Source organism: Vipera berus, assembly GCF_964194415.1.
Source record: "Vipera berus genome assembly, chromosome: 3".
Taxonomy (NCBI): domain Eukaryota; kingdom Metazoa; phylum Chordata; class Lepidosauria; order Squamata; family Viperidae; genus Vipera; species Vipera berus.
In genome coordinates, this window is record NC_138204.1 from 200,553,270 (window position 1) to 200,697,448 (window position 144,179).

A 144,179-nucleotide genomic window follows, 5' to 3' on the forward strand; every position below is an offset into this window, starting at 1 on the left:
TCCAAGTTCCTTATTAATGCACAACCACTCAAACTTCATCTGATGCATCAGATCTTCAAATTAATGATTCCCTCACTAAGTAAAATGCAGTTCTATTAACATTAGGCTGAGGTGCTTAAGGTTTCCAACAATCAATGGATGAGATTACTTTTCTAAAACATCTATAAAGCTGAGAATGAATTTAATTGCCCTAATGCTGAAAACTGAGTTTTGAGCTTTTGAAAGACTAGAGTAGCATGCATACCCTTGCATTCTCACCTGTATGTCGCCACATGATCTAGGCAACAGAGTTCTTGGTATTTGGTAACAATATAAATATTGGCGTGATACATTTCAGGTGCTATGCACTTGTAGAAGAAAGGCTGTTGGCTACACAATCCTTAACAATACTCTGTGACTACCTACGGCAGGGGTGTCAAACTGCCGGCCCATGGTCTGGTTGCATCATACAAACTGCCCACCCCAGCTCTGGCAATGCAGTCGCAATATGTCGTGACACATCATGTGAAGAGTTTGACATCCGTGACCTATGGGGACTTCACCTACCAGTCATTGCATAGTATGCCAACAATACACCCAAGGACCACATATATCTTAGCAATCTACCTGCTATGCTAAATAAATCACAGTGAGGTGGATGGGAAGCTTATAGATATGTTATGAAGCTATAATAACTTTGAGAACCTCATGTTTAGCATGCATAATACCAAAATTCAGCTTGGGAGAAATTTAGCTACTACTGGAGCCCTTTATTCATTTCTACTGGTTAGAGAAGCAGATCTTGCCAATCTTATCTTTTCCCTGCATCTAATGCAGACAATATGGTTTCCTCAAAAAAGTCTGAGATGCATGGGAGCTCTTACTTATCTAGATTTCATCTGGGCACTCCCCAAATACATACATGGCTTCCCCCCTAAGAATTCTCAACAATAGTTGAATTTTGCACATTGAAGTCCAAACTTCTGAAGGTCACTTGCTGGAGAGGCTTGGATGACTCTTCCTTAGAAGTGCAGCAGCTGATATCACAGGTAGGGGAGGTAGTGACACTTTTATTTCAAGATTTAACTTTCCCTTTGTGATTTTGGTCCCATTAATGGTACATTGCACAGCATGACTGGGATTATGGAGCATGTGTTTGTTACAAATTACTGAGTTCAAATGTGCTTTAATTTGTGCTATTTTTACACCTTTACTAAAGAGGAGACCCTTCTCAGTATATATTGAAAATGAAAGCAAAATAATATTTGTCCAATTTTCTTATGTCTATGCTTGCATCTAATATGGTGTCTTAACAGTTGGACTACACATTTTCTTCATCTCCCAAGTTCTTGTCAGCCTAGATCAGGGGTCAGCAACCTGAAACAGTGAAAGAGCCACTCGGAACTGGTTCCCTCACAAAAGGAAAAACTGGGAGCCGCAAAAAATATGTGCGCATGTGTGTACATGCGCAGAACAGGGTTTGACTGAAGAGTGGAGCCAAGGCGAGATATGCACCTACCCTGCATATTTGAATTGATTGGTTGAACTTTTTTAGTCCCACCTTTTTTTTTTTGGACTGCATATGGTAGAGGACCGGGAGCCGCAGGAGACGGCTGAAAGAGCCGCATGCGGCTCTGGAGCCGCGGGTTGCAGACCTGTGGCCTAGATAGTCCTACCGCTAGGTAGGCTTTCTTCCTCCTTTTGTTGCCCTTGACTGGGACATACACTATTGCAGCTTGAAGTCTGACAAGTCCATATAAACACACAAAAAACCACACGCACACACACACGATTCATGCCATTTATTGATCTCAATTTGGGGCTGCACAGTGCTTATCTCTCAATGGGGAAAATCATCGTCATTTGAGATTATAATTTATTATTACATGCATATTCTGCCTTCCAGGAGCTCAAAGGGGCCCATCCTAGATTTAAAGTCTCAGTGTCCCGGGACCGCATGATGACCTTTTGCAACCTTCTGACAAGCAAAGTCAATGGGGAAGCCAGATTCATTTAACAGCCCTGTGACTAATTTAACAACTGGAGTGATTCACGTGACAACTGTGGCAAGAATGGTCATAAACTGGGGCAAAACTCACTTCACAACTGTCTTGCTTAGCAACTGAAATTTTGGGCTCAACTGTGATCATAAGTTGAGGACTACCTGCAATGCAATTGCAAACGCACATTAATTCTTTCTCCTGTTAGAACTGGCACTTTTGCTGAAGTGCACAAGAGTGTTAGATACCTCTAGGTTTAGTCCATTCCTTTTTGCTAATTTGTCACCTGAATCGTTTGAGAAGATTTTTTGCCCAAGTAGAGATTCTCAGATTTTCAATACCCTTTTGCCATTTTTATCTGATTCATGTTTTTTAAAAAATAGTTTTTAGGGGAATGCTGGCAAAAGTGCTAAGCATGAATCTCCATTTTTTTATTCAAAACCTCCCATTTCAGAAGAAACTCAAACACAATCAGAAGTTCAGAATAATATCGCAATTGCAGAAACTGTAGACTGGAACTATTCGGCATCAAAGAGGTCACCTTCCACTTTTAGTGCTATAAACACTAATTCAAAGTGACCTTTGTCATTGTTTGAATGTAATTTTAAAGTACTGTACACAGGAGATGGAAGACTCAATTCTGCAACCTTCCTTGGTAGTACAATGGATTTGTCCCTGACCATTGCTATGGAAAACATGGGTTCACTCAGCCATTTTAGGACAGACTTCCTATGAGTTTTAAAAGGCAACTTGAGAAATGTGATTTAGCCTCAACAGAGTAATTCTTTGAAGAGGCTCTGCATTGTGTGTGTTTGAAAACAAAATCTCTCTATGTAGAGAAGCCTCCCCCACCCCCACCCCCATTTGAAATGGCAATTCAAGGTCTTATGAAGGAGTGATCTGTTCTATCAAACACTCATGTGCAAGTTAAAATAAGTTGAAAATAACAATCTAGAGAAAGCTGCCCGGCAGTCAATAAGCACATGCTAAAAAGTTTTAAACCTTTTATTATGCTTTTTTTCCCCGTTAGAAGAGGGATAATTCTACTCAAAACACACAAGAGTTTAATTTTACAATGAGGAATGGAAGTAAAAAATGTGCTGCAATTCCAATCGTCTGCACGCTTTCAGTCGACAAGAAAAAAAAGCACTTTATTTTCCTCTTTAATTGTTGTGTTCTTGAAGTGACTGAGCCAAGAAAAGCTTGCCCAGATTCTGGGCTGTGAATTCCTTGACGTTCCGGCTGTAAGTGTTAATTTGACCTATGAAGAAATTTTTTTTAAAAAAGGTGGGGAGAGAAAAAACAAAATACTTTAATGAAAAACCAGATAAATATTTTAATATAAAACTTCCAGTCTAAAAGCTAGTTTCTGACTCCATTTTCTTCACCTTGGTCGCAGCTCATACAATACACCATTTAGTCATTTAGACAACAGATTAGAGCACCCCAAATTAATTCAGTAAACTCCTTTTAGTTTTAGGAACTTGCATATTGCTCCTGGCTTCTCTGACTCAAACTAATGTTTTGAAGTTGTTCAGAAATCCACTTCTGAAAATTTATGACAGATAAATCCTATATAGAAAGAAAATAAGGAAAATAATTGGAAAAATAGGACTAAAACAGGAATAGAAACAGTACTATGGTATTGAGTGTATACACAACACACACACACACTCTTCTGCTCTACCTTTAACAATGCTGTATTTCCTCAGCCAGCTGACATTTTACAGGTCATGTTTTTGTTAGCTACCTCAGGTTATTAGCAATTTTTCAAGTCAGCAGTCTGTGAAGGGTTTGTCTGAAGTGCTACACAAATCAAAAAACTGTCCCCTTGCCCCTGCCCCCTCATTTTGCACACAGTTTACTCTTATAATTTATTTCCTCTACTAATCAGGAAGAGCAAAAAGACAAAGCCAGATTATCAAAATTAAAATTGCTTAGCAGACCAACACATTTTCATTTCTACAATGTTCCGCTTCAAAAAGTTTTTAAAACGCCTCTGAGACAAGAACAGCCATAATTCAGCTTTGATCCACAACTTAATTCTTCTTGAATTAAAAAAAGTGAAGGCTTTTAGTTTTCGCCCAGATACTAAAAAGAAAAAAGAAAAAAAAATATTGGTGGAGGGCTGTTGAAGTATTAATCAGTTGTCCTTTCTTCTAACTGAAGTATAATACATTAGAGCAGAAAAGAATGGAAACATAATTGAAAAAAGTTTAACTGGGGATTTCTCCTTCAAAAAGGACTTCATTGTTGGAGAATGATCAGAATTCAAGCCATACCTATTTTCAGCTGGCCAAGGAGGCTGATATTTATATAGTTCAACATATTTTATAGTATCGGATCCATCTAAAATGATTTAAAGGGCTGCATTTTCCAGGGAATGTTAAATTATATTTGAAATTTTGTAATCCATACATGATCTTTGGCTCTTGAATTACCATGGCACAAGGAACCAAAAACAGGAACACCAGCATTTTTTAACCATGGTTTCAAGCATTTGCACTATTTCAGATCACAAAAACATTTCTCTACTCCAGCCTTCTCCCAACATTGTGCCTTCCCAATATGTTAAACTATAATTCCCAGAATTCCCATGGGAATGGGAATGAACAAGTGGGTAAATTGGGAATCCTGGGAATCTGGTGGCTGTTAGATTGCACAAAAGCATTCTCAACACTTTCTTTCCACTGTATCTTAACTTCATAGTGTATACTCTTGTTTGCTTTTGTGCCTTGACCTCTGTCCTTTTTTCCATAATATTAGAAAAAAGGCAGGAAATCTGAATTTGCCACTTATTGAAGATTTTGTAGTTCTGGGACACAGACTGAAGATACAGGATGTAATCAATTCAGAGAAATAAAGATCTAGATCTTAATCCAGATTCTTCAAGAAGCTATTTGCATGTTGCTTGCATTGGGATATAAATGAAATAACGATAGATACACAACACATCCAACTTTAGGATCAACACTTAATACCAACCTGAATCCAAACAGCAAGATTTGCTGTTCAACATTATGCCTGATTTAGACCCCACTTCCTCAGGGTCTTGCGGAAGAACAGGGTAGAACAACGGCTAATGACCCTCTTTTACCGGTCTACTATAGAGAGCGTCCTCTCGTACTGTATTGTGGTTTGGTATGCTGGTCTGACAGCCGTGGATAGGGAAGTATTACAGAGGGTGGTGAGCACAGCACAAGACATTGTGGGCTGTCCCCTGACACCACTGCATGACATCTCCAGGGCTTGCTGCCTTGGAAGAGTGAGGAAAATTCTCAGGGATGACTCACACCCTGGACAGTATCTCTTTACTCTCCTACCATCGGGCAGGAGATACAGGAGTATAGCCAGCCGTACCAACAGGCTGAAGAACAGGTTTTATCCATGGGTTGTTAGGCTCTTGAACGGGAAATAATTTTATAATTTTATGTATGACTGACTTGCGAGGCCGGTGTGTTGTGCAATTAGCTCACAAGGTGTAACAAGATGGCGGGTTTGTTGTCACTGTGAGTTGTGGGGGGGCGGGCACGAAGAGAGGCTCAGCCAATCTCAATGTATATACATGGTTGTACTTTGACAATAAAGGTTCATTCATTCATTAGGATTTACAGTACTTCCTTAAAATACATAAAGATAAAAGTTCAAAGCAGCAGCAAAATCTTAAAATACCTGAAGGTAAAGTTCAAAGTGGCGGCAAAACCAGAACAAGACCATGCAGGAGGTTTTAATTTTACTTGTTTCCGTATCACATTGAAAACAAGCAGCAGAGATATAAAAAGTGACGAGATTTTTCCCTCTGGATCATTACCTGCAATCAAAAGGGATTCCATCCTGGGAGGAGGCTGTGGCGGCTTGAAAAGTTTGTTCAAGTCTTCCTCAGGAAGAGGAGGTTCTCCCCTACTCTGACGCTGTAGGTTTTCTTGCTGACGTCTCTGTTGGTACTAAAGAGACACAAGAGCTCAACTGATGCTTTGATCCAAAGGCCATTCTTTGGAAATCATCTGAACGAAAGGTAGGAATGCACTTTGGTAGGAGCTGAAACTAAGCTACGAGGCTGATCTAGATCAAATACTGAATGACTTGGGATCTAGCGAAACCTTTTGAAACTTCCAAGAGGTCCAGCAACTGAGTTTGAGTTGTCTCTACCTGTTCCTTTCTTCTCAGTGAATTCTATGATCTGTGTAATTTCCTCCTTTCCATTGCAATTTGTCCACTACAGCCAATGGCCCAATAATGGGAGTGTGTGGGAGAACATTTGACACCATAATTTATCTTAAAATAATTTTATCTTAAAAAAGATTAATATTGTCTTGAATGATAAGGCAATTGATTCATACAAATGCCTCTCTGGAAGCTTGTTTACCTGACCCCAAAACAGCCCTGACTGTGATAGCTTTATTGATTCATATTAGAACTTGTTTTTTTCCCCAAAGGTCTTTCGAGGCTAAAGTGGAGTTAGTGGCACCAGATGGGTATATATATGTTAGGTTCATGGCTTTTCTCAAAGCTGTTTATTACATTACTAACTTAATCTGTGCATTGTTTAGAGCTTTTTAGAAGTTGCATACAAAATTCTACCAATTTCCCCACTTTCCAATCTTGAGTCATGCTTTAAATAAATGGTCTTCAATATAAGGATCCTGAAACAATCGATATAGAGCTAGTCCTCATGCAATTTACCCTATCTGGGGCTGGCTATTCTGCTGCTAACAAAGCAGGCACTAAGTAGGAGATCATGTGACCAGGACTGGCCTTTCCATCTGGAAAGAGACAAAACCACTGTACTCAGTTTCACAACTTCAGTTTTTGTTTGCCTCTTAAAGCAAATTCCTATCCTTTGGAATACTTGGGTGTCTACTTACTGTCTTATACATACTGAAAGTAATGCAATCATGCCAGCAGCCCTGCCTGGATTGGCAGTTATGCTATGCAAACAGCTTACTCTCTTGAAATGCCTTTGCCTCCAATCTTTCTACTCTGCGGGGGGGAGTGGGGGGGCGGAGAGAAAGCAATTTCTGTAAGCAATCTCTCCTTTGCCTGACCCTCCCTCTCCCCCCCTCCCTTGCAGAACAGAGAGATTGAAGAGGGATTTCAAGAGAGTAAGCCGTTTGCTCTTCTGGACATCGAAAACAAGTCATTGTGTTTGCCTAACAGAAGGAAAAGGCTAGACAAAGGAGAGATTCCTACAGAAATCACTTGCTTTGTTTCATCCCAGCTATGCCCTCACATAGCAGAGAGACTGGAGAGAAAGATATTTCAAGAAAGTACTGTAAGCTGTTTGTATAGGGTGCCTATAGTTCCCAGTTACAGGCTTCCACTGCCGTCATACTGCTTTTGATCTTTACAAGAACAAACAGCTTAGTTTCTTGCTATCCCTTTCTCTCCAGTCTGTGCTCTGCAAGGGAGATACAGAGGTCAAGCACAGGAAAATGCATATTGATTGTAATGGCACTTACATGATTGAGGGACACTGAAAAGATTGTAAATGGGTTACAAAGTTATTTTTTTCACCACTGTCATAACTTCGGACTGTCGCTGAACAATACCCGTAACCTCTTTATTTCTCGCCTACAAGGGTCCTGAGTTCAACAAAGGCAATACTATATTTTATGTAGCACATCTGGATTTCAAAATGCAGAGTTATATTCCTCAGGAAGGAAAAAAAATGCTTTAATCCACCCATCTCCTTTTAATACTGTGCAACCTAAAGCCACTATTAAAAGCCATACTGTGACCCGCAGATCTTTAATTGCTCGTAGAAAAATGGATGGTCTCAGACTTAAAAGAGGAGAATGTGGAAAGATTCCAAACCTTAACCTGAATTTCTTCTTAAGAGAAATTGACATGGTTTAAAAGACCACTTTGAGGCAGAAAATTATAGTCTGTTTTCTAAAGTGGGCTTAGCATAGTATGTGATTCAATCCCAATCACTTGGCATCACACCCTGCCTACTGTAGCTCTCTCCTCCATCAAAATTTCATCTCTTTGAGTGTCTAATAGAAAACTGTCCATTCTAGCCCTTCATTAAGTTCTCCTAAGATCTTCACATCTCAACAACCATAGTGACTAAACAGTTGATTTGTACAACATGTGTGTAAGTAAATCAATCAAAGGCCTCATACTGTAAAAAGGTAAAGGTAAAGGTTCCCCCGCACATGCGTGCTAGTCATTTCCGACTCTAGGGGCTGGTGCTCATCTCCGTTTCAAAGCCGAAGAGCCAGCGCTTGTCCGAGGACGTCTCCGTGGTCATGTGGCTAGCATGACTAGATGCCAAAGGCGCACGGAACGCTGTTACCTTCCCACCGTAGTGGTCCCTATTTTTCTACTTGCATTTTTTACGTGCTTTCGAACTGCTAGGTTGGCAGAAGCTGGGACGAGTAACAGGCGCTCACTCTGTTACGCGGCACTCGGGATTCGACTCGCCAAACTGTTGACCATTTGATCGACAAGCTCAGCGTCCTAACCCACTGAGCCATCGCGTATATTATTAACTGTATTCACACGTTAATGCTTGGAGAGTAGGTGGGTTGGCTTAGCTCCCTTACGCAAACCTCACCCATTATCTTAGTTTATGACTTTATGGAGCTGTAACTTTGGCAGAAGCTATGTTAAGTCAGTGACCAATTTCAGCTTTTGATGTACAAAGTCTGAAAGGGTACAAGGAGGAAAAAAAAGAGCAGAGTGGGTAAGTTATATAACATTAATTTAAAATGAACGCAGCTTCACTTTCAATAGAGTTTAAGCTTACTAAAGAGAGAAGGCAGTTTGCAAATATTCCCAACGTTCTCATTTTTAAGAGAGCGTTACGTATTATTATGAGGTACAGAGACAGGCAAAATAGCAGATTTTATTCTCTGTCTTCCCCTTCCCCCTTACTCAAATAGCAAACGTTTAAAGCTTCAGCAGTACAGGTTTTCTTACACTTCTGGCCGGTGAATCAAGAAATGTCTGGTGACATTTTGCTGCTTGATAGTAGAACACAAAATGCATCCAGATTTATGAGTGAATAAGAGCATAAAGCTTTGTATGTCAGAGAGAATGAAAAGTGGAAAGAAATGGGAAGGTGGCAAGGAAAAGCTGAGGAAGAAAAGAGAACAAGAATGGGGAAAGACATCCATAAAATGTATTTTTATGCTTCATATCAAATAGGTAAGTTCCTTCCCAAAATTGCTTGTGCTTACATTCAACTGTAGAGCGAAATAAAATGAGCAGGGCCAGCAATGGTGCATAAAACCGAGCTACAGAAATTAGAAATTGAGCAAGAACTACTAGGTAACCATTGTGGATATCCCTTCATCCCCTTCAAATAAGTTTTTCCATCTTTAAAATTGTTTCATAAATTTGCCTATGCAGTTTTATACTGATAAGTCAAGGAGCGCTGAGGAGCAATGCCCATGTTCTCCATGTAATAAACACCCAGGACAGAAAGATCAGCTTTATAAGCTGGCTTGCATATTTAGGAGATGTAATAAAGTTCCTGAAATCTGAATGCTACTATCAAAATCCCATCATGAACTGATTCACCCTCAAAGATTTTTAGAGGCGCCCCATCCCAAAAATCTTACTTGGTGTTTTTGCTGTTGCTGCTTGCTGGTATTCCTTAGGTAGGTGTTGTATTTTACAATATCTTGACTCATTTCATCCACTCGGTCCATCAATAGTTGTAGGGTTTTGCTAAGGTGATTACTGAAACAGACAAGGAGACATTCTGATGAAGACTTGGAAATATTCTGTGGAAAGACAATGGTGTCTACTGATCAAACTGAACCGAATCTGCCTTATGAACTCACAATGTCTCTATTTTCTTTTTTTTGTTTTTTTTATTGAAAAGTTTTACAGTATATTTTATTTATAAGAAAACAAAACAAAACCCCTCCCAACCCCCTCCCCTCTTCCCAACCCTGTTTGCTTGAGTGACATCCTGATCTTCCTTCAATATCAAAGAAATAAAAGCAGTTTTATCTGTCTCTATTTGTCTCTATTTTCTTAAAGTTCACTGAGCTATTGTCTATATATCTCTTGTTGTAATGAGTAGGAGCTGAGAATGAAAGAAGGTCTCATGTTACTAAAATGGTCCATCTCCCATTCTAGCTAATACAGAACACCAATTATTGGGTTCAGAAACCAGTACAAACATTAAATCATCACTACCTTATTAATGTTATAAAGACATGTCTCTGATACATCCCAGACTGTTCTTCAAAGGCACTGTTCACACTAGACAATCTGTGTCCCGCCGAATCATCATTTCAGAGATACTTCCTTATGTCTAGTGGTTAAGGCACCAGGGTAGAAACTGGGAGACTATGAGTTCTAGTTCCACATTAGGCATAAAAAATGGCTGGGTGACCTTAACCAGTCACTCTCAGCCCAACTCACTTCACTGAGGTGAAGTGAGTTGGGCTGAGAGTGACTGGTTAAGGTCACCCAGACTTTTTTTATGTGGGAAAATAGGAGAAGGAAAGAATATTAGGTATATTCACAACTTTGAATTATTATATAAAAATAACAAAGGTCGGATATAAATAAAAAGAATGGTAACAGGTGGGGAAAAAGCAGTGGAAGCAGAAGAAACTGCCAGTTTCCTCATTGAGTTCCCGTCCTTCCCCTCTATTTGAAAATAGTTATCTACCAGAGGAATGAAGAAACTAAATGAACAAAATGCTTCAAAACCAAAAAACGTAATCCAAGATTCTATTTTGTATCAGCATAACTATTTTATATTATTTCAGTTTGTGCTTCCGCTAGAATTTGGAAGACTGGAAAAAAAACAAGCAGAAAATGATGCATTAGATGTTGAAAATTTAAGTACCAGCCTGAAAAAAAAATGTTGATAAACTGAAGAATATGATTACATGCGTCCTGCTGAAATCGGTATGACCAGGAAATTCTTAACTTCATTTTGACTTTATTCTAGGTTTAGGTTGCTGAACTGGGAGCTGAAGACTTTTGGGCAGTGAAAATGAGAAAGATACACAATAACCCTTGTCAAGTTCTCATTGTTTTTACATAGAAGTAATTTGAAGATAAGAGTCAATTTCCTGTTTAATCACTTGAGAATCTGTGACACTGTCTAAGAATGGATTTCCTAATAATAATTTTAATCTCATGAGAATGCAAACCTTCATAAAAGGGAAATTCCCATGTAGAATTCTCTACCCAAAACATTAATTTCTTTGGTTATGTTTCCCATTTTTAACTGCTGTTTATTTGTTTAACAAAAGAGATAAGGTTATGAGTGGATTATGGTCAGCTGGAACAGTAATGTATGAAACTGAATTCTGCATGAAGTTGGATTCACAATCTGATCAGCCCCAACTACAAGGGCCAAGCGGCAAAGATGCAATCCATGGACCCCTTCAATCCATTATTCAAGGCAAATATGCTCAACAATTAGACCCATTTTTAAAATAAAATGTCAAAAAGAACATTATCTCTTGTGAAGTATTACCGGCCTTTCCAAAGTCTTCTTAGAACAAAATACAATCGGTGCTAATAAAAGAAAATGTTTGTAGCTCAGGGTTGAAATGAGGAGTCCATGGTGCTTGTTCTCTGAGCTTTCTTGCAGATGTTTCACCATCAGAACTGATGTTACCTAGTGTGGGCAATGAAACATCTGCAGGAAAACAACCAAACTCAGAGAGTACCAAGGACCCCACAATGGGTGCTACAACACAGAAGGTTTTTCCAGTTAGGGGGCTATGATTTGCAAAAAACCTTCTGAGACAGACCTCTCCAGTACCAACTCATTTATATTTGCAATTCCAAAGATGTAGGTTAGATTTCACAGACAAATTGGAACTCAATTTTGTGGCGTGTTTTTAACATATCTGTTTCTTGTGTGTTCTTCTGTAAAACAATTTTCCTCATACTAGTGACCTCTGTATCTACTGGACTCTCTCATAATTCACAGTTAGCACAGCCAATGGAAGGATATTTGAGCAATTTATCTAATTGGAAGTCCATCATATATGGACACAAAAAGTTGTAGAAAATTGCCAAAGGATATTCTTCAGATCTTGTTTCTAGGAATATAGAAAAAGGCAAGAAAACTATTCTCAATGAAAAGATCTCTTGCATGGAAACTGATCTGAAAGCCCGAGGTGTTTTTAAAAAATGTATTTTAACCATTTTGTTACAGAAGTGGAAGCAACCTGCATCAATCTGAAGGAAAATGAAAGTGTTGAGAAGGATAGAGAGGCACAATTAATATAAATGGAAAATAGAGAAACAGTGTAAGATGTAAGTTGAATCATTTTGTGCATAATTCTTTCACATACAAGGGCCAACTTGAAAATCCTAACTGATGTGTTACCTGTATCTTTCAAATCAAACTGAAGTCAAATCAGCTTCTGCCAATTTGCTACTCTTTGGAAGAGTTGGATGACAATTCTCTGAGTTATATGAAACTGATGAAAAATGTAGTCTAAATGCCTCTCTTGGTGAAATTTTCCAAGCATTTAGCCTACATTTCCCTCAATTTCATACTAATTCAAAACGATGAAATTTCTGAAATGATTATCCTTTCTTTTTTTACAATGATTTCAACTAAAGCCTAGAAACACATACTGCATTTTGATTTCCAGTCAGCACTTACTTGCTCGCGAGGCTAAGCAATTCATGTCTATTTGCAATTCCTGACTTCTTTTCCAGCTCCCAAAGAAGAACATTGATCAGGTAGGAGTTCCTGATGTTAATGGGGACTTCCTCAAACATGTTTTCAAATGCAATTCCTGCTTTTTTCAACCTGAAATGAAAAGTACACACATATATATATATTTCTTACAGTTACACCAGAAACAAGCAAAATTCTCAGTTTCTCATTGCAGAGGCTACATTGCTCCATTCTTCCAATCATGAAGGACAAATTTTGGGGAAGACATGGAAGACAAAGAGCCAGGAGAGAAAACTGTTTTATTGCAAGAACTTGTAACATATTTAGGGGAAAACAGATCAAAATAAACAGACATAGGTTACAAGTCTGAAGAATCAAGAAGCAATTATATCAAGATCTAGGGAACTCTGGGGTGCCTTTTAAGCTTAACTAGGGTCTCTTACAGAAAAAAATATTAGTGGACAAGCAGCATACCTGTCACTAAGTCATCCTAATAATATACAGAAACATTGGTCTCTTTGGCATAGTGGAGGTGACAGTCCCTGTCAATATGGACAACAGTAAATTAGACCAGACAATCAGTGGTTGATACAGTGATTAAGACATTAGGCTAGAAACTAGAATCATGAGTTCTAGTCCTGCTTTAGGTCAGTCCCTGGGCGAGTCATTCTCTTTCAGCCCTAGAAAGGAGACACTGGCAAACCACTTCCAAAAAACCTTGCCAAGAAAACTGTAGGGACTAGTCAAGGCAGGAATCAAAAATCGAACATAAGACATGCAAAAACATATACTGATTATGCCCCAATGCCTCAAAAATTCCACAACAGTGGTGCTGCCTTCATTTTTGAATTCCTTCTGCAAAGAACTCCACTGTTGCCAAATATACCATTGGTTTCCTTTTGTGCAAAAAGCATATCGACCTATCACACACACCCCCACCTAAGCTTTTCAGAGCACAAATTCAAACTTGGCTTTTCTCCAGGCAGGTTTGCTATGCCAGTTACTTTTAAAATAATTACGTATGCATTAGAAATTGCATGGGGAAAATACTACAACAATAACTTTTTGGAAGTCCTACATACTTCAAATCAGTATATAGAAAAATAGAGGCATAATCCTGGCAGTTATATTCTTTAACAAAAGAATATTGGCTAGATTCATGCAACATTCTAGCTATTAAAGTAACCCATACTGGCTGGGTTCAATGACATGGTAAACTATAAATTACTGTTTACAAACCATAATGACTGGTCATGCTAAATCAAAACCAGGCAACCATATTATGATATCATCTGTTCTGGGAATTAGATCAATACAGAATGGGATCTTGGATTTTCAATGTTGGTACATTGCAGAGTGTACCATTGTGGTCCTTCATTGTTCTTTACCATGCTCTCATATGTAATTTAAAACTATAGGTGGGTTTTAAAGGCTTTCAAATTACTCAATTATCAAGTCTGTTCTTTGTGGCCATGATCCAATTGAAAAACACTGGCATTCAAGTTCTATGGACGGATGGGAGCAGCAGAGTATTTAAGTTGCTCTTAGCCCTTTTGGAGAAAAAAATTTTTTGCACCACACACACACACACACACACACACACACACACAGAGAGAGAGAGAGAGAGAGAGAGAGAGAGAGAGAGAGAGAGAGAGAGAGAGGGAGAGAGAGGGAGAGAGGTATATATACACACACTGATACAGAAAGTGGGTACTGTCTAGTTCTCCCACTGGGGAAGAGCAGGGAAAACTTTCTCTTAAACCAGTCTTCTCCTGAATGAAGTCCCCCGGAAGTGTTAGGACTTCAACTTCTGAAATATGCTTTCAACAGAATCTAGTGGCCGTATTGACTAGAATTTCTAGAAATTGAAGTCAACCATATTTAGAGAAGTTGAGACTGAGAAGATGTAGTTAGTGATAATGCAGAAGTACATGTTGTCCCATTACACCAGACATGTCAAACACAAGGCCCAGGGGCCAGATCCAGCCCACAAAGTGGTTCCATGTGGCCCGCGAAGCCATCCTGGAAACAGTGAGGGAATGGCCCCCACTGCCTTGGCCCTGGCCCAGAGACCCTCCTTCTGCCAGAGACCCTCAGATCTGTCCCACTCCTGCCCAGGCCCCCATAGGCACCCTTGATGTGAACGTTGTAGAGCTGGCCACGCCCACCCAGTGGGCCACGCCCACCCTGGCCATACCCACCTGGCCCCTTGAGGGCAACCGCAATGCTAATGCGGCCCTCAATGAAATTGAGTTTGACACCCCTGCATTACACCATCACAGAGAAGAATCATTGTTTCCAGTAGGTGCCTACCATATTAATCAAGAGCTGTGGTGACACAGTGGTTAGAATGCAGTGCTGCAGGCTACTTCTGCTGACTGCCGGCTGCCAACAGTTCGACAGTTTGATTCTGACCAGCTCAAGGTTGACGTAGCCTTCCCTCCTTCCAAGGTCAGTAAAATTGAGGACCCAGATTGTTGAGGGCAAGATGCTGACTCTGTAAACCGCTTAGAGAGGGCTGTAAAGCACTGTGAAGCGGTATATAAGTCTAAGTGCTATTGCCAGGGCTTTTTTTCTCATAGAACGCTCAGAACGGAGTTCCGGCACCTTTTTTGGATGGAACCTTGTAGGGTAGGCAAGGCGGGTTGTATGACATGTGTGAGTTCCGGCACCTTTTTCCTTTACAAAAAAAGCACTGGCTATTGCTATTAATTATTCATTGTCTGAAAGAGATAGGAATAGTTTTTAGATGGGTGATGACCTACATTTTGAACATTTCCCCCCCAGGAAAATACAGCCTTCAGTACCTCTATGTTAAATTATAGAAGGACATTCTTCAAGGTTCTTGTCTTTTCAATCAGTCTCCTGCCTTAGGGTACACAGAATGAACTACCCATGACAGGAAAAATAAAACCCTTCATCTTAATAAAAATATTGAAAAATAAATCCCATACATACTGTGTTTGCAAGTATGAGATCCAATACATTTTTCCTTTTCCACAAAAAGCAGGGCAAAACCAAAGGACCATAACAGTTTTTGTTCTTCCTTTTTTCGTATCCTTTACTGTTAGATGCAGCTTTTGATTTAAAATTGACATTTTCCTTATTTTTATTTGCTCAAACTTTCAAAGGGATCTTTTAGTCTTATAAGGAAACCCAATTATTATTTTTGCTGCTTACTATCTAAATATATTTTCTCTTCTCAAATACTAACTGATGATTTTTGCAGTTTTTCAGAAGATGGAACCAACACTTCATTCTTCAAATTGTGAAATAAATATTTACACAGCACCCTGTCCACCTCCAAACCCAACAGACTGTCCCTTTCTTTCCTAGTCTGAACATTACCTTGGGATTTCTTTCTTTTTTTTTTAAACAAAATTGTAAAGCTGAAAGACTTTAAAAAAAAGCAAATGGCAAAAGAGGAAAGAAAAGATCATTTGGAGAAAGCTTTTCTTTTCTTTTTTAGTCTGCAATTTTAGAAAGAAACCATGCCACCTACAATTTCTTTCCCCCCAAACTTTCTCAATCTTGCTACAAAAATGTAATAGGAAAGGAAAAAAAAAACCACAGATGAAAATCCTAGAAAATAGCTTGTGAAATCCAGAATATATTTCATAGCAGTTCAAATGCATGGAAATGCAACTAGATAAATAGTTACTGCTTCAGCGGGAAAGATTAGTGTGTTCCATATTTTCATGCTGGCCATATGATGTCAGAAATGTCTCTCAGAGAACTGGAGATGAGCACTGTCCCCTTAAGTCAGTAACAATTGGACAGCAAAACCTTTAAATCTTTATATCTATGTCACTAATCAAATTTACTTCAATGAGTATCCAGATCTTTTCCTCTAGTTACCACCTGGGATTAGCAGTCTATCAACACCTTCTAGAGATGTCATAATTTTGATCTCTTACTTCAACTTTTATCCTTCAACCGGACCTTCAGAGAACAAGCTATTAATCAAGTTATGTGAACCACACATTCTGCGTTCTAAAGTTCTCTTTAATTATTTTATACTTGTGGATATAAAACACAAGAAGAAATGGAGAATATCTCCAGCTAATCTTGTCCCTTAGACACAGATGTGTGTGCTATGTGCTGTGATTAACATCAACCTGGATGCAAAGAAGGCTAGTTTAACTAATTGCATTCTTAGAAGCTCTTCATGTCCTCATTGCCCATAGTATCATAGTATTGTGTTGTTTTTTTCGGAAGAAAACTCCAGTCCACTGTTCTTCCAAATGAATACACAGCCATTGGCTATCTTTACAAGAATGTGACTCTTAACCATGAGTACTGGCCTCAAGATCGCCAAGTGTCACTGTACATTTTGTAGGCTACAATGTGGGCAAACAATTGGCAACGTCTGGGCACACCATACTGCAAATTAACCCATCCAGGTGGTATTTTTAGATCTCAAAATTAAATAAAAATTGTTCTTTTCCTAACATTAAAATAAATGCAAACTGGTATCTACAAATCTAATAAAATGTCAGTATTCTTCATCTTCTTTTGAATGAAGATACACCAAGACCTCATGAAATTTTGAGTCAGAATGCCACTGTCTCAGTTAACACTGACTCCCTCCAATATTGTTACAGAACACAATAACGATCCATGGTTCAAAAATTGGGCTAAAGCATCTATACTGAATACTTGTGAATTTCTGGAGGACCTGTCAGATTATGCAATCTTAAACCATTTATTCTTATATTCAATATATTCAATGTTTTCTAGGCCCTCTGGATCTCCTCTGTTCTTATTCTGGAGTCATGAAAGTGATCAATCTATATAATAAGGTGCCCTTGGTTGACTAGAGATGATCAAGAGGAGAAACAGTGCTTTGGTCTCAAGTAATTTGAGGATAAAATTCCATTATTGCTCTGGACTAGAGTTCAACTCAATTTTGTTAATCTTCATGTCAAAAGCTATGTCATGGCAAATCAAGATGAAACACACTTTAAAAGACGTTCAGAGAAAATCCCACTAGTCTGATACAAACGATTTACAGAGCCATGGCTCTAAATCACATTTTAAAAGGTCAATCAATATTTGTCCCAAATGTAGCCTTAAGATAGTTTTTTTCTGCAACTAGAACAAGTATGGCAATTCTTGTCATTTAAAAGATACTTGTTTTTTTGCTTTGGTACCCATAGAAACAATTTGCTGAAAAAGGAAGGCAATTCCTTCATTTTGAAGACTATATAAGAGATAAGCCAACACAATAGTTCATTTGATGCAGTTATACAGTAGTAATTTGTGAGCAGTGTGGTGGCCTAGAGGTGGAGCTCTCACTTCTCAATCAGGAGGCTGTGACTTCGATCCTAGGCAGCGGCAGATATTTCTCTCTCTGGGTGCAAAGAGAAATATCTGCTGTGAGCTCCGTGTAGGTGTCAGGAAGGGCATCCGGCCAGTTAAATGTTCAGCTCCATTTAGCTGACCTGAGTCCTCTCTGATACAAGGGATTACAGGGTTGTTAAAAGAAAAAAAATACAGTAGTAATTTGTCTTTACTTCCTTATTTTACGCTCCTAAAATTTCCAGAAATTCTATCATCCCACTACTGACTAGGTCTAACTTGCTTACCTTCTGAAGAACTCCAAACAAAATCAGCTTGATGCTGCTATCAGACAGCACTACATATATTTAATTTCAATAAAAAGTAAACAAAATCAAAGAGCCAGTTTGGTGTGCTGGTGAAGGCACTGGGCTACAAACCAAGAGTCTGTGAATTCTAGTCCTATCTTAGGCATGAAGTGATTTTGAGCCAATCATTCTGTCCCAGACCTAGGCAATTGGCAAACCACTTCTAAAATCTTGGGGGGAAAATCAAGGGTAGCTACAAGGGTAGCTATGTAGGGTAGCTACAAGGTTCTATCCAAAAAAGGTGCCGAAACTCCGTTCTGAGTGTTCTATGAGAAAAAAAGCCCTGTTTATAACTGCTGTGAAGAATATCAGAAGCCACTTTATATCTAAAAGTTTTAATTACACACAAACACACACATACACACAAAATAAAAAGCTAAAAACAGATTCTGATATTAACACTTTAAAGTAAGAATTGAACTCTTACATTTTCGGTCTGTTCTATTCAATTTGAGTTGCCTTAAGCACTTGTCCTGTCTGGAATAACAGGCATAACAAATCTTTCTTTGATGAAGCAAATGTTGCTTCTTTATCCTATCAGTTATCTCAATACTTGAAGCTACTGGGAAAGCACATATATCATACTTCTGTAGCTTTTACAGAGTTTCACCGCAAATGATTTGACTATTTTGTGCCTTTGGTCCGTCTACCACCCACATCCAGAATTTCCCTTTGCACTTACGCTTCTGGAGAGAAATCCTTCTCTTTGCAAACCTCCATCAATTTAGGTGTCAGACGATATGCTTTTAGAGAGAGATAGCCGTGAGCAGTTTTTATAGGATCTGAGAGATATAAAGAGAAAAGCAATGAAATTTCATCTGAGCAATTTATATTGGGCAATTTTTTGTATGTCTTTTAATTATCAGAAAAAAATGTCAGTATTGTTTTGATCCCTCTGTGAAACCACAATTTGTGGAGTAAAGAAACACGAACTGCAAGCATTATTACTATTAGTATTGGCATTATTAAATGTTTTTTATGGCTGCATATCAAAATATTATGCAATGATGAAAACAGATTCTATCTAAAAAGAACATCTTAATGATTTAATTTCAAAATAATATACAACAGTGGAAATAGATCTTCTCTTTAAAAAAATCGTATTGATTTAATTCCATTTCTATGTAGAGATCAGTAACAAAAACTTATGAGTTATTTAGAATGGTAAGAATATAAGAGCTTAGCCAACAGGGGAATTCTGGGAACTTAAAGTTATCAAGATTGGGAAACTCTGGAACAGAATTCTATCCACAAAAATAATGAGGAGCACCTTGACTTCCATAGTTAGGACGCTGGATTGACAGCCCATGCTCAAGACCCAAGTGCTGCCATGGGATGGAGCAAGCTCCCATCCTTCACTCCAGCTCCTGCCGGGGACACAAAAGGAGCCCTCAACTGGTCGTCCCCCAGGCAATGAGATGTCATCAGCTAATCCTTTCAACCCAGAAGTGCCTCAGTGCTTCCAACAAGAGGGCAACGCAACAAAAAGGATAGGAGAAAATTGAGAATTTTTGTCATATTCCTCAAAAAGTGTAGGAAGAAATCAAAACAAGCATGTATTTGGGAAGACAATTCCATAGAATGGGGTGCATTAAAGCTTAGCTTCTTAAATTCCTGTCCTCCTTTTGTCTGGGGTTAAATGGTAAATACTGGAGTGAGAGTTTTATTGAAAGAGCTGAAAATAACCAGTTCCATGATTTCAGAACCTCAGATGTAGAGTAGTAATTGTAAAGACAGAAGAAGCAAAACTGATTTGCTTTTGAAAGGCTTTCTGTTCCTATTCTTATTTTTGAAACAAGAAAAAGAGACAAAGAAAAACTCTACTGTCAAAAATTGCCTATTTTGCTGCTGTATTGCATAGGTGCAATCTTCAACTGCTGGAAAACCACATGCAGTCAGTCCATAGTTTGCCCATTCTGGATTAGAGTTTCGAAACATGACAGCCAATATTTTAAATAGTTCCAGAAACAAACTGGGAATTGACACAGAAAGGAATATGAGAAAGCGGGAATCAAATTTTTAAAATAATACTAGAATTAAGAATTGTTATTTTATTTTCTTATCTTCCCCAGTGCAAATAAGCCAGACTCAGGGTCCACACACTCATCAACAGTATTACCTCTTATCATGTTTAATACTCAAGGGAGCTACATGATGTAGCACAGTATGCAGACTCAGTATTTTTTTTAAAAAAAACACACACATTTAGATAAATGTTCCAGTTGCCTTGTTTTTTTAATGTGTACATACTTTATATGTTGATGAGCTAACATTAAAGATGGAAAAATTACGAATTTTAAAAAGAAAAACTATGTCGTCTCTAGGAAAAAGGAGCTGTAAAATCTGTAGTGAGATAACAGCTGAGGCAGACTTGCCAAACAGCAATTAAAAAAAAATAAAAAAAAAAAATTATTTATGCTGGTTGTCTAAAACCCAAACCCAGCAAAACCTTTAGCGATCAAGTGATAAAATGAAAACCCAAATAGAGTGAAACAAGTGGAAAATTCATCAGGACCTGATGATGCAATATTTCCAGCCAGAATAAGTATATACTTTAACAACTTGTTCTCTACTGTAATCCAATTGTTAACATACTGAAACAATTTAGGGGCAGCTTGTAAGATTGATCGTATTCATTAGTATTTTTTCTGACAGACACTCAGGACGTTACATTTACTTCTCAGCTGGAAACTATATGTGAGCTTGCCAGATATGGCAAAACTGTGAGTATTCAGGGAGTGGACAGCTATAAAGCTGTTAAATTGCCTACGGTTCTGATACAGCGCAGAACATCTGGTCTGGAGAGCTTAGGAAACGCCATTAGAAAAAAAAAATCAGCAGAAAAGGGGGTGGGGGAAAATCTTCCTCAACGAAACAGTCCAGGTTTTGTATGCTTCTATCAGATGCATAAAAATTGGGAAAGGGGCGGGGGGGGGGGGAAGAAAAGAGAAATACTTGGCAATCTGCTTTATGATTGGTCAGTCTTATGCCGAGCCAGACGTTCCAGCAAGCTGGGCTTGTTAAGACATCTGGTGTAGTTCCACTCGCCCCCTTCCATGAGGGATGGGAATTGGGAGGAATAAAAATGAAGCAGCTCCTCTGGCATTCCAAAACATACACATCAGGGCTCTGATAGCAAGAAAAATAAACAAAAAGAAGGAAACTCTGTCTAGACTTTGCTGCTGCTGAGGCTGCTGCAGACACAGAGTTGGTATTTACTTGCAAAAGGTCTGCCAAGGCAGCTCTTGAGGCAGGGAGTTCATAGGCAATGTATATAATAATATTGAGGAATTAGGGGTGGTGGTGGTGATGGAAGGAATAATACAGGAAAACCACACGTGCTAACCGTAAATGAGAACGACAGATTCCTCTATGGCGTGCTGGTAGCTGAACTGGGAATCCAGGAGAGCACGGGTAACAAAGGAGCCGTAGTACGTAGACTGATACCAGCCGACATGGAGATGGTCAATATTGACATGGCGAAGACTACGCATCATTTCCATCTGATACTGAACTGGAGAGGAGAGGGGGGTAAAAAAAAGAGAGGGACAATAAACATTTTGTAGGATAAGTTTACACCTGAATCTCGGCCATTTCTAAAGGATGCCCTAGTGAAATAAGGAAGGCTGAGAAGTTGCTGTCCTATTTGGATCTGAGGAATCTCTTGAGGTTGCACAGCTCAGCGACACGAAGCAGAGTCCTGCTAGTCATTCTTGACTTCTTTGAAGGCAAACCTTTCCAGGTTTTCACGTGGATCTCACGATGTCTAGTGCCTTGAATTTGGAGAGACAATCACAATGGATGATAGTTTTAAAACCTGTGATTCTAAAAGGGAGGGATTAGTGAGGCATGTTCAGGTAAAGGCAGCAGGTAAAGAGAAACAATTTCTACTTGTCTCAGGAAAATCCACAGCCAGAGGTGATGGGCAGATTATCCAACCTTTGAATAAGGCAGTTACTCTCATTGCCTGAAGAACTGGAAGGCTGGGCTGTTCCATTCAAGTCTTCAAATATCATTTTTTCACAAGTACTATTACCACACTAAATATTCCCCATTCTGTGTCTGTACATGTTACTTCTCAGTGAACTTAGTAACTATTCCTCTTAAATACTATACCAATTCTCTAAACTATCAAGACTGGTTAGGATTGCCCTTGCCTATCACTCTTCTAAAGCATTTGTCTCATCCAATTATGTGTCCTCTGGAATAATAAGTATTCCCTTCATCTTTTCATTCAAATCTCTTGTATAAGGTTGAACAGTACAAGAATCAGAATTATTTGCCCCTCAAAAATTTGTTCTAGTTTGAACTATTTGTGCTCACTCTTTGAATATGATTTTAAATCCAGCTAAGTAACCATTAAGTTCTCGTGCCATCCAATCGGGTAATTAGCTTGCTAATCAGAATGCCACAAGGTACTTTTGTCAAATGCTTTGACTTGTTTTCAAAATTGTTACAGATCAATTGCTTTCTTAAATATTGATGCCTAAATGACTGATCAATCGTTCTCTAGATTCTTTCTCCTACTGATTTTTAACAACGTAAGATCCTCTCCTCCAGTAATATGGGACTTGACTTGTTCTCCAGGACTTCACAAAGTTAATAAGTAAGAATTTGGCCAGACTTTTGACTAAACACACCTTCATTTTGCCTAAAAATCACAAAGTCTAACATTATATGACATTCTCCCAGTGTTCCTATTATATTGACCAAGTATTTTTTTTCCTTTTGTGTGTTTGTGTGTATACTTTTTATTAGAATTTTTAAAATTGACTTAAGTCTTTTCTTTTGGTTTGTGTCAAGTACAGCGGATCTTCCTGTGTTGTTCTGCACTCTCTGAATCAGAAAACGGTGAGCAAGACATAACAACAATTTTATGAAAGGACTATGCTTAGCAGAATTTGATTCTCAAAGATGTTGGGAGTCCCTCGTCACTACAATTTCATGTCTCTCTTAACAATTTACAATACAAAATTCTAAGATCTACAGTGAGGTTTTCTAAAATATAAGCCACATTTTCTCTGTTTTCATCCTTCCTCATTATTTTGCAGCTGCTTTTAGCCTACCCCAATCTGCCCTGGTTCCTCCAGAAAAAAAAAGGATTAATTTCCATTTCTCCCAAGACAAGGTTTATCTATTGGTTTTTGCAACAAGAGGGCCCCAGATCTGCTAATATGGCTTTAAATCAGTCTTTCCCAACTACTGTTAATAAAACAACTGATTATTCAGGAAATCATATTTTGGATACAGCTACGCATTGCAGTTATAATTCCTTCCAAAGTGAAATTATGCTTAAATGACCTCTATTATTGCCCATACTTACTGCCCATTTCTAATCAATCAAATTACTGCAATGCGGATAATATGTAATTATTTATAGCAGGCTTTCTGCAGTGAACGAAAGAATCTTACTGTATCGCAGAAAAGGCCTATATAGTTGGGCCTCCTGTGTCCTAGATTGGTCAGCAAGATGCATTTGGTAGCTTGCTACGTATTACAAGAGGAGTTCATACGTATATATTACCTAAATACATATACAATAAACCTGTATGATAGCACTGTATTAAACTTTTATGTCCTTTGGGGGAGAAAGAGGATGGCAGTTTCAAAATAGGTTCCATACACTACCTAGGAATTTCATTTCAAAACAATATGCAGACTATCAAACCCTGATTTATCTTTAAATACAGCACTGATAATGTGACTTAGTTTGGGTAATGAAACGTCTACAAGAAAACAACCAAGCTCAGAGACCACTAAGGACCCCTCATTTCAACCCTGAACTACAAATATTCTCCTTTATTGGAAAAGGATTTCAACCTATAACCATTCTCCCAATGCTTTATTTCTACTTTTTCCCAACCTGGATGCGGACTTAAAATTCAGGATAGTTGGTAAGTCTCTTGATCCATGTTCTATGGCATCCTTATAAAAAGCAGTAGGGTGGGAAGAAGATGGGGGTTTGTGTGATCTTCTCTTTCCAGCGTATTTGTTGGCTTTACATTCAGCAACATGCCTTGAACGGAATGGAGCAAATGTCATTATTCTGACTGAGTTCTTTCTCTAATGGTTTCTGAGTCTTCTTTCAAAGTGGAATGTCCTTTTATCATTTAAATAAATACAATTACAGCAGAAACAAGAATGTGTGGCACAGGCCATCAGCTTCTTGCTGACATAAACAGGATCCAGACACAGAATGGAGACAATTAATAAATTTTAATATAATCTTTGCATACACATATACACACGTAAGCTTCCAAAAAGCTAATTGAATTATAGTTAACTATTTCCAGAGTAGAAATGAAGACAAGATTTTTTGTGTTGCAAAATATGCAGAAAGTTAACTATGTTAAATATAAACCCATAACGAAAGAAATTTACCAAACAGCCTATAGTACCAGAATGTTCTTTTAAACTTTTGATTTAATTTATATTTTACATACAACTAATTTCACAAGAGAAGCAGTTTGTTCTAGTGGTTAAAGCACCAAACTAGAAACCAGGAGACTGTGAATTCTAGTTCCACCTTGGACATGAAAGCCAGCTAGGTGACTTTGGGCTAGTCACATTCTTTAAGTTCCCGATGTCAGGTCTGGGCAAGAAGCCAATAGGTCAATTCCTGCCACAATCAATGGAACAACAGTTGGTTGATTTGATAAAAAAGGGGGGATAACCCTGCATATGTGGGAAAACACTAGAAAGAAAAAAATTAAAGGCATTTATGAAATAATAAAGAGTAATAGGAGAAAATAGAGGTGGTTTATTGTTAGCTCTTTAATTTTTTTTTTTTGAGAGTGGCCTACAGACTCAAATTTTCTCCAGATTTGATCCTTCAATTTTTTAGAGTTTACAAGCTAAGACCAGAGAGGAATGCCTAATTCTGACATTACAATAAATATGGGAATTGAATCAAGCCATGGGATCCTGCAGTGGTCTCTCATTGGTATACAGATTAAAAACTTCTGAGGACCATGGAAGTAGGGGGGGGGGGTTCTTACCTCTAAGAATTTTTCAGGGGAAAAGTTGATATTCTGTGTATAAGTGAAATATACATAATAATTATTTGAATCCTAATTTAATTTGGGACTCTGGTCGATCAGAAAGTTTGATATAAATCAAGTAAATAAATAAGTAAATATATTACTGTTTCGCTGTACCAGAGCAATTCCTCAAAAGCAAAACTTGGGTTAGTAGAATTTACTTATATGTCAAATCCCACAGCTGCAGCCTTAAAACTTTAGTACACCACTAAACATATATACCTACTTACAAAATAGGCTTCACTGAGTTCAGGAGAATGAATTCCACTGAAGTATATATGGCATGAAAACTGGTTCCTTTCCTATACTTTTAGATTACTGTTCCAATTATCCTGGCTACAAACCATACCAAATACAATCAACTACCTTTTATACTGTTCTTAGATTATACGTTTTGAGTGCGTCGTCTTTTCTGGCAAGATATTCCATTCACACCAACAGAGAAAATATTTTTTTTTCTTTCCTATCCCAGGTGTCCCAAATATTTCTAATTTTTCAATTTGTTCTTATAAAAAATGGGGAGAAAGGGAGATATGTTTTGAATTCTTTCAAACAGCCATAGTTTGCTTGACTATTTATTTTAGTCAACGGATGTGGTGATGGTAAGAAATATTTTTTCACCCATGGCTTAGCCTCTCAGCACATCACAGATGATTAATATGCTTGTGAGGCACTACAGGCTAACAGATCTTTTAGAAGGCTAGTGTTATGCACGTGCCAGATTTAAAATTCTTAACTAGTGCTATAATATTGTGGCCAATTTGTCAAACTGAGGTCCACACATTTTTATTAACCAGATGAGATTTCTATTTCTGTTTGACCCTTTCTTGAGAATGTGGGTCTTCTCCTTGGTGTTGTGCTTTAAGGGTGTGAGATTATCCAGAAATTATCATCAGAGTTTCAAGTTCAGAAGAGAACGGTCTTTCTTTTTGTGTCAAGCTTTTAGACATCTTTAAAATCCTGTACAACTGTACCACACATGTCTCCCTCTAGGTTTGTTATTATATTTGTGTTATAATTTTAACAGGGGTGGGTGCGATGGCTCAGCAGTTAAAGATGCTGAGCTTGTCAGCTGAAAAGCTAACAGCTTGGGTTTGAGACCCAAGCGCTGCACAACAGGGTGAGCTCCTGTTATTTGTCCAAGTTCCTGCCCACCTACCAGTCTGAACACATGCAAATGTGAGTAGATAAATAGGTGCCACTTCAATAGAAGGTAACAGTGTGCCTCAATGAATAATCATGGTGGCCACAAGACCATGGAAATGTCTTCAGACAATGCTGGCTCCCTCAGTAAGAAACAGAGATGAGCACTGCCCTCTAGAATAGGACATGACTGGAAAGGGGAAACCTTGACCTTTTAATGCAGACATGTCAAACACAAGGCCCGGGGGCCGGATCCGGCCCGCAAAGTGTTTTCATGTGGCCCATGAAGCCATCCTGGAAACAGTGAGGGAACGGCCCCCACTGCCTTGGCCCTGGCCCAGAGACCCTCCTTCCGCCAGAGACCCTCAGATCTGTCCCACTCCAGCCCAGGCCCCCATAGGCACCCTTGATGCGAATGATGTAGAGCTGGCCACGCCCACCCAGTAGGCTATACGCACTCTAGCCACACCCACCCAGTAGGCCACGCCCACCCTGGCCATACCCACCCGGCCCCCTGAGGGCAACCGCAATGCTGATGCGGCCCTCAATGAAATTGAGTTTGACACCCCTGTTTTAATGGAAAAGGAGGAAGAGGATGTCTCCAAAGAAAGAATCAGAAGACTTTTTGCATACTGTCTATGTATAAATGAAAAACTTTGGTTGTAGCCTAGCTGTGAATGCATCTGAGATTATCCTTCTTGTTGGTGGCCCTGATGCTAATCACCAGCCTATTGTTTGAATTTGCTATGTTAGCCAAAAAGGTGAGAAATAATCTTCTGGCTACAACAAGAGAAGAAACCCATAGTGTGTTCTGTTTATGGCTCTTGTTTGTAACCACAGTCATGGCTAACTATATTAAAGTTGCCCTGTCATCCAAACACTGTTATTAAGAGAGCCCTTAATATTTTTATTTATTTATTATGGAAGTAAGAAATACTGACAATCATTTGTGTAACATTTGGCTGCTTAGTTCCTACGAAAGATAGACCGATCCGACTATTTCCATTTTTCTCAGTTTCTACACATGGTCCCATTTTTCTGTGTTCATCTCCCATTTTCTTCCAGTCCTCATAAAAAAAAGGCATTTAGCATTTTTAACCACAGATTATGCATTTCTAAATATGGTACACAATTCTAAGCATATTTTACTCTAAATGTATATTTTGTACACTCTTTAATCGGTTTTCCATGCCAAAAATTGCATCACAAAATTTGGAGAGGCATAAAATTCAATTATGGAGTTCCCATCCATAGATTTGTCTGAGGGTGCAGATGAGCTTGGCTTGATTTGAACTGTGGGTTGGATTAAATCCTCAATCCCTATTTATCACAGAACTATGATTGGCTGTGGTATAATAACACTACATCTCAGGATAAAGATGAAAACACCACTATTGCTTTCAAAATAATAGAGAAATGAAGCATATCATGTATTTCACGCTATATTTTTTTCTATGGGGAATTTTTTAGCTTTATGTATGATTTAAAATGTGCAGAGCACTATGCTGCAGAAATTAATCAATCTCCAGCCTTCTGATATCAATAGGGACAAAATTAAGGAAAGGAATAACTCTCCTAAAACCTGTCAAATATAATAGGACAGCTTAATCATTATACCTGGAACATTGACAACACCCACAACACGAACACTTCCATATATCAATGGCATGTCCGAGGCAACAGCACAGATGCTAGCTCCTTTTAAAATCAATGTTGCCCACAAACCAGACCAAACCCTGCATGCCAAGATAATGCATCCTAAAGAGCCACTCCCTAACAAAGATCTTCAGTGGTGTACAAAATTAAGTGTAAGAACTGTCACAGTAGTTATGTTGGGGAAACGACTAAAAGATTCAAAACCATGATCCATGAGCATAAGCTGGCAATTAGATGGCAAGAACAACGCTCACAGGTATGGGCACACATGGCCAGCCACGACCACATGTTTGATCTTGCAGGTGTGGAGGCCATTGCCCGAGATGTCACCACGGGCAGCCAGCTACTCAAGGAGGCTTGGTTGTCGGACGGATAACTTGATTAACCGCCACATAGACCTAATGTTGGCTTATCAGGCACTGAGGGGGTGGGAGGAACAACTCACGACGGGCGCACAAGTCCCACCCTTGCAGGATCGGAATGGTGTGGCTACATGAACAAGAACTGCAGTCCTCGAAAGGGAGAAATCCCCAACGCTTCCTGTACAAGACTTTAAGAGGGGCACCCAGACCCAGCAAAAAGAGGGAGGGGGAGATCATGAAACAAGAGCTACTAGCGAGCCAATCTATGGGCATTCGGACTCGGACAGGAAGCAGGCAGATGAGAACGACTACGAGCGAGGAAACGATTCCCAAACATGCGGACCGATGCGGGACAGCTAGAAACTATATGGTCAATTGGGACGGGTAGACCAGTGACCCGCTCAATGAGCAAGGCACAAAAGCAACCCAGAACTCCGGCATTTGACTCTGACGTCGGCAGTTAGCCGACGAAAGCTAAGTGTATTAGCACATTAAACAGTTTTGTTTGTATTTTATCCTGGTGCTTGATTGTTTCCATTTATTTATTTGTGTGTGTGTGTGTGTGTGTGTGTGTGTGTGCGTGTGTGTGCGCGTGTGTGCATGTATGTATATGTATATATATGTATGTGTGTGTGTATATATATACTGGCTGCCACTGCTGCCGCTACTGCCTGTAGATGGCCTTGGGCTAGGCTGAAACAGGAAATAAGATTTGTCCCGTGTCTGGGACTAAGCAAGTATATTCTGAATGCTTAACAAACATTTAACGTATATGTATATGTATATATATATTCTAAAAAATCATTTTTTTCCAAAATAAAGCTAAAACCTGGCTTGCCAACTCTATTAACCTGCCTCCACTAAGTTCGTTCAGGATTATAGACTAGCATCTTCAACAACAGACTGCAAATATTACACATCAAATTACAAATTATGTCATAACTAAAATGGGAATAAGTGGACTCATTTCATTTAGAACCCTTGATAAGATTTTAATACATAAATGGAAATATGCATGGCATAAACTCCTGGTAATATGTAAAATCTGACTTCTGAACAGGGTGATGAGATGGCAGCTAACCAGATCTAGTTGAAATGGTAGCTATACATATTCCACAGGATATAATCCAAAAGCCACTGAGACTTCTATCCAGCAAAAACATAACATTTTAGAGTGCAAGATTTATCTGCCTTATTTTAATTTGCCAAATATTGACAAAAGCTCTTGTTTTACTACCTTTGATCATTAATACTGTAAAACAAGCTTTCACTTTAGCCTGGTTCAAGCAATATCCTTTAGCTAAACTAAGAATGATTCTTCCTATTATAGAGGAACATCTACAGTTTAATACTCCCACAATAAGCAAAAATGAGATTGATCCAGAAGACAGCTCAGATGACTGCAAAGATGTTGCTTCTCTCTTTCAAGCATAGAAATTTCAACAGACTTAAGAGAAGAACTGTGTCCATACAGACTTGGCAGTCACCTGAAGATTAGAAAACAAGAAAAACACAAAGCTGCACTACACTTCTTTTGTTATCTCAAGAAATACACTTGATGTTGCTGTCCAAATACCTGTTCAAAAAAATAAAAACATGACCTGATTTCAACCTGCCAAATGCTTATCAATCACTCCCGTACAGGATTCATGAGGATGACGATGTCACATTCAGCTGGTGTCCACTCCTAATGACTGCATAGATTCTTTTTTATCCCAGGAAGATCAATCCATAACTTGGTCTTTCAGATGTTCCAACAATACATCTGACGAATTCTGAGAGTTGAAATCCACAACTCTTAAACTTGCCAAGGTTGGACACCCCTTCACTGGCATGTCTAACATTTATCGCTGAACTTTCTTCTTTCCACTGAACTGCAATAGTTGAGGGATACCTATATTATATGTAAGTATATGTGGACATAGTTCACTTCTTAGGTTTGTAGCAAATTCCTATGCTTCAGAGGCAAAAGCAACATCACTGCAGTCTCATAGCTGTGCACATTTTTGAGCTGCCATTTGGATCAATTTCATGACTGCTTTAGGGCTTTTGCAGTTAAAGACTCATAAGAGCACCATGCCCACTCTCAAGCTGTAAATCTGGCGAGTATTATTTCACAGCACCATCTATTTCCCAAGTAGTGTTGAGTCTAATTTGAGTGTTATATAAGAGCTTGGAAAACCCTGAGTTTAAGTTCCCTGCTGAGCTCTGAATTTTTCTCTGCTTGCTCTCGTGTACTGACCGTGCTATGTTAGAAAGTGGTTGTGTGAACAGCAGGGAATAGTCCAATGAAAGACACTAAGAGCTCTTTTGAAAAAGGAGTAGGATATGATGAAAAGCCAATTTGGGCATGCCTACCTCAGCTTAATGACTAGAGTTAGGTGCAAACTCTTTGCCTGACCTTAGTCTTCCCCTTTTTCCTTCTCGGATATTGTACATGACAAGCAGTAGAGAAAAAATTTAAATCAGCAAAGAACATATAGGACATTTTCAGTTAACCAGTTTTCTTTAGAAGAGGTGAGTTATTAAGCTGAAATAGGTACAGCCCAAAGGAGTCAGTGGTACTGTTGCCATAGCAGGCTCAATTGGTGCTGGGGTTTCCATGTACTAGGGAAACATCAAGAAAGTAAATCTATGTCCTGGGGATTAAACAAGTACTAAATTGCCCAATTATGAAGAGGGATAATAACTACCATGTTGGTCATATTGTAGAAACATCTAAACCTGAACTTATTGCCAAACTCAAATAGCACAGGTCACATCTCCGAAGCATCAATTAGCTGCTGAAGCCTCTTACTGTCTGCTCGTCTAATGGGAAAAGGGCTAGTAATGTCAGGAAGCCTTGTCAGCTTTCTCCTGGTTCAAGAATTCATGGGATAATAAGCACTTCCTAGAAGTGGGTGGGGATTCCATATTCCCTCAAATCACAGCTCTTGTCCCTGGTAGTGTGAGGGTGACTTGGTGGACCACCAATAAGTAAGCCCCAATGGCGCAGTAGTTAAACTGCAGTACTGCAGGCAAACTTTGCCCGCAGCCTGGAGTTCGATCCTGATGGGGCTCAAGGTTGAGTAAGCCTTCCATTCTTCTGAGGTTGGTAAAATGAGTACTCAGATTGTTGGGAACAATATGCAAATAATGCTTCTACATTGTAAATCCCCCACAGAGTGCTGTAAAGCGCTATGTGGTGGCATATAAGCCTAAATGCTATTGCTATGAGTAGATGTGAATGAGCCAGTGGCAATTAAATGGCTGAATTAATTAAGTGGAAACAGGGTTACAGTCATCATGATACTCTCTCATCGGAGAAAGGTATCTTTTTGCTATCACTGAATGCAGAATAGCTAAAATATGTAGCTGAATAAATAAAAGAAATTTAGGTTTCAGAACTCAAATAAAGAAGTCTAATTATTCTGCTTTATGATATGTGCAGATAGTATCAGAAAAGGCTAGGCCAAAAGGGGCCAAAATGCATCAATAGAGAATAATTTAATTTAATTTAATAATTTGATTTCTATACCACCCTTCTCCCGAAGGACTCAGAAGAAGGGAAAGTAGCTGGTAGTATAAAATAAAGGCTACCAAGAAAATCTATCAGGGACAAAATTGAACCGAATGAGTGTAAGGCGGGGCAACCAAGAATGGAATTTTAACCAATTATTCTAAAATTAAAAGTGCAAGCTTTAAATCAGTAACAAGTTCACAACAGAAATGTTTGAAGGCTATGTTCATCTTGATAATCTAATGAACCTTACTTGACTTGACATGTGACTGTGGAAAAGTAATATAAATGTTATGTCTAATGCATTTACAATCTAGCACCCTAAAATGGTGTTAGGACTTCAACTCCAAAAATTCCCAGCTACCACGGTTGAAGAATTTGAAGTCCTGACACATCTAGAGGTTTCAAAATATTGACATTACAAAGCTACCTCCACCCAGCGGTGCACCTGACCATTGAGGTTTCCTTTTCTCAAAAATGCAAATGGAAAAACAATTAACTGAACAAACTGGGGATATGTGCATAGTCTAGATGATGTACTTAAGTTAGGAAAATGTAGTACAGTTCTCTTATACATTGTAATAAGGGAAATACAAGTAGGCTTCAAAATTAATTAAGTAGGTACAAAATTAATGCATTTAGCCAGCAGACAAAATCCCTGCCAAAACAACAAAACTGTATTATTCATATTACAATTCACATTCAATTGATGTTCATTTTAACTGCAAAAAAGTTTCTGGAAAAGATTTGGGCAAGAAGTTGAGAAATATGTTAGCAATTGTACTGGATAGCTGAGCCTGCAAAGTACAACTAGTCCTCGACTTATGACCACAACTGAGCCCAGAACTTCTGTTGCTAAGTGAGACATTTGTTAAGTGAGTTTTGCCCCCTTTTATGACCTTTCTTGCCACAGTCATTAAGTGAATCACTGCACTTGTTAAGTTAGAACACGGTTGTTAAGTGAATCTGACTTCCCCATCAACTTTGCTTGTCAGAAGGTCACAAAAGGTGATCACTGTAACTGTCATAGTTGCTAAGAACCTGAATTTTGATCATATATCCATGAGGATGTTTTAAGTGTGGAAAACCATCACAAGTTACCTTTTTCAGGGCCGTTTTAACTTGAGTGGTCACTAAATGAACTGTTTAAGTCAGGGGTGTCAAACTGCCGGCCCGCGGGCCAGACGTGTCATCCAGAAGCTGTGCCCATCCCATTGCCGGAAATGGCAAAACCATCCCAATACATTGCGCGATGTCACGTGACGTTGCTGGTTTGACATGTCTGGTTTAAGTCAAGGACTACCTATAAATTGCTGGAGGTGCCACAGCTATATCCCAGAAGCGCTCCAGGTCTTTGCTTTTGCCTCCTATTCTTATTCTACTGCCACTATCTCTCTTCCAAAGATTCTTCATTTAGTAGCCGTCCGTCAACCTTAGTATGCAAGAGTGTTAGGGCTCTCATGACCAGTGACACTTTTCTGGCAATTAAAAGGTCACAATGCAGAAGGAAGAGACCTAACTACCCAGCTACCTAACTCTTGGCCTTGTAGCACGTAGACATAGCAAAAGCAAAAGCACTTAGACTTCTATACTGCTTCACGGTGCTTTACAGCCCTCTCTAAGTGGTGTTACAGAGCATATTGCCCCCAACAATCTGGGTCCTTCCTTCCATCGGAAGGATGGAAGGCTAAGTCAACCTTGAGCTGGTAAGAATCGAACTCCTGGAGCGAGCAGTGAGTTAGCTTGCAGTACTGCATTCTAACCACTGCACCACCATGGCTCTAGCATCTAGAGCACCAACCTTTTCATGCTGGTGGCCCGGAGGGAGAGGGAGCAACTGTGAAAATTGAACATGCGCAAACGTGCTAACTTGCGAATGGGGCCGTGAGAACCCACACAGGGCTAGCAGCCTTGTTTGTGCAGGCACTAGCTACCGGTGCTACCGCCACATGCATGCGCATGCGCAAACAGGCTGTGCAACCCGCACGGCACTAGCGGCCCTGTTTGTGCATGCTCGCAGGCAATAGCCCTCACCTCTGCTAGCATCGTGCGCGTGAGCAAACGTGCTGCACAACCTGCATGGTGCTAGTGGCCTTGTTTGTGCGTGCCTCTGCAAGAACCACACTGATGCGCAAACAAGCCATGTAACCCACATACGCTAGCAGACCCGTTTGTGCATGTGCGCAGGCGCTAGCCACCACCACTGCTAGCCCTGTGGGCATGCGCAAACGGGTTTGCGGGCTCTAGCGCGAGTGGGGCTGTCCCACAGCCCATAGGCCACAGCCCGCCAGTGGGCCATGGACCATAGGTTGGGGACCATTGATCTAGAGGATTCAGCTCCTCCTTCCATTCGGGTACAAAGTCTTCATGAATTGTTTTTCCTACAGGTTTTTTTTAGAATAGTGAAATTAATCTCATTCCGTATAAGAAGCTGCACATTTCTCTTCCTGGAGAGTGTGCATTATGATCAACTTGCAATCTAGCAAGGAGGTTACATTCATAAGGATAATTTATAAACTCGCACAACTTGAATTTTCAGAATTGTTTATGTTGAGGAAAAAATTATAATCTTTGCTTTTAGATTAATTTTAAGAATGGACTAAAATAATTTTTAAAAGCCAGTTCGCATATCTATTTGCCTATGATATCATTTCATCCTGGATATTAGAAACGAAGAATTTTTTTTTAATGGAAACTAAATCTTTAAAGTCAGACAGTTAGAAAAGTGTTCCAGGTCCTTTTGCATGCATATGGGATTTGCAAGACATCAACATAACATTTCTTTTTCATTTTCTGACTGAAACACAGAACACCAACTGCACCAAAAATGGATCAAATTCTCAGTTCCTGAAGCAAGGTAATATCTAACGCGATTCCTTGATCCATTTCCTGCTAATATAACCAAACTTATCTAATTTTAAGATTTTTCTTGTTGTGTACCATGTCCAAATCCCTCTTAAAACCTCAAATGGAATCGCACACACACACTTTCTCTGGTATGCCTTTTAGACATAAACATGTTTCAATGTTGTAAAATTATCTGCCATTTCCCCCTGAGTCAAATCAAGGGCTACCAGCCTATTTTTTTCCTAGCACATTTTTGGTTCCTCAAGAGACTACAAGACAAGCCACAATTTTTCAGAACTCTGGCATATTGGCTTTCTCAGTAATAAATTACACATCGTTAGCAATTCAGTTACTTTTACTTCTTTTGTTCTTTATTAACTTGGATCAATGCCATCTGGTTCTACTGATTTATTACTAGTTACCTTCATTTTCACCTGTAAGGCCTCCTATGTCAACCAGTCTGGATACCTGAACGTCTGCTTATATTCCTAGAAAAACAAGGCAGGAACCCACCCAGGGATGGAATCCAATTATGGCTGATTACTTCAAGAGCTATTCCTTCCCCGGTTCAATTTCACCAGGTGCAATGAGAAGACCAAAAGACTTTTTAAAGCCTACCTCCCAAACAAAGAGCTTTACTTGATGCTGAAATAAATTGCCCCAAAATAAATTTGGCATAAATATAACAGAGGAATGAAAATCTATGCAGGTTTAATCTGGGCCTAATGAAAATCTACTGTACTTTGCAATATTGTGAGCAGGAAAACATATATATATATATATATATATATATATATATATATATATATATATATATATATATATATATATATATATGTATATGTATATGTATATGTATATGTATATGTATATGTATATGTATATGTATATGTATATGTATATGTATATGTATATGTATATGTATATGTATATGTATATGTATATGTATATGTATATGTATATGTATGTATATATATGTATATATATGTATATTTATGTATATTTATGTATATATGTGTGTATGTATATGTATATGTATATGCATATGCGTGCGTGCGTGTGTGTGTGTATATTTCTTACCATTACTTCTTTTTCAACCCCTATATCTGGGGTTAATAGACAAACTGGTGTATTTGTTTTCTGAAAACAGAAGTATTACTAGTGATTCACAGACCTACTTCCCAAAGCCCTGCACCCATCTGACCCATCAAGCTTGTTCCACAAATTCTTTCCCCCCCCATGTCTTCTTTGGTTCAGAAGACATTGTCTTCCCAGCCTCTGAATGACAACTGATTGGGATATGATAGAAAAGAGAGCCGTGGGGAAAGGCAAGGACTTTTCATTATAGTAATGTCATGACATCATTGACAGAGGGAGGTACATTGTTGTTGTTAGTTGCGAAGTCGTGTCCGACCCATCGCAACCCCATGGACAACTTTCCTCCAGGCCTTCCTGTCCTCTACCATCTTCTGGAGTCCATTTAGGCTCACGCCTACTGATTCAGTGACTCCATCCAGCCATCTCATTCTCTGTCGTCCCCTTCTTCTCTTGCCCTCAATCTTTCCCAGCATTAGGCTCTTCTCCAGTGAGTCCTTCCTTCTCATTAGGTGGCCAAAGTATTTGAGTTTTAGCTTCAGGATCTGGCCTTCTAAAGAGCAGTCGGGGTTGATCTCCTCTAGGACTGACCGGTTTGATCGCCTTGCAGTCCAAGGGACTCACAGGAGTCTTCTCCAGCACCACAGTTCAAAGGCCTCAATTCTTTGGCGCTCAGCCTTTCTTATGGTCCAACTTTCACTGCCATACATTGCAACTGGGAAGGTACAAAGGACACCTAACTGTTGGTAGGTTGAGTGGCCCCAAGTCCTATTGTTGGAGAGAGGGGTCAAACACGTCATAAGTCTCCAGCCCACTTTGAATTCTGTTGATTCTTGCCTACCACTTATTTGCTTCGACTGTTAGTAGTTCAGATTCTTGTACAGAGTTTAAGCTTGCAATAAACCTATATATTCATTTGAATTGCCTGGACTCCTGATTTCCTGTGCTTAACACAGATGTCTCAAAGTTCCACAGATCAGTATCTCTTCTCTGACATTTTTATCAAGAAGTCCTTAGGGCTGTCTGTCACCATCAAATATGTATAACTGCCCAAGAAAAGCACCTGCTTCCATTACTTCTTACATTTTAAAAATATTTTAAGTAGATTAAGGCCTACCATAGGACCCATTTAAAAGGTTATTAGCTTCTGATACAAGTCTTTTTTCAAAGCAGTAGTCTTATTTAATAATCCAGGGATGATAGAAGTAGAATTTTATAGGCCTGGGGAATATCAAAGTGGAGAAGCGACTAAGTTCCACTTTACTGTGGCACACTGCTTTTCAAAACTGAGGGGGCGGCCTTATCATTTCCCCTCTCCTATTAACATTTAAATGTGCCCACAGAAATCAGAAGCAGCTAATTCTTTACTCAACGTGGTATCCAAGGCATTAAATTTAATAAAATGACCTCAATAAAAGTTAATCAGAAGTGTTTAAATGTATCGGCAATAAAACAAATTTTATGGCTAGCAGAGTCAGTTATCTTCTGTGACAAATTAACTGAGCACTCAAAATGAGATGCATCAGTACCATTTTAGTAATGAAAAATGAATGTGAGTCAAACATAACAGAAGGGACCGACTCATTACTTCCCCAATAGAAACCTCATTTGGACAGGGAAGAATTTGTCTATTTTGATGGGTCTTTCATGGCTTAGGAGTCTGCTTAATTCTCCCAGGGAATGGCACTTTGCTCCTTGCACTGAATCAGGAACAATAATCTGATTTCTCTTCACAAATCCAAGTTTCAAACATATGCTGTTGCAGCACATTTCACAGATTTGAAAGGCTAGCCCAGTCTTTGGGAGATCGTCATCCTTTAGCTCCGAGTAGAACATAAACTAGAAAAACAGTAGTGAAAAAAATTCCATGTCTCTCCAGCTCCAAAGAAAAGACCAGACTCTGCCAAATTTGGCCCTGCACTTCCTAAGCTCCTTGAATGTTTCAAAAATCCAGAAGCTAACCTCTGTATGCAATTTTTCCATTCTAGCGTTGATTCCAACTCAGTTCTAGTACTCAAAGCACATCTGGTCTTGTTGAATTTTTTCATTCAAACGTGTTTCATTTGTGCCAGTCTCTGACTGGAGAAGCTTAAGGGTTTTGGGGGGTTTTTTTGTAAAAAAAAGAAGAAGAAGCTGAACTTCACCATACCTTATTTAACATCAAATAGGCCTCCTCATGAACATCTCTCATTTATGATTATTTGACTAGGCCTATAAAGTCTCTTGTATGGGTGTGAAAGCTGGACGCTAAGAACAACTAATCAAAGAATTGATGCCTTTGAACTGTGGTGCTGATGTTAATTATTGAACACTATGGAGCCAGAACAGCCAACAGAGAAGTTCTGAATCATATAAAACCAGAAACATCACTAGAAGCCAAAATCACAAGATTACATCTAATTTACTTTGGCAAAATTTTATTGGAGAAGTATTGATAGAATGAAGGCTATTGCTAAGCACATTGGTTTGTGCTTAAATTGTAAGCCGCCCTGAGTCTTCGGAGAAGGGCGGGATATAAATGGGATTAAAATTAAAATTAAAAAATTGATGCTAGGAATGGTTAGCGGAAGAACAAGAAGGCGCAAACAAAGATACAAAGGTGAACATCCAACAACGGAAGGAAGCTGTGTTTGATAGGGTAGCATGGAGAACACTTGCCTATAAAGCTGCAGAGTCGGACAAGACTGAATGGTTAAAACAATAAAATCTCACCTGGTTCCTAAACTTCTAGTGAGAATCCAGCCATCAATCAATCAATCAATCAATCAATCAATCAATCAGAATAGAGCTGGAAGGGACCTTTGAGGTCTTTTAGTCCAACCCCGTTCAAGCAGGAGACCCTATACCAGGGGTGGCGAACCTATGGCACGCGTGCCACAGGCGGCACGCAGAGCTGTCCCTGTGGGCACATGTGCCATCACCCAAGAGGGAGGCGGGGCCAAGCTGCCCCGCCCCCTCTCCACATGTTCCTGCGCTCTTGCTCTCTTTATATGTTGAAAAAAGGTTTTTTAAAATTATCTTTGACTTTTGTTGCAAGCCTTTGTTCATACTGAGCCTTTGCTTTCCTGACTTCATCTTTGCAGATTTGAGCTATCTGTTGATACTCTGCCTTAGTTAAGTGTTCCTCTTTCCATTTATTGTACTTGTAATTTTTGTCTTTCAGTTTATCAGAGAGATCTTTGTGGAACCATGCAGGTTTCTTCTTGGATTTCTTGTTTTTCTTTTTCAGTGGTATTGTGCTGGACTGGCTATGAGGGCTAAGAAATGCTGTGAGAATGCTAGTCCAAGAACATACTGAGAGCAATATAGATTCCTACCACTCCACAGTAGTGGCCAAAATTGTGGAAACCTTTTGGGAAAAGTGTATTTTTGAGGTTTGATGGCTAATAACACCGCTTTGGGGGGGGGGAAATAGTACTATAAAATTATATATCAATGGAAAGATAATTTAATCAAGAATGTAATGCAACAAAGTACTGTACTGTATTCTATGAAAAGTTATACCCAAATAACCAGAAAAAAGAAGCACAACTTGCTTAGGTTGATATCAGGTAGTTTTCCTTCAACTGATTGTAGCCAACGAGCATGAGTGTTTAGAGAGCCAATCAGGTGTCATCTTGTTTTGGCAATGAGCCAATCAGATCACGGTAGGATTCAGTTATTGATGTCATGTATTGAAGCTGAGAGGAGGACATTTATCAGTGTGTTATGTGATCGCTATCAAGTTGGTTGGGATTTTTTGTGATCTTTCATTTAGTGAGCTTGTAAAATGTAATAAAATTAAAGTAATGGTGCAAAGAGTTGACTGGTTGCCCAGAAAGCGATGTATAATAGTATTATTAAGTGAACAAGGCTACAGTTATAAAGAAATTAGAAGAAAAAATGGTGGAAACTTAACCAAAGGTGGCATTTCTACTGTACACTTTTCCCAAAAGGTTTCCACAATTTTGGCCACTACCGTATATTAAACCTAGGAAAATACCCTAGTAACTTGATGGATAATTGATGTAAATAACAACCATTGCCACTGTGTAGTCCCAGTGATTCAGATAGAACAAGGGTGTCAAACTCAATTTCATTCAGGGCCGCATCAGCATTGCAGTTACCCTTGGGGGTGGGGGGATGGCCAGGGGAGCCGTGGCCTACTGGTTAGGGGTGGCTGGAATGTGTGTGTGGCCTACTGGGTGGGAATGGCCAGCTCTACATTTTTCGCATCAAGGGTGCCTATGGGGGCCTGGGATTGAGGGATCTGAGGGTCTCTGGCAAAAGGAGATGGGACCGGGGCAAGTCCCAAGGCATGGTCCACTGGAGGAGCCTCACTGTTCCTCTCAAGCCATGCCGGGGGGGGGGGCTGGACAGTGGTGTGGAGGTCAAATGCCCAGCCCAGCCCTCAAGCACCCATGGCACTAAGCCCAGCCCCATTTCCCCAAGGGGGCACCCAGCTGCTGTGTTTGCTTTCCTTAGCCAGGTTGCTAATGATGGGTACGAGGGCAACATCAAGAGGGAGGCCCACTTCCTCTCCATGTGAGGAGACCTGGCTTTGTATCCAAAGCTTCCGTAGCAATAGGATGGGAGACCCCCCAGGATAGGCCAGGAGAAGGGGGCAAGGGGATGGTGAAAGGGCAGCAGGGAAAGACTAAGGCAGGACTTCCCCCAGACCCTCCCTCCCTCCCTCCCTCCCTCCCTTCCTTCCTAAGAACAGAGTGGTGGGAAAATGAGATGAGGGAGGGAGAAAAACAGGCAAGAAACGCAGCTGGGGAAGTGTCATCCTTCATGAGTAATGAAGAAATGCACCATCGCCTGGAAGTGGCCAGCACATGGCCCTCGCCTACTTCACATATCCAGCTTGGTGGGCTCTGAGGGGGGGGATGCCATGAGCAGCGTGAGAGTCAACGTTACCTGCGCAATGCTGCCCAGCCCCCAGCCTGGCTGGTTTTGGCAGGCAGCAAGGCGCTCTCCTCACAATGCCAAGAGGCTGACCCAGGTGGCACGAATCCTAAGAGAAATGCGATGCCACCCAGCCCTCAGCCTGCCCAGTTTCGGCAGGCAGTGGGGTGCTCTCCTCACAGCGACAAGAGGCTGAGCCAGGCGGCATGAATCTGAAGAGAAGCGCAGCACTGCCCAGCCCCTAGACTGCCTGAAGTAGGCAGGGCCAGCTGCTGGCCACTTCCAGGCAATGGTGCATTTCTTCATTCCTCACAAAGGGTGATACCTCCCCAGCATGCACCCAGGGGGCAGTGCCGACGCGGCAGGGGCTGGTCCCTCACTGTTTCCAGATGGCCTTGTGGAGCTAAGACTGAATGTATTTCAGCACAGATGACCACCACAAAATTGTACATTGGCTCCTGGCCGGCCAGGGCCGGGGCCAAGGCAGCGGGGGCCGTTCCCTCACTGTTTCCAGGATGGCTTCGCAGGCCACATGAAACCACTTTGCGGGCCGAATCCGGCCCCCGGGCCTTGTGTTTGACATGCCTGAGCTAGAATGTTTTGAAGCTTGTTTTCAGGATGCAGTAAATCACAATGGAGATAGTTTAGGCTTGAGCTTATCATAACGCGTGGAACAACCAGAAAACCATTTCTTTATAAAATTTTCCCTCTCTGAAAATTCTGGATCATATATAATCCACCCACCCACCTGCTAATTACAAATTCCATTAACAAAGGTACAGCTTTGTATCTCTGAGAACCCTTCATTTAGAAAAAGATTTTCATTGGCAACTTAACTACATATCACATTGTGCTAAGAACAGATCATAAGAGAAAAACCACATAACCCCAAATGAAAAACCAGTCACTTGAATACACAACCTGGTGATTATCCTTGGCAGTCTGATCTGCAACACTGCATGACAAGAAACAAAGAAAACTCATTTCAGGAAGGGTGGTCAGATTAAATGATTTAACCCAAATATTAACCCTTTTTCTCAAGTTTTCAAAATGTTTAAGAAACTTTCCATTAATTTCTCCTTACTCTAGTCCTCAATTTTTATAGCAATTCTAAGTTAAAATTTAATTGTGAATAGACTACACAATCCAGCTGCGACTTGCCAAAGTTCTCTTTTGCTCGTCTTAGATCAGAAACTCAAGTAAAAGATTTGGTATATCATTTATCATTAAAATATTGGGAAAAATGAGGATTAGTTATTACTCAGATTGAATTGTTCCAATAAAATTGCAATGAATATATTTTCTTTGTGTTAGGAATGCCCATGACTCTTCCATTAGCACCTCCCAAATGAAAACACAGGCAAAGTCTGTTTCACAACATTATTACTTTTCCATGTTAAAAAAAAAGATCAACCAATTGCTCAAATGCATTCCTTATTAGGAAATTATTTATACCTTACATTATCAAAGATACTCACTATAATGCAATTTTATGGCATGAACTGTGCTTATGAAGTCTATCGCTAAAGTTCAGGGGCATTCTCACACCAGACAGGTTGAAGTAGTCCAACTTCATAAAAACAAAGCGTGCATGACTTCCTGGATTAGCACACTCTAGAAATACCTGGGCAAATGTACCTGGATCAGAGTATGAACTTCTCTATTCAGTAGCAAAGCTGGTCCTAGGACGGAATCAAGAAAAAGGGTTCTCTCCACACTGATTCTTAAAGCATAACATGTGTTAATTAGTCTGTACATGCTGGCTTCGTCGAGACTATCCATATGCTTTTAAAAGTGGATCAGATAAATAAATGAAGAATAGACCTATCAAGAGCTATTTCTTTTGAGGACTTGCATCAGGTTGGAATCAGCATATTTCTAACTGCCAGGTGTAGGGGATCAACAGTATGAGAAGGAGATGTCTGTTTCCTGCTTGAAAGCCCCCAGAAATAATCTGGTTGGCCAGACTGTAAGAAACAAAATGCTGGAAAAGATGGAGCATGGACTGATCCACCAAAGCTGTTGTTAACCTCTCACTCCTTATCTTCCAGAAATAGATGGTAGTGTGCGCTTGTATTACCTAAAACCACCAAATGTTTTTTTACAAGAAAATCAATCTGCAACCTGTATAACACCTAGTGTTCTTGATGTTGATTAATTACAATTCCCAGCAATCTCACCCAGTCACTTGAGGAATATTGGAAAACCATATGAAGACAAAATGTCTCTCAAGCTAGGCCCCATGTCATAAAGAGCTTTATAGGCAACACCTAGCATCTTGAATTGCATCTGGAAGCCAAATGGTAAGCAGTGCAGCTCATGAAACAGCTGGATCTGTACACATATTGGAACAAGCTGCCCATACTACTAAATTCTGGAACAGTTGTTACTTCCAAGGATTGTCTTCAAAGGCAGTCCATATAGAGCACAGAGCATAATAGTTCAATCACAAGATGATAAAGTATTGAGTAACTATCCAACAAGCCCTCTAGTCAAGGAGCTGGTGCAACTCATACATCAGATGTACACATGCACAGACTGTCATGGCCACTGCTGTCACTTGCTTTTCCAGCAGGAGCTGTGAGGTGCAATCCCACTTTAGTGCAATCCCACTAAAGACTAAATACAGAATATCCCCAAAACCAATGCAGCAAACGAACAAGCAAAGTCATTTGGTCTTATCAGAATTGGGCCTAAGTCTGTTCTTCCCCATTCAGGCCTACAAAAGCTTCCAGGTCAAGATTTTAACAGTGTCACATGGGTGATATAGGGTCAACCAGATATGTGTGTGCACCATCATCATACTCATCATACCAGATCCAAACTGACAAATGTTCTCACCCAGCAGTTTCATGTGGATGCAAAAGCAGAAAGTTGAGCTCTGTGGCATTCCACAAGTGAAGTGCTAATTTTGCAATATAAAAAGAGCTTTGAATTCAAATGGCCAAGCCACTAACCTACTAAGGTACACATGTCACCCATGAGCAGGAAATAACAAGAACTTCTAGTATAGGTGGAAATGTGCAAGAAATGTCATATCTTCTCAACCTCGACACCAGAGATGTGCAAATTTTTCCAGGATGAAAGCTGAAGTTGCCTTTTGAAGAGCAGTATGTGTGGAACCGCATTCCAAAATAAATACAGCTAGGAGGAGAAAAACATTTGATTTCATTTGTGATTACATTCCATTAATTAGGTGAAAGGATTACTTGCTGGTCTTGCATTAGTTCTCTCTTCTGGGTATTCAAAATTAGAATTGCGCATTGCTCAGAACTGCCTTGTGGCCCTGGGCCTTCAAGCTCTGAGTCAATGCTCAACTCCATGCACATTACTATACAATCTGCCTTGGTTTGTTTTGGGGTTAGCTCTTACTTCTGATCTTGCCCTTCATCAGAACATACGCTGGCTTTAAAACACTACTTTTGGTCTCATGGGCCTCTGTTGAATTATGTTAACCTAAGGTTTAAATCACAAGAATGACAAGGAATTGTAGTAGTTTAACACAAACAAGTCTTGAAATAATATTGTGATCAAAGCAGAAGGCAGCTTAATAAAACCCAGGTGGTTCTGGCTTATCATATATGGTCCTCATTACTTCAATTGCTCCGTTTAATAGATTGCCTGGTGTCAGCAAAAGGAGGTCTCTGCTATTAATTCCTCCAGTTATAATCCTACATGTGTTTTCTGAAGCTCTTTGATAAATCAGCTTTGTCCAGGAAAAATGTAAAGGGGGAAAAATCTATTTTAGAAGTCAAACCTTTTGCCACTGCTGGCAAAACCACAGAAACCACCGAGAGTTTGCTTTATTCACTATTAACACAGGACTGAACTACGGTAGTTTCTTAGGAGCTTCCAGATGATTCAAACTTACCAGAGTTTTGTGTGGGTTGATGTATTTCTCTCCCCATATACCCCCCCCACACACACAAAGCCACACAATAATAGGAACTTTGTTGCAAGACTTGTTCCATAAAAATCCAGATAAAGGTGGTGTGTTATATTCATTTTTTTTCCTTTCATTAACTTTTCAGTTTTAAGATAGCCACCAAATTAATTTGGGGCTATAAAAATTCAAATCCAAGGAAGCAAACTTTGATTTGTTTGCAGAAACTCTTTAAAAAAAATCATACTTGCCTACGCTTCTCATCAAAAGAATCAAGAGATGTTTTTTTTAAGCTGCATAAAAATACTACAGCAGTCACAGATTTCAGTGAAAAACAAACATGTCTATTCTATAAAATGGATAATTGAACAAATCAACCCGGAGTCCTCGTGAGAGGCACAAATGATCAAATTATATTTTGAACATATCGAATAAAGACCTAGCTCTCTGGAGAAAGCCCTAAAATGGGAAAGATGGAAGAAATGAAAACGTGAATGGACTCAGTTAAAGTGGTGTTAAGAATAGACCAGAAGGACAAGAAAAATCTTGGCTTGGGTCCGGACTATCTAAGGGAACACCTGCTGCCGGCATCATCTTCCCATCGTCCTGTGTGCCCCCACAGGGAGGGCCTTCTCAGGGAACCGCCGGTTAATGAATACCGGCGGGTTATTCCCAGGGGAAGGGCGTTCTCTGTGGGTGCGCCTGCCCTATGGAACCAACTACCCACAGAACTTAGGACTGCCCCCGACCTTCACTCATTTCGCCGGGACCTGAAAACTTGGCTCTTCGATCTGTTTGGTCCAGACTGTGGGGTTGTTAATTTAACTGGGTTTTAGATTTACTCTTGGGGCTTGAATTTAATTTAATTGTTTTAATTGTTTTAAATTTTTTGTATTCATGGTTTTAACTGCCCTGTAAACCGCCCTGAGTCCTACGGGAATAGGGCAGTATACAAATCCAATAAAATAAAAATAAATAAATAAAATAAATAAATTTATGTGGTCACTAAGAGTCAACATCAGCTTGATGGCCCATAATTAGCTAATCAAATTTCTCTATCATATAGATATAAATCAACAAGAGGTCTAATTATAAATAGGTAAAGGTAAAGGTTCCCCCGCACATGCGTGCTAGTCGTTTCTGACTCTAGGGGCCGGTGCTCATCTCCGTTTCAAAGCCGAAGAGCCAGCGCTTGTCCGAGGATGTCTCTGTGGTCATGTGGCCGGCATGACTAGACGCCAAAGGCACACGGAACGCTGTCACCTTCCCACCGTAGTGGTCACTATTTTTCTACTTGCATTTTTACGTGCTTTCAAACTGCTAGGTTGGCAGAAGCTGGGACAAGTAACAGGCGCTCACTCTGTTACACGGCACTCGGGATTCGACCCGTCAAACTGCTGACCTTCTGACTGAAAAGCTCAGCGTCCTAACCCACTGAGCCACCGCGTCCCTCTAATTATAAATATATATATATACTAAAAACACTACGTGCCACACGTCACTAAAAGCACCAAAACTGCACCAACAGATGGGGCATTTTCCTTTACTTCCATCTTAGGATAGTACAGTAGGTGCAGGATCCAATCTGGGTGGGTCAGCGGGACCAGAGGTATTGTCTTCTGAGGTTTTGGACTCATGCTGGAGCCCATCCACAGGCAGAGTGTGTAATGTTGGATCCTGCAACATGATCCTGGGACACCTACGGAGAAAACAAGCAAGACTCTGCCATTCCAGGCCAATGTTATTTTATCTTCATTCTTCTTCCAATGCTTCCTAGTAGGCAGAAAATGCAAATCAAATGTTTTCATCTCTTATGTTTGTTCTACAGAAACCTGTAGGGATTTAAGGTTGCAAGATTTGAGGGGGGGAAGACACTGGGGGACATTGCTCAGCTGTTTACATTCCTTAGAAACCACAACTGTATAAATGAGTTCCCCCCCCCAGCTAAGTGTAATTACCACTTTCAGGTCCCATAACCAGTGGATTATCTTACAGGGCCTCCTCACTCCCCAAACAATATGGTGTTTTTAAAAAAGTTCCAATGCACCTGAACAATTCCACACGGATTACTTTGCAGCATATAAGAAGGAAAGAGTGAGATAAAATATGAAGGGCTATCAAAAATCTGGAAGCTGAAAAACAAAATAGACTGCCAAGACATGTAACTCAACTGATCCAATTACTCTCTTCTGGGATTTTGTGGTTTATTATTATTTTTTCCAATCATGCATGGCACTGCACCCACGGATGAACCATTTCCAAAGTCATCCAAATAACAAGGCTGCCATTTTCAAGGTTTTTTTGTGCTAACAGTTGTAAAAGAGCAGCTTTCAGTCTGGCTCAGAGTGTCAGGAGTGGCACCCAGCGTCCAAACAGATTCCTTACAACACATCTACTTGTTCTGAACTATTCTCTCATTTTGTTCCAACTTCTCTCACTACGTTGTTGCTAGAAACAAAGCTGCATAACAGATCTATATGTCCCAGAAAGCAACATTATTGTTCAAGGTTTTGCAAACTGACCACCCTTAGGCCAAGTTTCCAGGCCAAGTTCCTCTTAGGAATTCTGTGTATCTTTGAAAGCTACATGAAAAACATTTCAGAAGTAAGGTATACCCTTCTCCTGTGCAAATCCAATTTCCTTTATAAACAGTGTACTGTACTTGCAATAGCATTATTAAAAACAAGAATATTACAGCATTAATAATTCATCCAAAACTCCCTTATAGCCAACATCCCAAGCATATTTATACAATTATGTTTCACATTTTAGCACATTCTGCTGCAAAATCACAGTTGGTAACAGCTGGCACTAGAGTCAGGAGGCCAAAACACACGTGGAGATTTTTAAAATCTCACTTGAATGGACATTCATGCTGATGACTATATAAAATGCATCCCACCAGTATCTCCAGGGTACTTTAAATGACAGCTGAAAATGATACCAACCATTTTTTAGAAAAAAGGAAGAAAAATCTTATAGAGTTGTGACATTTAATATTGAATTAAATTTTAAATATCACAACTTTAAGATAATCTATTTTAACATTAGCCCTTTCCCAAATCTTACACTTCTATTATATATCCACAAGCTCTGTAGGCTTGCAGTAGATAAAATAGAAAGTTAAACAGGAGGCTTTTGCCAAAATATAATTTGAGCACAATTTGGCACAACCTGATTGGATCATGCACCAAAGATTCTATACCAGGGGTAGGCAACCTCGGCTTTTTTATGACTCATGGACTTCAACTCCCAGAATTCCTGAGCCAGCATGGCTGGTTCAGGAATTCTGGGAGTTGAAGTCCATGAGTCATAAAAGAGCCGAGGTTGCCTACCCGTTCTATACTGATACTGAAGGATTTAATTGAAATACATGTAGTCCTCGACTTACAACAGTTCAATTGGTGACCATTCAAAGTTACAACGGCACTGAAAAAAGTGACTTATGACCACTTTTCACATTTATGACCATTGCAGCAGCCCCATGATCATGTGATCAAAATTCAGATGCTTGGCAACTGGTTCATACTTATGACGGTTGCCATGTCTCAAGGTCACGTGATCACCTTTTGCAACCTTCTGAGAAGCAAATGGGGAAGCAGGTTCACTTAACAACCAGGTTACTAATTTATCAACTGTAGTGATTCACTTAATAACTGCAGCAAGAAATGTCGTAAAATGGGACAAAACTCACTTAACAAATGTCTTAACTGAAATTTTGGGCTCAATTGCGGTCATAGGTCGAGGACTACTTGTATTTTTTTTAAAGAAGAAAATATTAAAGTATATTTTTATTTTTAAGGCCTTTCTTTGGCCTAACCTCTCCCTGCTACAACTTTCTGGGGTAAGACATAGTCATGTTAAAAGTAGCAATCCCATACAGAATCAGCACCGCCATGGATGAGGTGTAAAAATAGGTAAAGTAAAGGTAAAGGTTCCCCCGCACATGTGTGCTAGTCGTTTCCAACTCTAGGGGCCGGTGCTCATCTCCGTTTCAAAGCCGAAGAGCCAGCGCTTGTCCGAGGACGTCTCCGTGGTCATGTGGCCGGCATGACTAGACGCCAAAGGCGCACGGAACGCTGTTACCTTCCCACCGGAGTGGTCCCTAATTTTCTGCTTGCATTTTTACGTGCTTTCGAACTGCTAGGTTGGCAGAAGCTGGGACGAGTAACAGGCGCTCACTCTGTTATGCAGCACTCGGGATTCGACCCGCCAAACTGCCGACCTTCTGATCGACAAGCTCAGCGTCCTAACCCACTGAGCCACCGCGTCCTATTTAATTCCATTTGTTCTATAATAATAAGAGGGAACATACTTTTCATTCCTTTGGACACTATAGTCACCAATTTCAAGAAGGCAGACCTCAGCAAAGAAATTACAACGGCTGATTTCAACTCTCAATTACCTGAGCTAAAATTAATTAGAATTAATGCTATTTCTCACTCATTAAATGGGCAGCAATTAATGGACTCACTCCTTCATGAAAAAATCCTTAACATATACTAGAAGTGTTGGGTTAATAGTCCTTAAGTTCCCTTTCAACTTGGCTATTGGAAGGTTTGAACATGAGTAGAGAAGAGAAAGTAAACATACTGACTCTTCCCCTTATTCTTTTAATCAGAATAGAGCTGGAAGGGACCTTGGGGGTTTTCTAGTCCAACCTCCTTAAGCAGGAGACCCTATAGCAGGGATGTCAAACTGCCGGCCTGTCGCATCATCAGGAAATCGTGCCCACCCCATTGCCGGCAATAGAGAAAAAGCTCCGATACATTGCACGACGTCACAGGTTTAACATGTCTGCCCTATACCATTTCAGACAGGTGGCTGTCTAGTCTTTTTTTAAAAACCTCCAGTGAGGTTCTGAAGGCAAGCTGTTCCACTGGTCAATTGTTCCCACTGTTAGGAAGTTTCTTCTTAATTCCAGGTTGTCTAAACTCAGTATGTTGGGGTAGGAGGAATAAAGAAAAGTTCCATTCACAGTGATGGACCCTGATTACAACTCTCTACACGGCTTGTGACCCTGTTTCAAACTCTACAAGTTACACTCATATTCAAGCAAATTAAGTACACTTACCTTTAGAGTCCTTGGCTAACCCCCCTTGCCTCTGCCATGTTGTTTGTGTGTGTGTGTGTGTGTGTGTGTCTAAAAACACATACTCCTTTCTCAAGTCTACACTTCATGCATCTGATGAATCAGACTGTGATTCAGAAATGCTTGTGCAATAAATAAATCTGCTGGTCTTCCAGGTGCAATAAAACTCTCTCACTTCTGCAGCTACAGACTAACAAGGCCATACCCTTGGGTGCGCATGATTTACAGCACAACCTTAAGGATGTTTGCTTAGAGTTAAGCCCCGCTGTGCTATATGAGGTAACAATGCACAGAACTGAAACCACACTGCTGAGCAAAGCAGAATGTGTTGGAACTGTATTAACACAACCCCTCAGCAACTTGAAGTACAAGTGAGGGAAAGCTATACTAAGGCAACTGAGAAAGATGCTCATGACAATGCAATTAAAATTGCCTCTGCATACACGGAGGCAAAAAAACAAAACAAAAACCAAACATGGTTACTGGCAAGTAGGAATTTAAGAACCAAGCTTTGAGGTTTCCCCGTCTCAGAAGTCACAGATAAATATTTTTTTTCTACTAACGTATTTTCATACTAGCCTGTTAATAAAATCAAACTCAGAGAGTAAAGCTAGTTAGAATAAACCTGGTAACATCAAAAAATGCATGCTTAAACCATTAGGGGATACTCAAAGCCTTATTGGCAAGCTGCCAAGTCAAGAATCGTCCTGCCAATTTTACACACTCTATATAGATTGTATTTGCCAGTATCTGATTTACCTCCAACGTTCTATTAACCAGAATCAATACTGGCATTTACCTGCATTACCTTATTCTGTGTCTTATCCAAACACATTCAACTATTGCCTCATTTATGTATAATGCATTTCTACTTGTTGGCCTTGCTTTAAACATTATCGCTGACAACATAAATGAATAGCTAAATGGAGTTGTGCAAGGATTTGCCAGGATCCACCATCTTTTGCAACAATGTCAATGAAGCGCGGTCAGTGAAGAAAGTACAGCAGAGAAGGTGGCTTTATTTTTTTAAGATAGACTGCAAATTTTTAAACTTAGCTAGCTATTTGGAATAAGTTGCTAAACGACAGTTAAAAGTAGCTTATAGATATTGTGCAATACTTCATTTTATTTAAAGAAAAAAGAAAAAGAAAGCTATGAGGCACATACAAAATTTCCTCCTGTCCCAAAGAGCTTCTTCCAAAAAATTAAAAGTTGTATTTAAAAAAAAACCACACAAACACATAAGTCTTTGGAGATCATGTCAAAGCTATTTCCTTGATTGCTACGCTTGGCTAATTAAGGTTTTCTTCTTTTCAACTAAATTTCCCCTTCCCTAATTCCTAGAGATGTGCAGTTAGCTTTAACCGGTCTGTGCCTGGTCCAAAACATACATTACAAATATTTAGTTCTGGACACAGACCAAGATGGGGCCATTATTTTTCCGATATGGACTGAAACATGACTGTTCTTGGTCGAAGAGTTGAGATGTCCAAATTTGTGTTCAGGGGCAGTGAGAGTTAGCCGTCTTGCTTTTAGCAACTGGGTATTATCTTTGGAATTCTTTTGCCTGAATTGCTGTCAATCTGATAAGACTGATCAGACTAAGAAACTAATGCCAGATGGTCTAGAACTTCTTTTATTGTAATAGTCATAGTAACACAATCTTCCAAAGTCTGAATGTGCTTCCCTCTACTCCTCATTTTATCTTTGTGTGAATTATGGAGGGGATGTTTACTCAGATTACTTTCTTGGAGTGGGCTCAAGTCACACTTGCCCAATCATTACCTTGGCAGTACTGTTCCTTCCGTCCTTCAAAACCATCTCCTATCCAGTCTCGTAAGAGGGACTAATCCTATCTTTATTGCACATAGCACTGTGAGTTTCATTCTGGATGTAACTGCCATTGGGGAAAGACTAAGTATTAAGATGAGCACTGATAGATTTAGTTAAATAGAAAGTCAAGCAGGCATTTGTTTATGTCTGTCAATTCCTAAGGCTCTGAATGTTATATATCTACCAATAATGTAGGATTAAAAACCATCATGGTATGTTGTTGTTGTTAGTTGCGAAGTCGTGTCTGACCCATCACGACCCCATGGACAACGTTCCTCCAGGTCTTCCTGTCCTCTACCATCTTCTGGAGTCCATTTAAGCTCATGCCTATTGCTTCAGTGACTCCATCCAGCCACCTCATTCTCTGCCGTCCCCTTCTTCTATTGCCCTCAATCTTTCCCAGCATTAGGCTCTTCTCCAGTGAGTCCTTCCTTCTCATTAGGTGGCCAAAGTATTTGAGTTTCAACTTCAAGATCTGGCCTTCTAGAGAGCAGTTGGGGTTGATCTCTTCTAGGACTGACCGCTTTGAACACCTTGCAGTCAAGGGACTCACAGGAGTCTTCTCCAGCACCATAGTTCAAAGGCCTCAATTCTTTGACGCTCAGCCTTTCTTTTGGTCCAACGTTCACTGCCATACATTGCAACTGGGAAAACCATGGCCTTGACTATACAGACTTTTGTTGGCAGGGTGATGTCTCTGCTTTTTAGTATGCTACCTAGATTTGCCATAGCTTTCCTCCCCAGGAGCAAGCATCTTTTAGTTTCTTGGCTGCAGTCCCCATCTGCAGTGATCTTGGAGCCCAGGAAAATAAAATCTGTCACTACCTCCATTTCTTCCCCATGTAATTGCCAGGAATTGAGAGGGCCAGATGCCATGATCTTGGTTTTCTTAATGTTGAGTATCATGGTATACAATACAAGAAATATCCACTAGGTTCTCCGTACACGCACATACACACAATTATAGATGATGCCGAGGCTTCAGGCAGACAGTCCACTCCCTTCTGTTAACAATCCATGGACTGAAGACATGAAGAAGGTACACCCTCTCCTGAACCTGAATTCAGGCCCCATAGTGGTTAATGTTGTTCCAGATGTGCCAGTAAACTGCATCCAACCCCCAGAGTGGGTATGCTGTAGGCCCAAGAGGAACATGATATGGGAACTACTTTAAGCTTGCACCTGAAGACTTATCAAGGCTATCTGCAACCACTGTAAGACATGGCTCAGTGACAGAAAGACATCAAACATATTTCAATCAAAAGTTACTTTGGACATTAACCATGTTCCTTCCAAGACAGACATTGCTGTGGACACGGAACAAGATATCTGCTCTCGAGCAAAATGCACAAGTGGTGGCTGAAGCAGTTATTAAACAACAGGGTGATCCAAAGGCATGAAATGTGATGCACCTATTATGCAGATCACAATTAGCTATCCAGCATTATACTGGGAGCTGTATTCTAGGGCATTTTCCATCTGGTGTCTGTGACTAACGGATCCCCTCATGTAACACTTTCTCTGGTGCCCTCCCTGTAATATGAACAAGGGAAAGAAATGCCCAATAAAAACAGAAGGTGCTGACTTTTACGTAGACTTCCTCTCAATTAAGGGACTATATGAGGTTTTAATCTCTCCCTCACCACGTAGTGATAAAAGCTGAGGTAAAAATGAGGAGATACCTGCCATTGCAAGCCCAGGACGTTTCACAGTGGAGCCAGTTTGGTGTAGTGATTAAGGCACCAGGCTAGAAACTGGAAGACAATTGAGTTCAAATCCCACCTTAGCCATGAAAGCCAGCTGGGTGACCTTAGGCCAGTCACTCTCTCTTAGCCCAACCTTACCGCACAGGATTGCTGTTGTGGGAAAAATAGGTGGGGAGGGGCATTAGTTATGTTTACCTTCTTGAGTTATTTGCAAATACTGTATAATAAAGGCAGGAGATTGGATTAGATTAATTAAATTAACAGACAATTATGTGGGCTGCCAAATCAAGACGCAAAGAGCAACATGTCAGACAAAGCAATAAATAGGGAAGGGGGTGACAAATCTGCAAGTTAGCCTTTGAATTCTGGGTAAAGGGAGAGATGGATCATGTCCCTCATCGTCCGCAAGGCTACATTTAGCCATAGCAAACAGATTTAGAAAAGGTTTATTTTAAAACATGTTAACCTTTTTAACAGACTGACTGGGATTAATTTAATATTTTCTGCCAGGACATGTCATGCCTTGGGGGAGATAATCAATCAGAAGTGCAGTATCTCATGTGAGAGCTCAAAGCCAGCCTCTCTCTCTCTCTCATTACTGTTCCTTTCCATCAGAACACCTATGACCTCTGGGAATATGCTTGCCCTAAGTTCAAGGAAGGCAGGGGTTAGGTCCACCTGATGGGGACTGCAAAAATCTGGGCAGTCACCAAATGTCTGGAAACAATATTTTCTGTATCTCTTTGCTGCTATCTGTCCCCAAAAGCTCTTCTGGAGCCAACTGTTTCCCATGGCCAATATACTCAAACTTAGCTTTTTATTTCAGCCAAGTTGCAACCAGACAGAAGTAGACCTTCTAGAATACAAAGTTTTATCTTCGGTTTGAATCAAATCACATTTTTGTTTTATGCACATCAGTACAAAATCCTAAGAAAATTATATTCCATAGTGCCTAATTTCAAAAGTACCACCTTTAAATAAAATAATCATGCCACAAACAATTATCTGTACCATTTCTCCATCTATTTTTTGTAGAAACTAAGTGCTTCTCATTTGTTGACTTTTTGATGTACACAACTTCATCTGTCACAAACTTTATAATATCATAGGTTGCTTGAGATCCGGCTGATCAATACTTAACTAATTTTGTTGCAGAGACGTAAATAGAAACCAAACCCTTGGACAATTCTTTATGGTCACCGTATATATTTTTTATTCCTAAATCCAAATGTGCTTTTATTGTGACTATTCTTTGAGAGTCTCTTTATGAGGTCTTTGGAGATATTTAAATGCACTAAATAAATCAGTCTTTAAGCTAACTGTTCAACCTGAGGGTCTGATTATAACTCCCAGAATGAGCACACTACCAGCCTTTGGCCATGCTGACTGTATTTGTAGTTGTTAAGTAAACTAATTATGGAAAAATTGGCTTAAGTACTCACATTATTGCATATAATAAAGTTCTTGTTTATCAAAATCTATTATCCTGATAGTTTCAGAAGCGTACATGAAGATACAAATGCAATAAACTTGGAAGGTTTTACATACACAAAAAGGAGAATGTGTGTGTATGTTAACGGGAAGTTACAGAGCTAAGAATATTACTTTGAATCTAAGTAAAATGATTTTACTTTTTAAAAAACTGATGTCAAGCAACCAACAAGAAAATACTTTGATGGATATTCAAATTTTCCATCTAGCCACTGATGCGACTTCTCCCTTTCTAGTCTTATATTTATTACATTTCGAAATCTTGGATTTCCTCCAAGAAGGTAAATCAAGAAGGTGAATAAAGGATCTGGATCAATTCATTGCAACAGCTAAATCTGAGGTGAAAGTGAAACTACAGGAGTGAAAGAAAAGGTACAGAGGTTTTGGGAGGAAGAATACAAGGAAAGGGCTTCAGAAAAACAACAACAAAAGATTAGCTTTTTATCAGATAGCTTGGGAATTATCTGTAACAATAAAGAAAAATTCACTTACCAAGTGAGGCAGTACAGAACATTAAGTCTAATAAAACTGCTTGGCACTCCAAGAAAGCATTCCAAGCAAGTACAAAAGCAAAACCAAATCAAACCAAAAACAATCAGCTGTTTGAAATAAATGGAGAAAAGATGGAACATTTTCAGCAATGAAAACAATTACTTAATTTAGACTTGGTCCAACTGATCTCAAAGTAAATTTATGTTAAACTGGTATAAAATTAGTTTCAACTTCTTTAAATTTATTTTACATTACAATTACTTTTGGTCAGTCATTAAAAGGGGATTTGTTCCATATACAAACAATTGCCATTTAGAATTCATCATTATTTTTGTTATAGATCTGATTCTGTATTTTTTCTAGGAAGTTTACTGTTGAAGTAAGTAACCGTAAAACACATGCACAACAATAGTAAGAAAAACCTTTTAGATTTTAACTTGTATGTGAATTATATTCTAATGATGTTACACTTTAATTGTTTTACATTAATTTAAAAAGAATTTCACTTAAAAACTGAGTATTTCATATAAACTAATTTTAAACACTTGGTATACATGTTACGTCTGAAAAAGCAAGAACTTTATGAAAGAAAACAATTAAACTTTATCTTATTATATTATATAAAAAATCAAGGCACTTAAACTGTGTTTTTAGCATGAAAGTAATATTTTAATGTTCCTAATGTTTAAATAAATATCAACTATATAAAAATTCACAACCTATCCACAGCTCAAATATGAACAGTTAAAAGTAAAGCTCTTAATTCTACTTTTCAAATATCAGATTCTAGCTTTATTCCTCATACTTCAATTGAAAAGTTTTCTCAGCTGTCCAGGCTAGAAGGATTTTAATATATATAATCTTTGGTTAAGGCCCTTTTCCACAACTTATCAGAATAACTTATAAATGGAACATTCAGCACATTTATTACCACAAATATTTAAACTCTTGTTCAATGCACTCTAACAAGTTAGCATTTAAAAAATCATCATATGTATATAGAATACCTACATCTGATTCATGCCTACATCATTCTTGAAAAAGAAAACTTAAATATTCCACTCTTGTACTTTTGTTTCCTCCAGGGAGACATATTTTTTCAATTTAGTATTTAAAAAAAATAAAAAAAAATAAAAATTAATAGCACATTATTTTCCCCACACAAACAGCCTTTAAGAGTTGGTGATGGTTTGAATTAACATTTTACGCCACAGGAAATAAAAAGATTGTTAAATACCTGCTTGTCTCATAAAATGTGTGTGTTTTCTCTGTTTTGTGCTATCTCTGTAGAACATCAATCATAGAATATACCCGTCTTTTATGTAGTAATGAGTAACGAAGAGGAATTAACTTAGTTGGGACACATGGGCTACTATGTGATTTACAGACTATTATTAGATGAAAAACAAGCATATATTATCATGAAGATAAAGAAAAGAAAGAGATCAAAAATAAGAAAGTTGGAACAAATAACTATTTGCAGAGATAATTTTTAGCTGTTCTTCTCAAATCGTTCACAAATGTCACAATATTTTAGCAGCCTCTTTGAAAAGAGACAGCGTAACATTCTATGATTTTCCTCAGTTACCTAAAGAAAGAGAATGTCAAAGTAATACCCACAATTCACAATAATTTTGGGTGTGTCCAGTAGCCTAACTTCATAATAGGCAAATTCTTTTTTTTTTCGTTTTTCACGAAAAAGGTGTTCCTTAGCATATAACCATAGCAATCAAATCAACAGAAATCAGTTGTAATACTAATAACAGAAATAAGTACATTATGTAAATAATAGCCTTTCTCTTACTTTAAACAAAGTATTACTGAGTGGATTTCTACAATGAAATGTGACCTGGAAATTAAATACTTGTAAAGAAATAAGATAGATTGAGAGGAAAAAGAAACAGAATAAAAGAAAAAAATTGAATCATGAAAATTAAATTGATCACAGCAAGACACTCTGGACTAAAAAAAACCCTCTGTGGGTGATATATAAAACCTAGAAAATATAGAAAAATTACATGTTTCTTCTCATACAATTTTTAAAGGCAATTTTCATAAATAGGCTAACAATGTAAAAAGATTAATTAGGATAATTTTATGCATTACAGCTGTTAAAGATGAGTCCTAAAAGGGTTTAATTATATACATAATGTACCCACATCCCATGATGTTTGCATTAAAGCATTAAAAGAATATACTGGAATTTTTCTGCCATGTCAAATTGCTTTTATACCCTCCTCAAGAGCAAACTATTATTAAGCTTAGAAACAATGGTGAAGGAAAAAAAGAGGACAAAATTTGAAGCTTGTCACCCTGACTGCAATATTTTCAATCCTTAGGATATGAACAAACGGTTTTTAAAAGTGTTCCTTTCAAATAGACATAATTCTTTACTTTCAGATTTTGGTTTATAAAGAGATTTTCACCTTCTTATTGCTACAGTTTAAACACCCTTTACATATTCTGGCAATATCCAGAAACAAACTTCGGAAAACAGATGCAGTCTATGAACGAGAAAACTGAAAACCCAAAGATGTTTCCAACACAGTTTTAAAAATAAAAAATTAGCTAGCATGTTGTAGAGAACACTGGGGATTAAGTGTTAAAAGAAAACTTTGAAGTTATTTCAGAGATACACTCTCACAATAAAATGTAATGTTGCTGTTGGTCTCCTCGTAACATGGATTTGTCTTTGTTTTTCCATAGTGAATAACTTGATAGAAATTACTATTCATCCCTAAATGTTATTATATAAGTAGCAAAGCTGATAGGAGATCATGGGCACTGTAGCCTACCTAAGAGATCAGGAAGGCCAAGGGAGAAGTCAAACATAATGAATTATTTGAAATATTTATAATGTATTATTTTTTTAAAGGAAATATATGGTCACTAATAAAATCCAAACAAGGTTTTCTAAATGATACCGAAGCTCTGCAACTTCTTCATTATAAAAACTGATGTGTAAAAAAATATAAATTGGCAATCAAGAAATGGGAGTGACGGCAGAAAAGTCTGTGTGATGTCATGTTAGGGTTAACATTGCAAGATTAGAATTTGAAGATCCAAGTCAACTTGACATACTAAATAAAAAAGTCCATTTGAACCACCTACACATGCATGGAAACAGTCTTTTCCAAAGAGAACTGGGAATCAAAGTCAATTGACTGAAATGTCAACTTTGAACCAATTCTCTCTTGAATCATCAAAACGTTTTTCCAGACAAATTTGCACTGTAGTCTACATCTGCACAGGCCTAAACTATACATCCTTTGTCTAAATATTAATGGAGAAAAATGATTGTTTTGAAGCACAGTGGAAGAGAAGATCTCCTTGAATTTGAGACTGAAATCAGCAGAAACACATCCCAGTCAATAAGGCTCATTTCATTTAAAACTTGAAGAATCTACTTGAAGGGACTGACAATAAAGTGTTGATCTGAAGTTAGTACAATAGGCTTATTATACAATTTACTGAAGGTGATAACATAAAACATGTCTGAACTTTTAACAAATGAAAATAGCTTCCTCTCCCTTCTGAATTGCCTTATTTCTTGAATAACAGCACAGTTGAAGAGCAGTTACTTTTAAGCTGGCTAACAATGCCCCCTAATGGATATTTAAATAACTATCTCACTGAATAATAATACTGTAACCAGTCCCAGTGTTTATTATACTTCTGCTACAGTCTCACTTAATTACCTGAAACAGATTTACTTTGTACCTCATCAAGTAAACGGTGTGCAGCAGATGAGCCAATTCATAGAATAAAATCTAATGGAAGTACATGAGAAAGTAATTCCACTTGAAACCTTTTCCAGCCTAAAGGAACAACTAGAAAATTGAATGAGAATTTATTCCATATTCATTGTCTATTCTTTTTGAAGTAATTCAGAGTAGGTAAACATATGCATTTTTTAAAAGTTCACAGTGAGAAAATAAAGAGTGCAACTGAAGAACCAAGCAGGGGTATCTTGCATTCCTTCTTATGTTCAGGTTTATCATTGCTGGATCAGAGAAAAAGAACATTAGATGCTGCCTAAAATCAGGTAACTGCCAACCTAGCAGTTCGAAAGCACGTAAAAATGCAAGTAGAAAAATAGGGGCCACTACGGTGGGAAGGTAACAGCGTTCCGTGCGCCTTTGGCGTCTAGTCATGCCGGCCACATGACCACGGAGACGTCCTCGGACAAGCGCTGGCTCTTCAGCTTTGAAACGGAGATGAGCACCGGCCCCTAGAGTTGGAAACGACTAGCACGCATGTGCGGGGGAACCTTTACTTTTACTAAAATCAGGTAACCAGTCACTATTGCCTATTGATGAGCAAGCAGTCTTTGTTTTTGATGAGTCATTACAAGCCATTTCAAGTCCATAACTGGCTCCGGTGTGCTGAAATGGTCTCAAATCTGCAACATCATTGTTCATCTTGCCTCTTATCATTGTTGTTTGGCTTTCCAATTGTTTGTGATATCTTCTACTTGAGCTTTTTTAAAATAAATGATATCTTTATCATGTTAGGCATTTGCCCCATCAGTGAATTATGATCACTTCTCCAACCAGTCCTTCTCTTTTCAATTCATGCGGAGCAAGCAGATGACAGAATATCACTGTCTGTCTAAGCAATACAACAACAGATGTGAAAATGAATATGACCCATCAATCATTCCCAAGAAGAGGCACAAAGAATCAGCAATAAGGCATCAAAATTACTGTGGCATAGCATGTACGCTTGTTCAGAAGAGCCTGTCTGCACAATCTATTAAGCACCCACCTTTTGTTTGAGAGCTAGGGGAGAAGTTTAAAAAAGGCTGGAAGATCTCATACAGTGCTGAAATTCTTTTCTAGAACAATGTGAGAGAATGGACAGGCACACATCAAAATGCCTCTGCAAATTTACAAAGAGGAACAAAGATTACGGCAGATAACATGCTCAAAAATAGACTGCCTTTGATCAAGGGAGCTACGATCTATTATCATGGCTGAGTAGCTGCTGGGAGACCTCTCCTCCGTGAATAAAGTATCTCTTGTACAGAACATGGATATGCACAGCATTTACAAGATACTAGTTACTCGATGCCAGCAGTTGCTAAATGCATCACTGAGCTTTGAAATCAACATTTCACCACTTATCTGACACAGCAACTCCTTGTACATCTTCTTAAAAGTAAGTCCTATCTACAGGGTTGCTGATTCTCAAGTGAATCATGTAAGATGATGCCTGAAGTTACAAAGGAAGTGACATTTTGGGTCTGGCGAGACTGAAATGATGATGCTTTGTTCTATGTTCCATCAATCTATCTCTTTTTGTTAGAAGTACAATTCCAAGAACTGTAGTTTGGCTGGGAACTCAAGATTGCATTGCAATCTAGTGGGAAATTCATCAACACTGAATCAGTAACAGTGCAACACAAAGCATTTACTGACGTAATTTTGCAAATGGAAATTTATATCCAGTGATATTTTCTGCTGCCTATTGTGTTCCCTTTTCAGGATAGTGGTATGGCAGAGACTTGATTTTATCAGCTTATTTTTCACAATGTCATATAGCTTATTTGGGGATTTTTATTAATTGTGATTTTGACAGTGAGTTCAGCTCCCTACCTAAAAGAATTCAGAACAAGCATATTGTATCCTCATGAATCTTCAACTTTTAATACTTTAGTATAACCGAGAAGCATAGTCATAATAGCTTCTGTTCATGTATACATCATATAGGTCTCTTGGTATTATGTAATCTACTATTGCTTAAAAAAAATGGGTAGGGGTAAGACTCATACCAGTGAATAAAAGAATAATAGAGTTGGAAGGGACCTTGGAGGTCTTCTAGTCCAACCCCCTGCTCAAGCAGGAAACTCATACCATTCCAGAGAAGTGGCTATCCAGTGATCAAAATATACTTCACTGATCATTGTTGGATTTATGCAATTTATTCAAAGGTCTTGTTTTAAGGATAATGCACAAAGGATAATGAATGGTCAATAAATTCAAATGCAATCCTAACAATTAAATCACTATGTCAGCCAAAACATTCACAAATCATCCTCGGTAAAAAGCCAAGCCCAATCCTGAAGTGCCCCCATTCTAAAATAGACAATGGATCACATAAACATACGAGGCATGTTTCAGGTTCTTTCTGCTTTTTCATCACTGCCTCAGTGATTTTTAGAAATACTGTGTCATTAAGCTCACTTTAATTCAAGCCACTTCTCTGGAACTTCCCTCAGTTCCCTCTCATTTCCAATAGTCCAGCTATGAAATGTATAAAAAGAGTAACATAAATCTAATAATTTAAAAAAAAAACATTTCATTCTACAATTATCATCCATTTGTTTGGAGCTTATCACTGTCTCTGAGTTCCAAAATATTTAAAAATACAGTAGGGTTTTTTTTAAAAAAAAAAATAAATCACAGAATTCCAAGGATTGCCTGGGATTGGCTTGTCTCTTTAGCCTGCACTTTTAATTCAACATGTTCTCTCTGCCACTCTGGTTGTAGCCTTCACTTCCATAATTGGTTTCCTTCGCTCCCTTTTGCTGGATGACACATTGCTTTGGGGGACTAAAGCTCTGATGGTGAACCCAGGACACACGTGTCACAAGTGGGGCTTCTGAGGGCTCTGAAAATTGTGCGAGGATTTCTGTGTGATTTCCAGAGGCCCTGCAAGAACACAGCCAGAAAAGGCCTCTGGAGCCTTTGAAAACTGCACAGGGATGCAGGGTTTTCTTGCATGACTTTCAGAGGATCCAGAAAGAGGAGTCCATATGACAGCAGTCAAATTTTCTGAACTTTTGATAGAACCTGAGTCCAAATGTTTCGCCATCACTGAATTAAAAAGGCTTAGTCCCTTCATGCCACAAGAGAACATAACTTGGCAGGGAAGCATTCACTACACTTTCTAGTCAGACGTCCCTCAAGTTGTAGTCAAATCATCCTATGAGCCCTTGTTCTCAGCTGTGTTTTTCCCAATCCATGGCAAAATCTCCGGTAAAGACCTCTACAGATGCAGACTGCTTGGAAATATGCATACTCATAAAAGCCCACATATGTAAGCAAGGGCATGTGGTGAAACCAGAAGGAAAATGAAATAAGTATTGCATGGTCACAAAGATAGGTAAATAAATATATGATCTCATCCTAGATCAGGGGTAGGCAACCTTGGCTCTTTTATGACTCGTGGACTTCAACTCCCAGAATTCCTGAGCCAATTCTGAGAGTTGAAGTCCAGGAGTCATAAAAGAGCCAAGGTTGCCTACTCCATCCTAGATCATCCATAGATTGCATTCAGACAAAGCAATTTCTTTTTTAAAGAAAAAAGAAAAGAAAAATATTGGGTTCAGAGAGTAACAAAAAATATGGTTATGATGTCTTTAAAAGGACTAGAGCAGCGGCGTCAAACTCAATTTCATTGAGGGCCACATCAGCATTGCAGTTGTCCTCAGGGGGCCGGGTGGGTATGGCCTAGGTGGGCGTGGCCTACTGGGTGGGCGTGGCTAGAGTGCGTATGGCCTACTGGGTGAGCATGGCCAGCTCTACATCGTTTGCATCAAGGGTGCCTATGGGGGTCTGGGCAGGAATGGGACAGATCTGAGGGTCTCTGGCAGAAGGAGGGTCTCTGTGCCAGGGCCAAGGCAGTGGGGGCCGTTCCCTCACTGTTTCCAGGATGGCTTCACGGGCCGCATGAAACCACTTCACGGGCCGGATCTGGGCCCCGGGACTTGTGTTTGACATGTCTGAAGTAGAGTTTTCAAGTGTTTTTGATCAAAGTTGAAGGATTCCTTTTACTCATATAGATGGGCTATCACAATTTTAACATACATTGTTGCTAGGAATCTTATTTATGCTGCAAAATTGCAGGGTAGATACTGCCATTACGTGGACGCCATTCTGGATTACAGCTGAGCAAGGAAACTATGTTTAAGCGGGATACAAATGTTACTTACAGGGGATTATTATTTAAATATTTACATTCTGAAAATAATAGTGTGAAGTACAACTTTTTCCCCCCACTGATTTCTAAATGCCCACAAGGCAGTTTCAGGACTTCTTTTTTTTTTGAAGGAGAGAAAAGCTGGAAATGTAATTTCTTCTAGGACTCTTCTAAAGTATTGAAATCAGAAGTATTCCCTTAATAATCAAGTCAAGATGGCTTTGCTGACCTGGATTGCATTGCCAGAATATGATTAGATGTCTCGTGTCAATGAACAATTCATTTCTCAAAGATATTAGTTTTGACACTACAGTGCCTAAAATAAATTATCAAACGGCAGAGGTTTCTCCTTGTACAGATTAATCTCCATTTAGATTCAAACTTCACAATTCTTTCTTTAAAGGGCAGCCTGAGTAGCCCACACATGGAATTTCAATTATCAAATTAGCACCTTAAAGAATTTGTACCCACAAGTGATCAGGTCCACTACTGCTCATGTTTTGAAGAGCTGTGGGAGAGAGAGGGAGAGATTTGCAAATCTCAGCAGAACCTGGCAATAAACCTGAGAGGTTTATTAAGCTTCCTTGCCAGAGATCTCTTCTAGCAATTATTGGATTTTCAATCTTCTTCAGTAGAGCTCACGTTAGGCTGAATCCTAGCATATTCCTTCTTTATATTGCCAAAGCAGAGTTAACATAACCTCAAATCCCTCGCTTGGTCTTTATCCCCTTTTCTTTGTCCTCCACTCAGCCAGGTTTTTAAGAGATGGGGGTAAAAATGTTCCTGCCAGAGATCAAAGTGGATCACTTCCAGAAAGCTGGTGAAATTAAATTAAAAACTGCTAGCAACCCTAAGGGTTAATAATGCCAGCAGCAAATATGCCAGTGTCATGACTCATCTTCTATATGTGATATTTGTAACTTTGATGTAACTAAGTAATGCAGTGTGATATTTGCAACTAAGACCTTTACTCGTTTTCTGTAATATCCTAAAGGAAAATAGGTGCTAAGCAAACAGTTGGGTTTCTCACCAAAAGCAATGTAGTAAGATCACTGCTGAGAGAAGCTGAAAGGGGAGATCTCAAAGGGGGGGGGGACTGTTTAGAAAGAACCAAAACAACAGCACTATGACCCAAGCAAATTACCAGACTCTTCTGTGTGTTTTATTCTCAGACCTGGACTGAGCTGACAAGAAAGTCAGTCTCAGTAGAGAATGAATTAGGTAAAAATTGGCTGCAAGAATTCAGTCTGAACACTACATTCCTGGAATATGGAATCACAATAATTATCTGTATATAACCAGAATTATCAGATCAAAATTCTTTATTACAATCGATGACCAGATATAGGTACAATTCAGCAACAATATTACAGGGAGAAAGAGATATAGGTAAATGTGCCATTGGCCACGAGACCTGGGACTGACAAGGTAAGAGGTTTTTTACTATTTTTGTACATAAAAAAGGTAAAGGTAAAGGTTCCCCCGCACATGCGTGCTAGTCGTTTCCAACTCTAGGGGCCGGTGCTCATCTCCGTTTCAAAGCCGAAGAGCCAGCGCTTGTCCGAGGACGTCTCCGTGGTCATGTGGCCGGCATGACTAGACGCCAAAGGCGCATGGAACGCTGTTACCTTCCCACCGTAGTGGTCCCTATTTTTCTACTTACGTTTTTATGTGCTTTCGAACTGCTAGGTTGGCAGAAGCTGGGACAAGTAACAGGCACTCACTCTGCTACGCGGCACTCGGGATTCGACCAGCCAAACTGCCGACCTTCTGATCGACAAGCTCAGCGTCCTAACCCACTGAGCCACCGCGTCCCTATTTTTGTACATAGGTTATCTTAAATGATTACCTTCATCAAAGTCAGCATCGTCTTCTGTATGCTGAGGGAATGGGAAGCAGTTGGTGATTTCAAGTCTGTCATCCACCACCAAGCCTAGCAGCACACCCTGAACTACTTCATTGCCTTGGCCTTCTTCCTGATAATGCTTGATGATCTTCAGTACCACCTGAAATAGAAACGTTAAATTAGGACAATTTCATTTAAGAAGGGAAACTTAGTTCATCTAACAATCTATTTTACAACAACTATTTAAAAAAAACCTTGCTTAGGTATGAATTGAATGTTATATTCTTCCAAGACTGGTTATGTATCATAACATACTTAAAGGTAAAGGTTCCCCCGCACATGCGTGCTAGTCGTTTTCGACTCTAGGGGCCGGTGCTCATCTCCGTTTCAAAGCCGAAGAGCCAGCGCTTGTCCGAGGACGTCTCCGTGGTCATGTGGACGGCATGACTAGACGCCAAAGGCGCACGGAACGCTGTTACCTTCCCACCGGAGCGGTCCCTATTTTTCTACTTGGATTTTTACGTGCTTTCGAACTGCTAGGTTGACAGAAGCTGGGACGAGTAACAGGCGCTCACTCTGTTATGCGGCACTCAGGATTTGACCCGCCAAACTGCCGACCTTCCGATCGACAAGCTCAGCGTCCTAACCCACTGAGCCACCGCATCCCTTTATAACATACTTAGATAACTAATAAAACAAGGTAGTGCTTAAGGAGCATAGAAACATTGCTATGGCATCAGATGAATTTATCTCTGAATATATGTATTGTAAAAAAATGGTAGGGAATTTCTGGAACTGAGGACAGCTCAATAAAAAAAACAGAAATGACAACAATGGCAGAATGAAGAGCCAGCAAGTAGATCAGTTCTTCAATAATTCCTATCTGGACAAAGAGAGAACTTGAGATCACCCATAACTATTCTACGCAACTGCTTCTCATGAAGACATCACAAGATAGTGGTCTCTGGTTGATTTAGAGCTCCAGAAGAAAAAGAGAATAACTACTTTGCTCAAACCATTGATGGCACCATTGAAAGGACATTAACTTTGCCTATATTATTTTCTAAACATTTTTGATAATTGCTTGTTATCTGCTTTTTAGCTATTAGGCACCTTTGGCTGAACAGGTTTACAGCATCAGGTTTGTTTCAATCCTTACTGAAGTTTTAACTACAAATATGTTTGTATGTATGTATGTGTGTGTGTGTGTGTGTGCATAGACATGTGGAGAGATATAGATAGATGATAGATAGATAGATAGATAGATAGATAGATAGATAGATAGATAGATAGATAGACAGAAAGACAGATAGATCCATCCATCATCCATCCATCCATCGATGATTAATAGAAGGGTCATTAAAACTCTGATTTTCTCCGTCTTGGAGAACTGCTTTTATCTTTTTGATTCCGAAGGAAGATCGAGATGCTACTCAAGTTAAAAACTATAGACCGATATCACTTTTAAATACAGATTATAAAATATTTGCTAAGGTGTTGGCTAACAGATTGATGAGGGTTCTGCAACAGGTGATTCATGGGGATCAAACTGGGTTTATTAGTGGTAGGCAAATGAAAAATAATGTGAGGCATATAGTTGATGTGTTAGAGTTTTTGGAAAGGAACAACCAGATCTCTGCGGCGCTAATTTTTTTAGATGCTGAAAAAGCTTTTGATCAATTGAATTGGCAATTTTTGATGAAAGTTTTAGATAAAATGAATTTTGGGGATAAATTTTTGCAACCAATTAGGGCATTATATCAAAAACAAACTGCCCGAATAATAGTTAACAATAGTTTGACTGAAGCATGTAATATTGAGAAGGGCACAAGGCAAGGGTGTCCGTTATCGCCTTTACTATTTGTGTTAACATTGGAGATATTATTAGTAAAAATACGGAGTTCGGAAAGAATTAAGGGTATACAAATTAGAGATCAGGATTATAGATTGAGGGCGTTCGCAGACGATCTGGTTGTTACAGTGACCCAGCCAGAAAATTCTGTTGTGGACCTGATGGAGATAATAATGCAATATGGGAGGGTTTCTGGATTTAAAGTTAATGCACAAAAAACTAAAATTCTGGCCAAAAATATGACAGTATCGCAAAAGGCTCTTTTAGAAGGATTAACTGGATTTGAGATTGCTAAAAGGGTCAAATATTTGGGGGTGTTTTTGTCACCCTCTAATACAAAGTTATATAAAAATAACTATGAAAAACTATGGGGAAAAATTCAAAAAGAAATGGAGAGTTGGGAAAAATTGCAATGGTCTTTGTTGGGAAGAATCGCAGCAGTGAAAATGAATGTCCTGCCTAAATTTTTATTCTTATTTCAAATGATACCGGTTCTTAAGAAAGATTCTAATTTGGAAGAATGGCAACGGGGTATCAATAAATTTGTTTGGGCAGGGAAAAGGCCACGAGTTAAACTTAAGATTATGCAGGATACTTGTGAAAGAGGTGGTCTTAAAATGCCCAATCTTAAACTATATTATGAAGCTGCTGCGTTAGCAGGGATAAGTGACTGGATTAATTTGACACAAGAGAGATTATTAAATCTTGAGGGCCACGACTTGTTATTTGGCTGGCATGCATATTTGTTGTATGATAAGAAGGTAGATAATGTGTTTAAAGTGCATATTTTAAGACAGGCATTGTTGAGAGTCTGGAAGAAGTATAGATACAAGTTAGACTGTAAGATACTATTGTGGGCAATTCCAAAACACGCAATAGAAAACATAAATGTTGGTTTCAAACATGACGTGACCACGTATAAGGAGATTTTAAGCTTGGAAAGAAGTGTATGGTGTTTAAAATCGTATAATTTCTTGCGAGATGAGAAAATTGTTCAAACCTGGTTTCAATATACTCAATTACGGGCCAGGTGGAAAGAAGATCAGAAAACTGGTTTTGCAATGACTGATGAAAATTTGATAAAGCAAATTAGAAATCAGGGTCCAGCACATATCAAACGGATATATCTTGCATTGATAGAAATTGATTCAGAAACAGAACTGGTTAAAGACTGTATGATAAAATGGGCCCAGAACATCCAAGAAGTTATTACAATGGATACGTGGGAAAAGATCTGGGTGAGGAACGTAAAATTTACACAAGCTCAAAACTTAAGAGAGAACTTTTATAAAATGTTTTATAGATGGCATTTAGATCCTAAAAAGCTTGCAAGTATGTATCCGAACTATCAGCCAAAATGATATGGAGTGGAAAAAATGGATTGAATATATCCAGAAGAAATACGGGACTAAAAAGTTTCACTTAGCATTTGAATAAGTCTTCCTTTCTATTTTCTTTTTTTTTCTCTCTCTATATGAAATATTAGTATTGTTTGTAGTTATCTTATATGAGCTAGAGAGTGATAGATTTAAGAATTTATTGTTGGTAGCATATGGATGTTTATGATTGTTCTTTGTTTTTATACCCTGTACTTAGCTCTGGGAAGTCGGGGGGGGGGGGGGAGGAGGGAAAGGGGGGGGAGGGGTAGGGAGGGATAGGTAGGGGAGGGGGAGGGGGGGATTGTTAAAGATAAAATGTATTTTAAAACTTTTCAATAAAAAAAACCTCTGATTTTAGAAAGCTACAAATGAACTAAGGGTACAGATAACTTTGAAATATGATTTTGGAATTAATTATAAAGAATCTTTCCCATGGGAAAATGTTTTTGTTTTGAATTATTTTTTTTAAAAACAAGATTTTAAAAATTGGACACTAGAGGGAACTAAAGCTTACAATTAAAAAAGAACCCTTAAACTTGACTTAGAATTACAGTACAAAGCAAAATATTTTAACACTGGGGACATTAAAGGATATTTTTCAATAATGAACCCTGAAGTTAATTTTAATAGTGTTTGCCTGTATAGATAGATTGTATTTAAAAGATGTAATAGAAGAAGAACTTGTTTCACTGACAAGTTCAAAATTAGCATGGAAAAATATATTACACTGGACAAACAAATGAAACTGGTTATCTTAATAACTAAAACAGATATACAGACAGCAAGCCAAAAGAGTGAGCTGGATAATTTCCTATATTGGATTTACCAAAGATGCTTGTTAAATTTTTGGAAAAAATGTCATGAGAACGGATTAAAAAAAAACAAGTTTTACAATAATATTTGAAGGGACTAGAGATTATGATTGTTAGAAGTAAAAGGAAAGAATATAAAATTAGCTTATTTGATCAAGGTCAAAATAAATATATTTTTGATAACTTTCAAAATTTCATTGCTTTGTTTGTAAATAAGAGATGGGATATGGGAAGAAGACATTTGCTATATTTTCAGAGAAGATGATAAAGTATTAAAATTGTTTATATTTGTGATGAAGGGAAGTAATTTATTCATATATTTCTTTTCTTTTTCTTTACAATCTTATTTTTTCTTTCTTTTCTGTTGCCTTTTCTATTTCTTTAGTGCATCTTCTCTTTTTTTTTAGAATAAAAATAAGTTTTTACCCTTGTAATTATAATATTTAATGACACTGTTATTAAAAACATTTGCAGGGTAATTCCAGAAATTTAAGGAGGACTAAAATATTTGAATATAAATATTATTCAGTTCAGGTTTCTCAGGAAGTAGGACAAAGTACCAGAAAAATATAATATTTATTTATTATTAAGAAAATGTATATAGCCACCCCATTCTCAGTGACTCTGGGAGGCTTACAAAGATAAAAATCCAATAAAAAAGCAATATAATACCTATAGCATCATATTTCAGAAGTATTGTAACTGATAGGGTTTTTCTCTAGCAACAATTCTCCACAAAAGTATTTGAAATCCAATGTCTGCTTCTGTACTTGTGAACTGTAAATAAAGAGTTTACTGCCAATTTCCTCAACTGTTTTAAATGATTTCACCTTGGTTTATTCCACTTTGCTAAATCATGAGAAAATGATCCCAGCCAAGTAACACAAGTCTTTATGTGCTGCAAAAAAACATCTCTCCATTGTTAGGAGACATTGTTTTTGTGCATTCATGGTATGCCATATGCAAGAGAGGAATTCTGTAGTCACCAGGCTCAAGATCAAAACAAACACATCTAAAAATGTGGGAACTGGAAATAAATCTTCTGTTGCTAAATATTCATACTCCAGGTCTAGGTAATGCCCAGGGCATTCTGGTTTTCCATTTTTCATCCATTCAAAACAATCAAAAACCATTCTGTATTCAAAGAGCATCCATTCTCACCTGATAACTTTTAACAGATTCCCCGATTTTTCTTTCTGCAGTTCTTTTTAAGTATTAATTTCCATTTCTGCAAATCTTGCCACATCCCTCCCCTTCGTCTGCTGAAGTGGTATTTGGCTACATGAGATGTGAGAAGCAACACTTTGAATGTGTCACTTTGTACATTTAGAGGAGTCAACCTGGTACAGTCCAATCAACACAGTCCAGTATGGCTAGCAGATAGATAGCGGATGAACACTTCCAAAATTGATATTAAGAGCAACTCTAGGACCAGTTCACCTACAAGCATCTATGGGGAGATATTTATTTTTATACACACTCAACGTTATTTGGGAGTGTGATCTATATAGGTTAAAAAAAACAAGCATATTATCTAAATGGAATTTAGGCCCAGAAAGACCCCAAATCAATAAGGGTGGGAAAAGCGTTCCAAAATAATCCAATCACAAAGTTTTTGCTCCAGCATTTCAGAGACAAAGTTTCCGCTTGACTATTCATAAAAGTAGAAGTTGCTTCATTAAGCAATTTCTCCTCGATTTTAATAAGCAACATTGACATTTTCTAACTTTAAGATAAGAAAATGAGAAATGTCATATGCTGCAAGAGTAATTCTCACAGAAACTGTGAAGACCCCCTACAGAAATGTCTCTGGAACGTGTGCCCTGGGAAATTAGTTCTTTGAGCTGCTAAGAAAATGAGTATCACTATCATTATCACACAGTCATGAAAATGAACAAGCTAGTAGCCACCAGAGATTTCTGCAATCAAAGAATCACTGAACTGGAAAGAGCTATCAGGTCTTCAAGCCCAGTGCTCTCTACCCCCACCCCACCCCAAGCAAGCTATTCAGATCAACAACACACATCAAAGATGACCTTCAGGCTCTGTCTGAATGCACCCAGTGATATAGACTCTACTACCTTTCTAAGTAACTGGTTCCACCACTTATAATGCTCATTTGCAGTCTCAATCATTCCCAGCAACATGTTAAATGAAAGGCTTGCCCGCTGTTCCCAGGGTGTCAAACTCAATTTCATTGAGGGCCGCATCAGCATTGCGGTTGCCCTCAGGGGGCCGGACGGGTATGGCCAGGGTGGGCGTGGCCTACTGGGTGGGCGTGGCTAGAGTGTGTATGGCCTACTGGGTGGGCGTGGCCAGCTCTACATCGTTCGCATCAAGGGTGCCTATGGGAGCCTGGGCAGGAGTGGGACAGATCTGAGGGTCTCTGGCAAAAGGAGGGTCTCTGGGCCAGGGCCAAGGTAGTGGGGGCTGTTCCCTCACTGTTTCCAGGATGGCTTCGCGGGCCACATGAAACCACTTCGCAGGCCAGATCTGGCCCCCGGGCCTTGTGTTTGACATGTCTGGGCTAAGACTTGGTACTGGTACTGGCTCTAAATCTGTAAATTCCCCACGGCGAAATAATTTTTCTTCTTTTATTAACTCAAGCAGATAAATATCAACATAAAGGCAGAAAGAATACACATCTTAAAGATTTAGTTCACGTGCAACACAAAAGCAGTGTTCCAGTGATACATGAATATGCTGTAGTAATTTATCAAAAATATTTATAGGCTGCTTTTTAGAGTCAAACTATTGGCAGCTTCTAATATATACAATGCAATGTTTTAAAGTTATGCATCACAAAAGTACAGTTAAATAGCCAAGTATGATGAGAATACAACCAAAGAAAATCAATCATCATAATCTATAACCATACCTCATACAATAATCCAAGAAGATTCTCATCCAATATAAGGCAAATGTAGACAAATGGGTCTTTATAGACTGCTTAACTGACTTCAATATTACAGTAATGCACATGCCAACTATGGCTGTTTGAACACTAATGACCACAGGATCTCCATAGCACAATCCAACCATCCCTGGTGTGATTTAAAATCTGTTCTCAATATTTCTGTTGGGTTTTTTTTAGCACAATGATAGCTTGATGACTCTAGAAAGTGTTGGAGTCACTAGGGAAGAAGCAATGTAGAAAACATCCAGAGATCTTACCCTGAAAGATTCTGTCATGCCCTGGCCACTAAAAATTGTTCATCATTGACAAGGGAGCATTACTTCATCAATCTAATCAGTACAGGAAGTCCTTGACTCATGACTTGTTGTTTAGCAACCATTGAAAGTCCTGAAAAAGTAACTTATGACACATATTCAACATTCTGATAACTGAGCCCCATTCTGTAGTCACATGACCGCATTTTGGGCACCCTCATACGTTTACAACTATTTGCAGTATCCTGCAGTCATGTGAGTGCAATTCACAACATTGTTGCTGGAAGCAGGCATTTATTTCCAGTTTCCAGCAAAAAATACCCCACAGCAAACAATGGGTTGGTTCAACAATTGTTGAGTTTGCTTAAGGACCACCAGAAAAAAGCTCATAAAATTGGACATGGTCATGTGATGACCTATTTAATGACTATCACAATTTAACGATCAAAATTGCAGGCTCAATTACAGTTGGAAGTCAAGGACTACCTGTATGGTTTAGATTCTTCTTCCATGTTTACATACAGAATGGTGGGCAACTCTGCAGATAGACATGGTTCCCGAATCTCTTCTTTGTTATCCATTTTTATGATGCTGCTAAATTGCAGGAGAACCACTACTGAAAATCAATGCAATGGTTTCCTGCCATTTTAAGAAAGGCAAACATGAAAGTGCAGTGTAAGTCTTGGAAAAAGTTTAATGTAGGAAAACCCATCTCCTCAACACAGAAACAATGGAAAATTCTGGCCATCCATGACCTCACTTATTTTGCATCATTATCATTTCACCAACAGAAGCCTTTGCTTCCTTTCAAATGTTTACTTTAGTCTACTCCAATCTTAAAATCCCTCTTACCACCATAACAATTTTCTTATTAACAATAGTACACAAATGAACAGCTTAGTGAAAACAGCAACCTGACAGAAGCATACAATCTTATACAACCTATGGTTCAGCTAAAGTCTCCTACCATAGTTACCCAGAACTTGTACCATCCTAGCAGAATGGTCTACCTTTGTTGTATAATGTATTTAAAACATTATTATTCATACCATCTTTCACCTATAGAATCTCCAAGTGGCTCTAAGAAATATTTGACACCAATTAATATATTTAACTGCATAATCCTATATGCAGAACTGTGTTTAAAGTCTAGTTAGACTGTGGATGGAAAGGCCTAGGTACAAATCCAATATCAGCCATGGAAACTCACTGGGTTATATTTGGCCAACCACAATTGTGATCTAGTGTGAATATGACTCAATTAATTGAACAAGCAAATTACTCAACCTACCACATAGGATTGTTACTTTGACAATAACACTTAAGTGCTATTGCATAGTGCATACACTATTTCCTAGTGGAAGTGCAGGATATAAATCAAAATTACCGTAATTGTTACAATCGGTCTAAAAGATGTATTTTCCCCACAATTAATTCTTAGTTACAGGTAAGAGAGCTAAGAGCAACTACTTAGGGGAAAAATAAATGCTCTGCCTTGATGATGTCTGGAAATTCAACAGAATTACAGCTGTTTTTAAGAAAGAAAACTAAACATTTTAAAGATACCAAGTTATGTACAAAATCCTGAAATATGTATTAAAGCAAAATGCTAAATATAATTTTTTTTTTAGTTCAACAGAGTTCCAATGCTTGTCAGATAGTGCAAAAAGATGCTTTGGAGTGTCTTTCGCAACTCCTTAAAACTTGCTGTATCTTTTTTCCCAGGTGTCTTTTCCAACCAACAGGCAAGCCCTGATAAAGACATGTTGGTTAATACTTCTTTATTTTATAGAACCAAGTTTCACATTAATGAGCTACACTGATGGATTTTGGTCACCACAATACAAAAAGGTTGTTGAGGTCCTAAAACGAGTGCACAGAAGACCTACAAATGTAATAAAGGGCCTGGAAGCTAAATTATATGAAGAACAATCAAGTATTGGGTATGTTTAATGACATACAAAGCCCTACATGGCATGGGTCCGGACTACCTACGGGAGCACCTTCTGCCAATGTCTGCACCCCACCGTCCTGTGCGCTCCCACAGAGAGGGCCTCCTCAGGGTGCCACCGCTCAAGGAATGTCGGCTGGTGGCCCCCAGGGGGAGGGCATTCTCAGTGGGTGCGCCAGCACTCTGGAACTGCTTGCCAACCGAAATCCGGATGGCCCCCGACCTCCGCACCTTCCGGCGCGACTTAAAAACTTACCTGTTCCAGCAGTCCGGCCTGGCCTGATAGCTCTAATTGGGGTCCCAGTTTGTTTTTACTATTGTTTTTCACTATTGTTCAATCTGTATACCTACCTTACTCTGTACACCGCCCCGAGTCCCTCGGGAGAAGGGCGGTTTATAAAAACAAATAAATAAATAAATAAATAAATGTTTAGCTTAATGAGGAGAAGACTTTCCAAGGACTGCCACAGGGAAAAGGGCAACCATTTATTCCCCACAGTACCTGAGGTTAGAACAAGAAGAAAAGAGTGAAAACTTGTCAGGGAGATCCAAACTGGAAATGAGGAGGAACTTCCTGACAGTGAAAACCATTAAGCAATGGAACAGCTTTTTAAGTTTGCCTCCAGGTGTTAATGGATGCTCCATCACTGGAGTTTTCAAGAAAATATTGGACAACCATTTGAACCATAGTGGCACAATGGTTAGAATGCAATATTGCAGGTAATTCTGCTGACTGTGACTGCCAGCAGTTTGAGTTTCACCAGCTCAAGATCAGTAAAATGAGGATCCAGATTGTTGGGCACCATATGCTGACTCTGTAAACCACTTAGAGAGCTAGACTATGAAATCTAAGTGCTATTGCTATTTGTAAAGATGTATGAGGCCTCCTGTCTTGGACATGGGGTTAGACTAGAAGACCTCCAAGGCCTCTTCCAACCTTAAAAAGGTAAAGGTTTCCCCACACATGCATGCTAGTCGTTTCCAACTCTAGGGGCGGTGCTCATCTCTGTTTAAAAGCCGAAGAGCCAGTGCTTGTCCGAGGACGCCTCCATGGTCATGTGGCCGGCATGACTAGACGCCAAAGGCACACGGAACGCTGTTACCTTCCCACCGGAGTGGTCCCTATTTTTCTACTTGCATTTTTACGTGCTTTCGAACTGCTAGGTGGGCAAAAGCTGGGACAAGTAACAGGGGCTCACTTTGCTACGCAGCACTCGGGATTTGACCCGCCAAACTGCTGACCTTCTGATCGACAAGCTCAGCGTCCTAACCCACTGAGCCACCGCATCCCCTCTTCCAACCTTATGAGTCTATAATTCTATAAACCTGAGAAGATATGTTTTATCAGTTTGCTAAGTAAACTATAACTGAGTTCACACAACACTCTAAGCCAATGTTTCTCAACACTTGCCACTGGCTGGGAAATTCTGGGAACTGGAAGTCCACCCACTTTAAAGTTGCCAAGGGCTGAGAAACACTGCTTTATGTTGTTGACCAAGTTTAATACTTTTACCGGTCTACTATAGAGCGTCGTCTCGCACTATATTGTGGTTTGGTATGCTGGCCTGACAGCCGCAGATAGGGAAATATTACAAAGGGTGGTGAGCACAGCACAAAACATTGTGGGCTGTCCCCTGACACCACTGGATGACATCGCCAGGGCTCGCTGCCTTGGAAGAGTGAGGTACCTCTTTACTCTCCTACCATCGGGTAGGAGATACAGGAGTATAGCCAGCCGTACCAACAGGCTGAAGAACAGCTTTTATCCATGGGCTGTTAGGCTCTTGAACGGGAAATAATTTTATAATTTTATGTGTGACTGACTTGTGAGGCCGGTGTGTTGGGCCATTAGCTCACATGGTGTAACAAGATGGTGGGTTTGTTGTCACTGTGAGTTGTGGTGATTGTGGGGGGCACGAAGGGAGGCTGAGCCAATCTCATTGTATACATGGTTGTACTTTGACAATAAAGGTTCTTTCATTCATTCATTCAATAACCTGCAGATCTTCACACAGCACGCTACAACGTAAAACAAGCCCACCGCATTTAGGCTTGGTGGGGCGAGTGAATCCTGCAGTTTAGCCAAGGGCCCGACTGTAACATCATCTTTCTCAAGGCACCTCGTGTAAAGAAGGGCTGCTGCCTTTTCACCCGAGATATTGGGGCTTTCAAAGCAGGATGCCCATCCCAGCCCATCCCATCCCTGCCAGGTTTCCCATTTCGCTTACCAGCCCGTCGATCTGCACTTGCTTCACTGCTGAGTCCCCAGGGCCCGATTTGCTTTTGGCTTTCCCGCTACCGACTGCGGAACCTCCGGCTCCGCTTCCTTCCTTACGAGACGCCATGGCGAAAAAGAGGCAGCGAGCACACTGTCCGGGAAGGAAAGAGGGTGGGGGGAGCGTGCGCCGGACAAGATCTTCCGGGTAACGGACTGGAAACACTATCCCGGAAAACTAGGTTCCGCTAGAACAAGGGTAGGCAACCTAGGCTCTTTTATGACTCGTGGACTTCAACTCCCAGAATTCCTGAGCCAGCACAGCTGGCTCAGGAATTCTGGGAGTTGAAGTCCACGAGTCATAAAAGAGCCAAGGTTGCCTACCCCTGCGCTAGAAGAAGCCCAAGCGTCAGTAAGCCGGCACTCGAAACTAGAGGATAGGAGGGATCAATGGAGATTCTCAGTCACGCAGGCCATGGTTGTCCCAATGGTGCTTTTTTTTTTCAGGAGCGAAATGTCTTTAAAGAAAAACAAGAAAGTCCAGTTGCCTCTTGAAAAAGCATCTTCGGGATAGGAGGGATCGTACCAGCCGAAAGGGGCTGATTTCTCAGGAAAGATGCGATAGGAACGGCTCACAACCGCGTAATGTTATTAAAACGGGATGCGAGAAAATCTCGCTAAGAATGGAAAATCACTTAATGGCACTCAAATCAATCGATTTGGAGTACAACGTTTCGTTTACACGATTCTGTTAGTTCACTTAACCAGCAGTCCTCTGGGCCCATCAGCCTTTTAAAAGTGATTATGAACTAAGAAAAAGCTTCAAGGGACAGCCCTTTGAATCCCCCCACTTGGTCCTTCTCCGTATATTGAGATTGCAAGTCCCCGAATTCTGTTCTAGCATGGTTATAATTATTTTATTCCTTTTGGAAGTGCACAAGATTTGCTTTTGCTGCAAGAGGGGAGGGAGGCCGCTACACTTCAGAAACGAATCTAAGGGATATCGCTGTTACCCTTGCAACGTTAGCTAAATTAAGAGCCCAGTTTTAGATAATGCATCTGCTCCCAATTGCCTGGATAATAACGTACAACAGAACGAATAAAGCCATCCACTAAAAATAAAAAAACATAATAATTACTCTGCTTTTATTACCAACCGAAAGTTACTTTTTAAACTTTATTTTATTAAATATAGAATGCATTGTGGATTTATTTTTTTTAAAGAGCACGCTAAAACCTTCAGCGCCCAGCAGTTGCTATTCGAATTTTTGCAGCCTGGTTCTTAAGTTGTTGTCAGAACTATTTCCCCACGTGTTTCAGGCAGAAAGCATCGCGCATGCGTCGACGTGGCCTCGCCTTCCGTCGAACGACCCGACCCAACTTCCGGTTAAAGGAAGAGACGGGTGGCTGCTTGGGTGAGGGTGTGTTTGTACGTTTGCTCTCCTTCGACTTCCGTTATGAAGATCACCCGGCAGAAGCATGCCAAGAAAAACATGGGGTTCTACAAGTACAATTTTGGTTTCCGGGAGCCTTTCCAGGTGCTGCTGGACGGCACCTTCTGCCAGGCTGCGCTGCGCAACAAGATCCAGATACGCGAGCAGCTGCCGGGTTACCTGGCCGGAGCCACGCAACTCTGCACGACGCGGTAAGGCAGGGGTCTTCAAACTTGGCCCTTTTATGACTCATGGACTTCAACCCCCAGAATTCCTCAGCCTGGCACGCAGGCTGAGGAATTCTGGGAGTTGAAGTCCACAAGTCATAAAAAGGTCAAGTTTGAAGAACCCTGCGGTAAGGGAATTGGAAGAGTTGGGGGGGCGAGCGCGCCTCCATTGGCTGCGAAGAACAAGTGACAGCGCGAGACGGTGCTGCGGAAACGCGCACGCGCGCTCTATTCCTTTGGGTGGGTGGGTGGGTGGGTGGCTGGCGGGGGCCGCGCGAGCTCTTCCAGCAGCCTGGGATTGGCTGCTGAAAGAGCTCCGCGCGGTAGGGGCGAACTGGCAGAAGTCCCTGCGAGGCAGCGGGGAGACGGGGATCAGGCGCTGATTCAGCAGCAGTCACTTTTGGGAGGGACATAGAATAGAATAACAAGAGTTGGAAGGGACCTTGGAGGTCATCTAGTCCGACCCCCTGCTGAGGCAGGAAACTATACCAGGGGTAGGCAACCTCGGCTCTTTTATGACTCATGGACTTCAAGTCCCAGAATTCCTCAGCCAGCTGTGCTGGCTGAGGAATTCTGGGACTTGAAGTCCATGAGTCATAAAAGAGCCGAGGTTGCCTACCCCTGCCCTATACCATTTCAGACAAATGGCTGTCCAGTCTCTTCTTTCAAAACTTCCAGTGTTGGAGCATTCACCGCTTCTGGAGGCAGGTTGTTCCACTGGTTAGTTGTTCTAACTGTCAGGAAGTTTCTCCTTAGTTCTAGGTTGCTTCTCTCCTTGACTAGTTTCCATCCGTTGCTTCTTGTCCTGCTTTCAGGTGCTTTGGAGAATAGCTTGACTCCCTCTTCTTTGTGGCAGCCCCTGAGATATGGGAACATTGCTATCATGTCACCCCTAGTCCTTCTCTTCATTAGACATACCCAATTCCAGCTACTATTTTTTATATTAATAGATATGCAAGCAGTTGCTAGAGTTAGAATAAGAGACATACGTGATCTCAAGGGTTTAAGTCTAGAGAAGACTTGTAACCTCGTCTGCTCCTTCGGCCAAACTTATTTTGCCAGATTGCTTTCAAAAATCTAATGATACTTGAAGGTAGTGTAAACTGACTTGGTTAGAGTTGCCAAAGTGTTTTCCAGGCAAAGAATGAGAAGAATAATTGGAGAGGAGGAGAAATCAGGTGGAAAAGGTAGTCATTAATTTTCTTGGCATCCATGTTGGAAATTATAGCAAAAAAAAAAAGTGCTTAGGCCTGCATGTACATGAAATTACTTTTTCCAGCACCTAAAAAATTGATTTTCAATTGCAATATTTTCCCAATAAGTATTTCCAAAAACCTATGCTAGCAATCATACATACTGGATGACAATGTGCGCTTCATATTTCTCATAGAAATGTATGGTGACTGGTCATCTACTGGCTACAGTGATCATAGATTTGAAGCAAACAGTGGCGTAGTGTGGGGGGTGCAGGGGGGGCTGGCCGCACCGGGCGCAACATCTGGGGGGGGCGCGCTCGCACTCGCAGCTCTCTGCCCCTGCCTGGCTCACTCACTCTCTCTCACTGCAGTGCTGGTTGTGCGAATCCGATCCGAGCTGCGGGGTCGCCGCCCACTGTGGAGGGGGGGTGCCAGGCGTGCGGTGCGGTGCAGAGAGAGAGCGAGGGACTATCTGGGGGAGGGACAGTGCAGCGGCCGGGTGCTTGCCCCGGGTGCTGACAACCCAAGCTACGCCACTGGAAGCAAATGCTTTGGAGCCAGTTGCTAGAATCGGGAAATAAAAATCTGTTGGTAGATGAGGGAAAGAAGCAGCCAACGTACAAGGTCACAATACTGAAAGTTTGAATGACTATTGTGAAAACTGCCCTGAAAAATTCTCAAGACACTCAAAGAATCAGAAAATATTTCATTTTAAGGCTCTGCCTGCCAGGTGGATGATGTGTTCTTCTTTTACCAGATGTTTGGTAACCCTAGTCTTGGCTATTTTAAAGGGCAGAGAAAGTATAGCTGTTAATAACAAAGGTGCCTATGTTGGGGACAAGTGTCAAAACAAGCAAGAATGTGGAAGCAGTATCAGTCTGCAAGTTGCGCAAAAAGCAATGGGACTTGCCTCTTGATGCTCCTATCTTCTTGTCTGTTTTTACATCTACCCACCATCACATGGACATTTCTGATCAATTATCTTTTACTGTCCCGTCCTACTTTGTGAGGCATACTGGGAGTGGGTGATAATTTTGAATTTCTTTATATATAGCATATGTTACTATTTAGGGCACACGTGTCAAACTCGCCACGTGACGTGTCGTGATGTATTGCGACTCTTTTTGCATTGCCGGCAATGGGATGGCCACGGCTTCGGTATGATGAAACCGGCCTGTGGCCGGCAGTTTGACACCCCTTATTTAGGGGCTCAAAGTGGTGCTCCCATTTTGTTCTTACAACAATCCTGTGAGATACTTTGGGCTGAAAGAGGGTGACTGGCCCAAAGTCACCCAATGATTAGTAGATAGTATCATGCTATGTTACTATGTTGCATACTATGTAACACATTGATTTCATATTAATTACTAGATGTCCATTGGACTTGAGCAACTTGTAAATTCACATAAATAAAATGCCCTTGATACATGTTCTTTCTTTCTTTAAATATTTACATGTCACTCATCTTAAATCAAACTCTTAAGTAGTTCACAACCCAAGAATAAAAAAACATGTATAAAGGAAAGCAGTAAAACCAAAATAGATGAAATAGATCACGTAATGAAATCATATTTGATATTTTTCATGTTTGATGTATTTGTGCCTTTCAGTGCATATACTGTACATATGTAATTTCCTGGGAATATATTTAATTTCCTCTATATATTAAGAAATTTCATTCCATTTTAAACTATAAGAAATATAGGCAATCATTGCCTAGCGATCACTTGTTCAGCAACCATTCAACATTACAACAATGCTGAACAAAATTTATGGCCAAACCTTGCAGTTGTGGCTGTTGCGGCATCCCCTGCAGTCATGTGATCATGATTTGGATGTTTATCTGGAGTTAGTTGGCTTCCACCTTAATTCCAAAAAGACATTGGCACCTGCCATTTATGAGATTTCTCTAGAGATGTAGACTTCTTGTTAAAAATACAAAATAAAGTGTTGTGCTTTTTTTCTCACCATATTTCCCTTTTAGATGTGTGCTAAAAGAATTGGAATGCTTGGGGAAAAAGTTGTATGGTGCAAAACTAATTGCCCAGAGATTTCAAGTTCGCAACTGCTCTCATTTAAAAAATCCAGTGAGTGGTTCAACCTGCCTCTTGTCCATGGTTGAGGATGGTAATCCACACCATTATTTCATAGCTACACAGGTAAGTTTATTTCACTTGAACATATTTGAACAAAATGCCCTATCTGTGACCTGAACTAAAAATATTCATTTGTGTTCTTCTACATAACCTTCAATAACTGTGTCATTAGACTTTATTCAGACTTAAAGAAAAAAAAATCCTCTTGCTACAATGAATTCATTACTTCCCAACTACATATTTTTAATTGTTAAGATAATTTGCTGTCCTACTTGTGTTACATTTACATACAGTGATAGCTACTTTACAGCTGTAACACATACAATGTTAGCTGAATTATATATTTCAAAAGGTTTAATTACATTTTAGCAAAATCATGGGCTGAGGGAGTTTCTTATTGTTCTGTGAAGCATATTGTGTAGTCCAGGGGTGTCAAACTCAATTTCATTGAGGGCCGCATCAGCATTGCAGTTGCCCTCAGGGGGCCGGGTGGGTATGGCCAGGGTGGGCGTGGCCTACTGGGTGGGTGTGGCCAGCTCTACATCATTCGCATCAAGGGTGCTTATGGGGGCCTGGGCAGGAGTGGGACAGATCTGAGGGTCTCTGGCAGAAGGAGGGTCTCAAGGCCAAGGCAGTGGGGGCCGTTCCCTCACTGTTTCCAGGATGGCTTCGCGGGCCACATGAAACCACTTCGCGGGCCTGATCTGGCCCCCGGGCCTTGTCTTTGACATGTCTGGTGTAGTCTGTACTCACCTGGATTTTGTTTTCTGTTTTACTTTTTTTAAAAAATAGGACCAGCACCTGGCCACAAAAATAAAGAAAAGGCCTGGAATCCCTCTGCTATTTATAATTCAGAATACAATGGTTCTGGACAAGCCTTCTGCCAAATCTTTGGCTTCAATACAGGCAATGCATACAAGCCAGCTTATTCCGGAGCACCATAAACAGACCATTGCATTTCTGAAAGAGAAAAAAGGTCTTGTGAAAACTTCAGAACCCCAAAAAAGAAAGCGGAAAAGAGCTGCTGGACCAAATCCTCTCAGCTGTCTGAAGAAAAAGAGAAAAACTGAAGAATCCCAACAGTCTTCCACATCTAAGAAAAAGGGAAACCGGAAGCGCAGTAAAAGGAAATCAGACACTATGACTGCAGCTGTCCAAGATACAAAAGCATAATATTCTGAAAATTCGATGTGCATTTCTATTTTTGTGGACTTTGGATATGTAGTTAATGCTGGTTGAAAAAATAAATCATACTTTGTTTAAAAAAAAAATAGTTTGCCATGTATCTCATGTTGGTGCCATGGGTGAAAAGAACTCTTCAGAGCAAACTTTTATATAAAGAGGCTATGAGGCTAAGAAGTTTGGTACTTTTCAAAACAGAATGTCAGGACCCACCTCAATCCACATCTTAGGAAATAAGAACTCTTGGATGCAAGTTTAGTCCAAAAGGAAAATGTTTACTAGGATGGAATCGATTGTGGGAATACAAGACGGAATCTGAGAAAAGTTACATTTCAATCCTATATAAACCATTCCCATTCCAGCCCCTCCCCTCATCCATTTGGTCAGGCTGTCGTCAGTTGCTAGGTGTCAGGTCCTTCCATGGGAAAGGGAACTCTCCTTGGTTTTATGGTTATTGCTTTCCTTTTCAGTTGTAAATGAAGATACAATCCAGACCTGTCTGTCCCCCCTCCCTTCCCCAGTAAAACATCCCCTGTTGTTTGAAAATCGCTTTAGTAACCATCCTCTCCCCCCCCCTCGGAGAGATGGCAGAATCCCCAGAAATAGCACGTTGTTCTTCCTATACAATTATGAAATGTGATATAAATGGATTCTGACACAGAAGGCAATATGAGGAAGATGGCAAAATAATCATTATATGAAGATGTCACCCAGGTTAAATTCAGGATAGGAACATGCTAAGAAGACTGGAAATAAGACAGGTTTTAAAAAGTTCAGGGATAAGAAAAAGCATTCTAGCCAGCTGTATCCCCCACCAGTTCAGGAGAAGCAGCTGCTTTGAATTGGTTTTTACTTCAAATGAGAGCAGTAAAAACTACATTAATCCACCTTTGATTTACTTTGTGTGAATCAAGAATCAGGAAATGCACCCGTATTTTTTTGTGTGCTTCTTATGCAGTGAGATGCAGTTACTTTTAAGATCTAGGAAATACTTGCTTGTTTTAAGCATCCAAGGTACTACAGTTGCCCCTTTATGCTCTGACTCACATTTCTCCCTTCAAATTTTCCTGGACTAAAATAGCCTGTAAGTGTGCTTTCTTCATTTAGAGATTTTCATATGTCTGATAGAATAGTTTTAACTTCTACTGATCCTTTGGTGTGGAGAATACCTCTTATGTGTTCTGGCAGTTTTTTCGACAGATGGTGCAGAACTTATTATAATGTAACATTCACTGATCCTATTTTCCATGTTTCCGTGCTAAACGTTAATGAGGTCAGCCTAAGCAAATGTATATTTGAAAAAGATCCTAACTAGAACCATAATGCCTATCTACAAATGTAGCATTCCTACAGTAGGAATACCATGCGGAATACTGTTACAAGAGCTGGAAAAGCTGCAGAAAAACAAAGATTAAAAAACTGAACAATTCATTCTTGACAATTTAGAATCAAGCCAGCTTTAATTAAATTAGGCTACAGTAATGATAGGCCACTGTTCTCCAGATGTTTTGGAATTCAGCTTCCATTAGTTCCAGCCAGTATGGCCAATGACAAGGGAATATGGAAAGTTTGGTCTAATGTATTTGACCAAATACCAAATTCTTGACATTTGAAACATCTGGAAACTGCCAGGTTCCTGCTCTGGGTTATACAGTATATATAGAAAATCTACATGCCTTTGTTAAAATGCCACATTTTTGAGATGTAAAAAAAAATCAAGCCAAGATAAATCACTTCAGAATTTTTTCCACCTTTAATAAAACATATCAGCTGTACAACTCAATTGAAAAACAAACTGAAAATGTTTACTGGGGGAAAAATATGGTTGTATAAATGTTCACATCCTCTTATGAGTGACTATCAAATGCGTTCAGCTGTTCTAGTAGGATTTTTCTGACATGCAGCTGCCTCTTGTAGCAAAAGCAGTTGGTCAACAAAGAGCTTACAAACCATCAAAGGGATCTCGTTGGAAGATATCAGTTAGGACAAGGGTACAAAAAAAAATCCCAAGGCATTGAATATACCATGGAATACAGGGAAGACAGTCATCAACAAGTGGAAAAAATATGGCACAACAATAACATTACTAAGAAGTGGATGTCCCTTCAAAAGTGACGGGGAAAAAAACAAGAAATCTGGTCCAAGAGGCTGCCAAGAGTCCTACAAAAACATTAAAGAAACTGCAGGAATTTCTGGCAAGAACTCATGGTGTATTGTATGTGACAATCGTATTCTTCATATGTCTGGGCTGTGGGGTAGGTAGCTGGAGAGAAACCTTTTCTTAAAAAGAACATTTTGCCAAACCCTACGTCAAGTCTGACAAAAGCATGTGGGAAAATATGTTATGGTCTAATGAAACCAAGGTTAAGTGTTTTGGCCATAATTCCAGAAAGTATGTTTGACACAAAAAACAACACTGCATGTTACCAAAAGTTCACCCATAGTGAAACATGGTAGTGGTGTTATCCTTTCGGGCTCTTTCTTTAGCTGGAACTGGAGTTTCAGTCAAGGTGGGGGGGAATTATGAACAGTTTTATGTACGGTCACTCACGCGCTCGTGACCTCTCGTCTGGACTACTGCAACGCTCTCTACATGGGGCTGCCCTTGAGGACCACTTGGAGGCTCCAACTGGTACAGAATGCAGCCGCGAGAGTTGTGTTGGGAGTCTCCCGATACTCCCATGTTACACCTCTGCTCCGTGAGCTGCATTGGTTACCAGTTGTCTTCCGGGTGAGATTCAAGGTACTGGTAATGGTGTTTAAGGCCCTACATGGCATGGGTCCGGAGTACCTTAGGGAGCACCTGCTGCCAGCATCAACTTCCCTCCGCCCTGTGCGCTCCCACAGAGAGGGCCTCCTCAGGGTGCCACCAATCAGAGAATGTCAATTGGTGGCCCCCAGGGGGAGGTCCTTCTCTGTGGGCGCCCCGGAGCTATGGAATCGGTTGCCGGTTGAGCTCCGGATGGCACCCGACCTTCGCTCCTTCCATTGCGATCTGAAGACATTCTTATTTGAACAAGCCGGCCTCGCCTGAAGGGGGATGGGTTGGGTTTTTATGGTCATTTTTAATATCTGTATTTACTGTTTTTAGCTGGGCATGTTTAATTTTCTTTTAACTTTTGTATTTTTGATATATCTGCCCTGTTCACCGCCCTGAGTCCTTCGGGAGAAGGGCGGTATATAAATAAAATTATTATTATTATTATTATTATTATTATTATTATTATTATTATTATTATTATTATTATTATTATTATTATTATTATTATTAGTTCCAAATAGCAGTCAGTTTTGGCACAAAACCTTCAGGCTTCTGCTAAGATACTTAAAAGGAAATTCAGCTTTGAACAAAACGATCAAAAGCACACCTCCAAATCAACAAGATTGGCTTCTTTTGAAGATTGAAGGTTTGGAATGAGTCTGGACCTGAATCCAATTGAAAATCTTGGGATGACCTAAAGAGGACTGTACACAGGAGATGCCCTTACAATGACAAATTTGAGGCACTTTTGCAAGATTGGGCAAAACTTCCCCAAGGCAAGATGGGCCATGCTGATAGGCTCCTACTCCCAAAGACTGAAATAAAGCTGTCGTCCTTCTGTGTGTGCAAATTAACACATTGTGCTTTTAATATACCCTCAAATTTCTGATTTCTTAGTGTGGCTGTAGTTCAGTAAATCTTAATTTAAGTTATAAGTTATTATCTTTGTATATTAATAGCAAATTCTTTATTCTGTTTCCATTATAATCTGAAATGGAGTATTTATGGACTTCCAGATTTTGGGCTACATTACATAGGATTCCCAATCAACGTGATTTTGGGAACTGTAATTTAGTAACAGCAGGAAACATACGAGCTACCTAATTTTGATCACTTTTGCTTGAATTTTCCATCCCCTAAGGTTCATTTGTTTGGTTAGTGTATTGTGTTGCTTCTAGCATATATGCTTTGATAACTAGCTTTTCAGAACACTTTTAACTGATTATGAGCTAATATGGAGATTACTTCTCACAATATAGTCAAATACTAGAGATATTGGCACTATATAATGGCTTAACACAACTTTTATTAGAAAAGTTATACATAACAGCAACTATTTTCAAGAATATTAACCTTGAAAAGCAACATAAATGGACTAACAATTTTTAACAAGAAACTAATGACCTTCTCTATAATCAAACATTCAAGTTATCTACAATGTCTCTTTGTACAAAGGGAGAAAATCATGGTTGTACAGGCACATCATGTCAAAAATAAAGTTGCAGTAACTATTTTATACATTTGTTTCCTCAAGGGTTATTAAAACATCGCAAATTTTAAAACATTCACATAATTTTACACTTGGACATATATTGAATCTCAGTCCCAAACGTTAATCATTTCACAAAAGTGCCAACATTTAACTTTTTTAAAAAAATTTGCTAAGAAATGTTAACATCTATCCATCCACATTCACATGATTTCTGGTTTGGCCTGATTCTAGTAGTAATAATAAAGTCTTTATTTAAAAAAAATAGTAAAAAACCAAACGGGGGATTGTTTGAAAAGCTATTCAGTGTCCATTATTGGAAAATACCCCATTACAAAAGCTGTAAAGATAGCCAGGTCTATTAATAATTACACAACAAGATTACTTTTAATAAATGCAAGTTTACCTGCTTCTAAAATATACATCTGAAGCCTGCTGTCCTTTTAGGGCCAATGCTGTCTCACATAATTATTAGGAAATTTATACAAATTTATCTTGCTCCAACTCTTGAGACCCACCTAGTTATCAGTTTCCAAAAACCAAATTACTTATAATCTAAAGGTATGACATTTCATGTACATAAAATCCCCTAAGAAAGGTAAATGCTTGAAGAGGTTTAATCTCAAATGAGGAAAAAGCTTAATCCAACAAGCCTGCTGCCCTCATAGCTACCTGATGCCAGAGGTGGACCACTCTGAAAAGGAATGTAATATATACTACCAGAAATGTTTTACACATGAAGCAAGCCCTTTTTTTAAAACAAAAAACCACTTTTTCCCTATGGGTACCCATTTGCATTTAAGTCCTAGAGCTGCTTCAATCCTTATTCTACAGAAAACATGGCACAGCAAGGACACCTGCCTGCTAGGCACTGACATTCACCATGGCAGCTCCAAAAAGCACCACTGGTAGTAGGAAGATGACCAACACCGGTGCAAACGGGGCAGGCAAGATCACTCATACAAGGAAGAAAGCTCAGAATGTTAGATCTATTTGGCAAATCAGTCATGAAGTAAAAAGTTGGCCATTATTGGGTCTTCTGGAATTGATTAAAATATTGAAATAAGAATCATTAGTCAGTTAGATGCACCATTATTGCACAAATCTGCTTTGAATTGGTGTGTTTTTTTAAAAAAAAAATAAAAAATAAAAACACTCTTCACGAAGATCCTTGAGTACTGTCTCATCTCTGCAACTGGAATTCAAGTCACCCAGTACAGAAAGGTTACTAGAAATGCAAAAGTGGTAAAAGATAATAGAAACCCCTCCCCAGACACAAAAATTACTGTACATTGACAATGAAACCTAAATTTCTTCCCTTATGGGCCCTGCAATGGGACAACGTGTGAGTACTAACGATGCTAGCTATACAGTAAGCCAACCATTCAAATAATATGGAATCTGGGACCAGGAGTTGCAATGATATCACTATATGGTTCTTCTTGTGTCAACTCGATAGCTTGTTGCTTTTTCAGTACCAAAAAACTGTAGAATTTTGCTGCTGCTTGTTTGCGGTTTGTATTCCGACATAACTCAAGCAAACTGATAGATTTTGCTCCAGTCTTGGCAAGGGCTCTCTGAAAATACAAAAAATAGTTAACCATTATAATTTCCGACTCTCATTCTAAACATTTGTTAATGCCAAGCAATTACAAGAGAACTTATAAAGTGCTTATTACTAGAAGAGCTCCTGCACCCAGTTACAGCCTGAAAAGCTTAAATCAGGGGTGTCCAACCTTGGCAATTTTAAGACCTGTGGACTTCAACTGTCAGAATTCTCCAATCAACATAGCTGATTGAGGACAACCCTGATCTAAACTTAAAATTGGCAAGATTGGTCACCCCAGGCTTAGACCTTCAGGAGACAAAGATAATCAAACATCAATAAAAAAATGACTGATTTAAAAATGTCTAAAATCAGAGGGATTTGTGTTTCTGACTCAATTTGGAGAATACTTCTCTGTATTAAATTTCCTATAATAGGGGCTACAGGGATACACATGCAAATAAGTTTTATTTTTATCTGATTATTGGTTTATCTACCTCAGCAGTGGCCCTTCAGGGTTTCAAGACCAGTTTTTCTAACTATATCTGGAGTTCCATTTGTGCAAAACAGAGCCTGAAAACCTGGGCTGCCTGAAAGCCTCTAGTTAGCCAAAGAATAAAAATATATGTTTGTCAGGAGACAAGTGATATTAAAAAATTCTCTCACACATCATCAAAAATGAACTAATACCTGAAGACCATGAAGCATTTGCTGAGTTCTCTTGTTCCATCGTCGTTCCTCCTGATCCTGGTCACCTCCAGTACCATCTTCTTCCTGAAACGAATTGCATTGAAGACTCAGATAATATAAATTTCTGTCCTAAAAAATGCTCAAGATTAAAAAAAAAAACATTTGCCCCTTACATAAGGATACTACAAAAGTAGGAGCTTTGTAGTTCTTATGTCCACCTAATTTGCTCATTATACACAATTGGCTGGCTGCTGTGGGAAGGTCAAGGTTAAAAAAAAACTTTCCCAAATTGAGTGAGAGCAGCAATTAATAACTGCAACTACTAGGTCTTCACATTTTCATTCAAAATTTCTGAATTTAATATACATCAGTTTTTTCCAGCTTACATTCCACCTGGACAACTAAAAATCAATTACCAAACAAGTGTGCCTTGATCAGATTTCTAGGTGTTGGAAGTCCATAAGCCCAGGCTCAGGAAAAATGCTACAGGTTGTGAATTGTTTAGACAGAGCAAATGGAAAAACTTGTGAAATCCTGGATACAGGTTAGATTAATTAATAGCAGATAATACACTCCTGAACATAAGTGCAAATTCAAAGATATAAGTCAGTCTTTTAAGGTGGACAAAACAAGTCCCTAAAAAGGCATTTACAGAGATATGCCCACGACTATAACATTTCAAACACTTCTTATAGATGCAGTTGAACAAATTTTGAAATGTTATCCTTTATATTCACAAAAGCAATATGGAAAAATAACAATGTACAAGATCATATTCATGCATTTTTAGAATAATGAAAGAATTAGTGTAATATTTTGATGAACCAGATGGTAACCAAAAGTATGTAGAAATACTGAATTATTACAGAGCATCCAACAGTAACTCAATCTCCTTCCTTCCTTCCTTCCATCCATCATTGCATTCTGGATCAGCTGAAGCTTTGAGTGGTTCAAAGACAGCCTCACATAGTGTACATTGCAGTAATTGAGCCAAAAAGTGACTAAGAGATGATTGACTGCTGTAGATCAACTTACCTCCTCCTCCTCTTCCTCTTCCTTTTCCTTCTCTTTTTCCTTTTCTTTTTCAGGCAAAAGCTCTAGCTCTGGAATTAGTTGACATATATTCTGAGGTTCTTCTGGAGGCAATTCCACTGGGGGCATTTCTATCTGTTGTAATGGTTGGGGCTGATGACAGAAACATTCAAGTTTTAACAATTAAAACCAGACTTGGTTTTTCAAAATCCTCAAACATAATCTAATTATATAAATATCTAGATATATCCATTTATTAAAATCTGTTCAAAAATTTTGCTTGCATCCTCCCCAATGTTCACTTTCATTGGATAAGAAAATTCGGTGTGGCCAAGGAGAGCACGTATAAAGGCAGCACTTACTTAAAATCAATTAAACAGAATAGATGAACTCCACTGATGTACCATGATATTTTGTTAAAGATAGCCTTTTTGTCATTGTTTACTGTGAGCATACTGGCACACATTAGATATACACACACTGAATCTGAATGTTCTGCTTGAGACACCCAGAAGCCTCCTCCCAGAAGGTAACAAGGAAAACAGGTCACGAAGAGGATGTGTAGCATCCTAGACAATCCTGTGGATCCTGCTCGAGCATCGCTTATATCCCACGTCCTGGATAGAAGGAAGTGAACTGCCAATAATCTTTTCTGCCATCCTCACCTCTCTGCACTGCCTTCCTGTCCGAAGCAGTGATGCTTCCAAACCAGACGGTAATGCAACATGATGGGATGCTCTCGATTGTCCCTCTACACAACCACTATAAAACCACTGAGCAAGCAAGGCACCAGAAAGTCAACATACATTTTTGTTGTTAGTTTTTCCCCCCGATTATGGGGGATATTAACCAATGAAAGGATAAGCAATAACCAGTGAAAATGCCGAAAGGTCATCATCCACTTGTGCCAATTTACACTACTGGAAATTGGATAAATGACCCCCAAATGGACCTCCTTATGACATTTGGTATTGCTTTGAAGTCATTAGAGAGATAAGCATTATACTTTATTGTTCAGCAATATATCTGGATTTTAAATACATTCTTTCACTCACAGGGAGCACAGGTTCCGGTTCCACTTGTACAGCCTTTCGCTTTACGCCCGTCTGAGGTGGAGGGGGTGGCATGACTGATTCATCTAAATTGGTCCTACTGCCTTCCATCATGGATTCCTGCAGGCGACTCGGCTCTTCTAAAATGGGCTCATCTATTACAAAAATAACACCAATGAATGACTATTTTTCTCAGTGCTGGGAGTCCTTTTTATCTTTACAAAAGGACAAATTCTTCTTTTAACCCAGAAGGCAGCAATACACATGAAGCAAGTGCACATTTTGCACAGTAAGCTGCACAGCTTTTTAAATGCATTCTACTGAACAGTCAAAAAACAAGCCATTCAAGACACAAACCAATAACATTGCGTTGCTGGTCTTCGCGAGGTACTTCTGGATTCTCAAAATCTTTAAGGAACTCATCCAGATTATCAGCTTCCCCACCTTTCCTCCTCTTTCTAAGATCTTCTGGTACAAGAGGTGTAAGACAGCGAGTAAAAAGCTTCAAATAAAAAAAAAGTAAATTATTTCTTTAATTGACAAATGCTGCTTGGTTATCTAGCTCAGGCAGTTCAATGTTAACCTAACATCAGACTGTAGCCATCTACATACTAAAATAGATAATGTTGGATATGCACCAACTATAAAGTTAATTACTATAAATTGATTAGAGGTGCCTCACTTTAGGGAGCTGATGGGCACTGAGGTTTGGTACAGCTTTTTATTAGCTGTGTCAGGCTTTTCAGGGAGCACCCAAATGGCACTTAGGAGGGCCTTTCAGGCTTCAACCTAGTTTGAGTATAGTTCAGTCTAATTTTACTTTATGTTTTTATTAGTTTATGTATCTTTCATTTGTATCCCTTTGTTTAGTATATATTGCTTACTTCTCTCTTTCACCTAAACTGCTAAGAGTCCTTAGAGATTTCACATTCTATAAATGTGAAGAAGGACAATGCCTCACTTGCACAATTTATTATTAGAAAATGTAAGAGTCAGTTACTGGCAGCCAGTCGTGCTGTCCAAACCTTCTTATACTTTTGGGGAAGTTCTAGGAGTTGCAGTTCTGGCATATCTTCGGTGACTAAATTGATAAAGGATGGTTTAATATTATTTGCAATAACTATTCATTACAAAATTTCCAAAAATTTGTTTAGCTCACCTTCAGCAGCCTATTATTCCAAAGAGGCTGAGCAGGAAGAGAGAAAAGTTTTTCAACACCTCCAGTCTCTTTCCACATCATTAATTTCTTAGTAGGAGGTGCCAAATCCAGTGTGGTGACAATGTCAGAATAATCACTTAGTTGGGCTCTGATGGTCTTGCTGTCCAGTTCCTTCACACTATCTACAATCAGTTTTCTCTTCCTCTTTGCTTTGGTTTCTTTAACTATTTAGGAAAAAAATGTATTAAGACACTGGACATTACAACATTGCTCCTATTGATAATTAAATTATAGTATTTAGGGTTTTCTTACAACTATTTTACAATTTATGCACAAAGGAACCCTTTCAAAATCTGCTTAAAATGTTTTTAGTGTAAGAATGATTCTGTTTTAACATTCAGAAAAGAATATACTCCTACAATTCTGGTTAGACTAGGTAACATGAGATATTTGTTAGAAGCTTCAATGAGACCATTCAAAGAAGAACTACAAGTACTGAAGACGTAGTTCTGCCAGCGGGCCTGGGGAACTCAGAGCAGGATGGAGACCATTAAATGGCTGGTATGAATGTGTGTTGTTGCCAAAAGGGGGAAGGGGGGGGTGTTATTTTATTATTTTTCTTATTATTTTCACTTCTTTTATATGGTGTTTTTATATCCGTGTAAGCCACTTTGAGTTGCCATGTGTTATTAGGTGGCAATTTTCTAAATAAATAAATGAGAAAAGATGCTTGAAGACTGGACACAGGCCGTGAGCATGTACACCACGCAAATGGGGCTGCGAGCATGAGCACAAGGCTCTTAGCAACGCCAGAGCTAGGTTTGCAGCGATGCTATCACCGGTGCAAGGATCACGCCGCCAACCCACAAGGCTTACCCCACAGCCCGCAGCAATACCGCCACTGGCGCAAAGATTGCACCACCGCCCCACACGAGGCTTGTGCTGCAGCTCGCCTGTTAACGCCCGCACAAGGTTGTGGCATGCTGCCACCTGCATGTAGCGCGCAGCTGCCCACCTGCCACTCACAGTGCTCCCGCCATCCACCATGCAAGGTTCCTGGCAACGCAGCCGCCACCCTCGCAATACTAGTGACGCTCCTGCACAACACTCATGGTAACAGTGGCATGAGGGAGTGAGCACACACGCGCGTGCACTGCCCAGCTACTGATGTGGCCCGGTGGCCAAGGCCCGGTAGTGGGCCGTGGCCCATAGGTTGGGGACCTCTGATCTAACTGGAACAATATGGATCAAAGAGAACTGTAACCAAAAGTTTTTCCTATTTCACAAGCAATCTTTTTTAAAAAAAATTTGCCAGATGCAGTTTTAAAATAGCACTTGGTCTAATGGTTGAGGCAGTTCATAGCCTTGGCCATGAAAGTCAGTTGGGTGACCTTGGGCCAGTCACTCTCTTTCAGCCCAACTCACCTCACCAGCTTGTTGTTATGGGGAGAAAAGGAGAAAAGTGTGTTAGATATGTTCACCACCTTGAATTATTTATACAAGTAATAAGGGTGGGATACACACACACACACACACACACAATAATACTAACAAAACAAGAGCTTCTTTTGACTTTAATTCCTGATGACTTTGTGTATACATCTATATACGTTTTCTCTAAAGTAAAATGGAATGGCTTGCCATTCCTTTCTTCCAAGACATTTTGTTTTAACTTCCTGGTCTAAAATGTAATGCTGTAATTCCTTGATGGTTTTCCACCCAAGTACTAGCCAGATCTGACAATGCATAACTGTCTGAAATCAGCCCATGCTGATTAGACTCAATTATTCCCAGAATTTATCAATGGCTAGAAAAGATTTATAGATCTGATGACAATCTATGTAATGGAGTGAACAATCAGAAAGTGTATCTGGGATGAACCAAGCTGGAACATACGTTGCGAGTTTTATCTGATCATATCTGGAAGATGAAAGCTGGCCAGTGTGTACGAGACAATATCCTGAAACCTTTGCTTAATACCTTCCTCATTTAATTATAGTTATTCTGTCAACGGATAGAAGAGGCATCTGCCTGCAGGTATCATGTTTACTATTTAATTGCAATAACTAATTAATATAAAACTTTAAAGCTCTACCATCCTCAAGGGATTAAATAATTTTAAATATAAAGCAACAAGAAATCACATACCTAGTGATTTACTTTTACTTAAAATGCAAAGGCTGATCTTTTATGAAAAGTAAGCCATCAGAAAAGCTTAAGATTTTCATGTGCTTAAAAAAAAAAGGCAATAGCGGTGCCAATAGTAGGCATATTACAGACAAAAACAATTAAAATTTACCAGTGATATCAATGGGCTCTAAAGCAAAGGCTTCTTCTTCATTTGGAACCAGTGTTGTCTGATCAGTCATGGTTGGCAAGGGTTCTACTGGATCTGCAGAGTCTGGACTATCTGGTCCTCCCACTGTGAATTAGAGAATGAAGTAAGTTTTTGAAAGTATTTTAGAGCCACAATATGAAATACAAGTCAGAGCCACCAAAATTATCTTCCATGGGTTAGAGGCTGCCCATTTTCCCTCTCTGGGTCCTTCCTGGGTAACATTGTCTTCATTCTGTGCCAGCTGAGTATATCATTGGCTTGCTTCAGCCAATGTTTCCCCCCCCCCCCTTTTTGGTAAAAGTTAGTGAATACATGAATACCTAGAGTCAATTACATTTGTTTTTTACAAGGCTGTCTATGTGCATTTTTTATCCTAACATGCTAATATGAGCCAGAAACTAACCAATCCAGGTGGTAAAGGGTTAACTTTTCTATACAACCACACACTGTATCCTCATTTTCTAGTTATTTCTATCTAGTCTACCTTGCAATCTGGTTGACTTCTCTCTCACACACACTCATTCATTACTCCATACTAGAGTTCAAATTGAATTTCTACATTTTTCTTCAGGACTTTTAAAAATGGCTCTTTTTAAAAAATCTATGTAAGTAAGTATTCATGACTGCTTCAAGATTTTCTTCCTTTGATTCATAATGGGCTACTGGTTCTACCTCTACAAATATGGAAAGATTTAAAATCATTAGCAAAAAAATGGATGAAATTTCCAACCATTTCTAGATTGCTTCACAAACACGCTAACCATCTTGTTCTGATACATCGATCACCATATTCTCTCGCAATGTGCCTGAGATGGGCAATAATAAGATGAAATTTAATTGGGGCTAGGAGGATGACCAAGAAAAGGTGAGCAACTGGCAAATGCCATTTTCCATTGATGAAATATTGATGCTGAAAATCAGTTGGGATGAGAGAAAAAGAGGGAAGTTAATCCCTGCCTAGAAAAGTATCAACTTTTAATCTATCAGCCTTATGTCTCGCCCCTAGATAGTCCTTTAGCAATTACTGCCGCAATATTAATGATGTAGAAAATATACGTCTGTCAAGTATGCCATTCCATTCACGAAATGCTATCAGTTACAGAACATTTTCAAAAACAAAATACAACTGTTTAAATATTCACTTGAGGCATTATCATCATCATCCATATCATCATGGGGAGGTTGCTCCGGCATCATTACTCCCACTTCTGAAAGCGCAGGTGGGTCATCAAATATCCCTTCTTCAGTGTTGCTGAGAAGTTTGTCAACTGAAATAACAAATCAAGCAGTTGTTAGAAGCATAAATCTTATATGTGTGTTAAATTTAAATTTAACGACAAAGAATTAAAGGGAGACTAGTATAGCTATTTCGAGCTAGATTGGGGATGAAAGGCGAAAGCGGAAGCAGTATGCTCCATCCCATATTTGGGGTAGACCAGGTAGCCCTGATAGACCGGTCTCGCCGGAAAACACTTAAATCTTATATCAAAATGTAAGACTACATGGCATTAAAAGACAGAACGTTTCTAACAGAATATCTATAACTATGAAGTTCTTGGTGCTCACTAAGCTTATTTGTAGACAGTACATTATGCAACTAGAGAACATTAGGGCAAAGTGAGTGTGGAGTTTGCTGTCTGTTTATACATAATAGCTTGTTTTACCAGTTTTGATGGCAGTGTGGTTTCTTCCTTGATGGTTCTATTTGGAAAAGGCTCTATTTGTTTGAAATATGTAGCTTAAGCAAAAATATTTTCATACGTCTTCATTGCAGAAGAATGAATACATACCAAAGAGCATAGGTGATTTTTTGTTTTACAGTGAAAGATAAAACACTTACACATACAAATGGGTAATAAGACAGGGAGTGTTGGTATGCGTTCTGTTATGACAAATTAATATTGAAAAACGTTTAAATGGCTGTAAAAGAGCATGTCCCTGCCTATCTTCTATGAAAACAAGGGAAGGTCAGGGAAACATAAAAATAAGGGGACAGTCCTCCTCCTTACAGATAGTTCTCACTTAGATTAATGAGAATTGGGACTGTGAACTCCATTGCTAAAGTGGCACTGTCATAAAGTATAATGTCCTGTGATATAACAACTTATGGCAGCAGTTTCAACAGTCCCACTTGTCAGAGTTGCCTTTATGGATATTGATGTAAAAAACTATGTTGTCCCATGAGGGAAAAAAATCTTACACCTTTAGTTAGAACTCTACTACATTCATACTACCCTTGTTCTACAGGTAGTTGATGACTAATGTCGACCTACATCTGTTTGCTTAGCAATGGTTCAAATTAACAGTGACCTTGGAAGCGGTGCTTTATGGCAAGATACAAATTTGATAACATACCCAGGATTCCACCATCGTTTCCCTCTCCAAAATCATCCTTGTACTGGTCTTCATATTCCAAGTGATTAGATTTCTCATTAAGATGACTGGTGCTCTGCTCTGGCTCCAGCAGAAGGTTTGAAGTACTAGAGCTTACCAGCATGTCATCTGGAAAAGCACTACCTTCTCTCATCATTTCACGATCATCCATGCCAAAGTCTCCTTTAAAATTAAGGGGAAAAAGAGACAGGTATCTTCAATTATCTGTTCTACACTGTTTTAAATTACAACACTAAATTGCTCTAATTTTTAGTTAGTACGCAGAATATTTTTTATGACCTGCAACGTTCAACACGTAAGATATTATCTTCTTCAGTTCATTTTGTTATTACTCGTTTCATATATATTCTTTGTCCCAGTTGTTTCACTAATGTAGTAGTCTTATAAAGTTATTTTCCCAAGATTAATTATTCATATTCTTTTGACACTGCAATTTTTCTCCAACCTGTGCTTCTCATGAAATATAGCTAACTACTTCTAATGCACAATTATCAGAACCACTGGCATTGCCATTAGAATATATATGCATATTTGGAAGATGTGCAAGTTTTTGTTTACATAAAAAGATTGTAACATTGTGAATTTATTCACTTTAGATTCTGATTAAATCTTATTGCAGAGGTTCTACAGTAGGCTCATTGACCATTAACTCCCTAAAATAGATGCAGAATAATGAAAATTATCCATGCTTGGTGAGGCACTATATGAATTGTTTTAAAAACAAGAGATGGATCGCTGAACACACTAACAAGACCCTGGCCACTGCTTTTTATTATTCTATGTTCTTGTTTTGGGAAATTTTAGACTAAAAATGGAGAATGAATGCTTTAAATATATTACTTTCATACAATTACATTGACTGTAAGAGATACACAAATATTACCTGTGAATAGAAAAACTGATCAAATGAATACTGTATGTAGTTTCAGCTGGAATAAACACTTAAACCTTAACGTAATAGATTCCCATGTTAGCAGATTTCAAATCTGATGGGAGTAAATTTTCTTTGGGCATTCCCCAGCATGTGAAATTGTCTCTCTCATTCTCTAGCTATCATAAAGTTTGCAAGGCAATTTTATCTTTATGACAAATACGATATTTAACATTTACTTAATATATAAATATGCAAATCCCAACGTTCATATTGATTTGCACATTTGCATAACAACATCATTACACAAATGAACTATATTGATGCTAATGGCATGTTTTGCCTCATATGCATAATGATGTCATTACTCAAAGGTCATAAATTGTTGCAATGTCATTTTTTTTTTATTAAATGGACATTCAGGAATAACCAATGCCGCTCCTAAGAAATAGGCCATTAAATAAATTTTCACTGTGAAGTTTAATTGTGCAAGATCCTCAGCACTTTGTAAGCATTCCTCAAACCAAGGAGAAAAAAAGCTATGCTTATTTATGGTTATTAAAATATCAATGTATTTTGTTTATTTGTACAGGTAGTCCTTACATTACGAAAATAATGGAGGCCGGTCATTAAGCTTTTACAACTTTTCTGCATAGATTGTAAAGCAACCACTGCAGTCGTTAAGCAAACCCATGGCTTACTATGGGCCAGTTTTGCAGAAAGCTGGAAGTAAATGTGATCATGTGAAGTGGGATGCTGCAAATAGCCATAAATGTGGCCCAGTTGCCAAGCACCCAAAGTATGGTCATGTGACCATGCAAACCCCATCACCAGAACTTCAATTTCAGGTTGTACATACCTCTCAGGTAAGTCTGTGTAACTTTGACCGATTGCTAAATGAATGGTCATAAGTCAAGGACTACTTACTTATACTTTGTAATATCTATATCAACTGATTTTACAAAAATACAAGAAACTAAGCATAAATCCTATTTAAAACATGCATGCTTTACCGAAGTCATTTTCCTGAAGTATGCTGATGTTTCCCACTTCTTCTCGCATTGTAATTTCTTCCACTCTGCTTTGGTTCAAGCTGAATTGTTGAGCCACATCAATATCACTTTCAAGACATAAAGATTTTTAATTAGAAATCATGCAAGAAGACAACCATATATTAATCTTCATTAAATAAAGCCACTTTAGTAAATTAATGAAATAGTAATGTGGGTTAATATTTTAAAATCCAGATTACAAAACTCAAAATGTTATTGATCACACAGGTGTATTATTACAGCATATCTTCCAAAAGAGTAAAAACAACTTTTTTTCTAACCAGTAGAATGGAAATTCTTTCACTGTTTGTTTTCTGCTCCAATACAGCAATAATAAAGACATGGGTAAGCTACAAATATCTCAATAATTATCTTAGAATCAGAAAATAAGTGCTTACTCTAAATCTGGCAATGGTTGATCGAAATCATGAAATTCTTCAGGCAAAGTGATAGCATTGTAAGCAGCTTCTCTATTTTCCTCAGGCAAATCAACCACACCTTAAAAAAACATTACAGGCTCTTAAGGTGACATTTTTAAAGAAAATATCTTGGCACTCTTGCTGATCATATTAACTGCAGCATACATTTTCACAGACAATAAACTATTCAATAAAGTAGAATAGGATTCAGTCATTATACCTAAGTTAGACTGTACTTGGTGATAAAACTGATTTTAAAGATTACAAATGGAATACCCTGACTTTACATGACAATATCAAACTGGATTCAAAGAAACTATATAAGCACAACTATTCCAAAATAATTGTCAAGGCCCAGTTAGGTCCAATCATATTACAATAGTCATTAGGAAGTTACTAAATAATCTAGGGAGGGGGAAATCACATGGTACATATTCTATTATATTTAAAAGATTGTACTCTAAAGTAAACAAAATTATACCATTCATGAACTAGTAACAGCTGTATAAAAACAAATATGCATCAAATACCTGGACGGAAAGCCATCTTAATCTTAATGAATGCCTCATTACAATCTGCAAGGAGATATTTAGCTTTCCTATGATAGATTCTAACAACTCCCAATAAAAGGTGTCCTGAAGTTCGAAGAGCCATCTTCACCTGAAAAATTATTTATAGTTAATTGTAACTAAGAAACAAATAGGAAGGCAATTCCTTAAACCCTCATATCCTACCTATATTATGTACATCTTCTTTCCCCTGTCCTTATCACTTTCCACAGAGGGACGATTGAGAGCATCCTGTCATATGGCATTACTGTCTGCTTCAGACAAGAAGACGGTGCAGAGAATGGTGAGTGGGGAGCATGGCAGAAACGATTATTAGCAGTTCCCTCCCTTCCATCCAGGACATAGCATATAAGCAATGCTTGTGCAGGGTCCGCAAGACTGTCTCTGGGACACTGCACATCCTCTTCACAACTGATTTTCCTTGTTACCTTCTAGGAGGCTTCGTGGTATCCGAAGCAGAACATCTAGATTCAGTCATAATTTCGTCCTATACAGTTTTAATCTTTGCTGTAAAGTGTCCTCTTTCCATTATGTAGTCAAGATGGACACTAATTGATATTTATGTTATTTATAAGCAGGGGTCTTCAAACTTGGCCCTTTTATGGCTTGTGGACTTCCACTCCCAGATCTAATTCTGGGAGTTGAAGTCCATAAATCATAAAAGAACCAAATTTGAAGACCCGTTTATAAGTAAGGGTGTAGGTTTATACATATGTTGTATATAGAATGTTTAAGTGCTATGTTTAAGTGTATGTGTACACTTTGAGAGCAACTAAAATTCTTTTTTAATGTGCCCACAGTAAAAATGATAATAAAGGTTATCTAGTTAAATCTCAAATTAAAATATGTAATTTCTTTTATTGCCATTCAGTTTATCAAACAAGGAACACTTTGCAATGTCAAATATATTGTACTATCAAAACTATGAAATGACTTAAAACCTAACTGATTTATGGTCATTTGAACTGTTATCTTCATTGTCTATCAATATTATTTTATCTTTCTTTTTCATTCACAATATGAGGAAGCCAATATAGTTGTTCATATTCATGCCTATTCTGCCCACAACACACCTGTGAGAGACAGTGACTGGCCCACAATCAGCCAGCCGGCTTTCATGTCCAAGAGACACCCAAAACTGTCTCTTGGTTGCTAGGTCAGCACCTTAACCACTACGCCAAACCGGCCTTCTAAACCTAAATTTATTCAAACTATTTAAAAGAGCTGCCCATCTCATAACTGGACTCTGAGCAGCATACAGATTAAAACCACCATGGATGGTATATAATACCGGTATATAATACCGCAGGATGATGTAAGTGTGGTTAAAACAGTAACCCCCACATTATTAGCAGAGCTTAATTATCCTTCTGGCCTGAATGTCTGATGAAACAGTCAGGTTTTCAGAACCTTTCAAAACACTAACAGAGATCCACAAAAATGACATTGTTTAGTAGAAAGACCCAGAGCACACCCTTCCTGATAGAGTAGAGATATAAAATGTTATTGAGAAGATAGATAGTTGGTTTACTGCTCTGAAGGAACGTGGCAGTGGAGCTCTTTCAGTCAAGATTCAAGCCTGGCCATATAACACAGACACTACATTGACCAGGTTGTTGATCTTTTGCAAGCATTTTTTATATAATAATTATGCAAATTTATTGGCTGTTTCAGGAACTTTTAACCCATGGAAATAAATGAATACTGGTAATATATTTCAGAGAAAAATAAAGTTAAACAAAACTGCATCAGAGAAAGAGATAAGAAACTTTTGTGTGTGTGTGGAGGGGGAATGGCTAGTCTCTTTTTCTTGCTGATTATTAATTTTAGCCCAGTCTAAAAAAAATAAGCTTTATATATTCAGCCCAATCCTTTACTGAAAACTTTAGAAAATAATGAGAAGACTTATAATAACTGCTATTAAAGAAAGTCAGTTTCTACTATTCTAGATCATGCTTTATTTAGTGCAAATTGTTAACACCATATGTGATACGATATGGAGCTGTATTCTCAGAATTCTAAATATAAAACAAACTTTTTAAAGCAGTGATAAAAATTAAAAGAAAACCAAGTCCCAGTGTCTCTTGCTTTAAGTATGTTTGTTAAATTCTGCATGGGAGGACATACAACAACGAACCATGGTAACTAAATGGTACCCATTTAACTGCAATGTAATTTCTCAATGCAGGAAGGAGATAAACAGGAATAAGCTCTCTCATTCATATCTTAATCCAAACACTCAAATATATACATTTGTTGACAATTCCAAACTAAACTCTGGACTTATATATTGATAAAACTAACTAAATAATTCAGTAATACCTATGGATGAATGTATGCTTGTATACCAATTTCCCATATACCACAAAATATAATCATAAAAATACCTTAGGTGAGATGATGCTCTCTACGCTACTTTCCAAATTGCATTCAAACACGTGGGCTTTGGTTAGCTTTTTGTCCCAATGGGCCGCCAGCCATATTTTAGCTAGCGGCCCTCTTTTGCTCAGGACAAAGTGAGCATAAAACATTGTGCCAACACTCTATGCAGAACCTGCAAAAAAAAAAGGTACATTAAATATGTCAGAGGTGTACACTAATTCCAGCAAAATATTTCATACATAATATAGGTAGGTATTAAATGCATGCTCAGGTTTGGCTTATGGCCACTCACAAGCCTGGCAAACAGCCATACTCAAATCATTTTCAAGTGAACATTGAGGCACAACCTGTTCTTTAGAACACACGGAAACCCAGTGAATCTAAAATGACAGCAAACCTTTTGCTCTTTCTCTCCCATTCACACACACACACACATATACTCATCCACACTTAGTTATATCCTTCTCAACTTGGCCAGAGTGATAGAAGCCAAGTCTATGATACAAAAACAACTCAAAGGCTTCAGGACCCCCTGTATCCCCCAAAGTCCTTAGAATATATTAAGAGAACTACTCTGATCATACAAAGGGAATCACTAAAAATAATGTCCACTTTTGTGCCCACTCCATATGAACATACTAATGTGGACACTTTTGGAAGATGTTCCATTTTGCACTTAGAAACAGTTGCATAATGTGACGGGTCCAACTCATAAGCAGAGCAGCAGCTTCATTAAGCACAAGCTGAAGTATCCAAGTGGCCTTCCAAGTCAGATATATGTACTATCCATTATAATTGTCCAGTTGATAGATAACAAGAGTACAACTATCATCAGTGTGCCCCTTCCTATGAATGTCTTCCACCTGCTCTTTTGTTCATTGTGAAAAAGCACAATCCTATTGAGAAACAAGATTGGTTATGTTTGTCAAAGAACAGCGACTTCATCTTGTTTCTGTGCTTGTTTCTCCCCACCTATCTTCTAACAACCTTCAAACACCACAGTAGAATGCCCACATCTCCTAACTGAATATGAGTTTATAGCCTTGTCCTATCATCTTCTCACTCATCTTCTGCCAACATTGCTACAGCCATCTCTTCATCTGATTCATGTTTCAGACCTTTTCGATACACCAGGTACCCCTTGGGATTGGAAGCAATCCTATCTGTTATATTTGCTACTCTATATTGCAAAGGTTGACTAGGTATCTGATGAAATTGTCCTCCAAATCTGAGAAGCTGCCCGAACATCAGAGGATCCATCAGTTACAGTGAGGGGGAAAAAGTATTTGGTCCCCTACTGATTTTGTACATTTGTCCACTGACAAAGAAATGGCCAGTCTATAATTTTAATGGTAGGTTTATTTTAACAGTGAGAGATAGAATAACAACAACAAAATCCAGAAAGTTATAAATTGATTTGCATTTTACTGAGTGAAATAAATATTTGATCCCCTATTAATCAGCAAGATTTCTGGGTCTTAGGTGTCTTTTATACAGGTAACAAGCTGAGATTAGGAGCACTCTCTTAAAGGAAGTGCTCCTAATCTCAGCTTGTTACCTGTATAAAAGACATCTGTCTACAGAAGCAATCAATCAATCAGATTCCAAACTCTCCACCAAGGCCAAGGCCAAAGAGCAGTCCAAGGATGTCAGGGACAAGATTGTAGACCTACACAAGGCTGGAAAGGGCTATAAGACTATCGCCAAGCAGCTTGATGAGAAGGTGACAACAGGTGGTGAAATTATTCACAAATGGAAGAAACACAAAATAACTGTCAATCTCCCTCGGTCTGGGGTTCCATGCAAGATCTCACCTCGTGGAGTTTCAATAATCATGAGAATGGTGAGGAATCAGCCCAGAACTACACGGGAGGATCTTGTCAATGATCTCAAGGCAGCTGGGACCATAGTCACCAAGAAAACAATTGGTAACACACTATGCCGTGAAGGACTGTAATCCTGCAGCACCCGCAAGATCCCCCTGCTCAAGAAAACACATATACAGGCCCGTATGAAGTTTGCCAATGAACATCTGAATGATTCAGAGGAGAACTGGGTGAAAGTATTGTGGTCAGATGAGACCAAAAACGAGTTCTTTGGCATCAACTCGCCATGTTTGGAGGAGGAGAATTGCCACCTGCGACCCCAAGAATACCACCCCCACCATCAACCATGGAGGTGGAAACATTATGCTTTAGGGATGCTTTTCTGCCAAGGGGACAGGACAACTTCACCGCATCAAAAGGACTATGGACAGACCATGTACCGTCAAATCTTGGGTGAGAACCTCCTTCCCTCAGCCAGGCATTGAAAATGGGTTGTGGGTGAGTATTCTGGCATGACAATGACCAAAAACACATGGCCAAGGCAACAAAGGAGTGGCTCAAGGAGAAACACATTAAGGTCCTGGAGTAGCCTAGCCTGTCTCCAGACCTTAATCCCATAGAAAATCTGTGGAAGGAGCTGAAGGTTCGAGCTACCAAACGTCAGCCTTGAAACCTTAATGACTTGGAGAGGATCTGCAAAGAGGACTGGGACAAAGTCCCTCCTGAGATGTGTGCAAACCTGATGGCCAGCTACAAGAAATGTCTGACCTCTGTGATTGCCATTAAGGGTTTTGCCACCAATACTAAGTCATGTTTTGCGAAGGGATCACATACTTACAGTATTTCACTCATTAAATGCAAATCAATTTACAACTTTTTTGAAATGCATTTTTCTGGATTTTTTTTGTTGTTATTCTGTAAAAATAAACCTATCATTAAAATTATAATCTGATCATTTCTTTGTCAGTGGGCAAACGTACCAAATCAGCAGAGGATCAAATACTTTTTTCCCCTCATTGTAACTGGTGCATCTTGCCTGGGAAGATTGTTGGCACAGATCAATTTTATACTCACAAGGAAGATTAAAATGTCCCTGACAAACCAATTCTCTCTCACCTGCTTCAAGGCAAAAACCAGATCTAAAGTGTACTTGCAACATGTGGCCCACCCTGTGTTAGGGTCACACAGTTTATTCATTTCACATCATTGCACTTTCTACTTTGCTGCACCTCTCCAGAAATTCTCCCTTCCCCCATTATGGCTTCTAAGACATGAAACTCTGGCAGACAATCTCTTTCCTGCCATTCTGTTCAACTTCACACTATATTTCTTACCAAATATAAGACTAAAATGGAACCACGTTGCCACTCAGTTTGGAACTTCAGTGAGGCACTGATTCCATTCATCCAACATGGCCAATGCAACAACCACTCTCTCCCCATTCCCTCTTTAGTATTATAGTGAATACCCCACCAAATTGTTTTAGTATTACCTTCCTCTTTGACCTTACTCAATTATTTTTTTAATCCCAGTTTCTTCCTCATCAATCTTCCATAGACATCACCTTCTCACTGGATTCTGTGTATTAATTCTACCTTGCTCATACAGTATAATATTAACAAATCAAAACAGTATTAACTATTTAATACGGGATTAACATTTATTATGATAATTGTTCAGTTTCCATGGGAGCTGAAGGCAGTTTCCATGGGCATGGGCATTGCTCTTGCTTGTCTGTTACAAGTTTCAAGTTTATTCAATTTAGTTTATTCAATTCAATTATTCAGTTTATTCAATTCAATTATTCAATTACAGCACCAAGCAAGCTCAATGGTGTCCAGGAGTAGTATATAAATCATCCAGGAGTAGTATATAAATCAGGAGGTGAGGGAGGATCCCTTGCAGGGTCGTGCCGAGGAGTTTAGTCAACATCTGTCGGATAAAATCGCTCGGATTCGGACCGGTTTGGACTCCAGCTGGGCAGAGTCTGGCGATCAGGACGCGGGCGGTCTTGTCAATGTTATCTGGGAGGAGTTTGATTCTGTGACCCCTGATGAAGTGGACAGGATTATGGGGAAGCTGAGTTCCACCACATGTTTATTGGACCCGTGCCCTTCTTGGCTGGTTTATGCAGCTAGGGAGAGGACACGAGGCTGGCTCCAGGCGGTTATATCTGCTTCTTTGAGCGAGGGTTATTTCCCCACCATCTTGAAGGAGGCGGTGGTGAGACCTCTCCTCAAGAAGCCTGCCTTGGACCCAGCTGTATTGAACAACTTTCGTCCAGTCTCCAACCTTCGCTTTCTTGCGAAGGTTGTTGAGAGTGTGGTGGCGCATCAGCTCCCTCTGGTCCTGGATGAAGCGGATTATCTGGACCCTTACCAATCGGGTTTCAGGCCCGGGCACAGCACGGAGACGGCATTGGTCGCTCTGGTGAATGATCTCTGGAGGGCTCGGGATAGGGGATATTCCTCTGTCCTAGTCCTATTAGACCTCTCGGCGGCTTTCGATACCATCGACCATGGTATCCTGCTGCGGCGTCTCAGGGGATTGGGAGTGGGAGGCACGGTTTTTCAGTGGTTCTCCTCCTATCTCCTGGGATGCTCGCAGTCGGTGTTGGCAGGGGGGCAGAGGTCGACCCCTAGGACTCTCGCTTGTGGAGTTCCTCAGGGGTCGGTCCTCTCGCCTCTCCTGTTCAACATCTATATGAAACCGCTGGGTGAGATCATTCGTGGTTTTGGAGTTGGGTATCATCAATATGCTGATGATACCCAACTTTTTATTTCGACCCCAAACCACCCCAGTGATGCCCTCGCTGTGATGTCCCGTTGCCTGGAGGCAGTTCGGGTCTGGATGGGGAGGAACAGACTTCAACTCAACCCTGACAAGACTGAGTGGCTGTACATTCCGGCTTCCCGGGACACCTGGGATGTTCCATCTCTTTCTATGGGGGGTGAGCTTTTGCCCCCTGTGGATAGGGCTCGCAACTTGGGAGTCCTCCTAGATTCACGACTCACTTTGGAGGATCATATAGTGGCCGTGACTAGGGGGGCTTTTGCCCAGGTTCGCCTGGTGCGCCAGTTGCGGCCCTATCTGGACCGGGAGGCCTTATGTACGGTCACTCATGCGCTCGTGACCTCTCGCCTAGACTACTGTAATGCTCTCTACATGAGACTTCCCTTGAAGACTACTCGGAGGCTCCAACTGGTACAGAATGCGGCCGCGAGAGTTGTCTTGGGAGTTTCCTGGTACTCCCATGTTACACCTTTGCTCCGTGAGCTGCATTGGTTACCAGTTGTCTTCCGGGTAAAGTTCAAGGTTTTGGTTATGATCTTTAAGTCCCTACATGGCATGGGTCCGCGATACCTCGAGGACCACCTGCTGCCGGCGTCGACTCCCCTCCGCCCTGTGCGCGCCCACAGAGAGGGCCTCCTCAGGGTGCCTCCTGTCAAGGAATGTCGACTGGTGGCCCCCAGGGGGAGGGCCTTCTCTGTGGGTGCTCCGGCGTTATGGAACCAACTGCCGGTTGAGCTCCGGATGGCATCAGACCTCCGATCCTTCCGTCGCGGGTTGAAGACCCATTTATTTGAACTAGCGGGTCTGGCCTGATGGGGGTACATGGGTTTTTATAGGCTTGTTTTATTATTCTTGTTTTAACTTGGGCCTTGATTTAATTGTCTTTTAATGTTTGTATTGTTATTTATATTTACGCCCTGTGAACCGCCCTGAGTCCCTCTGGGAGAAGGGCGGTATAAAAATCTCAATAAATTAAATTAAATTAAATTAAATCTCAGAACTGTTGTTTTGTGATGATAGGCCTTTGATTATTTTGAAAGTGTTTTAAACATAACTGCTTCAAGCTCAAAATATAAAATGACATAAAAGAGAGCGAGAGATATCACTCATCTCTACTTATCTGTTATGGAATAAGGAGAGGCAGTAAAGGTAGTCCTCAACGTATGACCACAATTGAGCCCAAAGTTTCTGTTGCTAAGTAAAACATTTGTTAAGTGAATTTTGCCCCATTTTACGACTTTTCTTGCCCCAGTTGTTAAGGGAATCATTGCAGATGGTAATCATGGTTAGTAACACGGTTAAGTGAAACTGGTTTCCCCATTGACTTTGCTTTTCAAGTCATAAAAAATAATCACATGATCCCAGGACACTGCAAACGTCACAAATATGAGTCAGTTACCAAGCATCTGAATTTTGATCATGTGATCATGGGGATGCTGTGATGGTCGTAAGTGTGAAAAACGGTCATAAGTCACTTTTTTCAATGATGTTGTAACTTTGAACGGTCACTAAATGAACTGTTATAAGTCAAGGACTACCTGTACAAAGTTTAAATTGACGATGAATTCTAGTAAGATGGTAATATGCTGGGCAAATGTCTTACAAGTTTGACAATTGATGGTACACGTGAAAACCTCTAGTTTTCGACAAGACACCATTGTGGTCTCTATAGCATCTGATATATTGATTCCACAGAGGCATCAACAGATAAAATTTAGCCTTTGTTACCTGTAAAGTTCTCTCACATACATGGGCAGTACTGATGAATACTGGACTATACTTTTATAATTCCAACAAGTTACTGAAATGAATTTAATCCCTGGATAATTTCTGAATTCATTAGCAGAACTAAAGCAAATAGATCACTGTATTTCACCGGGAAAAGAAATTGTTTCTTAAAAGGATGGCTTCTAGTTATTCTACTTGTATTTTTCCACATAAGATAGAATACATACACAAAAAAAAGAAAGGTGAGCCTTTCTACACATATTCAAACAGATGGTCTTTCTAATTATTCTCTCCAAAATTAATACATGCTGAATCCCAAGAGGTTGTTAAAAGGAGTTCAAGAAGGCTAACCATATTAGTTTTCTTTGGAATACTATGTGTGATACTGGGCTTAGAAGTCCCCAGATAAGCACTATGCTTGTGCTAAAGATCTACATCTGTAACCATGTTCCTACAAAGCAAGATGACTGCAAAAGCCTAAGCAAACAGATAACAAGAGTATCTCACTTAAACAGGATTTTCTCCTCTTTTTTTAATCTTCTAAAAGCAATCACCTTGCCTGGGGATGTGACTAAACAAAAACAACTAGGCTCACAAAATTCTCATAGGTGTGTGGATGGAACTGAACCATGGTTTCCTCAATACAAATCCAGCACCTTAATCAATGTATTATATTGACTCATTAAACATCTCTTAACATTGGGGGGGGGGAGGGAACCATCCTATTCTCTATACCAAAGCATGCACATTTTTTATTTGACAATAGAAATAAAGGGGGTTTTCTCTAGGGCCATAACTGTCTTGTTGAATGCCTGTCTCCACTGCAGTCGTTCCTACCTTTTATACCTCCTCAGCCATTAACTCCCTGTAAAATTTGTCCTTTACCAGTCTATTTATACTACTTTTTTTCCTAATGCTTTGATGTCTAGAAAAACACGGAGCAAGACTCAACTTTTCCAAATCCAAGGTGACACAAGATACTTTACATGACTCCGCTACACCCTCAGGCTTTCTCTTGACAGTCTCTCTCCACACCAATCAAATCCTTAAGAAACTGTGGGCTTCAAGGCTCTGTTTTCTAGGCTACTAAAAGCCAGGCCCGAATATTTCAATTTCCCAAGCAGCAGCCAAAACCAAAAACCAGTCAAAGTTAAGTCTTCGCTCTCCCCTCTAATGCTCTCTACATTCGTCAAAGCCGGAGTCAACCTTTTTATACAAGGGGAAGAAAGTCTCCAACTGAAACACGAGAAAATAACCCAACACCAGACAGGCCAATTTCGTCTTGCAACCTAACCCACAACCCCAGAGCTTTTCCGCAGGATCCCGAAGCGATTCACATGGAAATAACTGCCACAGCATGAGCCGGGAAGGCTCCTGATGATTCCCAGCCTCTCGCTTGCTCGCTTTAAGTCTGTAATCGCGGGGAAACCATGGATTTCCCGGTGCAAAACAATAATTTGGGGGGGGAGAGAGAATTCAAGAGGGCCTCTTCAAACTACAGTCCTATATCTCTCTTTTTTTGGAAGGGGGAAGGTTCATTCCGGCTTCCTTTTGAGAAAGAGTTAAAGAGAGGGATAGAGAGCAGTCCTTCTCAACCCCCGCTTAGTTTCGAAAAAGGCAAGGACCAGGCGAGGTCCCGGAACCGAGTGGTGTATGATGTAGGATTACCTCATTTCTAGTTACTTCTAAAACTATTGTAAAGTACAGCGGATCTTATGACAGTTATTGAGATGCATCCAGCACAATAGAACAGCATCCATTACAACCAAATATTTGCATTTGGGACTGTTTAAATATATTTGAATCTGCAAGATGAAGCATTACTTCTTTACTCATTTATTATCATTGAACTTTATTTACTATAGTAAAATTTCCTCGCAAAATGGAATGTATAAAATGATAATCATAGTATTAATACATAATTATATTGTGTACAATCCAGGAAGGCAAGGACCAGGCGAGGTCCCGGAACCGAGTGGTGTATGATGTAGGATTACCTCATTTCTAGTTACTTCTAAAACTATTGTAAAGTACAGTGGATCTTATGACAGTTATTTAGATGCATCCAGCACAATAGAACAGTATCCATTACAACCAAATATTTGCATTTGGGACTGTTTAAATATATTTGAATCTGCAAGATGAAGCATTACTTCTTTACTCATGTATTATCATTGAACTTTATTTACTATAGTAAAATTTCCTCGCAAAATGGAATGTATAAAATGATAATCATAGTATTAATACATAATGATATTGTGTATAATCCAGGAAGGCAAGGACCAGGCGAGGTCCCGGAACCGAGAGGTTTAAAAACCATCAAAGGGCAAGGAAAAGGCCAGCCCTGAAGCCGGGGACCTGCCTCCCAGCTCCGGTCAAAAGCCGTTAATGAGTCGTTCCTCCCTCCGCCTTTCGCAGTGAGCGGGAGCCCAGAGGGGGGACAGTTAGACCCAGGTCAAGGCCTAGTCTTAGTCCGGCTGCTACAGCAGCCGCACTTGCTCTCTTCCCGCCCCCTTCCAGCTCTCACCTCTAGTCCTGCGTAGCCGCCTGAAGAACCGGGCTCCAAGCGCCGCGGAGAACCGCCGAGGCCGCTACCGCCGCCCGCGGATTCCCCCACCCCCCTGCCTGAGCCACTCAAACAAACAAGATGGCGGCCGCTCCTCTTCCTGCCGCCCAAACCAGCCGTTCAAAATTCGGCAGGATGTTTACCGTTTAAAAAAAAGGAAGAGGGGGGGGAGATGGGCCGCAGTGCGCCTGCGCCAACGTTCGGGCGTGCACGTTGTCCTCCTCGAAAGTGGTGAGTGGGGGGGGGGGGAGAAAGCCACGCACGGGGCGAACGCGGCACGCACCAGTCGCAGAATTGACGCTAACCAATGGGAAGGAGGAGGAGATGCTTTCGGCAGGGATTGGCTGAGGATGGAGCCAGGGCCATCAGTCATGGGCGGGGCTATCATAAAGCGGCCCGCGAGCGGGAGAGAGTAGAGCAGGGGGTCTTCAAACTCGGCCCTTTTATGACTCATGGACTTCAACTCCCAGAATTCCTCAGCCAGCATGCCTGGCTGAGGAATTCTGGGAGTTGAAGTCCATGAGTCATAAAAGGGCCGAGTTTGAAGACTCCTGGAGTAGAGGGTTTGGGTCCTGCGATGTTTCTGCTTGCTTGGCGAGCGGGGGGGGGGGGCGGGGGGGCAGGAGGAATTCGCGGATCCTATATTTGCGAATATAGGATATTTTTGGCTGCCACTTTATTCAGTATTCCCTGGAAACAAGAAAAGTAGGACGGGATTTTGCATTAGAAAAATATTTTTGGATTAAACAATTATTTTTTTACGGGGCATGGAGGTTGGCACGAGGCTAACAAAGCAACCCAGCCAATAAGTGCAATAAGTTGAATGAAATTACTTTGGACATATTTATTTATTTATTTATTTATTTTATTGAGTTTATATACCGCCCTATTCCCGTAGGACTCAGGGCGGTTTACAAGGCAATTAAAACATAAAATACAAAAATTAAAATCAGTTAAAACAATTAAATTTAAGCCCTAAAAATTAAAATCTAAAATCCAATTAAAAATTAAAAACCCCTCAGTCTGGGCCAGACAGCTCAGAATTTCGATTTTACTTGTGGATTAAAAAGTTGATTCTTGTCATTTTAATAAACTTCCAATTGCGAAATCTGCAGCTATAATGAATAATTGTTTTGAGTGCTTCTGATAATAATTGCCATTATTAGGTGGCTATGATGTTTTTTTCCAGTAAGTTGCCTCATTCTCTTGTTTTTCTGCATCTAAATAGAGGCTAATTCATGATAGAAACTTCCATAAAGTTTATGGAGATTCTCATCCAGGTTCTGGTTATCCCAAAGGTGCTTTCCCAGTTTCTTGGGTTGTTTTTTTCTTTGAAAACGTTTCACTTTTTATCCAAGAAGCTAAAACTGAAGAAACTTCTTGGATGTGAATCGAAACGTTTTCAAAGAAAAAAAAGTCCTGGTGCTTTTCGGAAAAATCACTTGTGGAATGACTTCCATAAAGCTGCTTCGATGGAGATTTCGTGGCAAACAATGGAAAAAAGATATTAATCTTGAATGAATAGAATGTAGATGCCTACAATTGCCCTTAATTGTTTAAATAGGTAATCAGAAAAGTATATGGACTTTGGTTTTAAAAATGACCATTTGGAGTCCAGTAAGACGTTTCCAGTGTTTGGACTGGCTCAGCTAACAGTGTTTTAATTCAGGCTGATTGATATTGGGTGTAGTGTGTTGCACAAATCGAGCCACTAGTTAGCTAAACCACTGTGTATGATGTAGGATTACCTCATTTCTAGTTACTTCTAAAACTGTTCTAAAGTACAGCGGATCTTATGACAGTTATTTAGATGCATCCAGCACAATAGAACAGTATCCATTACAACCAAATATTTGCATTTAGGACTGTTTAAATATATTTGAATCTGCAAGATGAAGCATTACTACTTTACTCATTTATTATCATTGAACTTTATTTACTATAGTAAAATTTCCTAGCAAAATGGAATTTATAAAATGATAATCATAGTATTAATACATAATTATATTGTGTATAATCCAGGAAATATAAGATGAAAATTTTAAAATAACCAGTTATATAATTATGCTGTAACAGTTAAACATTGTTGGCTGCAGTTGAGAAATTTCTTTAATACAATGTCACTCTGCAATCAAAAGGAGCTATTGAGAATTTTAAAGAAATTTCTCAACTGCAGCCCACATTATTTAACTTTGGAGATATTTCTCCTAGGTCTCATAGGCCTTTACTTATCTAATAAGATGAAAATATATGCATAGTTTAACATTGTTTATATCTATTGTAGAAAATAAAACTCAGATTTTGCTTGTTAATCTCTTCATTCGTAGCTCCCAATTTCAGTACCAAACTCATTAACAATTTTATAAGCATTTTGATGCCAACAGTTGAATCTTCTGATTCATTGCAAATCTATAATGAACTAATATCCACATGCACTCAACATCCTAATGAGAATACATCTAAATAGATTACAATTAATTTTAATATTTTTGTTTTATTAGCCATTGTCTAAGGACACAGAATACAAAACAAATAAATCTGACCTTATGAAAATTTAAATCTTACAAAGAAAAACCAAAATGGTATGATAAGAATCATAAATTCCATGGTAACATTTGTAACACAAGGAACAGATTCTAAAATAGCTTGCCTCTAAATTCGATGTATAAAATATGGGCATAAGAAGTGAGAATATGAAAGAGTGCTTGGAATAAAATTCATTGGCAGAATGCTATGGTAATGTTGGGGTTACTCTAATAAAATGAATAAGGAATGCTTGGTGGAATGACCGAGCAACATAGATTTGAATAATTTTTCAGCTTTAATTATAGAATGTTTATTTGAGTATAGATTTGACTGCTAAATGTAATATATGTACAAAGTAGAGCATAGGAGAGATTAAGGGGAATATTTAGTGATTTGCCATTGCTGGTTCGGTGTGTTTATGAAGTAATGGCTAAAAATACTTGTGGTATTGTTAGAGGTGTTCTAGTTAGGGATGTGGATATACTTTTGTGTATGTTCACACATACAGAGGTATTCCTTGGTTAATGGCCACTCATTCAGTAACGGTTTGAAATTGCACTGAACAAATGATTGTCAAGATTGAATCGCTAATCAACTTGCCATAGAAAAGTGGGGAGAGGTAGAAAGCAAGTGGAGGAAACGGAATTCCAAGAAGCCATTCATGGACTGTGAGAGCCTGTAAGAAAGCCGAAGTCACTAATGCAGGTGCTCGATGGAGAAGTGGACTGTTCCCATAACAAAAAAAAGTATCATTATTGGACAATGTGAATACCCAGTGGGGTGGGGGGAAGGAAATCTATTGTTTAATTAAGAAAGCTTTCACGTGGGAAAACCAGAGCTGGTTTCTTCAGTTCCGAGGTGGTGTATCAAAGTTTTACTTTTGGGGACTTAATTGCCTTGCGGAATCCCTTCGTTGGGTTCATCAGTCGGACTATTGACAATGATACTTATCAGTCCCCAAAAGTTCTGGCTGTAACAGCAATCCCATGGTCATGTGATTATGATCTGGGCACTTGGCAATCGTCTCACACTTGTGACAGTTGCAGCATCCCAGGGTCATATGATTGTCATTTGCAACCTTCCCTGATGATTTTCTGTATGCTAAGTCAATGCAGAAATTATAACAACTATTATTAAATTTATCTCTTAAGTTAGCACAACCAAAAGGCTTATACTCTGTTCCTTCATGGTTTTCTTGCAATATGTAAGTGACTGGCTGGAGCTAAACGAATCTTCTGTAAATGATCACGTGCAACCCTTTATACTGATATCTTTTGAAATGCCATACAAGTTACAAAAATGAAGCCCAGACTTCTTTTCAGATGCCTAGAAAAACTGAATATATGAAAAGCTTCACATACAGGGCCACCTCAATACTTCATAATAAAGTCATATCCAGCTTTTTTCAACCTGGTGCCCTTAAGATGTTGTTGGATTACAGTATGGCAAATGATGGACATTATAAACCAATACAGCTGGAAGATTTTGGGTGGAGAGGCAGGTGTGATTCAATGTTTGCTTTGTCTAGCGGCTTTTTTTTTAAAAGAAGGCATTCAGTAGAAACTGTTTGCACAAGTTTCTGACTTCCTTTTCCCTCTCACACACAGCAAAAGCAAGATAAACCCACCACCATCTGCAAGAAGGAAAAAGAATCCATCCCAACTTAATAAAGATTTCCTGACGAGCTTCTACAATTTATTCCCTTCTTTTCTTCCATTTTATAGTCTGGTACATTATCTTCAGTTCATTTCCACAACAAAAAGTCCTGCATCCTTGTTTTAAAAGGTTTGACCTTTTATTCCCAGCCTTGGTTGTTTGCATAATAATTGCACTTGTGTGCTCATCAACTTTTTTATCGTGGGTGCCCTTGAAAATGGGCAAAGTATGACAAGTTCCTGCAGTTTTCATCTGTGCCCTTGTAAGTTATAAATCACAGGGCATGGGGAGAAAAATATGGTCTATCTTAAAACATGAAGAGGAGACAGGCCATGAATGTTATCTTGTTTACCTGTTTTTGCAAATAGGAGCCAGCTCAAAAATGTACATTTTTCTCAAATTCACTTTCTTTAACAACCAGTATGCTTAGTCACCCAATCAAATTGACTTGATATAGATATATATGTGCATGAATCTGTATTAAGAGAAGTGGTGACAAATGTGGTCCAGGCTTCAAGTCACCATTAACTTTCCGGCATAAAGTACTCACATCACATGCTTCTGAGTTAATGTGATTTCTAACTTGCCAAAGACAAAATCGCTAGTGAAAGTGTCAAGATATGTCGGGCAACCCATTTTGTATTTACCGCTATATGGACTTTCCTTGGGTTTGAGCAGGTTTGGTCTGAGAATTATCTTGCTGTGTTATGACTACAGTTATGGTAAAGTATGCAGATGAGCTGGCTGAAATGCAAGATGGAAATGAGACTAATCCATCCAAGAAGAATAAATTGTATCATTGCACTGCAGGAATGAAAAGACCTAGATTGTGCCTTTCCTTCCAGTGCAGTTGAGTGAAAGCAGTGGGGAGGGAGAGAGAAAGAAGAGAGATTGATTCCCAGAGGGAGGAATTTTGTTCTTTACCCCTGTCTACCTCCCACTTCTCTCCCACTTTCTTTGGAATGATATACAGGGAGGAGAGTGGAGGGGAGGATGGGCTCTCTGCACACAGGAGCCAGAGCGGCTCAAGGCTAGGAAACAATAAGCACAAGGGAGAGTGTGGGAGACAGGCTGGCAGAGATCTTTTCTTGAAGCTTGGCTGCGTCTCGCCACTTCTCTCCATCCCACCCTTGCTCAATGAAGCCAGAAGAGAATGAAGATGCTTTCTCCAGCTTTTTGCTGGAGGACATAAAGCAGAGGCTGCTCCAAGCTTTCCAAGGGCAGACAACAGGGGTAGCAATTACTCCTGTGTTGTCTAGACCTGTTGAAGATACGGGCCATGACAGAAGAGCTGTGCCCACAAAGGACCTGCACTCAAGCCACATAGAAAAGGACATAGCCTGGCTTCGCATAGAATTGGTGAGTGATGTGGGCAAGAGAGATGGTTAGGCACCCTCCCTTGGGAATATAAAGGGGCTGACCTGTAGCCCCAGAGTTGTCCATTATATTTGTTTTGTTGTTACAAACTTCTGAAACTTTTCTAAGCATTGTACAGATCATATAATCCCTTCTGTAGAACTAAAGGATGGGGAAAGAAAATTAACAACAGCAATGAAGCAATAGCCATTTTTGGCCGAAGGGTGAAGTTACTTGCTGTTCTCCTTGCTGCATTATCCAAGGTGATGGTGGTGGTGGTGATTATATGAAGCCTTTATATGATTACCATCATCCCTGCTTATCAGTTCACTTCCCCTGCCCAAAAAAAACCCCCAACACAACAAGAAAAAAAATAATGAGGAAAAAGGAACACAAAGAATCTTGGGTGGTTAGAAACTGGAACTCTTACAAAGTCTGATCCACGGAAACAGGAATAGTTCAGAGAAATCATGAAAGAAATATACTTATGTGATGCACAGCAGAAGCCGCTATGATTAAAAAGAGTGTGAGCTATGTGGGAAAGACACTTAAGTTTCACCCAGGTTTCGCTTTGTAGCAGCGTACAGTTTACTAAGTTGGTTCTAAGTTGGTGTATTCAGCTGAAATCACTTTGAGACTAGATTTTTATGATCATATTCAGGTGTGTGAAACAAGATTGATAATAATGGTATTACTTCCTGATGTGTTATCAGGACAAAATATAATTGTAACTCCTCAGAATGATCTTTAGTTTGGGGAATATCTGTACATTCTTCTGATGCCATTTTCTAAGATACAAAGACAATGCTAGAGAGGCCATTACCAACTAATTGACATCATTTTAAAACACATCTAGACATTGCCAAGGTTTTGGTTTTTTTTAATCTTAGCTCCTTGACAGACCATGTTTTTACTTCTCCTTGAAATATCACCCAGTTTCCAAACAAGTTTAATCTTTTACTCAGGTTTGAATCAAAGCACTTTCAAATGTCTTTTTTTAGTGCCTGTATGAAAGCAGATTATGCCTTACTTTTCTTGTGTTTCATTCCTCCTTCCGAGAGGCCAGTTTGGTTCCAGAATATTCCAGCTAGTATATTAGAGTTCCGTGAATGAAACAAAGACAATTTCATAATCATCAGAGTCATTTCATCATTTTGCTAGTTGGCCATCAATGGTTCTCAGCTACCTTTGAAGTCAAAAATGCTCAAAATCTGGCTCAAAACCACTTGAGGCACATAAGTATTATTATTTACTTAGCATGCGGCAATGTTACATTAGCCAGGAGACTACAGTATGAACACAAAGTAGTTGTTTGACTGCGGATGATTGCCAATCCATTGTGTTCATGCTCACATGCTATCTAGAGTGCACCGCAGGACGTGGACTAGCTCCACACAAGATTTGATGGCATTCTGCTTTTCTTACCCCAAATGTCACATCGCATTCAGGCATTGCATTTAGACAGGTCCAGCATCGGCTGAATTCGTACTGCCTTTCAAAGCACCATTTTTCCCCATTGAAGTGATAGCTCTTTATCTACTTGCATGTAACATGCTTTTAAACTGCCAGGTGAGTAGAAGCTGAGGCAAGTGACAGGATGTCACTCTGCCACACAATGCTAGGACTCGAACAGCCAGAGTACGGAGTACTTGTCCAGTGTCATTAAGTGTTACTTATGTGTCACCGTGCCTCTAGCTTTGAAGTCAAGGGGGCTCAAACTCAAGGGGCACTGAGCCACAGTTTGAGTACCTTTGAAGTCAAGGCAGCTCCAACTGTGGGTCAAGACCCTTTGAGACTCATGTGTATTATAATATTACTAGACAGCCCGTGATCAGTTGTGTTGTGTAGCCGGTTCTTTGCAGGCAATAAGCGAGACGGAAGGTTCCAAACAGAAACATGCTTCATTGGAGTCAAGCAGAACAGAACTGAAACAGAGGCTGCTGCACAGCTACTTATACGGTTGGCTACTAGGCGGCGGCCAATAGGTTTAAGGAACCTGTTCCTGCCCCAAATCTACCAATGATATTCCTAGAGACAACCAGTCTGGCTTGGTCCGTAGCTGTTACACAGACACACCATTGAGTAACCGTTAAGCAGCATTTAAACAGACACGTGAATGAGTACAAGCAAAAAAAACCAATACATTACAAATTGGGTCATCATTTCAGAGATATTTCCTTACCAGATTCCTCAATACCAAGCAGTGGCAGAGTTTCTAATATAATTGTAAAGTTCATAAAAATTCAGGGAGATATTCGGAGACGTATCTGCCTTGAAAGTAGCACATGCTGAACAGGATAGCAAAGTCAAACACCAGAAACTGACCACAATAAATGTTTTATGCCATTCTTAACATACTTTGTGATATTTTATGTCCTAAAATGTTTTATAAAATTTGCCAAATTTCAATTCTGTGGAAGTCATGAGTCCAAGATTTTGGATGCATTCCATAAGTGAGCCTATTTGTGGTACTTTGGTTGAAAAAGAAATTGCCCTATGATCCACTAATTCACCCAGTTAAAAAATTACAGACATAAGATTTTTGCTAGCGTATAGATTGCTGTTTAGCAGGTGGCTCAGTGGGTTAGGACGCTGAGCTTGTTGATCAGAAGGTCGGCAGTTTGGCAGGTTGAATCCTGAGTGCCGCGTAGCAGAGTGAGCGCCTGTTACTCGTCACAGCTTCTGCCAACCTAGCAGTTCAAAAGCACGTAAAAACACAAGTAGAAAAATAGGGACCACTACGGTGGGAAGGTAACAGCGTTCCGTGCGCCTTTGGCGTCTAGTCATGCTGGCCACATGACCATGGAGACGTCCTCGGACAAGTGCTGGCTCTTCGGCTTTGAAACGGAGATGAGCACCGGCCCCTAGAGTTGGAAACGACTAGCACGCATGTGCGGGGGAACCTTTACCTTTACCTTATCTGATTATTCAACCATATTTTGGAAAGAGTCTGCTTACATGTGGAGGCTGAAACAACTTACCGTATATACTTGAGTATAAGCCGAATTTTTCAGCCCACTTTTTGGGCTGAAAAATTCCACTTCGGCTTATACTCCAGTCAACAAAAAAAACTTACCGAGGACTTGTGCGCGGCCGAGGCTTTGGTGCTTCCGGGATCGCGCGCACCTCTCCCAAGCCACCGCCGTCCGGAGACCTGCCGAAGTTTGGGGAGGTTTGGGGAGGTGCGCGCGCACCTCCCCAAACCTCCCCAAACGTCGCCGGGTCTCCGTTCCTCCGCGCCCTGCCTGCCTGCTTCTTTCCACAGCGGAAAGAAGCAGGCAGGCAGGGCGCGGAGGAACGGAGACCCGGTGACGTTTGGGGAGGTTTGGGGAGGCGCCCAAACCTCCCCAAACGTCGGCAGGTGTCCGCTCCTCCGCACCCTGCCTGCCTGCTTCTTTCCGCTGTGGAAAGAAGCAGGCAGGCAGGGCGCGGAGGAACGGAGACCCGGCGACGTTTGGGGAGGTTTGGGGAGGCGCCCAAACCTCCCCAAACGTCGGCAGGTGTCCGTTCCTCCGCGCCCTGCCTGCCTGCTTCTTTCCGCTGTGGAAAGAAGCAGGCAGGCAGGGCGCGGAGGAACGGAGACCCGGCGACGTTTGGGGAGGTTTGGGGAGGCGCCCAAACCTCCCCAAACGTCGCCGGGTCTCCGTTCCTCCGCGCCCTGCCTGCTTGCTTCTTTCCGCTGCGGAAAGAAGCAGGCAGGCAGGGCGCAGAGGTCCGGAGACCTGCCGACGTTTGGGGAGGTTTGGGGAGGTGCACGCGCACCTCCCCAAACCTCCCCAAACTTCGGCAGGTCTCCGGACGGCGGCGGCTTGGGAGAGGTGCGCGCGATCCTGGAAGCACCAAAGCAAGTCCTCGGTAAGCTCCGGGCGGTCACTTGCTTCGCGTCTCCTGAGGGAAGGGGGGGCGACTGGAGCGGGCGTGTTTCCTCGCCTGCTGGGCGCCGCGATTTGCCCGGGGAACGCGCGGGCCCCGAATGGCAGCGTGGAGCGAGGAAGCTGACAGCCAGGGCTTCCCCAAGAGCCGCGGCCACACAGGGTATTCCTGTGTATTCAGGCTTGCAAAATGGCGGATCGAGCCTCTGCTGGCGGCAGAGGCTTGCAGAACGGCGGATCGGCTTATACTCGAGTCAACAACTTTTTCCAGTTTTTGGGGGTGAAATTGGGGGTCTCGGCTTATACTCGAGTCGGCTTATACTCAAGTATATACGGTATTCTGGTTTATTGTGCTGTGTAAAAAATAAATTCTGTGCTTGCCTGAATGTTCTTTGATATATGTTTGCTTACAAACATTTCAGGACTAAATTTTGTCTGGAAACAGTAGCAAGGCTGACTTCTGCTTCTAATTGAGCTGTTCTGGATGGTGATCAGCTGTGGAAAGCAATTATTGTCTTTTGTTTCTTTGTAGCTTGAAATGAAGTTCCAGAACCGGAAACTTGCCAGAACTCTGCTGGATATAAGTATGGAAATTCAGAGGCTGAGAAATGAAATTGATATGTCAGCTGCTCTAGAATCAAAAGATCTAAGCATCTTTGGAAATTCAGACTAATAAACTGTATTATGAGACCAAATCTAGACTGCAACATGCATCCTTTTACTGATTCAAAAAAAATCACTGATGATTAATAAGATTTCTCCTTAACTCAGTCAAGTGAGTGATATGTACAAAATAAATTGATGTCTCCCCAGGAGTTTCAGCTGAAAGAAAGATAACCGCAAAGGATGAAGTTCTGCATCATCTTTCAAATGTGTTCATTATTTTTAGGATGACCCAAAGAGCCATCCCAAATCTGATCCTGAGGAAGATGGGAGGACAACTTAGAAAAGTCTTTAAAAATAATAGCAATTATGTTATTTGAATTCTTACAGTAAATAAATTGCAGCCATTTCTGAAAATGGCTTGTATCCGTGATCAGTTGATAGGCAGGTCACCTGGGCATGTATTCATGAAAGCAAATTCTTCCTCAGTTTAACTGTACATTTGCCTTGCAACTTCAGGAAAGGACATTTACCATATTTTCTGGCGTATAAGACGACTTTTTAACCCATGAAAATCTTCTCAAAAGTCAGGGGTCGTCTTATACGCCGGGTGCTGAAACTTTAGGGACAGGGCTGGCTGGAAAACCTGGAGCAGATCTCCCATTTGGTCTGCGCAGGGAAAGCGGGACCAATTGGAGAAGAAGCTGCAGTCTGTGATTTTTTACAGGCTGGGGTCTGGGCGTCTTTCCTTCTAAAGTTGAAGAGCAGCTGCAGTCTATGCCAACTTGAAAGGCAGGTGGGGAATGCAGCAGTCAGAGCAGCTGTTTAGCTCTAAGGACACATTTGACTCAGGAACTGGGCAGGCTGGCTGGAAAACCTGGAGCGGATCTCCCATTTGGTCTGCGCAGGGAAAGCTTTAGAGTGAATTAGGAAAAGTTTAATCCACTTGCACTGTTTTATGTTTACATGTTTGATGACAAACAGCCTTATGTTTATAAGTGACAGTTTTCCTACTAAGTACCTGCATGTCATAAGCATTTGAATTAAAATTACCATATTAAAATCAAATCTGATGTTTTTTAATTTGCGTTGGAAGAGGGGTAGTCTTATACGGCGAGTATAGCCCAAACCCTATAATTTAACAGGAAATGTAGGGGGTCGTCTTATACGCCCAGTCGTCTTATATGCCGGAAAATACGGTATAATTAGAAACAGCAAGAAAACAGAAAGTATGATCACCATGATTCAAACTGGTGAGAGAGGAGTTGCCACAGCTGGCTTTTTCATTCTAAAAACTTGCAGGCAAATTCTTCACAGATTTCCTACTTACTATCTCATTGCAACCTCAGACTCAATGTTCTCTCTAAGCTCCGTGCAGGCCCACACACAAGAGTCTGCATGTCACCCTCTGTTAAAGACAAAATATTAACAGAGTTCATTTCTGCAAAGAAGTCAGGAGAGAGAGAGAGATAACAAAGTTCATTTGTGCAAAGAAGAGTGAGAGAGAGGAAGAGGGAGAGATAACAAAGTTCATTTGTGCAAAGAAGAGAAGGAGAGGGAGGGAGAGGAAAAGAGAGAACAAAGTTCATTTGTGCAAAAAAGAGGGAGAGGAGGGAGAAGGAGAGAAAAAGAGACAGAACAAAAATTATAATATTTTGACAGCTTGTAAATATAGGTAGTCCTCAACTTACGACCACAACTGAGGCCAAAATTTCTGTTGCTAAGTGAGACAGTTAAGTGAGTTTTGCCCTATTTTATGACCTTTCTTGTCCCAGTTTATAAGTTGTTAGTAACACTGTTGTTAACTGAACCTGGCTTCCCCATTGACTTTGTTTGTCATTAGATCATAAAAGGTGATCAAGTGATCTGGGACATTGCAACCGTCATAAATAGGAGTGAGCTGCCAGGCATTTGTATTTCGATCATGTGACCCCGGGGGTGCTGCAACAGTACAAGTGTCAAAACAGTCATAAGTCACTTTTTTTCAGTGCCGTTGTAACTTCAGACAGTCACTAACTGAACTGTTGTAAGTCAAGGACTACCTTTATGTTATATGCTTTTTTTCCTGAAATATTGTACCTGGGCACTGGTGGGATTCAGATATGTGAACAACTGGTTCTCTACATGGATGCTGCTTCCGGAAGTCCATTCTGGGCCTGGGCAACAAAAAATTAGCTACCAGTTCTGCCGAACTGATGCGAACTGGCTGAATCCCACCACTGTACCTGGGCCAGTTTTTCTGTTGAGAAAACATCTTAACTTCCATATTTGCTTCTCTGGTTGAAAGGGAACATTGCTTATACTGAATTCATAATTTGTACCTGCTTTATTTCCTCACCGATCACATTAAGTTTTCATCTGTTAAACATGTTTCTTGTGCTACATTCTGGATTTTTTTTAAAAAAAACATTTCTTGTAGCATTTTAAGTTTTTGTATTGAATTAAATGAAGGATTAAATTGTTGAAGTTCAACAGACTGATAATCAATACATAAAAGTCAGTGACTTACTGCTTCTAATATGTTACAATCTCAAAGTACTACATTTTCAATTACAGTGTAGATTTGTGGTTTTCAATTGATAGTAAGTATACCACAGGTGAGATTCAGAAGTCTTGGTGCTATACAAGGTAGATAATTGAAATAACAATTATGTTTTCAAGCTTACCTTAAATCATAAACATAATAACAAAACACCCATTAACATATAAGAGTTTGATGCCTCTATAGAAGTTTAAACTAAGCAGAGAAAGGAATAAGATACAAAGGATGAGAGTCTCCATTAGCTTTCAAATGTTGTCACTAGGTTTAGCTTGTTTCTTAACCAAAAGGTTTACCACAATCTCTTCCCTGGACAAACCAGAAAACTTTGAAAAATATTCAAAGAGTTTATTTCTATTGTGTGACTGACCCAGATTTTTTTTTTTGAAGTTAAGTGATTGGTAGGATTTGATACATGGAAGACTGAGAACCAGTAGACATTAGGTGAATGCCACGAGGACATCAACATAATGTTACATCAATCATGGTGTCCTGATGATGCCATGATACATTTCTTGTGTTCCCCAGAAGGAGTCAAAGGCCTGGATTTAAACAATTACTTTGGATTTCAGAAGCAATTCTGGAATTGAGAAAAGTTAACAAACTGATGAATTAAAAATAAGATAGAATAAATAGCTGGGTCTGAAGGAACTGTGATTCCATGTAATCCCATCACAAACTACTTAGATTATAGCAAATACGTCTTGATTCCTTCCTAAAGATATACAGCCATGTGCAAAACTGTTTCCAAGTATTTGTGTCTGATTGACCATCACTCAATAGATAACAGTCTAGCTGCCCTGTAACAGCCTATGTACATCTTTGTTACTTCACAAAGACAAACCCCTCTTTTAAGCAGTAGGCTGGAAAACCAACCCCTTTTATTTGAGTTACAGAACTGATAATTGTCCCAAAAACAAAATGGAGCACAAGGCAAACAGGAAATAGTTCACAGGCAAAGCAAACAAAACATGAGCCCTTGAAACTGGAATCCTTTGCAAACAGTTGCCTTCAGCAACCAGCACCGCCCACACCTTCCCTTTTTATTATGCAGCCCCAAGGTGTGGCTTCTCAATACCTTCTCCTCCTCCCCTGGAGCCACCCCATTGCCTCCCTCTGTCCTGCTCTTGTAACCTGTCAGCATTTGCGAGCATCTATAATGTCTTCCAGCTGTGCATCCTCAAAGTCTGACTAAGCTTCCCAGCATATCTGAGTCTCATCCTGAGCACGAGTGGAGGGGCCAGGTTCTTCATCAGATTGTAAGTCCAGGGGCTCATCAGAGCCTTTCTCTGACTCTGATGGCTCCCCAGGCCCCTCCTCCTCCTCCTCCATTCCCCAGACTCAGCTGCTGGGATCACAGGCACAGAATAACAACACTAGCCTCTACAATAGGGATGTCCAAACTTGACAACTTTAAGTTATGTGGACTTCAACTCTCAGAATTCCTCAGCCAACCACACTGGCTGAGGAATTCTGAGAGTTGAAATCCACAAGTCTTAAAGTTTCCAGGTTTGGAGATCCCTAGAACATAATAATAATAATAATAATAATAATAATAATAATAATAATAATAATAATAATAATAATAATAATAATAATAATAATAAGAAGAAGAAGAAGAAGAAGAAGAAGAAGAAGAAGAAGAAGAAGAAGAAGAAAAAGAAGAAGAGGAGAAGGAGGAGGAGGAGGAGGAGGAGGTGTTTATTGATTAGCCCTTGGGCCATATCAAAGTGCAAAGTTCCAGCAACAAATTGTTACTAAAATTTAATAAAGGCAATTTAAAATGGAATTAAAATATATCTCAAAAAGAAGCTAACCGGGCATTTCTGCACAAAATAAACTATGAGTTACCCTGTACTCAGTTACGCATCTTCATTCCTGCGCCAAAGAACCCGCTATTTAACAGTTTGTATATTGCTTCTTTGTTTTCTCAGGGTCAGTTCAGTTGCAGCAGCCTCAGGCTTAGTAGTGTGAGGGCTGTTGCAGCCTAGAGTTAAAGTGATAGTTCCCTCTTGGTGACGCTGTTTCAGGAGTGGGCACACTTTTTCTGAGCAAAAGACCCTCATTGGAAATATTGAGAAGGTGCTCAGAAAGGGCTTCATTCTGAAAAGCATGGAGGGAATTGTGGGCTGCTTGAACAATAGGAGAATTCTCATACATTGCGTTCTTGCTGGCAGCCACTCTGCATGTAGTAGATCTATCAGAGTGAATTCACAGCAGAGCAGCTGGCTCAGGGACAGCCTAATAGCTTCTCTATTACTCCAACACCCTCTATTTACTCTCTTGTCATAAATTTGCAAAGTAACCTGGTTTGTTTGCTGACTGTAGTTATATTGGTCATCTCTTAGGCCTTTGCCTGATTGATTGTTTTCTCTATGTGTGTTCAAATTTTTGGAAGGAAGACAAGGTCCTTCTCTAGTTTCATTTTCTGAGTTAGCCATCCCATGTCTATCCATGGTTATTCTCCCAAATCCTTCTACAGTATTTGGGTGGCTCCTAACAAACTTTGCGAAAGATTCTTTCAGACAGTCGACCTTAAACAATTGACAAAAGATCATCTATTGCGTTTACAGTTTGAGCTTTAAGCAAACATTGTGTGGAGAGGAAGTCTGTCACATTTTCTCCCTTTAAATTTGTTACATCTCCCTCCTGTGCAAAGAAGGCTGCTGCTGGGCTCCAAGGATGGGAGCCACTCTCCGAGAGGGAGGAAAACAGCTCTACACGCTGTTTGCCTTCCAGTTCGGTTTGTAAGTCCTATTCCAATGAGTCACATACATTAAATTTATCTGATAAGGTGCCTGCGAATGAGTTACTTACTGGAACAGACTGTCTGTTTGCAATATAATCTTCCATTTTCTGCTGCTTCAAAGGCTTGGATAAACTCTCTGCTGCAGAGTGCTGTCTCTTCCTCCTTTTCCCCATTCACGTTTGTTAAAACAGGTTTAAAAATAAGTTTAAAACTAGGCTTTAAAAGGATAAAGGTAAAGGTTCCCCCGCACATACGTGCTAGTCGTTTCCAACTCTAGGGGCTGGTGCTCATCTCTGTTTCAAAGCCGAAGAGCCAGCACTTGTCCGAGGACATCTCCGTGGTCATGTGGCCGGCATGACTAGACGCCAAAGGTGCACGAAATGCTGTTACCTTCCCACCGTAGTGGTCCCTATTTTTCTACTTGCATTTTTACGTGCTTTCGAACTGCTAGGTTGGCAGAAGCTGGGACGAGTAACAGGCGCTCACTCTGTTACGTAGCACTCGGGATTTGACCCGCCAAACTGCCGACCTTCTGATCGACAAGCTCAGCATCCTAACCCACTGAGCCACCGCGTCCTTTAAAAGGTTAAAATGGGTTAAAAATGGGTTTAAAAGGTTAAAAAGGGGTAGGTTAAAAATACAATATTAAAAGAGGTTAAAAAGTTAAAATAAAGTAAAATAAAATAAAACCTTTACTTTTGGAGGAGCTCTTTACAGCCTTTACTGCCTGTCCATCATCTTGGCTTCTCCCCCCACCCCACCCCCGAGATCCCTAGAAGAGAGTACTATATTTGTTGCTTGGGGCTGAACTGTGGAGTCCCTAGTGCTAGTTTTCTGGCAGATGTTTCATTACCAAACTAGGTAACATCATCAGTACTCATAGTCTAGCTTCTATTTAAACATGTTCCATGAAGGGGAACAGATCCAGGAATCAGTGCTTTTTTAAAAAAAATAGTATATTGCTAAGTCTTCTCTGCATCCTTTTATACTAATGGACTGAATGATTTTTTATACCCAGCCTTTGATTCATGTTGTCCCAGTGGGTTTTTTTTTACTCAGAAAATTCAACAAAAGGAAGCCAGAGGGCAAATGGCTCCATTCATCACATGTAGAACAGTGAAATATGTCTGCAGATAAACTTTTTAAATTAAAATAGCTCTCTCACCCTCTGGCAGGCAGCAGAAATAAGGGTGAGAAACGACAGCTTTTCATCAGCAAGCTGTTGGCATTCTAAATGTTACAGATTCCAGATATTGTTAAATCGGATGAGAAACTAGCATACAGTGCTGTCACTAACCCTTGGATAATATGCAAATGATATTTTCTTCACCATCCAATTCAAAAATGATTATGAGGCCAGCGAGGCTTGTGGTTATTAGTATACTGATATACCCCGGAAGCGTAAAAACTTACTGCTTATAATAACATTGGACATATTTCAGAAATCAGGCAGCCTAATACATCCAGATGTGATACAGCTTGCAAAGTTGATGCGAGTGGCTGCTTTGCATTCTAATAGTGCAAGTATTTTGTGTCTCCTGGCTTTTCCAGCAAGTGAATGGACTGGATTCCAGAAGTCCAGCATGGCCCTTCTGCAGCTCATCTGGTGCTGATTAAAATATATAGGCCCATCTAACGCAATTGGACAAGGGACGCGGTGGCTCAGTGGGTTAGGATGCTGAGCTTGTCGATCAGAAGGTCGGCAGTTTGGCGGGTCGAATCCCGAGTGCCGCGTAACAGAGTGAGCGCCTGTTACTCGTCCCAGCTTCTGCCAACCTAGCAGTTCGAAAGCACGTAAAAATGCAAGTAGAAAAATAGGGACCACTACGGTGGGAAGGTAACAGCGTTCCGTGCACCTTTGGCGTCTAGTCATGCCAGCCACATGACCACGGAGACGTCCTCAGACAAGCGCTGGCTCTTCGGCTTTGAAACGGAGATGAGCACCGGCCCCTAGAGTCGGAAACGACTAGCACGCATGTGCGGGGGGAATCTTTACCTTTACCTTTAACGCAATTGGAAAGCTCAGGAAAAATCTCTTGTCAGAGGTTCACTTGTTCTTTTGAAAATAATTGGATTTAAACTCTATTTTTATCTTTAAATGATTTTAGAAGAACACCTGGGTCAGATAGCTCTACAGGACCATTTTTAGTTCAGCATCTGAATATACAAGAATTATGGCTGAAAACCTCACTCCTGGTAAATACACAATGTGTTTCTTTTTCTGCTGTGGGTATACCTAAGAAGGTGGAAGGTGTAGAAGGTATAGACCTGGTCTTCACTTAATTAAGCTCTTACCAATTTCCAATAAGTAAGTTAAAATTAAGCTTAGGGGTGTTAGATGGGACAAGATGGATGAGGGTGTCAAAGGGTGAAAAAAAGGAAGTTTCCAAATACACATACAGATTTATTTTCTATTTCGAGGTGATATGTAATATATACAGTACCCTCAGCTTAACAAACTACAGGTAGTCTTCGACTTACGACCACAGTTGAGCCCAAAATTTCTTTTGTTAAGTGAGACATTTGTTAAATGAGTTTTGCCACATTTTATTACCTTTCTTGCTGTAGCTGTTAAGTGAATCACTGCCATTGGTAAGTTAGTAACCTGGTTGTTAAGTCAATCTGGGGATCACAGGATATTGGGACTCAGCAACGGTCATAAATATGAACCAGTTTCCAAGCGTCCAAATTTTAGTCACATGATCATAGGTATGCTGCAAAGGTCATAACCATGAAAAAACAGTCATAAGTCACAGTTTTCACTGTCGCTGTAACTTTGAACGGCTACTATATGAACTGCTGCAAGTCAAGGACTACCTGTATACATAATATATTTTTATACAGATTTTTCCAAATGGAGATTTTACAGTGGCTTATCTGTTTCCTTCCCTCCCTCTTACAGCTTCTTTCTAGGCCAGGGGTAGGCAACCTTGGCTCTTTTATGACTCGTGGACATCAACTCCCAGAATTCCTGAGCCAGCATGGCAGAATAGGATGAGAGGACAAGCAAAGCCAATGGGGGAAGCTGGATTGGCTTAAGGCCATATGATTTGCTTAACAACTGCAGTGATTCACTTAACAACTATGGGGAAAAAAGATCATAAAAACAGGTGCAAATCACTTAAATAACCTCCTTGCTTGGCAATGGAAATTCTGTTCCCAGTTGTGGTTGTATGTCAAAATTACCTGTATGCATAGGTACGCTGTTCATTTATTCAGTTTAATCAAAAAAATTATCTGTAGGCCTGTATGCATACAGGAGAACAAAAGTGGAGTTAGTTTATTCCTCCCTTTAAAAAAAACCCAAAGGTTTTCCACAGTCTATATCTCTCTGACATTTTGCAGATTTTTGTCAGGACACTTCAAGGATAAATGTCATTTTCATATAAATTGCCCATTAAACAGCAGGGGGAAGCAAATCTCTTTTCAATACCTTCAAATTGTAAATGTTGGTCCTGTTCACAAACTCCTGATTTCATTCGTTTAAACTTGCCAGATTGGACCTGTTATAGCAGATTCTTTTTCTAACATATCAAAACTATTTGCACACAGACTTGTGGGAGGACAGCACACATACACCCGAAGAAAGAAATATTTTGGGATATTAAAAAGGCAGAATATGATATTTCCCCAAAGGATTTTAAAGGTAGAAAAGCAGGCCCAGTTTTTTTTAATAGCCCCAGGCAGAGGCCAGGTCTGTAGAAAGGCAGATTTGATAATCCCATTCAGCCCCATTCATGAGCTAATACCACCAGGCAGAAGCTCATTCAAAACAGAATATTTTGAAATTCCTTGCAGCAAAACTGATAGCTAACAATGGCAGAGTGATAGAATTAGAACCAGCAACCCCTCACCCAAGAAATCCAACACAGGAAGCAAGCCATCAGCCAAAGCCACAGCCACAGAGAAGCAGGATATGACCTTTGGGACAGAATAGGATTAACCCACCAATACTAAAAAGGACACACTCAAAATAATCTCAGGTCAAAGTTCATGCCACAGTAACAGAAACTCCAAACACAAAAGCCCAAGAAGGTATAAAAACACACTACTCCCAGCTACATGTGGTCAGCTGCTCCAAAGCCTCATGTCTTGTGGTTCTGCCCTTCAATAAACTACAACCTTCTTTCTAAAGCAGCCTCCATTTTGTTTATTCCCGGCTTGGACTGGACTCTGATGAAGAGTTTTCTTTCAACAGACTCATGCCAACAGAAGATTACTAATTGTTATTGGTCTGCATTAATCAAGCTCCATCACAAGAGGGTATACATGTCATTCAGGTATGAAAGAAAAAAGCTACCATTGTTTATTCATTCTTCCGTGATAGTCAATATTCAAGTTGGTAATCTGCTTTTGGGTGAAACAAATTTGCTAGGATTAAACTTGTTGGATTTGAAATGGGTAGAAGTATACATACATTTAAATAAATAAATTAAAAAATTAAAAGCAGGTTTCAAAGCTTTGGCACATCACTAGTTCTGGCTTTACAGCTGCAAAAATTTGCTAAAGACTATTTTGGTAATTTTCAATGGTCTCTAGGAACAGAAAGGTTGTGAAATAAAATTTACAATAGCCAGAAAAGGAGCTATTTTTGGTGCCTTTGTTAACTCTTTCCCAAAGATTAGGATGTTAAGCAAAATAATACTAAGTGAATGAATAGATCTATTTAAAAACAAATTATTTTGAATTAGTCAGCATTTCGACTAGTAGGTATAATTTTCTTTTCATTTGAGGACAGCCCAGCATTGGCAAGACTGAGGCAGAAGTGTTTAATTCTCTTTCTGTAGCGTTATGAAAATGAAGCCAAAATTTATGCAACTATGTCTGTTGTTATGCAGGCTATTAGCTGAAAAAGCACTCCTCGCTGGAGATTTATTTGGATTAAAAACTTGCTGAAATGACTTTCATCAATGGTTCACAGTGCTGGGCACGTGCAGCATAAATAATTCAAGGAATTAGACAAAATATAAGTCCTCTTTCATTCTCCCTTTCTGTGTTGATATTATGTAGTTGTATTCCAGAGAAATGGAATCTGAATCTTAAATAAGCAAACACAAAGAAAGAATCCCCATATTAATACCAGTCTTAAATATTGATTTCAGACCCATGCACAGTACATATCAATGAATAGTTTTAACATAGTACTACAGTACAGATAGTCCTCGACTTACAACAGTTTGTTTAGTGACCATTCGAAACTATAATAGCACTGACGTGTGAGTTCCGGCACCTTTTTCTTTTACAAAAAAAGCACTGCTTACGACCATTTTTCACGCTTACGACCACTGCAGCATCCCCATGGTCATGTGATCAAAATTCAGACCCTTGGCAACTGGCATGTATTTATGATGGTTACAGTGTCCCAGGGTCACGTGATCACCTTTTTCAACCTTCTGATAAGTAAAATCAATAGGGAAGCTACATTCACTTAACAACCAGTGATTCATTTAACAACTATGGCAAGAAAGGTCGCAAAATGAGGCAACACTCACTTAACAACTGTTTCACTTAGCAACAGAAATTTTAGGCTCAGTGTTGGTCATAGGTTGAGGACTACCTTTATTGGGGATCAGTTCTCATTTTCCTAAATCTTCCCCCCTTCTCCATTCTCTTAAATGTATTTATTTTATTTATTAATTAATCAATTTTACACAGCTGTCTGTCAGATGCAAGTAACCAGATCCACTTGTGAAAGGCCCAAGACAACTATTTTAATGTCTTTTACCTATATTGCAAGAAGATCCCCAAATACCTGCTTTTCTTGGGAAGGTTTCATGGAATTTAGAATGGTGGCAGTCAAGTTTATGCCCCTTGTAGCTGCACAAAGACTTAAGACTAGTTCCCCACTTGACCCCTCCTCCCCGCCGTGCTCACTGAAAGTAACTCTGGTGGCACACAACAATCACATAAAAACAACAAATGAAAATAAATTTATATTAAAAAAATCCATTTTAATAAATTCTGTAAAACTGAAAGATATAAAGCCTGGAGAGGGAGAATAAAAATGGCTACTTCAAGAATGAAGTCAACTAAAAGGACAAGTCCAATTTTATTAAATTGACACCATTCTTTGTACATATGTTATGACTTTGCAACCTTGTAGGAAATGGAGCAATCTTGTAGCAAAATGATGCAATGCCACTTTTGTCCTTTTGACAAAATGCATAGGAACCTGTGGCTGCTTCTGGTTACCGATCACAAGGAGCCACTCAGGCACGAATAATGGAGGAAGAGTGATAACATCTGCATGATGATGTTATTACACAAATGCTGCATCCAGTGTCAGGATATAAGGAAGCTTGATTAAGGATGTAATCTAGTGTCATGCTTTGTGCAGGTGTTGCTGACATGGAACTAGAAGGAACAGAATAACAGAGTTGGAAGGGATCTTCAAGATCCCTAATGGCTAATGACCCTCTTTTACCGGTCCACTATAGAGAGCGTCCTCTCGTATGGTATTGTGGTTTGGTATGCTGGTCTGACTGCCGCGGACAGGAAAGTATTACAGAGGGTAGTGAGCACAGCAGAAGACATTGTGGGCTGTTCCCTGACAACACTGGATGACATCGCCAGGGCTCATTGTCTTGGAAGAGTGAGGAAGATTCTCAGGGATGACTCACACCCTGGACGGTATCTTTTTACTCTCCTACCATCCGGTAGGAGATATAGGAATATAGCCAGCTGTACCAACAGACTGAAAAATAGCTTTTATCCGTGGGCTGTTAGGCTTTTAAATGGGACATAATCTCTGTGAACCTATGCAGAATTGACTTGGGAGACCGGTGTGTGGTGTAGTTGGTTCACATGGTGTGGTAGGATGGAGGATTTGTTGTCACTGTGTGTTGGGGGGAGAGAACACGGGGGGAGGCTCAGCTAATCTCAATGTACACATGTTGTCCTTTGACAATAAAGGTTTATTAATTTAAGATCTTCTAGTCCAACCCCCTGCTCAAGCAGGAGACCCTACACCATTCCAGACAAGTGGCTTCCACTCTCATCTTAAAAGCCTCCAGTGATGGAGCACCCACAACTTCTGAAGGCAAGCCTTTCCACTGGTTAATTGTTCTCATTGTTAGGAAAATTTTCCTTAGTTCTGCTTTGCTTCTCTCCTTGATTAGTTTCCATTCATTGTTTCTTGTCTTGCTTTCTGGTACTTTGGAAAATACTGTAGGTTGACCTTCTCTTCTTTGCAACAGCCCCTCAAAATTGAAATAGTGCTATCACTAATTCTTCTTTTCACTAGACTGTTGTTGTTAGTTGCGAAGTCGTGTCCGACCCATCGCGACCCTATGGACAATGTTCCTCCAGGCCTTCCTGTCCTCTACCATCTTCTGGAGTCCATTTAAGCTCACGCCTACTGCTTCAGTGACTCCATCCAGCCACCTCATTCTCTGTCATCCCCTTCTTCTAGTGCCCTTAATCTTTCCCAGCATTAGGCTCTTCTCCAGTGAGTCCTTCCTTCTCATTAGGTGGCCAAAGTATTTGAGTTTTAGCTTCAGGATCTGGCCTTCTAAAGAGCAGTCAGGGTTGATCTCCTCTAGGACTGACCGGTTTGATCGCCTTGCAGTCCAAGGGACTCGCAGGAGTCTTCTCCAGCACCATAGTTCAAAGGCTTCAATTCTTTGGTGCTCAGCCTTTCTTATGGTCCAGCTTTCACTGCCATACATTGCAACTGGGAAGACCATAGCCTTGACTATACGCACTTTTGTTGACAGGGTGATGTCTCTGCTTTTTAGTGTGCTGTCTAGATTTGCCATGGCTTTCCTCCCAAGGAGCAAGCGTCTTTTAATTTCTTGGCTACAGTCCCCATCTGCAGTGATCTTGGAGCCCAGGAAAATAAAATCTGTCACTACCTCCATTTCTTCCCCATCTATTTGCCAGGAATTGAGAGGGCCAGATGCCATGATCTTGGTTTTCTTAATGTTTAGTTTCAACCCAAGTTTTGCACTCTCCTTCTTCACTCGCAACAAGAGGCTCTTTAGTTCCTCTTCACTTTCTGCCATTAGAGTGGTATCATCTGCATATCTTAGGTTGTTGATGTTTCTTCCGGCAATCTTAATTCCAACTTTTGATTCATCTAGCCCTGCCTTTCTCATGATGTGCTCTGCATATAAGTTAAATAGGCAAGGCGACAGTATACAGCCTTGCCGGACTCCTTTCCCAATTTTGAACCAATCAGTGGTTCCGTGTTCAGTTCTCACTGTTGCTTCTTGGCCCGCATATAGGTTTCTCAAGAGACAAATAAGATGGTTTGGTACGCCCATCTCTTTAAGGACTTGCCACAGTTTGTTATGATCCACACAATCAAAGGCTTTAGCATAGTCAATGAAGCAGAAGTAGATGTTTTTCTGGAACTCTGTAGCTTTCTCCATGATCCAGCATATGTTAGCAATTTGATCTCTAGTTCCTCTGCCTCTTCGAAATCCTTCCTGTACTTCTGGTAGTTCTCGATCCACATACTGCTGGAGTCTAGCTTGTAGGATTTTAAGCATAACTTTACTAGCGTGAGAAATGAGTGCAATGGTGCGATAGTTTGAACATTCTTTGGCACTGCCTTTCTTTGGAATTGGAATGTAAACTGATCTTTTCCAATCCTGTGGCCACTGTTGAGTTTTCCAAATTTGCTGGCAAATTGAGTGTAGCACTTTTACTGCATCATCTTTTAAGATTTTGAATAGCTCAGCTGGAATACTGTCACCTCCACTAGCTTTGTTGTTGCTCAGCTTTTCTAAGGCCCACTTCACTTCACATTCTAGGATGTCTGGCTCGAGGTCAGTGACCACCTCATTGTGATTATCAGGGATGTTAAGCTCATTCTTGTATAGTTCTTCTGTGTAATTTTGCCACCTCTTCTTAATCTCTTCTGCCTCTGTTAGGTCCCTGCCGTTTTGGTCCTTTATCATGCCCATTTTTGCATGAAACGTTCCTTTCATCTCTCCAATTTTCTTGAAAAGATCTCTGGTCCTCCCTATTCTATTGTTTTCTTCTATTTCTTTGCATTGTTTTTTAAGAAGGCATTCTTATCTCTTCTAGCTATTCTTTGGAATTCTGCATTTAATTGGGCATATCTTTCTTTTTCTCCCTTGCCTTTTGCTTCCCTCCTTTCCTCAGCTATTTGCAAAGCTTCCTCAGACAGCCATTTTGCTTTCTTGCATTTCTTTTTCTTTGGGATGGTTTTGGTTGCTACCTGTTGTACAATGTTGCGAACCTCTGTCCATAGTTCTTCAGGCACTCTGTCTATCAGATCTAATTCCTTAAATCTATTTGTCACCTCTACTGTATATTCAACAGGGATATGATTTAATTCATACCTGACTGGCCTAGCACTTTTCCCTACTTTCTTTAGTTTAAGCCTAAACTTTGCAACAAGCAGCTCATGATCTGAGCCACAGTCAGCTCCTGGTCTTGTTTTTACTGACTGTATAGAGCTTCTCCATCTTTGGCTGCAGAGCATATAGTCAATCTGATTTCTGTGTTGACCGTCTGGTGATGTCCATGTGTAAAGCCGTCTCTTGGGTTGTTGGAAAAGAGTGTTTGCTATGACCATCGTATTCTCTTGACAAAATTCTATCAGCCTGTGCCCTGCTTCATTTTGTACTCCAAGGCCAAACTTGCCTGTTATTCCAGTTATCTTTTGGCTTCCTACTTTAGCATTCCAATCCCCCATGATGATAAGAACATCATTTTTTGGTGTTAGTTCTATAAGGTGCTGTAGGGCTTCATAGAACTGGTTAATTTCATCCTCTTCAGCACCGGTGGTTGGGGCATAGACTTGGACTACTGTGATATTGAATGGTTTGCCTTGGATTCGAACTGAGATCATTCTGTCATTTTGAGGATTGTATCCCAGTATTGCTTTTCCTACTCTTTTATTGACTATGAAGGCTACTCCATTTCTTCGGAGGGATTCTTGCCCGCAGTAGTATACCTGATGGTCATCTGAATTAAATTCACCCATTCCTGTCCATTTTAGTTCGCTGATACCTAAGATGTCGATGTTTAGTCTTGTCATCTCTTGTTTGACCACGTCCAGCTTTCCTTGATTCATGGATCTTACATTCCAGGTTCCTATGGAGAAAGAATCTTTACAGCATTGGACTTTCCTTTCACCACCAGACACATCCACAGCTGAGCGTCCTTTCGGCTTTGGCCCAGTCGCTTCATTCTTTCTGGCACTACTAGTACTAGCCCTCTGCTCTTCCCCAGTAGCATATTGGACGCCTTCCGACCTGAGGGGCTCATCTTCCAGCATCATATCGTTTTGCCTTTTGGAACTGTCCATAGGGTTTTCATGGCAAAGATACTGGAGTGGGTTGCCATTTCCTTCTCCAGTGGATCACGTTTTGTCAGAACTCTCTGCTATGACCTGTCCGTCTTGGGTGGCCCTGCACGGCATAGCTCATAGCTTCATTGAATTACGCAAGCCCCTTCGCCACGACAAGGCAGTAATCCATGAAGGGGTTCACTAGACTAGACCTACCCAATTCCTGCAACTGTTCTTCGTATGTTTTAGCTTCCAGGCCCCTAATCATCTTTGTGGCTCTTTTCTATACTTTTTCCAGAGTTTCAGCATCTTTTTTTATAATATGGTGACCAAAACTGAATACAATATTCTAAATGTGGTCATATTTACCACACTTACTTACCGAAGTGTGTTGCATTCCAGCAATTTCTTTGGGAAGATCAGTAAACCAAGATGCTTATTATCCAGTGAGATAAAACATTCAAGCAAGAATCTGCTTTCTTTCATATGACAGATTTGTCACAAAGCAAATATGTGTGTACATAATGCCCAGAGGGAATTGGATGCCTGCCAAATGTATAAATCACTTTAAAGCTGATTTTTCCAACTTAGGATCCCCAAATATTTGCCCATCCTCCCCACCTGGGACCAACTCTGTTACTCGGTAAAGCTCTTTACGTGGGGCTGCCCCTGAAGAGCACCCGGAGGCTTCAACTGGTGCAAAATGCAGTCGCGCGGGTGCTCATGGGAGTATCTCGGTACTCTCATGTTACACCCCTCCTGTGCGAGCTGCATTGGCTTCCGGTTGCCCTCCGGGTGCGATTCAAGGTGCTGGTAATAACCTTTAAAGCCCTGCATGGCTTAGGCCCGGGGTACTTGCGAGACCACCTGCTGCCATTGTCAACATCCCATTGCCAGGTTTGCTCCCACAGAGTCGGCCTCCTCAGGGTGCCATTGGCCAGGCAATGCCGGCTGGCGACCCCCAGGGGGAGAGCCTTCTCTGTGGGCACGCCGACCCTCTGGAATGAATTACCCCCGGAGCTGCAGATGACCCCTGACCTTTGGTCCTTTTGCCGTGACCTGAAGACTTGGCTGTTCCAACAAGCGGGTCTGGACTGACTACGGTTTTTAAATTAGGTTTTTATTAGGTTTTTTAAATTGTCACGTAATTATTGTATTTATTGTTTAATTCTTTTAAAAAACTTTTCATCCTATGTTTTTTAATTTTTATTGTTGTGAGCCGCCCTGAGTCCTCAGGGAGAAGGGCGGCATATAAATTTAAATAAATAAATAAATAAATTGACCATATAGTTTGTGGACAGAAAAAGACAAAGAGGTGTGGTCACATCTTCTTCTACTTCGCTTTTCTGTCTTCTGTCTGAGCCATTCCTGCCAGTTTGCAATCTAGAACGCAGGGTAGACAATCTCTAAATAAATATTTGTATTGATGGTTTTGTTAGAGAGATTATGCTGTCCAGGCACATGGGAATTCCTTTATTTTTTGATGCATATTCTTTTGTTGTTTTCTGTAGAAGTAAGTCAACCAGAATCATTTTGGAGTTAGGCAATCTCTAAATCTAAAACACATAAATATTTTTTTTTTGGAGTGGGAGGGTTGGGGTTGCAATTATGCAATTAGTAAAGAGCAGGGATGTCTGCATGGAATTGTTGAAAATGTTAAGATGGTAGCCATGATGGACCAATCAGGCTGTTTTTAATGTGTGTTCTGTGTGCCTCCATCTTGGCTCCTGTTAGGGCAGTGATGGCGACCTTTCTGGGTTCAGCATGTCAAAATTCAGAAAATGTCTAACTTGATTCTGCTTGTTGTTGTTGTTGTTAGTTGCGAAGTCGTGTCCGACCCATCGCGACCCTATGGACAATGTTCCTCCAGGCCTTCCTGTCCTCTACCGTCTTCTGGAGTCCTTTTAAGCTCACGCCTACTGCTTCAGTGACTCCATCCAGCCACCTCATTCTCTGTCGTCCCCTTCTTCTCTTGCCCTCAACCTTTCCCAGCATTAGGCTCTTCTCCAGTGAGTCCTTCCTTCTCATTAGGTGGCCAAAGTATTTGAGTTTTAGCTTCAGGATCTGGCCTTCTAAAGAGCAGTCAGGGTTGATTTCCTCTAGGACTGACCGGTTTGATCGCCTTGCAGTCCAAGGGACTCGCAGGAGTCTTCTCCAGCACTATTGATTCTGCTGGTAAGTAATAAATAAATAAACACATAATTGCTAATATTTTGCTATTTGTCCTTATCTCAAAAATAAAATGTCTATTCAAGGCAGCTCCAAGTCATGTGAGGCCTAAAAACTTTTATGTTTTAGCCCCCAGTCCCCTAATCATCTTTGTTGCTCTTCTCTGTACTCTTTCTAGAGTCTCAACATCTTTTTTACATCATGGTGACCAAAACTGGATGCAGTATTCCAAGCATGGCCTTACCAAGGCATCGTAAAGTGGTATTAATACTTCACGTGATCTTGATTCTATCCCTCTGTTAATGCAGCCTAGCACTGTGTTGGCTTTTTTGGCAGCTGCAGCACAACCTTTTTCTCACCTGCTTTTTGGAGGCTCTAGAAGCCCTTTTGCATGACTTCCAGAGGATCCAGAGGCCACATGAGAGCACACCATACTCTTATGCTGCCTCTGGAGCTTCCAAAAATTGTATAAGAATATTCTTGTGTGGTTTTAGGAGGTTTTAGAGGCCACCCAAGAGCAGGGCCCTCTTGCATGACTTCCAGATGTTCCAAAGGCCATGTGGGAGCACGCCACATTCTTATGTGGCCTTGGCAGCCTCCAAAAATTGTGTAAGAACATTCTCATGAGATTTTTCAAGGGTTCCAGAGGCTGTGTGAGATCAGGAGTGCTTGCATGACTTCCGAAGAGTCCAGAACCACATGAAAATATACTAACTTCTTATGCAGCTTCTAGGAAAGACATATAAAATGACATGTTGTGTCACATGTGACATGCCTCTCATAGATTCACCATCACTATGTAGGTGGGCTGAGAGTTACAGAGGAAAGGTTGATGATTCGAAAGGATTTAAAATATCTCTCAACTAGGGGTGTCACCATTTTTCCATTTGGGGAAGGAGCTGTGGATGTCGGAAACTGCATACCTAACTTTTGTTGATCGGAAGGCTGAGTTTTGGCATTTCCCTTGAGAAAAAACTCTGAAAGGGGAAACCTGACCTACACACTACCCTGGAACACAGCCTTCTGTTGAAGTTTCTCAGTAACACCCAAGACTGGAAATTAATTCACACCTTGAAACATTTTATTCGGCAGTCAACGTTCATGTCAGATTTTGACTAAGCCTCTTTTTAAATAATAAATACAACTCAGCTGTGACAGCACCTAAATTCCAATTCAGAGAGTTACATAGGAAGAAAAAAGATTTAGAAACAAATAACTAGAATTTTACTGCTTTGTTTTTAATAGTTGCCATATTTACAATCCTTCATAAGCCTTACAGCAATAACCTAGTAAATATATTCCAGCTGTCACATATATAATCACATTCGCTGCACAGATGAAGCACTATATTTCTGAAATAATGAACCTGCTTATTTTAAAAATTAATAGCCTCAGGATCATTTAGCTTTGACATTCCCAATAATGAAATCGTCACAAGGAATCCTTTTGCTTATATCACTTTTCCCCAACTGTAGGCATTCAAATCTATTCGTTTATTGTTCTCAGAATTAGCTAGGAACTCTGAAAGTTATATGGCACTACCACAGAAAATTTTGGCATGGCTCCAGTATGAGCAGAACACTCTATGATCCTACAATTTCAGCTCTGTTCACTAGCTAAGCCAATTTATTTACAGCTTAGCTATCATGCAACACACATTTTGCAAATCTAGTTTTCCTCTGAAAAGCTAGAAGTCTACAGAATTTGGGGAGCTAACCTCTTACAGGCAACTTCTTCCCTTTTCAGTTGAGATCCTTAGATAGATCACAGATAAAAGGGAAATTCTGCATGACTCTTTAAGTCAATTCTCTCCCAAATGTAGGGATGGCTTTAAAAATTCCAGGTTGCAATGGCTTGGCAAAACAGTCAGGATGGATGTCAATTTAGACCAATGTTTCTCAACTTTGGGAACTTTAAGATGGGTGGACGTCAACTCCCAAAATTCCCCAGCCAACATGCACTACACTGGTCTAGACGAGGGATCTCCAAACCCGTCAAATTTAATACTTGTGGACTTCAATTCTCAGAATTCCTCAGCCAAGAATTCTGGGAGTTGGAAGTCCACAAGTCTTAAAGTTGCCAAATTTGGAGACCCTGGTCTCAAGTATGGCCATCAAAGGTCCTTATTGTAGATTCTCCTGCTTCTTTTCATTTCCATTCATGCAGAGAAGGTAAGCTTGTCTGGTTAGTCTTTGTGGGCAGGTTTCCTGGTGCCTGCTTTTCCTATTTATTTATTTATATCCCCCCTTTATTATTTTTATAATAAGAATAACACAAGGCAAGGAGTATACATATTATTCCTTCCTCTTCTTCTTGTCCCCACAACAACAACAAACCTGTGAGGAGAGTTGGGCTGAGAGAGAGAGAGTGACTGGCCTAAAGTCACTGAGCTGGCTTTCATGCCTAAGGCATCGCTAGAACTCGCCAGTCTCCTGGTGAATGGTGCAAGGTCCCCCAGCCTTCTTTCATGCCAAAGGTGGGACTAGAATTCACAGTCTCCTGATTTCTACCCAGGTGCCTTAACCATTAGATCATTTTCCTTTTAGAGAATGTTCTGCCCTCAGTAGCCCGTATTCTTCATCAGGTTAATTTATTAAGACAAATGATGCAACTTTCAGATTACATAAAACAAACAACAAGTTCACACTGTTTAATAGTTAAAATATTGCCAGTTTTACCAGCAGTCTTCCTTCTTTTGTAGCAGAGCAGCTCATGGGGAGGGGTCGGGGCGGAATGCCAGATTTCTGTCTTTGATGGAGCTACAGCACCTTCTGGAATAGCCACTGTCCAACCTAACATTTATTCTGTGCACAGCCAGTGTCAAGAAAGCAATTTTATTGCCTGCAACTTCATTATTTACTATGGGTGAATAGACATTAACTCTTCAAGGAGCCATGGTGGTGCACTGATTAGAATGTAGCATTGCAGGCTAACTCAGCCCACAGCCAGGAGTTTAATCCTGACGGAGTTCAGCCTTCCATCCTTCTGAGGTTGGTAACATGAGGACCCAGATTGTTGGGGCCAACATGCAATATGCTGACATTGTAAACTGTCCAGGGAGTGCGTGCGCATGCACGCACGCACACACACTTATGTATACCCAACAGGCAAAGAACAGAGGATAAATAGCGAAGGAAAGAGGACATGTTTAACTTTTTTGTCATTCACAACAAAAATTATAAGGGAAAATTATAACTGTAAAAGGCCTACCGTATTTTCCGGCGTATAAGACGACTGGGCGGTTGGGCAGGTCGGTTTATTTATGAGGAGGTCGTCTTTCGCCATTCTCGAGCACTGGATTTGTCCGTTTCCACTAATGTCTCTGCTCCTGAGGATTTACTATTTTCCGGCGTATAAGGCGACTGGGCGTATAAGACGACCCCCGACTTTTGAGAAGATTTTCATGCGTTAAAAAGTCGTCTTATACACCGGAAAATACGGTACATGTATTTTTTACAGCATCAGAAAGACTGAATTTTCACTTGTAATATTTTTACAACACCTATTTATTTTAAGAGCATAATGTTAGCCATGGCATATAGAATCGTCGGTGATGTGCTTTTCAAATTCCACCATAGAAACATATGACACGTCATGTGACCGCAAGAACACAGTGATCATGGATTTGAAGAGGTTGAAATAAAGCCAATTGTGGGAATCAGGAAATAAATTGGGTAACATAAATCTAGGCTGTTTATATGATGATGGACAAGGGAAAGAAAGAAGCAGAACATGTAGAAGATTACTGTCAGGCAGGAAAGATCAGGTCCACACTGAAGGTCCAATTAAACTGACTTATTGCTTACAAGCTTATACACTTGAATCTTCTCAAGCAGCAGTTAGTACCTGCTTGGAACTAACAGTACCAACTAAGAGTCAACAGAATTCAAGGGAGGTTGGATTTTGTGGCGAGGGATTCTAAGCTGATATCTCTTTTAACTCTGCCCCCATATTCTGCCATTCCTTCTCCTTCTCCTTCTCCTACACCTACAAGACACAGACTGAATGTCTTCTATTATGAAAGCAGCCCATTAAAAAAAGACATTCAAAAAGTCAGACAATATTCAGTTTTAAGGTTATGCCTGCCAGAGGACATAAGGACAAAAGGGAGACATGTCCTCCTTCTGCTGGACATCTGGTAATCCTAAAGGGGTCCCTTCTAGGTTCATGATTCTGTGATGGAGTCAGAAACCCCAAGGCAAGCGTATGATTTTCACAATGTCTTAGAGACTCCATAAACTTTATTTTGGTCTCTTTACAGGCTTGGTATACTAAGGACCACCACCATCCTTTACAACACAAAGTTACAAATGTTATGTTGCACAAAGTCCTTTATCTGCTATCCATGAAGACCTGGGGAAAAGCCTTATTGAATATATTTTTTTTATCCCATTTATATCCCGTCCTTCTCCGAAGACTCAGGGTGGCTTACAATCTAAGAAGCACAAATCAATGTGCTTTAGCAATAGCCTTCATTCTATGTATATACCTGCTTATTAGGGCTTTCGCCGCCCACCCCCCAAGTGGCATTATTACAAAGTCAGCTTATTGCCCCCAACAATCTGGGTCCTCATTTTACCTACCTCGGAAGGATGGAAGGCTGAGTCAACCTTGAGCCTGGTGGGACTCGAACCTGCACTAATTGCAGGCAGCTGGTGTTACTTAAGGAGACATTAGCCCACTGCTCCACCAAGGCTCTTTTTCTGTATGGCATACTTTCTGTATGCCATGCTGGTTGTGGCTGATAGGAGTTTGAATCAAAAAAATGTTCCCTACTCCCCAGTGGCTTGCTTCTGTTCACTCTGGGAGCTATGTAGCTTAGAGAACTACATCTTTTTCAAGGAGCCCTATGGCTCTTTAAAAGTCTCTGTAGTTGGAAACAAATTTTTAGAAATGTTGTGCTTTCTGACTTTTGCTGGATTGCATCTTTGGGAAGATACAATATATATTTTATTTAGTACCTTCATTGTCCTTTTATTGCTTACATTCTGAGTGTAGATACTTGGAACATCGCCAGTATAGAGGGATCACATTTCAGGATGAATAATCCCTATGACATGAAAAATGAGATCAGAAGGCTACCTAAACTAATTAGAGGTTATTACAGTCTTCATTGCCAACTAATTCTCAGTTGCTTTGCTGCAGCTTTGTAGGCAGAAATTTAAAGCCCTTGCTTTATATCATCTGTATCAGTCATCCTTCTTGTCCCTTCCTTTTTAAAGGG

At 39.9% G+C, this 144,179-nt stretch overlaps 4 protein-coding genes across 7 annotated transcripts; 2 read left to right on the plus strand and 2 right to left on the minus strand.

Annotated features, from left to right (window-relative positions):
* Nucleotides 1-2,963: 2,963 nt before the first annotated feature.
* Nucleotides 2,964-76,593, minus strand: EIF3H (eukaryotic translation initiation factor 3 subunit H). Its single transcript, XM_081322367.1, has 8 exons — nt 76,434-76,593; nt 65,044-65,200; nt 21,592-21,759; nt 18,928-19,027; nt 12,580-12,729; nt 9,548-9,668; nt 5,791-5,923; nt 2,964-3,240 (listed from the first exon to the last, which is right to left on the minus strand). Exons 1-8 carry the CDS (start codon nt 76,548-76,550, stop codon nt 3,143-3,145), a joined length of 1,044 nt encoding a protein of 347 aa, XP_081178493.1. The 5' UTR covers nt 76,551-76,593; the 3' UTR covers nt 2,964-3,142.
* Nucleotides 76,594-77,815: 1,222 nt separating this feature from the next.
* On the plus strand, nt 77,816-82,643 carry UTP23 (UTP23 small subunit processome component). Its single transcript, XM_081322368.1, has 3 exons — nt 77,816-78,065; nt 81,261-81,435; nt 82,165-82,643. Exons 1-3 carry the CDS (start codon nt 77,878-77,880, stop codon nt 82,543-82,545), a joined length of 744 nt encoding a protein of 247 aa, XP_081178494.1. The 5' UTR covers nt 77,816-77,877; the 3' UTR covers nt 82,546-82,643.
* A 3,958-nt stretch (nt 82,644-86,601) lies between these two features.
* On the minus strand, nt 86,602-111,324 carry RAD21 (RAD21 cohesin complex component). Of its 4 annotated transcripts, XM_081324450.1 has the most exons (14): nt 111,183-111,324; nt 102,314-102,480; nt 99,888-100,017; nt 99,337-99,436; nt 98,900-99,006; nt 96,977-97,177; nt 95,764-95,889; nt 94,583-94,705; nt 92,284-92,507; nt 91,482-91,626; nt 91,128-91,279; nt 90,076-90,225; nt 89,041-89,124; nt 86,602-88,381 (listed from the first exon to the last, which is right to left on the minus strand). In XM_081324450.1, exons 2-14 carry the CDS (start codon nt 102,455-102,457, stop codon nt 88,190-88,192), a joined length of 1,878 nt encoding a protein of 625 aa, XP_081180576.1. In that variant the 5' UTR covers nt 102,458-102,480; nt 111,183-111,324; the 3' UTR covers nt 86,602-88,189. The 4 variants fall into 4 exon arrangements, with proteins under 4 accessions (XP_081180576.1, XP_081180577.1, XP_081180578.1 ...); XM_081324451.1 differs by lacking the exon at nt 111,183-111,324 and having other exon boundaries at nt 99,888-100,177; nt 102,314-102,389; XM_081324452.1 differs by lacking the exon at nt 111,183-111,324 and having other exon boundaries at nt 99,888-100,180; nt 102,314-102,359.
* Nucleotides 111,325-116,540: 5,216 nt separating this feature from the next.
* On the plus strand, nt 116,541-121,304 carry AARD (alanine and arginine rich domain containing protein; the record flags this gene model as incomplete). The annotated part of the gene is made up of 2 exons (XM_081324454.1): nt 116,541-116,762; nt 121,164-121,304. The coding sequence occupies 2 exons, from the start codon at nt 116,541-116,543 to the stop codon at nt 121,302-121,304; spliced, it is 363 nt and encodes a 120-aa protein (XP_081180580.1).
* Nucleotides 121,305-144,179: the final 22,875 nt, after the last annotated feature.

Excerpts from the sequence above, each read along its gene's own strand:
- RAD21 (XM_081324450.1), bottom strand. The coding sequence starts at position 102,457 with ATGTTTTATGCTCACTTTGTCCTGAGCAAAAGAGGGCCGCTAGCTAAA. Across the intron at positions 91,627-92,283 it reads GGAATAATAGGCTGCTGAAG|CTTTTTACTCGCTGTCTTAC; the intron begins GTGAGCTAAACA and ends TTTTATTTGAAG. Across the intron at positions 91,280-91,481 it reads CCAGCAACGCAATGTTATTG|ATGAGCCCATTTTAGAAGAG; the intron begins GTTTGTGTCTTG and ends TTTTTGTAATAG.
- EIF3H (XM_081322367.1), bottom strand. The coding sequence starts at position 76,550 with ATGGCGTCTCGTAAGGAAGGAAGCGGAGCCGGAGGTTCCGCAGTCGGT. Across the intron at positions 65,201-76,433 it reads AAGTGCAGATCGACGGGCTG|GTGGTACTGAAGATCATCAA; the intron begins GTAAGCGAAATG and ends TTTCTATTTCAG. Across the intron at positions 9,669-12,579 it reads TTGCTTAGCCTCGCGAGCAA|TAATCACCTTAGCAAAACCC; the intron begins GTAAGTGCTGAC and ends TGTCTGTTTCAG.
- UTP23 (XM_081322368.1), top strand. The coding sequence starts at position 77,878 with ATGAAGATCACCCGGCAGAAGCATGCCAAGAAAAACATGGGGTTCTAC. Across the intron at positions 78,066-81,260 it reads ACGCAACTCTGCACGACGCG|ATGTGTGCTAAAAGAATTGG; the intron begins GTAAGGCAGGGG and ends TTTCCCTTTTAG. Across the intron at positions 81,436-82,164 it reads ATTATTTCATAGCTACACAG|GACCAGCACCTGGCCACAAA; the intron begins GTAAGTTTATTT and ends TTTAAAAAATAG.